We start from the raw sequence: 136,125 nt of genomic DNA on the forward strand, positions 1-136,125 counted from the left end.
GTGAATGTGTGTTTGTTCCCATAGAAAAAGGGAGAGAGATAGAGGACAGCAATCCAGGCAGTGACAACATCATGTAAAAGATCCTCTAGGTCAGCCTGTGGATTGCGACCCCTTTGGTGGTCAAACGACCCTTTCACAGGGGTCGCCTAAGACCATCCTGCATATCAGATATTTACATTACGATTCATAACAGTAGCAACATTACAGTTATGAAGTAGCAACACAAATAATTTTATGGTTGGGTTCACAACATGAGGAACTGTATTTAAAGGGCCAGAAGGTTGAGAACCACTGCTCTAGGTGATTCCAAGGCTAGTTTTACCACACTCCATTTAATTTAAAAAAAAAAAATCTATACTTTTCTGAATAAATAGTGATATTTAATACAACCCCCAGTTGTAAAAAAAAAAAAAAAAAAAAAAAAAGTCCCATAACTGTAACGCTTTTCGGAGAGGTGCAGGCTGTCGATGGGCAATGGACTGAACTAGGAAGAGGAAGGTCAGGAGACCAGAGCAGGAGATCTGTCTTATTGACCCCATTCTCAGATGAGGACACTGAGGCTCGGAGACAGAGCTCACTCAGAAGAATGCGATGGAACTTAACCTGTGCCAATCTGCCCCTCTTGTAGCCTAGAGACACACAATCCTTCCATCACTGCACAAACCCTTGCTGCATCCTTACTTAGCACCAGAAGCGATCCCTCCACACCCAACCCAGAAGGCAGCCTCTGTGAGGGGTGCTATGGAGAGGGAGGCGACAGAGCGAGTGAGCCTAGCCTGGGGGGGATGGGAGAGGGGGGGGATGAGGAGGGGGGAGGGGAGGCCTACAAAGTACCTCGCTGGAACATCCATGGAAGGGGCTAAGTTGAGTGCTGTGTCTAGAACAGAAGGGACAAAGAAAGGCCTTGGGGATGTACCTGGTCATGCTGACTCCCAACCCTTATGTTTTCTTCTTTTCTGACACGTCTTCAGTGGCTGCATCTAGCCATGCTTTATGCAGCCCTGAAAGATGCTCTAGATCCCTTCAGGAGAAGACAGGGAATAGAAAAACAGGAAGAGAGGTTTTTTGTTTGGTTTGGTTTGGTTAAAGCTTTATTGAAATACTAGAGGACCGATGCACAAAATTTGTACAAGAGTAGGTCTTCCTTCCCCCGGCTGCTGGCACCGGCTTCCCTCTGGCACCCGGACCTGGTCTTCCCCCGAAGCCCCAGCTTCCTCCAGAAGGTCGTCTGGAAGGATGTCCAGTCTAATCAGCATATTACACTTTTATTATTATAGATAAGTCACATATAACATTCACCCTTTTAAACTGTATAATCGAGTGGCTTTTAGTATATTCACAGAGTTGTATGATCATCAATACATACTACCTAACTTCAGAACATTTTCTTCATCCCCCAAAGAACTCCCTTATTGTTTCACAGCCACACACACATCCGTACCCCCCTCCCCCAGCCCCTGGCAACCACCAATCTACTTTCTGTCTGTATGGATTTGCTGTTCTGGACCTCTCATACACACGGAGTCATACACACGTGTCCTTTTGTATCTGGCTCCTTTCAGTAGGATAGGTTCAAGGTGCATCTTTGCTGTAGCAGATGTTTCACAACGGACAGGTCGATTGGTGATGGTTAGATTCATTCATTCCATAAATATTCACTGAGTGCCTGGGTGCCAGCCCTGGGGGCTAAGCCAGAGACCCTGTCCTGGAGGGTTTCTACTGGGGGTGGTGGTAGTGGTGGGGGGGGGGCAATAAGCGAATGAAAAAGAACATGATTTAAAGTATTAGACGCTAGAGTGAAGTGTAAAGCTGGAAGTGAAGAGAGAGAGAGGATGTGGCTACGAAGAAGGTCAGGGAAGGCTTCACCCTGGGCAGCGAGCAGGGGACTTTCCAGCGAAGACCGAAGCGAGGTGAGAGCCAAGATGCCCTCGCGGTGCCCCTCCAGCCCTCGGCGCCTGGACACCGTCACTTCCCCCGGGGACCTGGCCCGGCCCGTCCGCGCCGTGTGCCCGCGCCTGGCACAGCGCGTGGCACCTACTAGGCATTTCGCGCGGCGCGACCGTGGCGGACCCGCGCGCACCACCCGCCCGGGCGCAGGCCCCGCCTCGGCGCCGCTGAGCCCACCCCCTCCCGCCGCCGCCATTGGCCGCGCGCGCCTCCGCCCTCGGCCTCGCACTTCCTGGCGGAGCCATGGCTGCGCACCGGGCCGGCCCCGGGGCTGCGGCGCCCGCGCCCCGCCGCCCCGCCCGCCCGGCACCCCCGCCGGGAGCCCCCGCGCCGCGCCCGTAGCGCCTCCGGGCGGCCTCCGCGCCCGCCTCCGGCCCGGACCGCCGCGCGCCGCCGTCGGGGGACGGGGGCCTGCCTGCCTGGGAGGACCCCGGCCCGGCGAGCGCCTCCCCGCCCGGCCCCGCGGCGCCCCTTTGTGCTGGGGCAGGTGTGCGGCGGAGCGGGGAGGGGCGCCGCCCCCGCCGGTGGGACGGGTGCAGTCCGGGCGACCGGCCCGCGGCCCAGGTGAGTGTCCCCGCGTCCCGCCGGGGGCGCCGGTCGGTCCGGGTGGCGTCCCGGCTCCGCCTCCTCTGCCTCCTCCTCCTCCTCCTCTTCCTCCTCCTCCTCCTCCTCCTCCTCCTCCTCCTCCTCCTCCTCCTCCTCCTCCTCCTCCTCCTCCTCCTCCTCCTCCTCCTCCTCCTCCTCCTCCTCCTCCTCCTCGCAACTGGCTCGATCGAGCCTGCCCGGGCGGCCGTGTTGTGCAGGCAGTGCCGCCGGGGGTGCCGGGTCCGAGCGAGCGGCAGCAGCGTCCCCGGAGACCCCGCGGGCGACGGTGACTGCTGGCGGGCAGCCGTGAACATCTCCACGACGCGTGCTTCCCCGCGCGCGGAGGTCGAGCAGGTTCAGGGCGGAAGCCGGGGAAGGAGCTTGCAGAAGAGGCTCCCTGGGGACCCTCCGGTCCGGACGTGGCCCCGGTTCCCGTGTTTACGAAGATCTTTCGTGCATCCTGTCCATGTGGAGGACAGCACGGAGGCAGCAGACACCCAGCACTTGTAGAGAGCGGCCCCACACCTCTTGCCCGGAGACAAAAGGGAACCTACACAAGGGGAAACTCTCTAGAAATCTTGGCCTAGAAAAGAAAGCTTTTCTCACTCTGGCAAACGGAGCCTCGGATCGCCGCCGCCTGGAGCGGTGGCGAGAGGGACCTGCCGCTTTCCGTGGTGTGACCTTGGGTGGCCCCTCCTCCACGGGAGCCTAAGTGTCAGGAGTGACGCTGCCACCTGCCTCAGGTGAAGGAAAAACAAGGAAGTCGGGGTGTGTAGTAGGCACCGCGTGAATGTGCCTTCCTTCCCTTCCCTCCCCGCTCAGAGCCCTCCAGCTGCTGAGGAGCCCTCGGGAAGGGCAGGGTGGGTACAGATGGTCATTGTCCCAAAGTTGCTCATTTGTCAGGGGAAGTCTAGTTGTCCCTTCCTCTCTCCCGGGAGCTGGACAGCGTGGACTGTGCCTGAAGTTCCTCCTCCCTTGGGGACACTGGAGCCCCCTTCGCATGTCCCGGATTATCTTGAAACAGTGCTGACTTCTTGTCATATTGTTTTTTTATTAGCAAAGACTGTTTTGTTCAGTAGGTAACAAATCGACTCTTTTTAACTCAGCAGGAACAAGAATTCCTCCGTAAACCCTCAGTCCCACCCAGTATGTAACTTATACCCCATGTTGCTGGCTCAGCGCCTCCTCTGTTTGCCCCCCACCCCCACCCCCAGTCTCCCAAAGGCTGCTGCCTCTGTGCTGTCCCTGGGTCGCTTGGCATTTCAAAGCTGGAAGAAACCTCAATGTCACCTGGTAAACCGGCCGATTTCATAGACAAGACCCTGAGGTCTAGAGAGGTTAACATGCTCCCTGCTCGCTTATCCTGAATGTTCCAGGCAGGGCCAAGGCCCCAGCAGGTGTCCTGCCTGGGGGCTTTTTTCTTGTCTCTTTTTTAATTGTCATAGCCTGGTGGAATAGCCTAGAGCCGTGGTCGGCAAACTGGGGCTCGTGAGCCACATGCGGCTCTTTGGCCCCTTGAGTGTGGCTCTTCCTAAGCCTTAGGAGTACCCCAATGAAGTTAATAATGTACCTACCTATATAGTTTAAGTTTAAAAAATTTGGCTCTCAAAAGATCAGTGGTTGTACTGTTGATATTTGGCTCTGTTGACTAATGAGTTTGCCGACCACTGGCCTAGGGGTTGAGTTCGTGGAAGGCGCTGTGGGTTGGAATCCCACAGCTTCTTCCTGTGTGACGCTGTCTAGTGACTTCCCCTGCTGCTAACGGGTTTCCTCCTCCACAAACTGAGGATAACAATAGTGCCGGCCTCCTGGGGTTGTTGTGGGGATTAAATCAGGAAAGCACTTGAACTAGTACCTATGTCTAGAACAGTGATGGTGAACCTATGACACGCGTGTCAGAGGTGACACGTGAACTCATTTGTTTGGTTGATTTTTCTTTGTTAACACTTTTCGTACTGCTCAGGAGTTTTCTCATGTTTCTCGCACCATCTGTTAAGGAGTGTTCTCGTTTTTCACGCCCATGGAAAAAGGAGCGAATCTAGATACTTAAGTAAATCTTGTTTGGTCCCTCTTCACAGAGGAAAATGTTTTACACAGTACCATACATTAAAAAAGTACTAGGAACTTTAATTGTTTAATAGTTTAATTGTTTTTGTAAATAAGCATGTTATAATTATTGAAAAACAACACCTAAAGTGCATTATGATGATTTAAATAATGTGCAGTTTGCCCCAAAACGTGCGGTCCCTGGCGTATGTCTTAGAGATTTCTATGCGGTACGCAATGTGTTAAATGGCATTTAAATATATAAAATAAATATCAAAAATGTAAGCCTTTGTTTTACTGTGGTTGCAAATATCAAAAAATTTCTATATGTGACACGGCACCAGAGTTAAGTTAGGGCTTTGCAAAATGCTGACACGCCGAGCGCAAAAGGTTCGCCATCACTAGTCTAGAACATGCTTTGTATATGGCAGTCTTCGCTGCCCCACTCGACTTCGTCATGGCATTTTACAAGTATGACACGCAAAGACTCGGTCGCATTCAGCAGCGCATCACAGTTAAGGGCTCAGGTTTGGTTCCCAGCCATTGAGCAGCTTTGTGGCCTTTAACTCAGAATCCTCATCTGTGAAATGGGATTTGTGACATCAGCCCGGCCAAGTAGTTGTGGGGGTTAAACGAGGCAGCATGTGGAAATAAATCCTGTCGCCTGGTTCCAGGGTCATCGTCTGGGCTCTGAAATGATAACTCTTGTCACTATAACCTTAGTCTAGCCAAAAGGCTTATCTATGTGAGATCAAGCATCATGTAGGAGGTGGTTTCGCTAAAAGACTTGGTGTCTGGATTTTAGATGCCAGAGCAACACTCGTAAATGTGTCCTAACAACCTGACGTTTTTTTCGGCTCACAGCATGAGTTCTCTGCAGCACACTGCTTTCCCTCCCTGTCCTCTGTGTGGCTTGTCACCTCTGTTGTCCTTGCTGTGGTCGAGCAGAGCCTGCAATGAATGAATGACCTGGAGTCATTACTGCTCCTGTGTGCTCAGGAACCCTGTTCTTGTTGTAGGACTGTGACCGCTCTTACGATGGAGGGAAGCCGGCTGACGAAAGTGTCTCGACCCTACAAGATCAGCGAGTCTTCAAAGGTCTGTGCATGGTCGCTCACCACCTGTGCAAACTGCCTAGGAAGTGTGATGTTTTTCTGATGAGCCCATTCTTCATGTAGAGACTGGTTTTCTAGTGGTAGTGGTGTTCATTTCCTTAGAGGTAGCACCGGCCAGAGTGGAAGAATCATAAAATCAGAGAGCTGGGAGGGGAGGGATTCTCACCTCAACCCTGACGTGGGTGGGACAGGATGAAAGCCATTCTTCGCTTGGGGGCTCAGAAACTCCAAGGACAAGCCCATTGAAGAAGCCAGCACCGACTTTGTAGTGGGGGCAGCACATTGCATACCTGGATGTTAAGGGCCCAGGGTCTTCCCCCGACATGACTTTCTGGGACCGTCGGAGTGAGTAAGGGTGGCTCCCCCGGGCTGGGCTACCAACCTGTATCACACTGGGTATATCAAAATCACCCTGGGAGAAGGTGAGGGTGTCTCATTAGAAATGCATGTCTGGCCCCACCTCATACCTGCTCAGTTACACTCTGAGAGCTGGACCTGGGAATCTGTGCCTTCATCAAACTCCTCCAGGGCCTGGGAGCAGCCCTCTCCCCACAGCTGCATAAGTAAGGATTGGGGGGGCCTGGTTTTCAGGACAGTCTTCACTTCCACCTGCCTCTTTATACATGTCAGTACCACCCTCTTTTCTTTAAAGTGGCCCTTTTTTTTGGAGATTAAAGTTTATGGTTACCTTAGATCATTTTCAGTGAAGCCAATATTTTCCCCAAGGGGGGGTGGAATTGGTTTTGGGGTTATGGAAAGACTTTTACTCTTTTTATGATTAAAGCACAGCTGTGCATGTAGTACATGCATGGACAAACAGAACGTGTGTGGTGGTCACAATTCCATGGGGGATATTAGAAAAAAAAACCTTAAAGGAAGATTGAAAAAGAAAGATTGAGAAAGACCACATTAGATAAAGGGAGTTGTGGCGAGACCGTGGATTTGAGGAAAAATGAGAGAAAGAGCTTCTGCAGATGTGCGTAAAAGAAAGCCGGGTTGTAATTTTCAGGGGAGCTCAGTCTCCTGAGAAGCGGTTTCCTATTTCCTTTTGCGTGTCCTGGGAAGGCTTGCCAAGCCTGGCTTCATCTGCTGTGAAAACCCAGGAAGGTCTCCCTGCTGTCTCAAAGGGGCTTTGTTTCCGAGCTTGGCTGCGGAGACGGTGTCACTTTCTAAGTGTGATAGCGCTGGGAATCTTGGTCCCTGAAAGCCAGGCTCTGCGTTGGTTTCTTTCTGAATCAGAAGAGCTTTTAGGAGTAGGGTTCTCTACCTCTTGGTTGATTGCATTTATATTCCTAGCTATAAGCGTACCGTGATTTTCTAGACATTAACACACCCATGTATCCTGTACCCAGATTTTAAAAAAAGAAATTACCAAACCTCTCCAGTCCCTACATTGCCACTGTCCGGACTTACAATCCTGCAGGTTTGCCTGCCCTTGAACTTTATGTAAATGAGCCAGAGGGCAGGTGCTCTTGTTGTGCCTGGCTCCTTGCACTCAGCGTTCTGCATCTGAGGGTCTCGCCCAGCTGGTGTGTAGGGTAGATTGTTCCTTCCCAGCGCAGCGGAGTCTCCTATCAGGCGACCACCGCTGTTCATTTAACTATTCCAGAATGTGTGGGTCCATTTTGATGCTGCATTCTTCTATTATGAAATACCCCATACCTGCTGCGTCTGTCCAGTGTTAGCTCCTGAGTCCCTGCGTTTCTCCACCCACCTTGCCTCGCCTCTGATAAAAGCACTGACATAGAAAACAAAGGCATAACCGGGATTAATACCATCAGAGAATGTTGGAGGCCGGGACTTCGAAAGGATACAGAATGCTGCCAGTCTGTTACTGATGCCCCTTTAAAACCGGGAAATGCTGTTGTCTGCTTTTTGACCGTTCTGTCTGCAGCGACACCAAAATAACCAGGTACAGAATTAAATGCGCCTGCTTAGCATGGAGACCCGGTTTTAGAAGCAGCGCTACCCTTTTCCCTGCCCTGGCTCCCTGCAGCAGATGGGGCCCCGCGCAGCTGTCATCCGGGCTTTCCCCGATATCCGCCCTGGGAGCTGTTTCCCTTTTTACTCAGCAGCGTGGGGTCATGTGCACCCCAATTTAAGTGTGGAGTCCCAGCAGCCTCCTCAGCTTAGAGACGACCAGGGGCCCAGGGTGGGCAGACAGCCCACCTGATGCCCCTCACTTATTTCTCTCTGGAGCCTTTACTACTACAGGGGAGCCTGCTGCTGCGATGCTTTGTAATTTCCTTCCTTCAGTCCACACCTGAGCGGGGTCCCAAGCCAGTGTGTGTTGGAGCCCAGACCATTCCTGTTTAATTAGAAGCCAAAACCAGGCCAGCCTGGCTCTCTCTGCTACTAAGCAGAATACGCGGAGCTATCCACGTATGGGACCCAGGAGAAACCGTCTTGTGATGTGAGAGCAGTGAGCCGGGCTCTCTAAACCTGAATGGGAAGGAAGCTTTAGTCTGGTGTCCTCGTCAGAATGCGAGGCCATTGTCCGTGCCTGTGATGTAGGTGGAGCATCTGATGTTGGAATTAGCCAGGCAAGGCAGACAGGCAGGACCAGGGGAAATAAAGGACCTCAATTACAGAGGTGTTAGAGGCAGTCGGGAGCAGATGGGGTTGATGGGGGGGTGTTGAGAAATGAAAGCCACTGCTGTAGGATACATGTTGACAAGAACCTGTAAGAATTCGGGGACCTGGAAGCCAGCCACACAGCTGCTCACATCTAAGCCCTCAGTCCATCTTCCTTTCCTCAGTTTCCCCTTTTCAGACTTAGTGCCCAGCCAGCCCCTTTCCTCAATTGCCCTCAAACCGACTCACTCCCTAGTTGATGTTTCTGAAGGCCTGCTTTTCCCATATTGAATGTTCTTGTTGTTTTTATGGTGAGGAAATAAGCAGGTGTGCAGTATCCTGAAAGCCCAAAGCATAATTAGTTCTCCAAGGATTTGGAAACTGTTGTGTAGATATGACATATTTTTGTATCCTCGAAAGCACATGGCAGGCATCTAGCACCGAATAAGTGTCTGCCAGTCTGAGTCTATGGGATGGATTCCTATTCATTATTCACGTTAATTGATCTGTTCATTGTAGTGTAGCATGGCGATCACAGGTCTGGGCTCTGGAATCAGACCTACATTCAAATCTCAGCTCTGCCTCAATCACAGTGGGGCTTTGGGCCAGTTTCTTAGTCTCTCTGACCTTAGTTTTTCTCATCTGGAAAATGGGGATTATAATACACGTTCTCTCGGAGGGTTTTTGTGATGCTCGAATGAGAGTGCATGTCAGGTGCACGGCACAGTGCAGGGTACATGTAAGCCCCCAGAAAAAGACAGCGTCTCTGCGTTTCACATACAGTGTATCTCTTTCAACCCATGTTTCTGGAAGGAGGGTCTCCAGAGCACTTAGTCTGCATCACTAGAAACGGGGGTCTCTTTAGCATAACCACACGCCTTTCTAAGACACAGAGAAAGCTGCCTTCCCCGGCACAGCGCCTCAGTGAGGGTCACAGCGCCTCAGTGGGGGTCACAGAGCCTCAGTGGGGGTCACAGAGCCTCAGTGGGGGTTGCTCATCACAGCAGCTTCCCTCGGGCAGGCTTTCTGCCATGACACCCCCGCCCCTCAGCCACCTGAGTGGTGAGTATCCTCGTCCTCACCTGTGAGATGAGGAAATGGAGGCTCAGAGCCTCCTCGTGGCTCAGCCACGATCACATAGCTAGTAAGTGGCAGAGCTGGATGCAAACCTCGATTCCGTCTGGCCTTAGAGGCTGCGTCCGAAGCCACTTCTCTCTCCTGACAGGACAGCATTTTTCAAATCTATGTGCTCCTGACCCACAGGAAGGAAGGGAGGGAAGGAAAAAAGAAACCTTTTAGGAATTTTATTTATAAAGAAGGAAAAGAGAGGTAAGAGGAAGAGAGGAAAGAAGGAAGGAAGATTGATTTTAGGAATTTTTTAAAAATATATTTTCTTGATTTTTTACAGAGAGGGATAGAGAGTTAGAAACATCAATGAGAGAGAAACATCGATCAGCTGCCTCCTGCACATCCCCCACTGGAAATATGCCCGCAACCAAGGTACATGCCCTTGACCGGAATCGAACCTGGGACACTTCAGTCTGCAGGCTGACGCTCTATCCACTGAGCCAAACCAGTCAGGGCAGGAATTTTATTTACAAAGAAAAAGAAGAAGGAAGATATATCTAATACACATAAACCTTGTTTCCTGCAGTGCAATGTATTTTGTTTTCCATTCTCCTTCAGTCCACTGTATTTATTTGTTCATCCTCACCTGAGGATATGTTTTTCCCATTGATCTTTAGAGAGTAGAAGGGAGGGGGGAAAGACAGAGAGAGAGATCGATTGGTTGCCTCCCACACATGCTGACTCGGACTGGGGATGGAGCCTGCAACCCAGGTATATGCCCTTGACCTGAATTGAACCTGTGACCCTTCAGTCTGTGGGTCAGTGCTCTAACCACCAAGAAACCAGCTAGAGCCATTCCCCTGTATTTAACATGCTGGTTGTGTCCCACTAGATTGACTCCTGCAGCAGTGAGGGGGCAGGTTGGCACGCTTCCCCTCTCTGGGCCCGGGTGCGAGCCCCTGACACTGCTCTCCCACAGGTGTACCGCTGGGCTGAGCACTCGACCACAGTGCTACAGCGGCTGAATGAGCAGCGTCTGCGTGGCCTCTTCTGTGACATCGTCCTGGTGGCCGACGAGCAGCGCGTGCCAGCCCACCGCAACCTGCTGGCCGTGTGCAGCGACTACTTCAACTCCATGTTCACCCTGGGCATGCGTGAGGCCTTCCAGAAGGAGGTGGAGCTGATCGGTGCCTCCTACATCGGCCTCAAGGCCGTGGTGGACTTCCTGTACGGCGGGGAGCTGGCCCTGGATGGCGGCAACATCGACTACATCCTGGAGACGGCCCACCTGCTGCAGATCTGGACTGTGGTGGATTTCTGCTGCGAGTACCTGGAGCAGGAGGTGAGCGAGGACAACTACCTGTACCTGCAGGAGCTGGCCTCCATCTACAGCCTCAAGCGGCTGGATGCCTTCATCGACGGCTTCATCCTGAGCCACTTCGGCACACTGTCCTTCACCCCCGACTTCCTGCAGAACATCTCCATGCAGAAGCTCTGCGTGTACCTGAGCAGCAGCGAGGTGCAGCGGGAATGCGAGCACGACCTGCTGCAGGCCGCCCTGCAGTGGCTGACGCAGCAGCCGGAGCGCGAGGCCCACGCCTACCAGGTGCTGGAGCACATCCACTTCCCGCTCATCCCCAAGAGCGACCTGCTGCACCGCGTCAAGCCTGCTGTGTGCTCGCTGCTGCCCAGGGAGGCCAACTGCGAGGGCTTCATCGAGGAGGCCGTGCGCTACCACAACAGCCTGGCGGCCCAGCCGGTCATGCAGACCAAGCGCACGGCTCTCCGCACCAACGAGGAGCGCCTGCTGTTCGTGGGCGGCGAGGTCTCCGAGCGGTGTCTGGAGCTCAGTGATGACACCTGCTACCTGGACGCCAAGAGCGAGCAGTGGGTCAAGGAGACACCCCTGCCAGCCCGACGGAGCCATCACTGTGTTGCTGTGCTGGGGGGGTTCATCTTCATCGCTGGCGGCAGCTTCTCGAGGGACAATGGAGGGGACGCAGCGTCCAATCTTCTTTATAGGTATGACCCCCGCTGTAAACAGTGGATCAAGGTGAGATTAAAGCCAGATTCTTTCTTTACTCTTGAGGACTTTTGATCTCTCTAACCTAACCTTGACTGCTCCTCCCTTCTTTCTGGCCTTGACCCCTTCCTGCTTCTGAAGAAGGTGTGATGATAAAGTGACGAGCCACCTAATTTCCCCCCCTCCCCTGTGCCTGCACCTGGTTGGGGGAGTGAGGGCCGACCTGCAGGATCAGTCTAGAACTTTCTGCACCTAGAAAGGTTCTAGGTCTGTGCTTTTCTAATGTCGTAGCCACCAGCTCTGTGTGGCCGCTGAGCTCTTGAAATGTAGCCAGTGGGACTGAAGGACTGAATTTTGTATTTGATTTCACTTTAATTTACATTTGTGTGTAAATGGCCACACGAGGTTAGTGGCTACCCCATTGGATGTCGCCGGGCTAGAGATCTGACCCATAGTTCAAACATTCTTCCCGTGGCTCAGAGTCTCGGCCACGCTCCTCTTTGGAAAGGTGTGGAGCTGGTCTGAGGAGGCCATGAAGGCTCACATCTCCGGCAGGTATGGTGGCTAATTCTGGGAAGAGCGTGGGTCTTGGCGTCAGACCTGAGTTCACATCCCAATCTGGCTAAGTCGTAGGTGGGAATGTCAGACTGGTCCCTTGCCTTCTCCAAATTTCAGCTCCTTCCTCTGGAAATGGGTGGGAGGAGGGCATCGACCTTCCAGGTTCAGGGCTTGTATGTAGCTCATGTTGATTGGCCGGTGCCTGGCAGAGGTGAAAAAGTGTTCCTTTCCCCCCACAAACACCTCTCTAGACCACACCTATGAAAGTCGGTCTCCTCAGTCTTTATCCTCATACCTCAGTGGCTTTACTTAACGTGGTGTTGTTCTGAGCTCAAAACTCAGAATGGACTCTGCTGATCTTTTGATTTTATTCTCGAAAATCTAAAACCACCCACCAAGGTGTCAGTGCTGACGCTAGAAAGAGGCTCCTGGCTTTGGAGCCCGTCTTCAAAGCTTGGTGGCGGTGGCAGCCTGAACTATGGTCTCCTGCAGGACTGGGTTGCCTTGTGTGTTCTGCTTGGATTATTTAAAAAAAAAAAAAATGTTGGGTCTTTCGCTTTTTAATTTCCTGTTGAGTTCCTCTTTCTGCCTGTTAACACAATGGCAATCAGCATTCATTAAAAAACTATCTGAGGGATTGGCAAGAGGAAAGATGAGTCTTTACTTTAAGAAATCACTAAATCAGCAGTTATGAACTGTGTGTCCTCAGAATTCAAGTACATGAGGCTGGCCATGTGGCCAAACAAGTTTGGGGAGCTGTGTTCTCCAAACCCCTTTTGGGGAGTCGCAGTGTCTCGAGGGTCCTTGGGGACTGAGCAGTCCCTCCTAAAGGCCCCTTCTTTCTTTAAGTTTAAGTCCCCTCCGCCACACTCACTTGGCCTCTGCCTCGCCCTCTGGGCCATGTTCAGTGGAACACCTTTGGGAAGTGATGCTGGATGTTGACGCTGCCCAGGGTTTGGGGAAGGGAAGGAACAGGTGTCCTGCCTCCGCAGGTGGCCTCCATGAACCAGCGCCGGGTGGACTTCTACCTTGCCTCCATCGAAGACATGCTGGTGGCCGTTGGCGGCCGGAATGAGAATGGAGCTCTCTCCTCAGTAGAGACTTACAGTCCCAAGACCGACTCCTGGTCCTACGTGGCCGGCTTGCCGAGGTAACTGGCAGTTTTGTACGAACTCTTCCAATGGGACGACTTTTGGATGACAGTTCAGTTCGCCTCACTTTCTGGATTTTAAGGCTTCGAATTCCAGGGAAAAATCTCCTGGCTTGTAAATAACAGTGGGTAGACCCTGAGAGGCAGAGGGCGTGGTGGTGACGAGTCAGGGCTCCTGTTTAGGCTGACCTCGTACAAGTGTCAGCTCTGCCGTTAGGACAAAGATCCCTCAGTTCCTGAGTCTATTCACTTGCTGAGTTTCAGGGGATCGGTACCCACTATTCCAGACCCATACAGTTTCCCTGCCCTGAGGCCCCTGGTGCTCCACTGCTTCGTCCCTGTGCCCGACCTCCGAACTGCTGGCCACCACTGACACTTCCTGTTTCCCTGGCCTCGACTTTTCAGAACCTTATGGTTGGAGTTGTACTTCACTTCATTCCCCGTTTGTTATATAACTTGCTCAGGTACCTGTGTGTGCCTCAGTAGCATGCTGTTGCTGTTTCCAGCCCTTACGACAGTGGTTTTCAACCTTCTGGCCCTTTAAATAGAGTTCCTCATGTTGTGGCCCAACCACAAAATTATTTTCGTTGCTACTTCATAACTGTAATGTTGCTACTGTTATGAATCGTAACGTAAATATCTGATATGCAGGATGGTCTTAGGCGACCCCTGTGAAAGGGTCGTTCGACCGCCAAAGGGTCGCGACCCACAGGTTGAGAACCGCTGCCTTATGAGAAGGAAAGCAGTCATGATTATGCCCATCTCTCAGGTGGGGAAATGGAGAGGGGGCAGAGCTGGGAATTCTTGCCCAGGCAGTCTGGCTGCACAGCTGTCTGTTTACTTCCTGTGCGGTGACAGCTGCCATCCATAAAGAGTTCTCGGGGTGCCCACTCCCTGCATTAGCCCCTCAAACCCTCACAGGCCCCTCACAAGACGACAGGTTGTCCCCCTTTTGAGAGGAAAGGACTGCAGCCTCTGTTCCTGGAGGCCCCGCCCAGGACAGCACTGAGCTCCCTCTGTCTCTGTCCATCCCTCCACAGGTTCACCTATGGCCACGCGGGCACCATCTACAAAGACTTCGTGTACATCTCGGGGGGCCACGACTACCAGATCGGCCCCTACCGCAAGAACCTGCTGTGCTACGACCACCGGACGGACGTGTGGGAGGAGCGCCGGCCCATGACCACCGCGCGGGGCTGGCACAGCATGTGCAGCCTGGAGGACCGCATCTACTCCATCGGGGGCAGTGACGACAGCGTGGAGTCCATGGAGCGCTTCGACGTGCTGGGCGTGGAGGCCTACAGCCCGCAGTGCAACCAGTGGACCCGCGTGGCCCCGCTGCTGCACGCCAACAGCGAGTCGGGCGTGGCCGTGTGGGAGGGCCGCATTTACATCCTGGGCGGCTACAGCTGGGAGAACACGGCCTTCTCCAAGACGGTCCAGGTGTATGACCACGAGAAGGACAAGTGGAGCAAAGGCACCGACCTGCCCAAGGCCATCGCCGGCGTGTCCGCCTGCGTCTGCGCCCTGAAGCCACGGCTGGAGGACAAGAAGAAGAAGGGCAAGGCCAAGAGGCACCAGGTCCGGGGCCAGTGACCCCACCGTGCCTGCGGGGGCCGGGTCCCCGCCGCCACCTCCCAGCGTGTCCGTAGGCCAGCAACGACTTCCTGGAGCCCTGGAACCATGATGCATCACTTAGCAGCTTTTTTTACTTTTATGATTCTTAGTATTTCTATACTATCACCGTAATCGATTAAATATTCTACGTAACTTTACATAGTATCTTGCTTGAGTAATTAAACCTCGGCCTAGACAGGAAGTATCCCCTTATGTCTGTACAGGGCTTCTCTCCACATTACAAATTTTGGGGGATACTTCAAGCAACCCCCCCCCCTCCCCCCCGAGAGTAGCGAGGGCAGGGGTTACGTAGAAATGTTTGTAGTGAAACTAGAGGCTTCGGTGGAACATTTCAGATCCTCCAGCCCTGAGCCTCCCCAAACCTGGCTGAGCTTTTAAAAAGCTCCCCCCACCCCCCGCCTTGGACTGACTAAATCTAAAGCTACCAGGAGTGGTGAAGGGAGTGGCTGGAAACTATTTAACCAGTTCCTGGAATGACTGAGCATCAGCCACATTAGGGAATCACGGACAGGGTCAAGTGCATTTGTTTTTATAAGTGGGGACACAGGGACCTGGAGAGGGTGAGAGAGTGACCAGGGCTCACCAGGTCCCCTAGGGAAGCCTGGACTTCTCACCGGGGAGGTATCCCCCTGAGGATTTTCTTATCAAGTGACTGTTGTTTCTGAATTCTCAGTTTTCCTGGTTAGTAATCTTCCTGAATTCCAAAAGGGTTTAAGTAGTCAGGGAAGAAGGGAAAACAAGGCCTGAAGCTCTTTATAAATATTATTCTATAATTTGTGCTTTTTTTTTTTTTTTTAACTTTCTCCTTTTCCTGGCACCCAGTGTTTCTGACGTACTGAGCCCCCAAACCTACACTTATTTCTCAGGAAAGAAAAAGGCAGCACCCTAGGATTTAGCATTGTTCTCTGACTCCAGCTCCTAGAAGCATTTCTTGAAAGCTTTTACACGCGTACGCGCACGTTAACCCCCAAGAAGGTTGAGTGTCTCGCCAACTCAGGCGACAGGCCCTGGTCCCAGCCATCGGCTGCTAAGTAGTTTTGTGCTGCTGGGCAAATTCTTTAATAAGTCGTGAGCTATTTCCTCATTCATTAAGCAACAGGGTCAGATGAAGTAACGGCTAGGCTTCTCCCAGCGGTTAAGTTTTCAGTCTGTATAAGCTATTAAAATATTCTGCACCTCCTTTTGAGATATGTGACAACTCTGCACTGATTGCTGCAGTTTCTAGAGCATCAAGAGTATGTGCCCTTTAAGAAGAGCTTGAGACTACTGTCCCAAGACACGATGTAACACAAAGTATGATGGGAGGAAAAGAATGTGACCAGTTTTAATCATGGGCCAAAGGAGGCATTAATGATCTATACCTTGGCAGAGATGAGAAAATTTCAAGATGCGTTGTTAGCATTGACATTAGAAGAAGACTATCAATTAGCTTTATTTTATTTTTGTCTCTTTACTCCCTTTCCTTTCTTTCAAGGTTTTCCATGATTTTTATAGCAGCCAGGAGAGCTGAGAGTGGGCGTTTAAAGCTTCATTACCCAAATCATGGCCCTCTATTGCTAGCTGGGAAAGCAGTCTGCACAGTTAGCCAGTTTCTTATATATGGGAGTCCCTAGAGGCTTACACACTGTGGAGAAGTTCTGCAAGGCATACAAACCAACCAAAAAACCGCACTCTTACTGTGGCTTGACAACCCTTCTGGGTATTAAAGGCTCTGAGAAGTCCTGCATTAACTATTAACCTTCCATCAACCAGCATCTCCAAACTTTGTTGAGCCTGAAACCCTTTTTTGTCTTATACCTAGTCTCAGCCCTCCACGAAACATATTTTGCAGAACTTCTACAAACTTTGGGATAGCTGAGCCCCTCCCTTTTCTAGGAAAGGGTTCATTGCTTGAAGACCCTTTAGGTCACAGTGGTTCTCAACCTTCTGGCCCTTTAAATACAGTTCCTCATGTTGTGACCCAACCATAAAATTATTTTCGTTGCTACTTCGTAACTGTCATGTTGCTACTGTGATGAATCGTCATGTAAATATCTGATATGCAGGATGGTCTTAGGCAACCCCTGTGAAAGGGTCGTGCGACCGCCAAAGGGGTCGCGACCCACAGGTTGAGAACCGCTGATTAGGAGGCACAGAATCTACGGTTTGTTCTCCCTTGCTCAGCCCAAGTAAAGAGGTGGTCAACCAGAACCAAAGGGCAGGAGGGGAAGAGCTCGTAGAAGGACTGTTTGTGCCTTGGGAGACAGATGACTTTGACCTTGGGAGGGGGGAGCCATCAGTTGGTAGCCTGAGCCAGCTGTTTCATTCTTGACCGCCGGGACGTGTCCCAGGATGCAGGCCTCTGGCCTCTGTTCTGACTTGTGCCTTGGTCTGACAATGTCCTGCCCCTAATGTTTTGTGATGTCTCTCCTTCCACTGTGAAGGCACTTTTGTCATCCACACAGCTTAGAAGCTAATATGGAGGTCGAGGGGACATTTCTTTAAAGGCAGACGTGATAAGTAAGTGTCCTCTTGTGAACCAACTTCAAATAATTGGTGGCGGCTCCGCGTACACTAAGAAAGGTTTTCAAGTTCCTTGGGGTCAATGGCGGGGCCAGCATGGTTTTCGCTGTCCATGATTCAAGATGGAAATCCCCGCTGTGCCGTCCAACTAAGAATGGAAGGAAATGGCTCTGACTCCGTTTGGCAGGTGGCCTTTTGAACTGCAAAATCTTGAAGGCCTCGTTTCCAACCAAAGTGAGAAAGACAGGTTCTTGCAGGCTGCCATCTTGAGACGAAAACAGCAACATTTGCCATCATGTCATCAAATTGTCAGTGCTTCGAGCGGAACTGTGGGAGTATCTGGATCGTTTGTTTTGATCCTTCAAAATAAGCATGGTGGGCTTTTATTCAGATTTTGGGTTGGTTTTTTTTCCCCTCTTTTAAAGAACTAGAGTTTTAACTTTATATTAGTTTTAGGTTTTGAGCTTGATCCTCATCCCAGTTGGAACCTTGTTTGCTTAAGATATCAATGGAATCACGGGAGGGGAGAGAAAAGCTGGAGAAACCCTTGTTCCTTCGAGTGGTCTTTCTGCTGTCGAACATACTAGTGTACAGAGACTGTCTCAGCAGTGTGCCTGTATGGATGGCGCCATCAGTATTTTTAACGTTCTGCTACATTAGCTAGACTAACAGGTAGGACTTCCAGATTTTGATCTGAGCAGAAAACCCATGTGTGTATTATATTCTGAATGTTCCTCCCCTTGACCCTGACTGATAGGTGACCTGACCTCATGATGACTTAATATAAACCCCAAAAGCCAACCCTCAGAGGTGTTCAGTTTTGGGTGGAAACCCAAATGCCAGGAGGGGGTGGAGTCCCTCCCCTGAGGTCCAGGGAGGGACTCCCTCTGTGAGTTCAGGTGAGTTTACCTGTGGTTTGAAGTCCATGGCTCCAAGTCTGGGAGTGAGTGGCCTTTTGGTGGTTTGAGCAACGTGGGTTGGGAGAGGAGCGCCCCCCCCCACACACACACACACATACACCCCCTTATCCCCTTAGAGAGTTACCAGCCCTGTCTCTACCCTGGTCCCCCATGGCATGTGGCTTGGCCAGCCCCAGCCCAAGCAGTACCTCACAGGCCTTTAAACTCTTGGAGTTTTTGGCTAGAATCTCAGACCGCTGGTCCCTAACCTGGAGAGGCAGTTCCAGCCATGGCCTGGTCATCCTCGCTGTCTGAAGATTCCGAGTGTCTTCAGAGGGTAGTGGCGGTGTCCTGGCCTCCAGGACAAACTTCTGGAGCCTAGGGCAGCTCCACAGGTACGTGGAGATCCTGCAGAGTGCATCTGCCAAGCCTGGCGGTTTTTAAAGTTTTTTGAAATGTTTTGATACTTTTTGATACCATTTGCTAATAACCGTTTTGTAGGTTGCCTGCCGGGGTTTTCCACCTCACCCCCTGGTCCCCACCCCCTTGAGCTTGCACTAGACAGCAGATGTCCTGTCCTCAGTGCCAGGATAGTGCCCGCCTCATGCGGCTTTGTCTTGGATCTTGCTCTCCTCCGTGGCTGTGGTCTGATACAACTCTTGAATATTGTAAGGTCACACATGGCCAATGAATAGGACCATGACTGTCTTAGGCCCCCAACTGAGCAAGAGGGCACTGTTACCCCCAAGAGGACACCCACTCCCTTAAGACGTCCCGCACTCCTTCAAGCTCCTACCTCAGCAGTGTGCACAGAGTTGAAAAGATACCTGAGGACAGATCCATAGATCACCTTTCTCATACGGGTTATTTCTCAACCCAGGGCATGGCTGGGGTCCTGATCCACACTCATCCACCCATTCTTTTAAAGAAATCTTAGCATGAAATCCACAGAATCTGTAACAGTGAACCGTCTTGCACTTTATAGCATTGGAGGTTGTTCATTTCTTTGTGGGGTATTTTTTTTTTCCTTTTTCTTTTTAACATGGGTAGAATTTGTGGCTTCTGATGATGTTTTGGGGATCTCAAGAAATTGTCTTTTGGTTGCCTTAGTTAAAAGAGTTGAGTGAATGTACAAATTGGGTGGGGGTGGGGAGAGGGCAGCAGGGAACACCCTTTGCAGGTGAGTTCTTTGAGAAAAAGGACTCCACCCTTTCAAAGTTCCTGGAGGCCATCTTTACAGGTTTCCTTGAAATTGAAGGACAAATAAAGTCCCTAGGAATCAATCAAAGTTAATCATTACCGTCAGCCTTCTGTCAAAATGAGTAAGATGTTTGACCATTAAGTAATTCATTGGGTATGTTCTGGCTACTGATGCTGTCAAAATCTGTAATTGTGTGCTTGTTTTTTTAATCTGCTGCTTTTGAATTTGTAATTTTATGACACTCCAGGCTTTTCTGTGTCTTATTTCTGTATAATCCACTTCCCGCACGTTGATTTTTTTCTTTAATTCCATGCAGAGTATTCATTTCCCGAAACACATTAAAATGATTTGCCTGCTAGGGTATGGCTTATTTTATAATTGCATTCATAGTCTTGTGTGGTTACTGTAATGTTCTTTCGTCCTATTTTCTCTGCCCAATTAAAAAAGAACCCCTTGAATGTTGAGGCCAAATATAATTTGGAAATTACCAGACTGCCTTTTAGTGTTGTGGGGTGCTGGGACGTTTTGATTCGGCTTTCATTGTCCTTCTAATGATTATATTTTGCCAGGAATTTCATTCAGATTCTTGATTGCAGCACCAAGTTCTGTGGCCTGAAATGAGACTGTTTGCTTAAATGTGTGTCATTTGGGGTAATTGACTAGAAAAGGAAACTTGAAACCAGAGAAACATAGTTTATGACAAACAATTTATTATCTTTATCAGAAAGATACAATAACGTCTCTATAAGAACAGAGGTCGCCCTAGCCGGTTTGGCTCCATGGATAGAGTGTCGGCCTGCAGACCAAAGGGTCCCGAGTTCAATCCTGGTCAAGGGCAAGTACCTTGGTTGCAGGCTCCTCCCCAGCCTGGGCCCAATCGATGTGTTTCTCTCACACAGACATTTCTCTCGGTCTTGCCCTCTCTAATCCACTGTCTCTAAAAGATAAATGGAAAAATATCCTGGGGTAAGGATTAACAACAACAAATAAATAAATAAATAAATAAATAAATAAATAAATGAGTGTGGGTGTATAGATTTAGATAGACTAGCCTAAAGCCTCTTTCACTATGCTATGCTATCCTGTTTAACTCCTAAATTAAAACCAAACAAAAGAGAACAGAGGTCACCTCCCCCACCCACCACCACCAAGGGCCCAAGATGGTGCCGCTGCCGCGTGGTTTTGCAAGGCCGGCAGACAAGCCCAGTCACGATGGGCCCCTTTAGCAATTCAGCATTGGGAGGACGGTGCGAGCGACCTGCCATGCCCACCACACCTGGAAACTGGATAAGAATTTGCCTCTGAGCCAATGAACTGCCCCAAATGGGACCCTGGCCGTCAGATGCTAAAGTCACTGGGATTCTTTTATTTTAACCTCAGAAGAATCTTAGGTTAGAGACACTTCGAGGGGAAGGAGGAATCCAAGGCTCGGGATGATGGTCTTACCCTGGCTGGATGGCCTTCCCTCCCCGCCGGCCAGTGCTGGAATCGGTCCGGGTTCTCCTGAATGTAGGTCCTTGGACAAGGACTTGAAGGCAGGTGGTTTCTCTGGGAAGGTGGTCCCCAGGAAGCCCAAGGGAGACAAGGAAGAAGGAAAAGCTGATAAGAAGGTGCTTTAGCCCGGCCAGAGTGGCTCACTGGTTGTGTGTAATGTAGACTATGAATCAGGAGGTTGCAGTTTGATTCCCGGCCAGGCCACATGCCTGGGTTGTGGGCTCAATCCCTAGTAGGGGTGTGCAGCCAATCAGTGATTCTCTCTCTTCACTGATGTTTCTCTCTTTCTCCCTCTTCCTTCCTCTCTGAAATCAATAAAAATGTTTTTGGGGGTTTTTTTTTAAAGAAAAGGAAAGAAAAAGAAGGTGTTTTATCTATTGCCAAATAGTAAGTCATTATGGTTCTAAGTAGTGGCTTAAAACCATAATAAGAAATTATTTTTGCAGACACATCTGAGGGTTCACTGGGTCAGCTAAGCAACTCTCACCCGGGTATCATGTCCACTCAGCTGGTGGCTCCTGGAGGCTCGCTGCACGATGGGGCCTGTGCATCCCTTTCTCTCTCCCTCACTCTCTCTCTCCCTTCCCCGCCCCTTGGGTCTCTCTCACATGGTCGCTTTACCCAAACTTCTTGTGCTCCTGCTCTGCTCCCAGAGGGAGGGTCCCCAGTGTGATTAGCAGCAGCTGCCTGGCCTGGGAAGTCACAGGAGTGTCGCTTTGCTGCATTTCGCTCCTTGAGGCCATCATAACAACGGCCCCCCCACATTCAGGATGGGGGACACAGATGGCATCTCTTGCTGGGGGAGTGTGAGCACATGGGAGCAGCAGGTGTGTTCCTGTGTCATCTGCAGAGGAAGGAGAGAGGAAGCATTTACTGGCCTCTGCCCTTGGGCAGGGCTCTCTCAGCATGGATGCCCTCTCCTGCCGGGGAGGGGAGGGGAGAGGTTGAGTGGAAAGGGTAGGAGGAGGGAGACGCTCTTGTCAGGAGGCATCAGGAGGGCTGGGCCTTCACCTGGGCCTGGATGATGCTGGCCAGGGGCAGAGACTTCCCTGGTCAATTCCTCCAGGGAACGCACCACAGCTGCCCCAGTTACAAACTACACCTGGACTGGGTGGGCGGAGAGGACACAGCTGCTCAGCGTCTGAGAGGCCTTGGAGCTGCAGGAAGCACGGTGTGTGAGAGGAGGGTGCTGTCGGGGTCGCCGAGCCTGCCCTGAGCCACCACTGGGGCTGTGGCTGGCATCAGAGGACAGTGGGCCTGTGTCAGACACAAGTCTGCCAGCTCAGACCCCTCTCTGTTGACTACTGGAAATTGACCACCAGTGGAAGTCCCCACGTCCCTCTAGGACGCAAATATATGAGCTGAAGTGTTAACCAGGGGAGTCCTTAACTTTCACTCCGCCATCAGCTGAGATGGCTGTCCCCTAACTCAGAGATGGCAGAGAGGCAGCAGGTACAAGACAGTAAGTCTGCATGAGTCTTGGGTCTGCAGAGAGGACCAAAGCCCATTTGGTCAGAGCCCCTCACGGACAAGGTCTTCACCACACCTCGGCTGAGGCCGGGCCATTGTCTCAAGGACCTGCCCGTATCCTTGAATTAAGACCAGCTCACCTATCACCTTCTCCGTGGAGCTTGCTGGCTTTATATTCAAGAAGGTGACACATTCACTGGGCGTCTGCTCTGTGCCGGGCAGGCGCAGCTGCAGGTGCTGGGGATATGGTGGTGAACACGGCCGCAAGGGGCCTGCCCGAGGCCGACTCCTGGTGGGGAGAACAGAACCACAGGCAGGGCAGGTAGGGACAGGTGATATGAATGGACTACTAAAACTTGTCAAACTGTACACTTTAGGTGAATACATGTTATGTATGGGCATTGTCTCTCAACAAAGCTTTCAATGTTTTTCTGTGAGGGGAGTGTGCAGGGCAGGTGAGAGGGAACAAAGGGCACTGGGCCAGAGAGAAAGTGGTGAGAAATGAGAGCTGGGAACAGCTCAGAGGAGGCCCTCAGCCACTTCTTCAAAGGAACGTGTCCTCTGCCGCTTTCCTGCGTAGAGGGGAGGTGAGGGGGAAGGGTAGAAGGAGGGAGGCACTTTCGTCAGAAGGCCTCCACCTTCATCTGCACTGGATGACGCTGGCCAGGGGCAGAGACTTCCCTGGTTAGTTCCTCCGGGAACGCACAGCTGCCCCAGTTACAAACTACACCTGGACTTGGTGGCTTAAAACAACAATTGAACTAGGTAGGTGGGACCCAGCTAGGAGACCTACTGCTGCAGCCGGAGGCTCTGGGGTACAGCTCCACTCAAATGTCTGCTTTGGGGGAGGGCTGCCTCAGCAGGGACCACTGGACACCTGGCCTTTCCCACATGGCGGTCTCAGGGAGGGCTGAGGAGTTCTCACCTGGCAGCTCAGGGCAACCGAGAGAATGCTCCAGGAGACAAAGTAAAGCTGCCTAAGTCCTTTTTCTAAAAATTAAATAAGGAAAATGTACTCTGTGTGTGTTCAGGAAATCTTAACAAATAGCCAAGTCATTATTCACTGCAAAAATAAAAGCCCAGCAATGGATGAATGGGTGAACAAAATGTGGTCCATCCATACAGTGGAATATTACTCAGCCATAAACAGGAACGAGGCGCTGACACCGGCTACAACATGGATGCGCCTTATGCTAAATCAAAGAAGCCAGACACATAGGACCACATATTGTATGCTTCCATTTATACACAATGGTCAGAATAGGCAAATTTATAGAAACACAAAGTAGATTAGCGGTTGCTTAGGGCCGGGGTAGGGATAGGAAAGGGTGTGGAGCAATATCTAAAGGTATGGGATTTCTCTTTGTGATGATGAAAATGTCCTAAACTTGACTGTGGTTATGGTTGCACATGTCTGTGATTATACAAAAAATCATGGGACTATGAGGTCTGGGAGAGCGAAATGCCCCCTCATAGTCCCGTATTTGCAATAAATGGGACTCTTTAATTCGAAAAAAAAAGAAAAGAAAAAAAAATCATGGAATTGTACACTTTAAATGGGTGAATTGTATGTTATGTGAGTTATATCTCAATAAAACTGTTTAAAAATATTACAGCAATAATTCACCCCATTCTCTGAGTTCTATGTGTTGGTCTCTAAGATAGCCATAGGCCAAGAGCCAGGATCTCCCTACTTGGGTTCTAAAATTGGGGACACCCTAGCCAGTTTGCTTCAGTGGATAGAGCATCGGCCTGCGGACCGAAAGGTCCCGGGTTCGATTCCGGTCAAGAGCATGTACCTCAGTTGCAGGCTCCTCCCTGGCCTGGGCCCTGGTTGGGGCGCATGCAGGAGGCAACCAATCGATGTGTTTCAAATCGATATTTCTCTCTGTCTTTCCCTCTCTCTTCCACTCTCTCTAAAAATCAATAGAAAAATATCCTCAGGTGAGGATTAAAAAACAACAACAACAACAACAAAAAACCCCGACATTAAAATTGGGGACAAAAGGGTGAGAAAAAAGGCAGCATTCGTTTTGGGCCTACTGTGGGAGCAATTCTGTGTGTGCAGACCTCAGGGAGTCCTCCAGGGGCGCTCTAGAGCAGTGGTCCTCAGAAGGTGGGTCCAGAACTGGCCACTTAAGCATCACAGGGAACTTGGTAGACATGCAGTTTCACAGGCCCCATCCCAGATCTGCTGAATCATCCCCCAGCAATGTGTGTTTTCACAAGCCCCCCTGGGGAGTCTCAGGCATGCTCCATGGAGAACCACTGCTCACTAGGGGGTTCTGTCTCCCTCCTCCATCCACGGGCGTTTCTGGGCTAGGAGTCTCTGCCAAACTGCTAACAGCTGTGCCGGGTTTGCACTGGCCAAAACCTGAACCACAGGCTTCTCTCCGGCAAAGCACAACCCAGTCCAGGGGGAGCTGAAGCTTCCAGCCTGAAAAGGCTAGAGAAGGTCTTGGAGCAAATCTCTGCAGGGGCCACACACCTGCTGCTTCCCAGAGGGAAGTGTGTTTGTGGACTTCCTGTTGACAGGGCAGGAAGCCCTGATGCGTGACCCAGCCCTCTGAACGGTCTCCAGCGTCCGCTGGCGTGGCAACCTCACGCTCTGCTCAATGCAATCATTGCACCAGGCAAGCCACAGTGTGACTCATCCTCCCTGGAAGTCACGGCCCCACCCTTCAGTCCTCTGAAGGTGCTAAAAATATGTCATTCCCACACGCAGTTCCGAACTCCTAAGTGCACCGAAGCTGTGGGCCATTTTGGTTCCGGAATGAGAGGAAGAGACCTGGATTCCAGTCCAATGTTTATAACTAATAGTCTCGACCAAGGCCTCACTCGGGGTCTCTCCTGTTTTCAGAATGGGGACCAGATCACATTTCTGTGATGTGGAAAGAGCTTGGGCTGTGGGTCAGGAACTTGGATTTTAGCCTTGCTTCTGCTGCATGCTACCTGGGCAAGGCACCTCACACCTTAAATCTGTTTCTTCAGCTGTGGAATGAGATGGTTAGAGATGATTGGTGTCCCTCAGAGTGTGACCTGCACAACCTGTGTCGCCTAAGCAGCTACCTAAAGGAGTTCTGGTCAGGAAAGGTTTGGGGGACTCTAGAGGCGATGTCCTCCTCCCTGGAGGTTTACATGAGGGTACACATTTGTATATTACAACCTCTCAAAGTGCCATCAGAGATGCCTGTCTAACTTTGGTTAAGTTTATATTTCCCAAGCTTTTTTGCCCCTGGCCCCTCTCCTTTTCCCTCTATTAATAACTACAGAGACTGTATGAGACACAATACCATTTGGGAAATGGGAAGCTAGAAGATTTTATGTCCCATCAACTCTGACAGCTAAAGATTCAGAGATTGTCCCATAGCTCACAAGGAAAGATGCCATGATGATATCAAAGAAGAGGGTCAGTTGACTTTTTAGGATATATTCCCGATGGGGGACTGTGGCTTGATGTGGTTACTGTGTTTTAAGGCCTGATTTTCAAATTTGCAAATCAAGAGTCTTAATTTGATTAATGTATCTGTGATGGTTAATTTCATGTGCCACAGTGTCCAGACATTCGGTCAAACATTACTCTGGGTGTTTCTTTTTTTAAAAAATATATTTTTTTTTATTGATTTCAGAGAGGAAGGGAGAGGGAGAAAGAGAGAGAAACATCAATGATGAGAGAGAATCATTGATCAGCTGCCTCCTGCACTTCCCACACTGGGGATCAAGCCCACAACCTGGGCATGTGCCCTGACAGGGAATTGAACCAGGACCTCCTGGTTTCTAGGTCGACGCTCAGCCACTGAGCCATGCCAGCCAGGATACCCGGGGTGTTTCTATGAAAGTGTTTTTTGGATGAGATGAACATTTAAATGGGTGGCTTTTGAGTAAAGCAGATTGCCCTCTAACATGTGTGTGGGCCTCATCCAAACCAGTGAAAGCCTTAACAGAACAAATACTAAACTCCCCTGAGTAAGAGGAAAGTTACCAACAAATGGCCTTCAGATTTGAACCACATCAGCTCTTCCTGGGGTCTCCAGCCTGCTGACCCACCCTGCAAATTTTGGGCTTGCCAGCCTTTATGATAACATAAGCCGATTCCTTAAAATCTCTCTCTCTCTCTCTCTTACACACACACACACACACACACACACACACACACACACACACCCTATTGGTTCTGTTTCTGTAGAGAACCCTAATAGGGCATCCAAAAAAAAAACAGACTCAAAGACTCTGCACATGAGCCAGACTTTGAAAGACAGCATTCAGGGGAACTCCTCCCAAGAGGCAGACTTTGGCTGATGCAGCTGGTCATCCACTTTATGGAGAAAGAAAAGTAGGCTGAGATAAGAGCGTGTATAGATTCATGGGCAGTGGCAACTGGCTTGACTGGTTGGTCAGAGACTTGGAAGAAAAAGGCGGCTGGGGACAAACAGGACTGGAGAGGAGGCATGTGGGTAGGTGTACACAAGTGGGCACAGAGTGTGTAGATCTTTGTACCACATGTAATATTCTCTAAAGGGCACCCACAATGCAAGAGGCATTGAGCAACTGAGTGAGCAGGATGACGTTGCCAGTAGATGCCAGCCAGGCGTCCTTGGCCACCGCAGTGCTGGCACATGGGCACGTGAACAGAGTAGTCATGGCAGCAGGGGCAGAGGCTGCGCATGGGCTCCGCTCGCCAAGGCTCATCTAGCTGCTGTCACTGCCAGGGACATGGGCCAATGTTGAGTTCCAAATATGGCCCATTCACCAAGGAGACCCACCTACCACTTGGTGGCCAGTTGGTTTCCTTCTACCCCTTCTACCCTGGAAGGCTCAGCAATTCCTCTTGGCTGGAATTGACAGTGTTCCAGGTAGAAGTCTGCCCTCTTCCTCCACAGGGTCCGACTATATATTCACCACATTGGTCTGCTCTCGGATTGGCACTTACACTGTCGGCTCCCCTGGGTCTCCGGCTTGAGGGTGGCAGATAGTGGGACTTCTCAGCCTCCATAATCACATGAGCCAGTTTCCTATAATAAATCATTGTATATTTATATCTATTGATATCCTATTGGTTCTGTTTATCTGGAGAACCCTGACTAATACAATGTGATAACTTGAAATGTAGAGAAGACCTTAGGCATGAAGATGTTCATTAATATTCTTAAGAACGAACATTCTCATTTCATTAGCAGTAACTAAGTGCCAGGCACTGTCTTGCGTGTTTAATATGCATCATTAAACTAAATTCTCACCATTATGTTAAAAAATATATATAGCCCAGCCAGTGTGGCTCAATGGTTGAGCATCAGCCTATGAACCAGAAGGTTATGGTTCAATTCCTGGTCAGGGCACATGCCCAGATTACGGGCTCGATCTCTAGTGTGGGGTGTGCAGGAGGCAGCGATCAATGATTATCTCATCATTGATGTTTCTGGCTCTATCCTTCTCCCTTCCTCTCTGAAATCATTATATATATATATATATATATATATATATATATATATATATATAATCTCACCTTGGAGATTATACACCAAAAAGCCAGCGGTGTTTGTGTTTGTCGTTGAAGAGAAATGAGTTTTTTCTTCTTTGCTTTACCATATTGAGCTTGTATCGCCTTTATGATTGGAAAGAATTAAAACAAACTGGATTTTTAAAAGTAAGATGGATCCTCAGTCTCCTGCCTCTGGCCCTTCATCCAATTTTTTTGAGATGTACTATTACAATAGTTAGTACATTTGATATCGATATTTCTAAATAGCATAGAGCAGTGGCTCTCAACCTTCCTAATGCTGCGACCCTTTAATACAGTTCCTCATATATCCACTGACGCCCTATCCAGATGTACAATAGTTAGTACTATTGGGGGTAGCCCAAGACTGGTGGTGGGTGCCCCTCTCCCTCTCTTGAAAGACTACTATCCTCAGAATCTTCCATCGAAGTTAAATCCAAAATTATTGTATAACTAATATATCAATCGTGCTAACAGCAGCAACATCATCTTATATGCAAATCACTTTAATTGCAGAGCACACACAGCATAGTAATTACCTATCAAATGGCAATTACACTTTTATTATTTTTTAAACTTCCATTAAAAGAAAGCATCTTAAATTGGAAAGAAGTAATCCATGTCACAGGCCAGTTAGTCAGATGCTGTTTGTCTCTTTGGAGGTCCCAGAATGATCGTCATCACATTCACTCCTTATGAAACACTTACCATGTACCAGGCGTCGTGCAACGTGCTTTGCATTTGATGTCTCAATCTGTATACCTCGCTGCCGTGCCGGAGGTTTGACTTGTTATCACAAGATTACAAATGAAGAAACAGACTGAGAAAAATTAAATCACTTGCTGAGCGGGCAAAGCCGGGATTCAAGCTTAGGAGCGCTGAACTCTGGAGCCGGGAGATCTGGGTCACCATACTGCACTGCTGGTGGAGTATGGTGGACCTCTGCTGTGATGTTCTCAGGTGTGTTGGTGGAAATGAAGAGAAAGACGAGACATAAACTCTGTGCCTCCAGACAAGCACTGCCATTCTTTTAACTTGTGTTTCTGTCCTCACATTGAGAGCAGCCAGGGAGGTTGTGGGTGTAGTTAGATGCCTCCTCCTGGACTGCCCCATCTACCCAGTCCAACAAATCAGAAGTATGGCATTAGGTTAGCATTGCCTCTCTCTCACCTCTCACATGGGTTCCTTCATTTCTTTCCCGTTAACTAGCTCCTCTGCAGCAGCCTATGCAGGATGGCGTCATTGGGAAGTCTATGAATTTTCTTTAGTTTCAGGCATGGCCATATCCGGGAGCCCGAAAATTGTCTCCAGCTTGGGATTCAGTTACACTGTAACTGTAACTGGTTCTCAACCTTCCTAATGCCGCGACCCTTTAATACAGTTCCTCATGTTGTGGTGACCCCCAATTTCATTGTTACAAACTGAACATAATTAAAGCATAGTGATTAATCACAAAAACAATATGTAATTATATATGTGTTTTCCGATGGTCTTAGGCGACCCCTGTGAAAGGGTCGCGACCCACAGGTTTGAGAGCCTCTGAGTTACAGGTTCTTAACTTGTGACGTCCTCCTGTCTCTTTGTGCTCCTCAGCCTCACCGCCTTCCCACCTCACCTCCACTGGTTTCCATGCCAATGCCTGTTATTGGGGACACCAAATGGCCTTCGATGTCACCTCAGACGATTACAGCATTGTCTTCAAGTCTGCCCAACAGTCATCTGACTCTCAAAGGCACTGGGAGCCCCTGAGGGGATGTTAGGAGGAAACTGAGGCTTCCAGCGCTGGACTTAACCCAGGTTCACCTGTTGCTGAGTCATGGGTTATTTTTTTTCTTCAAAAATCTCTTTATTGCCGAAACCGGTTTAGATCAGTGGATAGAGCATCGGCCTGCGGACCGAAAGGTCCCGGGTTCGATTCCGGTCAAGGGCATGTACCTGGGTTGCGGGCACATCCCCAGTGGGAGATGTGCAGGAGGCAGCTGATCGATGTTTCTCTCTCATCGATGTTTCTAACTATCTATCTCTCTCCCTTCCTCTCTGTAAAAAATCAATAAAATATATTTTAAAAAAAATCTCTTGATTTTTGTTATGTTAATGTAAAAACATTCAAACCTGTAAAGAATTTTTGTGAGTTTATTTGAGCCAAACTGTCAGCAATTGCCAGGAAGCAGTATCTCAACAGATTGGGATAATGCTCCGGAGAATGGCAGTTTTTCATCTATTTTTATACATTGCAATCAAAGAGGGGACGTAGGTGGGTTACATGAAATCCACTGGTGATAGATTAGAGAGGCAGGAGAAAGCAAAGCTGGGGGGGGGGGGATGGGGCGGGGCAGGGACCTCTGGGATTGGATAAAAAGTAAAATGATAGACACGCACTTAGGTGGGTGCAGGATAGTTAACAGTCAACAATTAACATAATAACAATAACAATTGTTGTAATGTACCCCGTGGATCACAGAAGGACGCCTCAAGAAGTCGAATTAAGGAGTCATATTTATTGCAAATCTGGGACTATGAGGCGGTATCTTGCTCTCCCAAATCACATAGTGATAAGATGGCCGAAACACCAGACTTATATAGGCAAAAATCACAAAGGTATTGATTATATCCCAGGGTTTGGAATGAGGACCCTGGTTTGCACGAAGCAGTTACAGAATTGAGATTGAGCCGATTAGTTATCTATAAAGATTAATTATAGTTTTGGGTCTTTGGACCACTGAGTTGACAGAAACACATTATCTAGAGCCCTCGGGTCTTGGGACCACTGAGTTGACAGGGAAACATTATCTGGAACCCTCAGGTCTTGGAATAATTGTGTTGTCCTGGTTCCCAGGTACAGAGGATTTGCTTTCTAAAACCAGTAAGATCACAATCAATGGGATAGTCACGTTACAATCAATAAGGCATTCAATCGAATGGGATGATTTATACAATTCAGAAAATCAAAGTAACTTTTCTATTGTTAAACAAAGCAAATAAGTACAGAAGCCAAACAGCAGGGTTAAAGTTAAACTACAGTTTCTACCTGAGATGATTGCTACCATACTTCACAATGAAGGAATTTGTGGTGTCTGTCCTGGTGCCCAGGTACATTAGGTTATGTCCCAAGGGGTCTGGAAAAAGAGAAGTTACAAGTTACCCAGACATTTCAAGGGTATGCTGTCACAGATGCAAAAAGACAGGTAGGCTCAGTTAAGGTAAAGGTTGACCTTGTCAGGGAAGATACTGGCCTAGGAGGTGACCACCCACCATAATTGCTTTTAGTTAAGTTTAATTTCAGACCATCCTTTGTGGTGACTTTAGGTCTCTGAGTTTGGGAGACTGTCATGCAGGCCTCCCTGACCTTGTCAGGTCAGCATGTGGCCCCTTTCATCCACAGTTATAATAATCAATCTTGCCTTTCGAGGAGCAAGATACTTGTTTTTGTAGGCTAGATGTGATTGAAAGAATGCTTCCCTTCCCTCCCTCCTCCCCGCAGCTGTCTGTGTGGCAGAAAAGAAAAACCTACATTAAGTGAAAATCAATGAAAAATAAGAATTTCTTGGATGAATGGGAAAGAGAAGGGTCTGGAGGGGTGACTAGATCAAGAAAAATGAAAGGGCATTAAGTAGCGATGTCGCCACTTTAACTCATTAATAATGTGAATCCATTGTGGTTAATGGATCATTTTACGTGGTTTAAATTGCTGTCACATTCATCATCCCAGTTGGTCTCTTTATTTCCCCTATGAGGCGGGCAGGACGCATTGGATTCTCCTAACTATATAGGAACCGAGTGACAGAAAATCAGTGAATCTTCCAAGGTCTTAGACTGACACGGAGGCAGAATTAAGAATGTAATTAAGACCCCTGGTACTTCTCAAACTGCCAGTTATGGAAACAGTTCCGGGAATGTAAAGCACAGTATGGGGAATACAGTCAATTATCCTATATCATAAAGAAGTAATATGAAAATTAACTCTCATACCCTCACAAGATGGCTGCCTACAACCAGGCCAGCAGGGGTGGGGGGGTGGGGGGGGTTAGTGGGGGATGACCAAACGACTGAACAAGCAGGCTATGTGGGGTGACCAGGCCGGTGGCGGGGGGGGGGGTGGGGGGTGGGGAGCCGTGAGAGGTGACCATGCCGGCAGAGGAGGGCAGTTGGGGGTGACCAGGCCTGCAGGGGAGGGCAGTTGGGGGCGACCAGGCCAGTGGGGGCCAGTTAGGGGTGACCAGGATGGCAGAGGGGGGCAGTTGGGGGCGACCAGGCTAGCAGGGAGTGCAGTAACAGGCAACCAGGCCGGTGTGGGGGGGGGGGCAGTTGGGGGCAACCTGGCCGGCAGAGGGGGCAATAAGGGGTGACCAGGCTGGCAGGGGGGGGGGCAGTTACGAGTGACTAGGCCAGCAGGGAAGGGGCAGTTGAGGGTGACCTAGACAGCAGCGGGGGGCAGTTAGGGGTGACCAGGCAGGCAGGCAGGTGAGCAATTAGGAGCCAGCAGTCCAGGATTGTGAGGGGGATGTCTGACTGTCAGTTTAGGCCCAATCCTGGGGATCAGGCCTAAATCGGCAGTCAGACATCCCCTGTGGTGTCCCGGATTGGGGGTGCAGGCTGGGCTGAGGGGACCATCCCCGTGGACGAATTTTGTGCACCAGGCCTCTAGTATTGTAATAATTGTGCATGGTGTCAGATGGGCACTAGACTTATGAGGGTGATTACTTCATGATGTATATAAATGTCTAATCACTATGTTGTACACCTGAAACTAATATATTATTGAATGCCAACTGTAATTTAAAAATGAATATCTAAAAATGTTTTTTAAAAGACCGATGGTACTTCTTACACTTTCTTTACTCCCTTTCTTTAGCAATTTTTCCCCTGGCCAAGGTCCTGTTAACGTAAAAAACATTCAAACCTGTAAAGAATTTTTGTGAGTTTATTTGAGCCAAATTGTCGACAATTGCCAGGAAGCAATATCTCAATGGATTGGAATAGTGCTCCAGAGAATGGCAGTTTCTCATCTATTTTATACATTGCCATCAAAGAGGGGGCATAGGAGGGTTACGTGAAATCCACTGGTGATAGATTAGAGAGGCGGGAGAAGGCAAAACCCGGAAACCTCTGGGATTGGATAAGAAATAAAATGATGGACACATATTTAGGTGGGTGCAGGAACAATTAACATGATAACACTGAAGGAATTTGTGGTATCTGTCCAGACTCCCAGGCACATTGCCCCAAGGGATCTGGAAAAGGGGAAGTTACAAGTTACTGAGACGTTTCAAGGATATGTTATCATAGATGCAAAAAAGACAGATAGGCTCAGTTAAAGGTTGACCTTATCAGTGAAGATACCAGCCTAGGAGGTGACTACCCACCATAACTGCTTTTAGTTAAAGTTTAATTTCAGACCATCCTTTGTGGTGACTTTAGGTCTCTGAGTTTGCAAGACTGCCATGCAGGCCTCCCCTGACCTAGTCAGGTCAGCATGGGCCCCTTCTGTCCACAGTCCTTTTAGATGTGGTGTCTGCAAGCTGGTATGCTGTCTGGGAACAGTGCTAGACCTGGGGAAGGACAGAGACAAGGAAATAGTGCAATGTATAGGAGAGGTACTGCATTATACAGATACTTGCCTTAAGAAGAGACTTCGACTATTGAGTTCTGTCACCAAAAATTTAAAAAAAAAAAAAAAAAAGCAAGAAATTAAAGAAGAAATAAAAGGGTGAGCAATCCCACTGCACAAGCCATTCAGCGAGAGGCTGGATCTCAGTGAGCGCGAGGTGAGAGGCAGCAATCTGCCTCCCCTCCTCCCTCTGCTCCCTTCCCTCCCAGGGGCGGATGGTTGGGCTGAGTTTGAAGTTGATGTTCATCAATGAACAGATTTCAAATAGCAAGCCCTGCAGAGCAAGCCATAATTAGCGGCTCAAGTGGACAACCTGAGATTTGATTTGGCTCTGGATGAGAAGCCCTCGGTGTTGTTTTTATTATGTGACACAGAGACAGAGCCACACAGGGAAGAAGTCCACGTGACAGTAGAGGCAGAGATGAGAGTGATGAAGTTGCAGCGGAGAAACGCCATAGATTGCCAGTGACACCAGAAGCTGGAGAGAGGCATGGGATGGATTCTCCCTCAGAGCTTCCAGAAGGGCCGGCACCTTGATTTCAGACCTTTGGCCTCGAGAACTGTGAGACAGTTAATGTCTATTGTCTTAAGCCCCCAGTTTGTGGTCATTTGTTCATTTTAAATCACATAGAACAGAGGTTCTCAACCTGTGGGTCGCGACCCCTTTGGCGGTCGAACGACCCTTTCACAGGGGTCGCCTAAGACCATCGGAAAACACATATATAATTACATATTGTTTTTGTGATTAATCACTATGCTTTAATTATGTTCACTTTGTAACAATGAAATTGGGGGTCACCACAACATGAGGAACTGTATTAAAGGGTCACAGCATTAGGAAGGTTGAGAACCACTGCTCTATGCTATCAGAGTTCCAGAAAAGAATTTTCCAGGTAGGATCGGCCTAATTGAAATATCCTGTCCCCTTGGGGCCAGGAATTAACGCCTGCTTATCAGATCATGTGCCCATTGATTCAGATGGTGAAATATGGATCCCTTCTGACAAAGACATACTCATCAAGACTTAGCTCAAATGTTACCTCTTTGGGGAAACCTACACCCTCCCTGGGATATAATAAATACTCTCTTACCATTTGTTGAAAATGGTAATAAAACTCTGTTATCATTTCGCAGGCACAATATTCCATGTGCTAGCCTCATAACTTCATTTCCTCCTGGCAACATGCTTACAAAGTAGGTGGTATTAACCCCTGTATTAATTTCCTATGGCTGCTGTAACAACAAGCACAAATTTCCTGGCTAAAACCAAAGCAAATTATTTACTTTACAGATTTGTAGGCTCCAAGATCGATTATATTCCTTCGGGAAGCTCTAGGAGAAAATCTGTTTCATTGCCTTTTCTAGCTTCTGGAGGCTGCCTGCATTCCTTGGCTCATGCCCCTCCGGAGGGGCATCTTCAAAGCCAGCAGCAGAGCATTTTCATCTTTCTCTCTCTCTTCGACACCTACCCCCCTCTCTCCATCTCCTACCTCTCCCTCTCTTCCTCCCACTCCATCTTTCCTTTTTCCTCTCTCTCCCTTCTGCTTCTGCTGTCACAAGTCATTTCTCTCCTTGTATGGAAATTATGTGTTAATATCTCTGTGAGTGAGTTAAAAGTTTGAACTGTGTCTTATTTATTGTAATTTTTATTTTTTGTTCAAGTACTATTTTGACAAAAATCAGATACAAACTATCGTAAGTCACTGGTTTTCAGATCTCTTCCAGTGTTTATCCATTTACAAACATAATGTTTCTGGGGTTGTAACCACAACATGGATACAATATTATATTCCATCTCCCCAGCTTTTTGTTATAAAAATTTCAAACATACAGCAAAGTTGATAGTACCACTTAGATTCAACAATTGTTAACATTTTGCATTATTTGCTTTCTTTCTATGTATATTTGTGTTTACATGATTTTGTTGTTGTTGAGCCATTAAAAATAATAACTCATAGGTACTATGACATTCACCCTTAAATTCTTCAGATGCATAGCCTAACAATGAGAATATTCTCTTACATGAACACAATATACTTATTACACTATGAAAATTACCAATAATTCACTAAAATTATCTATATCCAAGCCATATTCAAATTTCTACAATTGTCAAAAAAGTATTTACTAGCTAAAAAAAAACACACAAAAACATTCAAGATTCACACACTGCATTTGATTTTTAAAAAAATTAATTTTAGAGAAAAACATCGATTTGTTGTTCCACTCATTTATGCATTCATTGTCTGATTCATGTATGTGCCCTGATGGGGGATCAAACTCACAACGTTGGCTTATCAGACAATGCTCTAACCAATTGAGCTACGCAGCCAGGGCTCACACATCATTTTATTTGATTATGTTTTTTCTGCTCTTTATGTCAGAACAGTCTCTCTCCTGACATATTTTTCATGGCATCCCATTTTTTAAAAAGACCGGGCTACATGCCTTATGGAATGCAGGACTCGATCTGTTGATCTCGCAGCACTGGGTCTGGCAGTAGTAGACTCTAACGCTCACGGCGGGCTGGCTCTTTTAGCCAGTGTACGCACACTCATCTAATTTGATCCTCGCAGAAACCTTATGATATTTTATTAGTCTCATTCATAGAGGAGGAAACCAAAGGCTTAGGAAAGAGAAGTGGCTTGCCTGACCTCGCTCGGCTAGAAAAGGGGCCAAAGCAGATGGTAAACTGCGTAGTCCGAAAGGGGGCTCACCGTTGCTTGAACCAATGACCCCAAAGCTGGGCTGCCTGGACACACATACAGCGGTATGTGTGCAAGGGGTAGCACCGAGGGTGCTTCCTCTTTGCCAGGCCTCAAGGGCGTTTGCTTGTTTGCTTTTCAGTATCCTCCAATTGTCAAGCAAAAGGCATGGCAGAGTAGACTGTCAGGATCTGTGGAATGAATGAAAAGTGAGTAAGTGAATGAATGGACGGAAACGTGATCTCCATACACCAGAGGACTCCTCTGGGTCTTCAGCGCTCACTCCGGGGACCCTGGCCCAGGGAGGCTCTGGGGCTGGGGCTGCGGCTCCGGGCACCGGACATCCCGAGTCCCGCCCATCAATCACCTCGACAGCCTCCCAGCAGGTGAGAAGCCGGGACCACCCTGGTGCTTTGGTGTTTTTACTCCCTCGCCTGCGATTTCCCCCTTCGGCCCTGCACCGGGGCTCCGGTGGCTCCCGTTCAGCTCCAGGAAGAGCCGCATCCGCCCCACAGGCGCGGGCTCAGAGTCCACCCCGGGCCAGCTCCCGCCGCGCACGCCCACCTGTCCGCCGCGCAGGCGCAGCACACGCCCGGCGCGCCCGGACTCCCCGCGCCCCGCGGTGCGCGGCCAGTGCGCAGGCGCGGCGGCCGATGCGAGTGCCTATGTGCGGGCGAGAAGATGGCGGCGGCGGGGGAAGCAGCGTGAGGAGTCGGGCGAGCGACAAGGCTCATTGAAACGGGCCGCCATGGCCCTCCGCAGCCCACAGGTAGCTGCCGGCCCGCGCCCTCGGCTGGAAGGGGCCCCGAGACGCGGCGGACGGGCGGCGGGGCGGGCGGCGGGCGAGCGCCCGCACCCTGGCCCGGAGCGAGGCGTGTGGGAGTGGGGGAGGGCGCCGGGACACGCTGCCTGGGACTAGGCCCCGAGCCTCCCGCAGTCATCGTGCCTCGGCCGCCCGCTGCCGCGGTCCGCCCCGCGCCCGAGCCCGCCGTCCCCCGCCCGTAGGAAGCCGCGGGAAGGGGGCGCACGGGCCCGCTGGAAGAGGGCGTGGGGGGAGGGCGCGAAGGGGTTAAACCTCCCTGGCTGGACCGCGCCAACTGTGGAAATGGGGCCCTTGTCACCCGGAGAGGCAGCCTGGGGCTTCGGCAGGCCCATCGCGGGGCAGAGCTCCCAGCACTCCCGTAGCCTTTCTTCCCTGAGCAGATTTGGGGGTGTCCTGTTTCTCCCCGTCTCCAGTGGTTGCTTTCTCGGCTCGATTGACCCCACGGGGGGCTTGGCTTGCTGGGTTACTCGTTTGTAGACTCAAGTCATGAAAGGAACATCCTTAGGTTACTGTTGCAAAGAAAACTGAAAATAAGTCGCCAGGGCTGTACTTTTACTCGCGAGTGACATCTTTTGCACGAATCCATGTCAGCCTGCCTGACAGTGTGCACCCTGTCACAACAGTATCTAAAGTTAGGGCATGTTTATAATAACCCCATAGAGGAAAGAAACTAAATGCACCTTTCGATTTTAGGGAGATGTATGTATGTGTCGAGTTGAGTTGGAGTCACACTCCTCCCCTCCCCCATGACAGCTACTCTGTATAAAAAATCGACATGTTATTATTTGTCAGGTTTGCTGTAGACTGCTGATTTGTTAACATCGAATTCCTAGAAGTCATTGCACTTTTATGCCGCCTCAATGTGCTTGTGTATTAAATATGGGGGAATGAAACAAAGTAGCTATTCGGTACACTGGTGGCGGGTAAATCCTAACCCTTTTAAAGTATTGGTTTTTGTTGCCTTTTTGGAAATGAAGTCGATCTTAATAACTGTTGCAATTAATGCGTGTTGTGGAACTTAAAACGTGAAAACCTTTTAAAAAAATAAATATACAGCCCTAACCGGTTTGGCTCAATAGAGAGCGTCGGCCTGTGGACCGAAGGGTCCCAGGTTCGATTCCGGTCAAGGGCATGTCCCCAGCAGGGGGTTTGCAGGAGGCAGCTGATCGATGTTTCTCTCTCATCAATGTTTCTAATTCTCTATCCCTCTCCCTTCCTCTCTTGTAAAAAATTAGTAAAATATATTTAAAAAAATAAAAATTAAATCTACAGAGAGTTGCAATTTCGTTAGATTTTTGGTATGTACTGTAGTTAGTTTGCACTAGAAGTTTCTCCTTTAAACTTTTTGTTCACGTGTACATCTACTCTTTAGTATTTAGTATCGTACTTTGTACAAAAAAGGGACTTAGTAGTTGGACAATTTTTACAAATGTGTAATTAAAAGATTTTAAGATATTTGGTATTTGCTTTTTTCTCAACTTAAAATATGCATGTAAATAGCTTATTATAGTAAGTATGGACAGGTTCAAGGGTTATTTTTTTTTTTTTAAATAGGCCGCTTCAGCAGCAGTGGAATCTTTTTTTTTTTTTTTTTTTTAATATATTTTATTGATGTTTTACAGAGAGGAAGGGAGAGGGATAGACAGTTAGAAACATCGATGAGAGAGAAACATCGATCAGCTGCCTCCTGCACACCTCCTACTGGGGATGTGCCTGCAACCAAGGTACATGCCCTCGACCGGAATCGAACCTGGGACCTTTCAGTCCGCAGGCCAACGTTCTATCCACGGAGCCAAACTGGTTAGGGCAGGTTCAAGGGTTATTGTGAACTGATGTGTAATAGAACATTCATGGTGTCGGCTGGTGTGGCTCAGTTGGTTGGATGTCGTTGAGTACCCAAAAGTTGCCGTGTTTTGATTCCTGGTCAGGGCGATTGATGTTTCTCTGTCATCTATGTTACTATCTCTCCCTCTCCCTTTCTGTCTCTGAAATCAATGAAACAAAACAAAGCTATATTTTAAAAGAAAGAATATTTATAGTGATTTTGAAATGAAAAAAGCATGTTCAGGCACAATTCACTTCCATTATTATAGGCACTAATCACAATGCAAAATTGATTGAAATGTTAATTAGCAGTGATAATATGTGAACCTAATTGTAATTTTGTTTTCATTCATTGTTCTAGTACTGTATGTTTTATACAACAATATGGCCTATATACATCTTCATAAAATTGGAGTGGCAAAAGTTAGCTGAATATAAATACTAGCAGCACTTTGGGGTTATTCTTTTAAAGTACGTATGGTTTAAATGATATTAAGTTCTAGCATAGAGAGTTTAGTAAAGGAAATAGTAGGATTTCTCTCTTTTAAAGTACAGTAATGAAAACAAGTAATGAAGTTATAGGTGATGAGATTTAATTATTGGATCCTGCTTGAGTCAGGTTGAGCATTTTAATAAATTTTACTCAGTTACCTGCTGTCCTAAAGGTCCTTCAGCCTTAAAGGCCATTCATTCATTAATTCAACAAACATTGATTGAACACTTACCCTGAGCTAAGCACTATGATATGCATATTGCTTGTTTACTATTGGGAATAACAACCACAAATTAACAGTAAGGGTGCTGTTTATTTTATCTTTTTTTTTTATATATTTTATTGATTTTTTACAGAGAGGAAGGGAGAGAGATAGAGAGTTAGAAACATCGATGAGAGAGAAACATCGATCAGCTGCCTCCTGCACATCTCCTACTGGGGATGTGCCCGCAACCCAGGTACATGCCCTTGACCGGAATCGAACCTGGGACCTTTCAGTCTGCAGGCCGACGCTCTATCCACTGAGCCAAACCGGTTTCGGCTATTTTATCTTTAAAAAAATATTTTTATTGATTTCAGAGAGCGAAGGAGTGGGAGAGAGATAGAAACATCAATGGTCTGAAAGAATCATTGATTGGCTGCCTCCTGCATGCCCCACCACTGGGGATGGAGCCCAGAACCCTGGCATGTGCCCTGACTGGGAATTGAACCTCCTGGTTCATAGGTCGATGCTCAACCATTGAGCCACACCGGCAGGGAGTAAGAGTCCTGTTTTAAAATTGGATTAAGGTTGGAGTTTTAAAACTTTATATATATTTTGTTTTATTTTCATTCTGTTGATCGAATTCTGTTTCCTGAGTTGACATGAAACATTGCAAAACTTGGAAACATTTCTGATCCCAGTAGCTTTCAATATATATATATATATATATATATATATATATATATATATATATTTAGCTTTCAATATTTTAACAAATACAAGTGATGAACTTTGACAATTGAAATATAAGTACTTCTCTAATTTATGAATATTTTTTGTCGAGAGGGAGCTGATTAAATTATTCGGGATAATTAATTTGAACAGATTAGTTTTGCCTTAAACCAGAACAAATTTTTGTGATCATTGAAGTCATTTATAATGACATCCCCACAATAATGCTTCCTATACTCTATTAGATATCATGCAGCTACTGCTGTCCTGGTCATCTGCAGCAGGCTCACCTCAGTCTTTTCATTGCCTTGAAATAGTGGGGCCCCCACATTTTACACTATGGAATATTTTGGACCCAATTTTACAGCATATTGCAGAGTGTTACTACAGGGTGTCCCCCCCAAAATGTATACACTTTGAATGATTATAAAGTCAGTGCTTATTAACATATAGTTCATTTTCAAAATTTAAAAGAATCTATAGATGTAAGTGTGTGTACATTTTTTGGGGACACCCTATATATTGATGAATATCTTTATATCTGACAACTGTATTAATAATTCTCAAAATACGTTTTTATTGGAGTCTTACATAGGACCAACTAAAGTATATAAAATTATTTATATACAGGATACTTGGAGATACCTTTTTTCCTTTGCATACTGACAGCAAAATATTGAAACATATCCTAAGACTAGTGATGCTGTTTAAAGTTGGTGAGTTGATGGTTGTTGCCTCAGTGGTTTCCACAGAACAGCGGTGCAGATGAATGGCTTCCAGGGCCTCGCCCTCATGCTCTGGAGCCCATATTGTTGGGACCAGAGTGTACTGAAATTATAGTGAACAATAAGTGGATCTGCCTCGTTCTGAACAACTCTTAGAGCAAAAGTTAGGATATACATTCCAGAGCGTTTTTTTTAAAATGTGGAACTGGCATGATTTAGTAGTGTTCATATAGGAAAACGTAAAGGAGAAAATGATTACAAAGCTTAATGGGTATTTACTGCCAAGCCCAGTGACACATTTACTTGGTGCTTTCTTTGCTCAGAAGAGAGTATTCAGGTACTTGAGAAAAGTTGTATCTCTCTACTTGAAGTAGTTACATCAAGGTTATTTTTGTTTGTTTTAGCGTTTTTGCAGATTTCAGACATGTAAGTACTTGCTAATGGATCTGGTTTTTCAAGTGGCACATTAAAGGTGGTTGCTGAGGACATGTCTTACTTTCTAATATGCCAAGTATGAAAAAATAGGAAGAGTTTGCTTTTGAATTGGTAATTAGACTATTATATTTCTATTAACTGCCACACATACAAAAATCACTGTGGCACCAAACAGATAAATCTGTTTGCTATGGAATTTACTGGCCTTAGGCCATTGGATTACTGTCATTTGTCACTTTAGTGCTACTTCAGCAGTGTAGATGTTCCTTTTCAAAGACTTACATGTGCTTGGACTGCAATTTTCCTGTTTATTGAACTGCTCTCCCCAAAAGTCTTTCTATGACCATTTCTGTCCATTGGCTGGATTAAGAATTTCTGTAGGTATACGTACTAGTAATAAAGGTAGCCCAAGGGGTATGTTCATAGTATTTGTTTCAAGACTCAAACATTGTAGAATCTATCATAAATCTAGATGTGGAGTCTCAGAATGTAGACTTTTCACGAGCTGGCTACTACTTTCTATTTGAAGGCTCCACGGCCATACCCCATTTTCAGCAGAAGACCTGAGAAACCAGAAGCTGTCAGCCAGTTAACTCCATTCTGCCCTCTGTCTTGAAGCATGCCGTGCTGTGGTTGTCCTCTCCTGTGAATAGGGTAGGTGAGGTATTGAGGTGGAAGTGTGGTTTGGGACTGAGAGAGAGGGGCAGTGCGGGGAATTAAAGCATGTATAGTGTTAGCCCAGTGCCTGCCACCAAGTGTCTGCACTCTCATGATGACTAGTCTGATTTTCAGGCCCATCCCATTTTGTCTCTGCAGCTTTATTGGTTACCATTCTTTAGATCAATTCTCAATTTATTTTTCTGCTATCAGCTTGAGGGCCACTTCCTAAGTCTGCACTCTCTTACTCAAGTATTAGAAATGTGTTAGAAATGAAAGTGCATCCTAATGGACAGGCTGCAGTCCCCACTATTCTGCCTTCTTGATATTACATTTAGTTCCCGCCTTCCCCCCATATTTGATGGTGGTGGATTTTTGTTTCCCCTTTAGTCTTTATGAAGAAACTAGAGGCCCAGTTCACAAATTTGTGCATGGGTGGGGTCTGGCAGCCCCAGCCCCACCCCTGATTGATGTGGGAGGAGATTGGGGGCAGAGCTGGCTGGGAGGAAGGGCCCATCAGGGGCGGGGACAGCGGGGGGGTGGGGGGGCGCCGGCCCCAACCCCCAAAAAACACAAATTAAGACTACACCTGTTGCCTGGCCAGAGTGGCTTAGTTGTTGTTCTGTGCACCAAAAGGTTTCTGGTTCAATTGCTGGCAGGGCACATTCCTGGGTTGCAGGTTCAATCCCTAGTTGGGGCACTTCCGGAAAGTAACCAGTCAGTGTCACTCTCTCATATCGATGTTTCTCTCTGTCTCTCTCTCTAAACCAGCGGTCACCAACCGGTAGTCTGTGAGGTCCGATAGGTTGGTGACCGCTGGTTTAAGGAAACCTTTGGAGCAGTGGTCGACAACCGGTGGTCCGCGGACAGTGGTCCGCGAGGCCTGGAAGGTTGGCGACTGCTGCTCTAAACATATCCTCGGGTAAGGATGAAAAATAATGAAAATAAAGTATGTCTTAAAACAAAAAAAAGACTGCCTTTGTTGTTGTGGATGGGAGTCCCATGAGTATTATAGCCCCCAAACGCCCACCTGAGCTATATAGTCCTTAGCTGAGATCCACTGATTGCACTGCAAGTGGTGGGGATGGCTCTTTGGACCATCTTCTCAACTTTAGTCTTCTCACTGTTGACAAAAATAGAAGTTTACCATTGTGAATATGTGTCAAAAATGTTCATTTTTGTGTTTAATATGTTGAGTAAAGCTGCATATCAGTATAAATTACATTTTGTAAGCCATGGACCTTGTGAACTAGAACTGCCCAAGAACATTTAATAGATGGTTCTGCATTGAAAATTTTGATTTGCCTTTGGTCTAACAAGGTGTTACAATCTGCATTCATTTTTTTCACGTAAACATGATAGTGTCATAGTGTTCTCTGTGCAGTGTATTTTTATTTTTAATATATTCATTTAAATTTAGTCAGGACCAATTAACTTGTGAATTTATTTGGTGTTTTGATAACTGTCAGGAGGATTACTAGTGGGTTTTTTTGCGTGTGTGTTTTTTATTGTAGACAGTTTATAACATTAGAGGAGGCAGCAATGACTCTCTTTTTAAAAAATAAAATGTATTTTTATTGATTTCAGAGAGGAAGGGAGAGGGAGAGAGAGAGAAACATCAGTGATGAAAGAGAATCATCGATTGGCTGTCTCCTGCACACCCGACACTGGGGATTGAGCCCACAACCCGGGCATGTGCCCTTGACTGGAATCGAACCCAGGACCCTTCAGTCCGCAGCCTGACATTCTATCCACTGAGCCAAACCGGCTAGGGTGCAGTGCCTCTCTTGAGAGACTTTCATCTTAACTCATTAAAATGTATACTCCCTATTCTTTCTGAAAATACCAAATTATTTTAATTTTATTGATTTCAGAGAGGAAGGGAAAGGGATAAAGATAGAAACATCATTATTGAGAGAATCATTGATTGGTTGCCTCCTGCATGCCTTGCTACTGGGGATCAAGCCTACAACTCAAGTATGTGCCCTGACTGGGAATCCAACTGTGACCCCCTGGTTCATAGGTCGATGCTCAACCACTGAGCCATGCTGGCTGGACTGCTCTTGGTTCTTATAGAACTCTTGGCTTTTCCATGCAACAACTACACAGTGTGAGTTAAGTGCCAGGAGCATAAACTTTATTTTTCATCTGTGACTAGAGTTCTGTTTAGTGAGAAAGGTAAGAGAAAAAAAAAATCTTATGCTCTTCAGTTTTGGCTGGAAGCTTAGCTGAATATAACTTGAACTTGACACAGTGATGCTATAGCAGTATTCTAGCAATGACTAGACTTGGACACAGAGTTACCAGGGCTGAGTTTGGAAACAGTTTACCTCACATCCCAAGGTACATGTTGAACAAACACGTTTTTTAAAAAAATATTTTTATTGATTTAGAGAGGAAGGGAGAGGGAGAGATAGAAACATCAATGATGAGAGAGAATAATTGCTTGGCTGCCTCCTGCAAGTCCCACACTGGGGATCGAGCCCGAAACCCAGGCATGTGCCCTGACTGGGAATTGAACCGTGACCTCCTGGTTCATAGGTCGATGCTCAACCACTGAGTCACATCAGCGGGCCAAATGAGTTTTTTGTGTGTTTTTTTAAGGTGGACAGAAAGTTAAAGTACCTTTTGTTTCATTGCCGTTGATTTCTTATTGGGTGATAGATTTGAGTTAGCTCTTTTAATTAGTTCATCACTTCTCTCTGAAAAAGGAAAGTAATTCCATATATGTGGCTTTGAGGGCCCTTTGGACTTTGATTCTGTAGGTGCTTCATCTTTTCTCCTATGGTCAGTTGGCCATTCGAGGAGGCCTGCAGCCTGCTGGGCCTGTATTGGGCTCTGTGTTCAGGGTGGTGAAAAGAAGACATGGCCCTGCTTGGTGAAGGTAGCACCGGACAGATGGTCGTCTAACTAGAGCTTTGGCCAGTGCCCTTAAGTAGGAGTTCAGGGGCCCTGAGGGTGATCTGATGGGCTCAGGAAGGTTTTCTTGAATATGTGTGTTCTGGTTCTCCAGTGCCTTCACTGCCTAGCATAGCATCTTGCCTTAATTGTGTGTCAAATGGATAAGTTAATTGACAGAGGGACCAGTTGAAGGAAATAAAGAGCACAGCTGGTTGTCATTCAGTATGTTCAGGGCTGCATGTGGGTTTGTTTTGTTGTTTATGGTTCTGGCAATGAAGAACAGGACCACAGCATACAGATCCATGATTAAGAAGAGGTGGGCTGCTATTAAATTATTTTAGATTGATGATAATTTCTGCAATAATAATGGGTGACCTCTAGCTTTCTTTAAGGTTTTTTATGGCTCTCTGTGTCTCTGTTATGTAGTTTCTTCGGTCCAGGTGCCTGACCTGTATATCAGATATTTCTCTCTGTTTTGTTTCATTATTTGGGTTGTTTTTTTTAAAAAAATGTAGTTCTGAGATCATAGGACAGTTATTGATGCGAATAAGATGTTTTCACCATATTTTTCCCATGCCCAGTTGGTAGGCCATGGCAGTGATCCTTCGTTGACATGGCAAGAGCAGATGCCCTTATCCCCTAAATTTGAGAGCCAAGGCAAGGAGATGTTAGCCTTCAGGTAGCGAGCCCGTGTGTCAGTGATGAGCTTGGAAAGAGAACTTTTCAGTTGGTTTGCCTGTTATTTTTTATATTTGCCACCTTTATCACTGTAGATATCCCAGCCAATGTCATCATTAATCTACTAGGTTTTTAAAATATTTTCTTTCATTTGTTTAATTTTTTTTTTCAGTTACAATTTACATTCAGTATTATTTTGTATTAGTTTCAGGTGTATGGATTCATTTTTTAGTTGTTTCTAATTGTGAGTTGATTCTTAAAGCTAATTAAAGCACAATAGTAAACTGAAGGATAAATATCTTTAATTCATTAATTATTTTGGAGGCACAGCTGGAGTTATATTTTGCTAAGTAATATAGAAGAATAATTTGTATTAATTTAAAACACTACTTCCTGCCCTGGCCAGTGTGGTTCAGTTGGTTGGGCATTGTCCCATGCACCGAAAGGTCGTTGGTTTGATTCTAGGTCAGCATATGCCCAGAGTTGGGGCTTGATCCCAGGTAGGGGGAGTGCAGGAGGCAGCCAATCAATGATTTGCTCTCACATATATGTTTCTCTTCCCTTCCTCTCTAAAAATCAGTAAAAATATCTTTGAAATACTGCTTCCTCAGTGTGACATGGCAAATTCTTAGCTATCAGCACCCGTTGTGCATTCTTTATTTTAAGCAGATAGTAATTTTGCATTTTTTACTGCTTCTAAGTAACTGGTTTTCATTAACCAAAGCAACTCATTAAGGGGAACATTCTGTATTTCCTCAAGATTGGAAGGAGAAGGGTATATGTACCAACTACCATAAATACTTCTTGTTAGGCAGTTCTAGATTTTTTCCAAGGTATTTGAAGAGACCATTGGCAAGGACCAACAAATCAGAAGAAAATCATTTATGTAGGAGCTCTGATTTAGTGATGCACCTTCGTTCCTAGCAGGTGGCTTTAGTAGCCAAGCTTTTGTTGGCTTGGTTCCAGTATATTTCATTAAGTGAGAAATCTTGTAAAACAGATGCATTTACAAGTTTTTGCCCATGTAGCACTCTGTTTAATGAAACACTAGAGTTTTGATTCAGTGTTGTTGGCAGTAGTTGTCCATGTGTGCAGTGTGGGGTTTGAGTAGGTGGTCAGGGGGTTCAGGCAATTATCAAGGCTGAGCCAGGTGCCAACGATCTGAGGTGATAATTGAGTGATGATGGCATAGAGGCTTAAAGGCAGGCACCCTTACAGTGATAGCATGGAGCAAAATACAAATACTCACAAGAGTTTAGGTCAGTGGTTCTCAACCTTGGCTGCACATTAGAATCACCTGGGAATCTTTTTAAAATCCTGATTTCTGGGCCTCATCCTCCAGAAATTGTTTCTTTGTTATGGGGTGGGGCCACAACATTAGTAACAAAGAAACAGAATTTCTGGAGGATGAGGCCCAGAAGTCAGGATTTTAAAAAGATTCCCAGGTGATTCTAATGTGCAGCCAAGGTTGAGAACCACTGGTTTTGGTGCTGTTTGTTGTGTGGACAAGGAATATGAAATCTTAAAAAACAAAAACAAACCCAAATCAGATCATAGGACAGTTATTAGATGTTTACAAATATAGAGTACTTAAGAATTCGATTTATGTAAATGAAAGATTAATTCTGAGGTGGTTGTTTTTCAAGAGCTGTTTTATAATACAGCTTTATCCTCAATCGTAGATGTGCATCAGTTAATTTGTGCATGAAAAAAAACTCAACCTTATTGTGTTATACTTTAACAATAAATGTACCCATTATAAGTTTGCAGTTGACCTTTTAAGACATATTTTTATTGATTTCTGAGAGGAAGTAAGAGGGAGAGATAGATACATCAATGATGAGAATCATTGATCGGCTGCCTCCTGCAGTGGGGATCAGGCCCACAACCCAACATGTGCCCTTGACTGGAATTGAACTTTGGGACCCTTCATTCTACAGGCGACGCTCTATCTACTGAGCCAAGCCAGCTAGGGCTAAAGTTTTCTTTAAAGCTTAATCAGCCCTAACCGGTTTGGCTCAGTGGATAGAGCGTCGGCCTGTGGACTGAAGGGTCCCAGGTTCTATTCTGGTCAAGGGCATGTACCTTGGCTGCGGGCACATCCCCAGTAGGAGGTGTGCAGGAGGCAGCTGATCGATGTTGCTAACTCTCTATCCCTCTCCCTTCTCTGTAAAAAAATCAATAAAATATATTTAAAGCTTAATCAACTTTCTTGATGATGTTTAATTTAAAAATTAGATATTATATCTTAATTATATTTAAAGATTATATTTAAAAATGAAAATTGTGCTCCTGGCTGGAACATCTCTAGTGATGGTTAAAAGCAATAAAAACCAGTCAGAGCAGTCAAGTTAAAATTTTGTCAGCCCACTTATGTCTGGGTGTTTAAACTACCATTGTGAATATGCAGAGGTTATCATTCCTTATCCCTAGAACTTCATTTGTTGTGTTTTTTTCTCTTTTTCCTGAATTCATTTGTTCAACAAAGTATTTTAAGCACCTACTACTATATGCCAAGTACTGTATTAACTGTTCAGGATACAAAGATGAATTTAACTTGGTTCCTGTTTTGAAGGCATAATAGTATATGTGCAGTGAATTTCACCCATTACAAGTATATTGTTTGATGAGTTTTAACAAATGTATATATTTGTGTAATTACCTCCACTATTGTGTAATTAACTCCACAGTTAAGACAACCATTTCTACCATTTCCATCACTCCCAAAAGCTCCCCGAAGTTTCCCCTATGCTCCCTTGCAATCTCTTCTCATTCATCCCTGGCCCCAGCGAAGATAGAACTATGGTTGATCCTTGAACAACTCAGGAGTAGAGGCGTTGACTCCCATAGTCAAAATTTTGCATATAATTTTTGACTCCCCAAAACCCTACCAGACCGTTGTCTCTCACCATCAGTCAACCAACCCTTGGCATCCGAGGACTTCCAACCACGGATCAAAAACAGTACAAGTATTTATTTTAAAAAAAATTCATGTTAGTAGACCTGTGCAGCTCAAACCTGTGTTGTTCAAGGGTCAACTGTACTGTTTCAGTTTTCTTTTGTATTGACAGTCTTTTTTCTTTTTGCCCCTCCCCTCCTTACCCCTCCCCTCCCCTCCTTTCTCCTCCCTCTGTCCCTCCCCTGTCCCTCCCCTCCCTTCCCTCTGCCCTCTTCTCCCCCTTCCCTCCCATCCCCTTTCCCTCCCCTCCCCTCCCACTGTCCCTCCTCTTCCCCCTTACTCTGATTAGCACTCAGGTGTTTGTAATGGTTGTGAAAATAGGTGGAATCTTCCCTAATTTATTAGCTGTGTTCCATGTGATAAAAATTCTATATAGCAAGTTATTGAATAATGAGGGTTGTTTCTATTATCTTGCTGTTTAGTACTAGTTTAGCAAAAGTTAAAATTTAACTGTCATTGTGTAATATAACTAATTCAGACATGGGACTGGAAAGTTTGTAAGTTGGCTTTTTGTTAAATGAATCAGGTTCTCCAATTTGGAGATGCAGTCTAAAAACAAGTTTTAGCCCAGAATCTCCATGAAAGCACTTAGAGCAGCGGTTCTCAACCTGTGGGTTGCGACCCCTTTGACGGTCGAACAACCCTTTCACAGGGGTCGCCTAAGACCATCCTGCATATCAGATATTTACATTACGACTCATAACAGTAGCAACATTACAGTTATGAAGTAGCAACGAAAATAATTTTATGGTTGGGTCACAACATGAGGAACTGTATTTAAAGGGCCAGAAGGTTGAGAACCACTGACTTAGAGTATATTAAAGCCAACCTATTAAAAAGCCTACTTTGGAAGGTGAGAGGATATCTTCTGATAGGACTTTAATAGTCAGAATAGCCCTAACTGGTTTGGCTCAGTGGATAGAGTGTCGGCCTGCGGATTGAAAGGTCCCAGGTTCGATTCCGGCCAAGGGCATGTACCTTGGTTGTGGACACATCCCCAGTAGGGAGTGTGCAGGAGGCAGCTGATTGATGTTTCTCTCTCATCGATGTTTCTAACTCTCTATCCCTCTCCCTTCCTCTCTGTAAAAAATAAAAAAAATATGTTTTTTAAAAAATAGTCAGAATAAAATACACAAACCATGTAAAACTAGACACTAAATTTTAGTACTTTGACATTTGAATCCTAAGGAGGGTTGCTGTCTGTGGGTGTGACTTTATTACAAAATTTATCCATTTTGGGACTCCTCTGCCCCAAGAAAGTAAAGCAGAATTCTGCTACAACCCAGTTGGTTGAGGAATAAGCCTTTCTCTGCCTCCCTCTTTTTTCTTCTCTCTCTCTCTCTCTCTCTCTCTCTCTCTCTCTGCCATTTGTAACACTCATTGCAACTTGCAATATACTTGCACAGTTACAAAACTAAATGTCAGTGTGTCCTGAACCCTGTGTTTGTCTAATTCAAAGTTTATTCTCATAATCTAGCACAGTTCACTGTGGATAGTTGGTGCTCAATACACATTGTTAAATCAACAAAATTCCTGCTGTGCTTTGACTGTTTAAACAATGTCATCCCCAGATGCCCTCAGCCCCTGGCAACCACAATCTACTTTCTGTATCTAGGGATTTGCCTTTTCTGGACATTTTATATGAATGGAATCATACAACATGTGATTCTTTGAGTCTGGCTTCTTTCACTCAGCATCATGTTTTCAGGGTCCGTCCTAGGGGGTAGCCTGTATTAGTCTGAGAATATTCCCAAACGAGTGTTTCTCTTAGTCTTTGTTAGATCCAGGAGATCCTCTGGAACTGGGAAGGGCTTTGGAGGTTGTCTAGACCAGCATCCCCTCATTTTAGAGATGAAATTAAGGCATTTACTGTTCTCAAAACTGCCTGGTACTGGCACAAGAATAGGCATATAGATCAATGGAATAGAATAGAGAGCCCAGAAATCGGCCCGAACCAATATGCTCAATTAATATTTGACAAAGGAGGCAAGAACATACAATGGAGCCAAGATAGTCTCTTCAATAAATGGTGTTGGGAAAATTGGACAGACATATGCAAGAAAATGAAACTAGACCACCAACTTACACCATACACAAAAATAAACTCAAAATGGATAAAGGACTTAAATGTACGACAGGAAACCATAAAAATTCTAGAAGAATCCAAAGGCAACAAAATCTCAGACATATGCCGAAGCAATTTCTTCACTGACACAGCTCCTAGGGCACTTGAAACTAAAGAGAAAATAAACAAATGGGACTTCATCAAAATAAAAAGCTTCTGCACAGCAAAAGAAACCATCAACAAAACAACAAGAAAACCCACTGTGTGGGAAAACATATTTGCCAATGTCATATCTGATAAGGGCCTAATCTCCAAAATTTATAGGGAACTCATACAACTCAACAAAAGGAAGATAAACAATCCAATCAAAAAGTGGGCAAAGGACCTAAATAGACACCTTTCAAAAGAGGACATTCAGAAAGCCAAGAGACATATGAAAACATGCTCAAAGTCACTAATCATCCGAGAGATGCAAATCAAAACAACAATGAGGTATCATCTCACACCTGTCAGACTGGCTATCATCAACAAATCAACAAACGACAAGTGCTGGAGAGGATGTGGAGAAAAAGGATCACTTGTGCACTGCTGGTGGGAATGCAGACTGGTGCAGCCACTATGGAAGACAGTATGGAGTTTCCTTAAAAAACTGAAAATGGAACTCCCATTTGACCCTGTGATCCCACTTCTAGGAATATATCCCAAGAAACCAGAAACACCAATCAGAAAGGATATATGCACCCCTATGTTCATAGCAGCACAATTCACCATAGCTAAGATCTGGAAACAGCCTAAGTGCCCATCAGTAGATGAATGGATTAGAAAACTGTGGTACATCTACACGATGGAATACTATGCTGCTGTAAAAAGGAAGGAACTCTTACCATTTGCAACGTCATGGATGGAACTGGAGAGCATTATGCTAAGTGAAATAAGCCAGTCAATGAAGGAAAAATACCACATGATCTCACTCATTCATGGATAATAGAGACCATTATAAACTTTTGAACAATAATAGATACAGAGGCAGAGCAGCCTCAAACAGATTGTCAAACTGCAGCAGGAAGGCCGGGGAGGGTTGGGGGGCAGGAGGTAGGGGGGTAAGAGATCAACTAAAGGACTTGTATGCATGCATATAAGCATAACCAATGGACATGAGACACTGGGGGATAGGGGAGGCTAGGGGACTGTCTAGGGCGGGGGGATAAAATGGACACATATGTAATACCCGTTGTAATACTTTAAGCAATAAAAAAAAAAAAAAAAAAAAAAGAAATTAAGGCATTTATTACTCAAAACAGTTTATTAGTTCTTAATATTTCTCATATCCCAAATTCAGTTTCCTTGGGTCGGGAAACCAGGGAGAAGACTGTATTTCTCCTAGGCTTCCTTTTATCTGTGACTTGGTTCTGTCCTTTCACCCTGTGAGGCTTGACTTTGGATCTGTACATGGGAGTTGTTCCTGAATAGTTGCCTGACTGCCTTGGAACCTGTGAAGTACGATGCACATGCAGCAAAGTGTGTATTGATCACTGCCTTTGTATCTTAATGTTTACCTCAGAGGCTGATCTCCTATTTCCGTGAGTTTTGGAGAGCAAAGAACATTGGTTGGGTAGCACCCTGCACATGCATTCACACTTCTGGAGGTGAAATTTTGGAAGCTTGATTGAAGACTCAATAGGCTGTACTGCAGTGCCTCCTGGTGCCATGACGTAGTGGTAGTCCTCCAGTTCTGCTTTGCAGAAAGTGCTGTTTGTGGACCTTAGATCTGTGGAGAAATGCAGGGAAACAGCAAACATCTCTCTTCCTCCATCTTCCTTGGGCGGAAAATCTTCGCTTTTCCTTTAGCACAAACACTGGTATTTTCAGCTTTGCCCAGCCCTTTCCCCAGGGTTTATAGACCAGGCCCTCTGACAGGTTGGCTTGTCCGGCGCAGCTACCCCCAGGGGCTGTGCATCAGGGAGGTGTCTTGTTTCCATCCTAACTGTGTTGTGGACATGCCCCCTTTTTCTTCAAGAATTTCTTATATATGTATTTTTCATGTCCTCCTAGAAAGGTTGAGAAAATAATAAGACATGAGAACAGTGGAAGTTCTGTAAGCCTGAGCTGGGGTCAGTTGGACATGAGGGAAAAGGGAGCTTTCTTCCTTGGGGGTCGGAGTTGGGGGTGGGGAGAGCCACTCTGCCTCCCAGGCTCGCTTTCTTAAGGAGCATGGAAAGGTTGGATGGCCTGGTGATGTGTTCTCCTTTCCTGTGAGTGTCATGGCAGCTGGGAAAGGAACACTTGATGTAGCTTTCATGACTCCATTATTCACCTACCTCTGGTGGGAATTGCTTAAAACCTAGAGCAATTTCTAGTTTTGACTTGCTTTATTTGATACAGCTATTAGAAGAGTAGAGTTCTTAATGACATTTCTGTAATGTGGTGTGACCACCAGAGGAACTTCAGGCATTTTCTTTTGTTTCATCCTCATAGCACCCATTTATTGAGCATCTGTATGTGCTAAGCCCTGCACCAAGCTTTGGAAATGTACTTCTTTGTTCCTACTGTTTAGTTTCCCGTGCAAACTTAATTGTCCTATGTTTTAACTCTGTCTTACAGGACAAATTAATTCATGTGGTCAGTGGCATTTTCTTCCCCACTGATTATAAATCCTGTAAAATCAGACACAGAATTATATTCATCTTTTTTTTTTTTTTCCGAATTAAAGAGTCACATTTATTGCAAATGGGACTATAAGGGGGCATTTTGCTCTCCCAAATCTCATAGTGATAAGATGGCCACAACACCAGATTTATATAGGCACAAACCACAAAGGTATTGATTACATCCCAGTGTTTGGAATGAGGAACCTGGTTCGCAAAAAAGCAGTTTACAGAAGCAGAAGCAGCATGTTATCTAAATTGTAGTTTTGGGTCTCCGGATCACTGAGTTGACAGAAACACATTATCTAGAGCCTCGGGTCTGGAATGAGGAACCTGGTCAGACTGAAGCATGTGATCTCAATTACAGTTTTTGGGTCTCCGGAACACTGAGTCAACAGGGACACGTTAACGGGAGCCTCTGACCTTGGGATAACTGTGCTGTCCTTCCCAGGTAAAGGAAAATGTGCTTTCTAAGACCAGTATGACCACTACCCATGGGATATTCACATTACAATCAATAGGGTATTTAATCGAATGGGGTGATTTATATAATTCAGAAAATTAAAACAACTGCCATTATTTTAGCAAGCAAATAAGTACAGAAACCAAACAGCAGGGTTAAAGTTAAACTATAGTTTCTACCTGAGACGATTGCTACCATACTTCATTCCCCACTGGTTTTATGTATATGAGTCGAATCATGGACTCATCTTCGTTAGTTAGGGGATTGTACTGCCCCCTAACTACAAGTAGTTTGACCGAATTAATTTTTCTAAACTGCCTGCTTGGCACATTTAGTTTTCTAATTACTAACTCCACTTCCTTTAAGGGCATTCTCTATTCTGTTCTTGCTCTCCTGTCTCCTAGCACATCTAGTCCCACTTGGCCCTGGACTTTCTCACCGGCTAGTTAAAATGTTCTTACAGTTACCAGGGCCCCTAATGCCACGGTTCCCATCAGTACTGTCCTCACTGAAGCCCAGTTCCCCTCCTGCGGGCGTCGAGCCTCCTCCTGGCCTGCATGGAGCCCAGGCTAGGGATCTCAAGCGTGAGGCCGCTGGCTGCCGGGATCAAGGCTGTTTCCTGGTGCAGGAGCTGGGAGTGGTGTAGCCAGGTCTGGATGCTGTCAACCTTAACAGCCATAGGGCGACAGTGTATAGTCCCTTCCAAGTTGGGGTGAGTCCTTGGGTCATGAACTTCTTTACCCACACCGAGTCCCCAGGCTGGAAAGGGATGTACAGGGTCCGAGGTGGGCACTGGCAGGGCGTCTCGAACAAGCTTATGGCTGGCTCTCTGGGTATACTGCAGAGCCTGTAAGGACTTGAGCAAGGAATGGTTATGACTTTTAGCTTTTAATTCCTCCCCTAACTTTGGGTGGGATAGGGGTAGGTCTACCAAACATGATTTCTAAAGGAGAGAACCCCTCCCAGTTGGGGGTACAGCTGGCCTGTAAGTAGGCAAAGGGCAGGAGGTTGGTCCAGTTTTCACCAGTTTCTGGGGTAAATTTAATTAAAGTTCTTTTAGAGTCCTGTTCATACCTGCCCTGAATTTGTGGCCGGTATGCACAATGGAGTTTCCAATTTATGCCTAAGACTTGAGCTGTACGTTGAGATACCTTGGGTTCTATGACTGCTGGTAGCCCAAATCTAGGTATAATCTCCTGGAGTAATTTCTTGACCATTATAGAGGCAGTTTCTGTCCTGGTGGGATAGGCTTCAACCCATCCCAAGAAGAGTCTATACTTATACCTCCCAATGCTCTCCTGGGGAGTTTCCATGGGCCTGAATTCCCAGGGGGACCCGCTACCTTGCATTTACCTGTGACCTGCCTCACAAAAGTTCAGAAGTCTTGGTGACGCCTATGTGGGTAGCCTGGTGTAACTGGGCAACTAACATCCGACCTAGAGCCTCTGGGACCAACAGTCTGCCATCTGGTAGAGTCCACCAACCATTTGGTCCTCTGGTAGCTTGCTTCTGTTCTGCCAATTCCTCCTCTTGTAAAGACCCCACTGGTTTTTGGGCGGCTTCCTTGGCAGCTTGGTCTGCAACTTGGTTTCCTTGGGCGGTGTAGGGTGACTACCACCGCCCACTGTATACCAGATTTCATCCTGAACATAACTGCTTCCATCTTGTATGTAACAGTACCTTATCTGGTGATAATAGCGGGACATCTGTCAAGTCTGGGCGAGCCATTTGTACTGCGTCTGTTACCTCTATGCAGTCATGTATGGGCTCCTCCGAATCATCATCTGGGAGCAGGATAGCAGGGTTGATGGCCAGTGTCTTATGGAATCGGATGCGGGGCTGGTCCAGGAGAAGAGCTTGGTACTGGGTGACCCTGGCGTTTGACATCCATCGCTCCGGAGCACCTCGAAGGAGCGCTTCCACAGCATGGGGTGTTGTCAGGGCTAGTTCCTGGCCCAAAGTCAGCTTATCTGCCTCCTTTACCAGCAATGCTGTGGCGACCACTGCCCGGAGGCACGCTGGCCACCCTGCAGCCACGGGGTCTAGTCTCTTAGACAGATAGGCCACAGGTCTCTTCCAGGGACCTAGAGTCTGGGTGAGAACCCCTTTGGCAATGCCCCTTACCTCACTCACGTAGAGGTGCAAGGGCTTCGTGACATCTGGCATAAATCCTGTAAAATCAGACACAGAATCATTTTCATCTTTTTTTTCCCCCCAAACAATATTTCCCCCTAAAAATCAACTTTAAAAAATTCTCTAAAGGAAGGAGAATGTTTCACGCTTACATAAATAAAGAGATAAAGGTTTCCCTTGACAGTTTTCATGGCAAATTTCTGGATCTTTTGAGTGACCAAAGGTCATGCTTCTTGCCCCACTACCTGGATGTGCTTGTGAATGTTGGTGGTGTATTCTCTGGTCACTACCTCATTGATGGCAGAATGGCCCTTCTTCTCACCACCCTTTGTGGGAGCTATCCTGCTGGGTCCAGGTTAGAAAGGAAGAGCATCACTTTCAATGCATAGTTTCTTTCTGGACTTTTGTATGTATATGTAAATTATTATGTCAAGATGTTTTTGTTTTTTAAATATATGTTTACAGTTTTGGTAGCTACTGCAAGAGAGCCAACCAGAAATGTTTCCCCCCAGAATATCAATGCATTCTTATCAACAGGCTGTGAGAGTTATTTATTCACATTTACAACAATAATGGGTAATATCCATTTATATAATACTTGGTTACTGGTTATTTTTGAATCACATGCTTGTAAATTTCCCTGCAAGTTACTAGACTGTCAGCTTTATTATAGCAGAGGAACCACAACTCTTTTATCATTTTTATTCCTAGTACTGATCATGGTGCATAGCACTTAGTAGGTGTTAGTTTCCAATTAAATGAATGAGTAATCAGTGAGTGATTATCTTTTGTAGAAATCTAGTCACATTTATTCTTGTCAGTAACTTATTTCTTAGAGCTCCAGGGAGAATATGAATTGCCACACACTTGTTAAACTTGCTTCCATGCAGTTTAACCATTTTTTTTCTTTGTGTGTGTGTGTGTCTGTGTGTGTGTGTGTGTTCCTTTTTTCTTCTTTTTAAACCATTTTTTTCACCCCCAGAAAGTCATGTTTAGAATGCTATGCAGTGAGGGTACACAGCTAGGTTTGTGTCTGTCAAGTAATATGTTTATCTGTGCATCAGCTGTCAGTGGATTTTTAAAGATAAAAATTGCATACATATTTTTAAAAATCATTAAGATCATTAGTATTTTCCTTTTTTTGGATTTTCCTATCTTCCCATTTGAACCATATTTTTTGCTTTTCTTTAGTCTGTATGGCAGAAAACACTGAAATGGAAGTAGTAACATGAGTCAGCAGAAAGGTAAATGGAACAACTGGAAATGTTTGTGAATCAAAAAATTGTCCTGCAAACAGGATTCTGCTTATGAGTTTGGTGTACAAAACTGACCTGTTTCAAAATAAGCTTTAACAATTTCAGAGTTTTCTTTGACAGTTTTGTAGAAAAGGCTAAGTAGTATTTTCTTGTTTGTAATTGGAAAATAGGACACCTAGAAATCTTACTTTATAGACCTTTGATTTAATGAAGGAAGGATCTTGGGCATTCTAGCCTGAATACATCATAGAATTGTTTTAATATATGGTGGTTTTTTCTGAAAGTATATAATTTGTATAGTTTATGTGATCAATGACTCTCTCTTTTTCTCTTTTCCTTCAGTATATTTTTGGAGATTTTAGCCCTGATGAATTCAATCAGTTCTTTGTGACTCCTCGCTCTTCAGTTGAGGTAAGACAAAACTTTGTTTTATTGAGTATATGTGTAGATGTAGTTAATGGTTATGTTTTAGTTTTGCTTTTTTAATTTACGCTTTTTGATAAGGAATTCCAGGGTACAGAAAAGTGCAGAAACTAATATGAGAAATGCCTGAACCCACCAACCAGAAAAATGGATACACACTTTGAATAATTATAAAGGCAGTGTTTATTAAAATAAATTTCATTTTAAAAATGTAATAGAATCAGGTATTAAAGTGTGTATCCATTTTTTTTGGGACACCCTGCATTAACATTTAACTATATTTATAAATAGCAAAACATTACAGATACGGTTGAAACTTCCATTATACCCCTCTTTCATCTCATTCCCCCATTCCCAGAAATAACAACTCTGCTGAAATTGGTAAGTATTGTTTTCTGATGGTTTTTATCATTTACTACATGCGTATTATCAAAAGATAGTGCATTGTATTGTTTTATATGAAATGTCACATAAATGTCTCATGCTATATTCATCATTTTATAGTTTATTTTTAAGCCAATGTTCTTTAGATTTATCTATGCCGATGCATTTTGTTTTTGTTCTTTGATTTTAATTGCTAAATACCATTAATTGAACACATCACAGTTCTTGTTGAGGACTATTTAGGTCTTTAGCTCTTCCCACTATTACAAAAATGTTGCAATAAGCATATTTGAAATGTCTTCTCATGCTCCTCTGGGTTACTTCAGGATATATTCTAGGAATGACACTGCTGGGTTGTGCAAGTGATAAACATCTTTAGTTTTACTAGGGACTGCTTATCTGCTAAGTGGGTTTTAGGGTGTTTTTTTTTTAATCCTCACTTGAGGATCTTTTTTTCCCCATTGATTTTCAGAGAGTGGAAGGCAGCAGGGTAGGGTAGAGAGAGAGAGAAACATCAATGTGAGAGAGATACATCGATTGGTTGCTTGTCACATGGGCTCCGACCGAGGCTGGGGATGAACCTGAAACCCAGGTATGTGGCCTTGAGCAGGAATTGAACCTGTGACTCTTGGGTGCAACGGCTGACACTAACCACTGAGCATGCTGGCCAGGGCTCTAAGTGGTTTTAACATCAGCAGTGCATGAGATGTTTCTCTATCTCATTTAAAAGCAAAAAAATCTTGCCTAATTCTCAGTATAGGCATACTTAAGATTTGTTAATATATTTTAATTTGATGAATTATAAATAGATTGTCATTGTTTTAATTTACATTTCCCAGATTACAAATAGTTGAGCACTATTTTATTATTTTCATGTCTGTGGTGATACATTTCCACTTCTGTGAATTACACGATCTCTATCTCGTCTGTATTTTTTATCAAGTGTTTTTCTTTTTCTTATTGACTTACAGGGTTAATAATCTTGGTTCTGCATGTTACAGGTATCTCTCTTAGCTTGAGGACTTTTAATTATTTTTATTTTTTTAAAAATATATTTTATTGATTTTTTTACATAGAGGAAGGGAGAGGGATAGAGAGTTAGAAACATCGATGAGAGAGAAACATCGATCAGCTGCCTCCTGCACACCCCCTACTGGGGATGTGCCCGCAACCAAGGTACATGCCCTTGACCGGAATTGAACCTAGAACCCTTCAGTCCGCAGGCCGACGCTCTATCCACTGAGCCAAACCAGTTAGGGCAGCATGAGGTTAAACTTCATATATGATTCACTTTTTTTTTCAGGGTAAAGAGAGTACACTTTTCACTTTAATGTCTAATATATTGACTTTTTCCTCATGGTTTGTAGATTTTAGGTTTTCAAATAAATACCTTTAAAGAAATTTTTTCCTTAAGTTAATAAAGACATTTGTTTTCTTCTAAAAGTCTTATGGTTTTTGTTTTTACTTTAGCATGCAATACAACTTAAATTGAGGCATTGATTTTTGTATGTGTGTGAGGTGGGGAATCTAATAACCCCTCCTCCATGGCAATAGAAGTGGTCTCAGCACCATTACCTAGAACTCAGCCCTTAGGTGTAGTACCACTCTCTCAAGTCACATCTCCATATATGCTAGGTTGATTCTGGGTCTCCTGTTCTGTTGGCCTTTTGCTCTGTCTCAATACCATGTTTTAATTGCTGAACCTTGTCAATCTTCCAGCAGGGTACACACCTTCTTCTTACACTTACAAGTTATTTTGGCTTTCCTTCATTCTTAACTCTTCCTTAGGAATTTATGTTCAGCACCTCCAGTTCCATGAAAAATCCTATTGAAATTTCAATTGGAATTGCATTAAAATTGTGGATGAATTTGTAGGAGAATTAACATCTTTATGATAATTTTCCTAAGCATGATAGTGGTATATTTCTCCACTTATTCAGGACTCCTTTTATGTGATTAATGGTTTCTGTTTTAGTTTAATAAAAATTTACCAGGAACATTTTTCCAGATTATTTTTTAAATATAAAAACTATTGAGCCCTAGCCAGTTTGGCTTAGTGGACAGAGCATTGGTCTGCAGACTGAAGGGTCCTAGGTTCAACTCTGGTCAGGGCGCATGTACCTTGGTTGCAGGCTCCTCCCTGGCCCAGGCCCTGGTCGGGGCTCATGCAGGAGGCAACCAATCGATGTGTTTCTCTCACATCGATGTTTCTCTGTCTTTCCCTCTCTCTTCCAGTCTTTTTAAAAATCAGTGGAAAAATATCCTCGGGTAAGGATTGACACACACACACACACACACACACACACACACACACAACCTATTGAAATTGCATTGAAAAGGAACACTGAGGGAGAAGTAAGTATACAGTGTATCAAGTAAAATCTTGGTTAACTTTTAATGAAACCTAACTAGCCTTTTAGATGCCTTAATTTTAGGTCATTAAGTAAATATACACAGTTGTACATTTGGACGCATATTAAATATTTATGTATGGTGTTGCTTTATTTGGTAAAATGGGGCAGGAGAAGCTAGTTCCTTAGAAAATGAGTCAAAAGGCCAGGGTTGGGGTCTGGCTGGACCCCTTACACATGACCTTGTAAGTTCTTTACTCTTCACCTTGGCTTCTTGGATTCTAAAAAATTTTAGAGTTATGGCGGTGGGATTAAATGAGAACTCATTGAAAGTATTATTTTAAGCTTAGCGATGTAAGAAAGATCTGTTACTTGTTTTCTCTTTCATTTTAGAAAAAAGGAAGAAAATAAAACGTCAGGTTTCATTTTAGAAATGCATATAGTTCACTGCCATCTCTATTTCTTGTATTCATTAATGGTAACAGTTGTGGTTTTAAGGAACATAAAGATGCGATATAATGAAAGCTAAATTATATATTTTATTTCCTAAAACTATACAATGTATCTCTGCATTTTAGAATTCTGTAGAATTTAAGGGTTGAAGTTTAGTATTTTCTGATAAGAAAATAGTTAACTAGGATAAACATAATCAGACCCTATATTCCCTAAGCATTACTGTTAATTGAGGTTTTCACCTGCCTCATCTCATATACTCTACCAGTGATTCAAGTTTTAAATAATTTCTGTCTTGAATCACAGTAAAATATGCTGGTGCTTGCCAGAGTCTAACAGTGCTCTTTGCAATTAAAGTTTTAAAAAACAATAAAGCCCAACTTCTGTACTTTATGAAAGCTTTTCTCAGGTTTGTGCATATGTGTTAGGTTTGTGAATGTCTGTTTGCAAGTAAGTGTTGGATTAAAAACTTGGGTTTTCCTGGTAATATGAACGTGGAAAATGTACCATATTTCAAGTCTGAAGAGCTGGATTCCTTTCTCACTCCGCTACTTAAACAGACTCATTGGCCTTGGGCAATTTCCTCCATCTCATTCTTCCCCTTTTTTTTTTTTAAAAAAAATTAAAACTGGAGAATGCTTATTTACTTCAGAGAAATGTTGGAAAATCATTAATGTATGACGTGATACCTAGTATATAATAAATGTTAGTGGATATAAGGATGCTGGTGGTAAAGTTATGTCAGACTTTTTTTTTTTTAAAGAATAGTTTATTGATTTTTAGAGAGAGGAAGGGATGGGGGGAGGAGGAGGAAGAAGAGGAGAGATGGGGGGGAGGCAGGGGAGAACATCAATGTGAGAGCGCAATGTGGACCAGCTGCTTCCTGCAAGCCCCCTACTGGGAATCGAGCCCTCAGCCCAGGCATGTGCCCTTGAGTGGGAATCGAACCCGGCAACCTCCTGGTGCACAGGATGATGCCCAACCAACTGGCCAGGCTGTCAGACTTTTTATTTGCAAAAGTAATGGCTGTGTCTCATTAAAATGAATTACAGTAAAAAATCATAGTGTGACTGGGCGTATGTGGGGCGTCTTTGTTTTTTTGTTTGTTTGTTTCTTTTCAGCATGCATTGTGTATGGGGGTAGGGTATAACAAGTGCTGTCTGTCAAAATCAAATGTCCAATAACCTGTAAAAGGGAAATATAGGCTAATTAACATGATTGGGCTGAGTTATTATCCTCAATATATAAATATTAATATTTGGGGGCTTGTATGATAGTAATATAGGACATGGACTGTTTAATGTGGGGATGCATGGTTGGGTCAGTGGGTGTGTGAGTAATGTTATCTCACTTCTGCATAATCCTTTGGCCTTTTACTTTGTAGGTAAAATTGCGTCTCTCATCTGTACTGTTCCTACCAGGTGGCATAAATTAGAATCCAGCCCTGTTCCTCATATTTTTTTGGCTATTAGGAACTTTTTTTTTTCCCTTGGGCCAAGAACTCAACAACCAAAATTTGACTATATATATAAAAGGCTAATATGCTAAGTGTCCCTCCGACCGTCCGACCAGTTGCTATGACACTCACTGACCACCAGGGGACAGATGCTCAATGCAGGAGCTGCCATGATGTGCACTGGCCATTTACAAAGAAACGGCACTGCGAACCTGGTGCCCACAAAGCAACACTTGGCTTCCCCCAAGTGGGACACAGGCCCCACCACCACCCTGGAGTGACACCCAACCAAATTGCAGCCTACACTGCCAAGACCCCATGGCACAAAATGCGGCCCACAGCACAGCCTGGAAACAGTTGCTGTGGGTGCCAGGTAATGACGTCACATAGCAACGTCCGGCTTCCTCTCCCTAGTGACTAGCCTCCTTGCAGTTTCTCCAGCCCAGGAACACAGCTTGCTTTATAGCTAGGTGCAAACATTTTACCCTTTAACCCAGCGGTTCTCAACCTGTGGGTCGCGACCCCTTTGGGGGTTGAACGACCCTTTCACAGGGGTTGCCTAAGACCATCCTGCATATCAGATATTTACATTATGATTCATAACAGTAGCAAAATTACAGTTATGAAGTCGAAACGAAAATAATTTTATGGTTGGGGGTCAGAACATGAGGAACTATATTTAAAGGGCCAGAAGGTTGAGAACCACTGCTTTAACCAAAAGTCATTTCATTTGCTACTCACAGAAAGTCCTGGAGTATGTAGATAGGAGACTCGGTAGAATCCTATTTTCTTATCATCAGCTGGAAAATGGAGATTTAGAAAGTTTAGAAACTTGACCCGACTGAAAAGAAGTAAGAAATGGTGGAACTTGAAAAATGACTTCAGGTTTTCTCACTGCACAGAATACAGTCAAACACTGCTGCAGTTAAATATTTCACCCTTTATTCTCTCTGTGTGATCTACAATAACGATGTGCTTTGTGTTGATATTTACTGCTGTGTTGCTGACAATTACCTGAAAGAGAAGTTGGGGTGCTTCACTGGTCTGGAGAAAGTTTAGCTAAATCAGAAAGCAGGTCTAATTAAGCAAGTTTATCTATCTATAAAGCTCTTGCTGGCGCCAATCGTAAGCATATGTTTCCATCTGTCATTGTCGATCATGAATTTGGTTGACACTTCTATTTTAGAGAAAGGGTGAATAGCAATATTAAAATATTTCTTCTAATTAATTTCCTTTCAGTGTGCATGAATTCGTGCACCAGGCCTCTAATGTGAAATATAAAAACAATTTTATAAAAAATAAAATAAATAAAAATAAAATTTTAATTTAATTCAGTTTTAACAATTTATTAAATTAAATAAATTATTAAGTAAAATAAATAAAAATATAAATGTTAAAATATACAAACATTCTTTCTACAAAAGCATCATTCCTCTCAGCTGAGAGTTTTTGTCTCTCTCTCAGTTTGCTTTTTGAAATCTTGCCACTGACAAGATAGGGTGGTCAGTACTGCTGTTTAAAAGAATCAGAAGAAACAGATTCAGCTGAGTGATCTTAAAGCCATACCTTGGAGATATTGCAGGTTCCCTTTCAGTTCACTGCAACAAAGTGAATATTGTAGTAAAAAAGCAGTCACACGAATTTTGGGTTTCCCAGTGCATATAAAAGCTTACAGTAGTATGTTAAATGTGCAGTAGTATTGTCTAAAAAAAACAAAGTATATACCTTAATTAGAAATACTTTATTGTTAAAAAACACTTACCATTACCTGAGACTTCAGTGGGTAATAATCATTTTGTTGGTGGAGGGTCTTGCCTCAATGTTGATATGCTTTCTTCACAATATCTGCGAAGAGCATTTGTAAAATGAAGTGCAATAAAATGAGGCATGCCTATATAAAATTTTTAAAGGTAATTTTAAAAATACCTTTTCTAAAGCTGTGTTCTAGTTTAGAAGCCAGGGTTATTTAAAAATAAAAGTACAGTCAGTTTATGAATGACTCTATTATAAACCCCAGTCATAATCATGTTATTGGTGTTCAAAATAGGGAGAGAATGCTAATTCTTCTTGAAACTTACCAGACTCTCATCATTAGAGACAACACATAGACCTCAACCAGCTACTGATAACAAGCCCGTGATAGCATTAGGTAGGCTATAGGTCAGCGATGGCGAACCTTTTGAGCTCGGCGTGTCAGCACTTTGAAAAACCCTAACTTAACTCTGGTGCCGTGTCACATATAGGAATTTTTTGATCTTTGCAACCATAGTAAAACAAAGACTTATATTTTTGATATTTATTTTATATATTTAAATGCCATTTAACAAAGAAAAATCAACCAAAAAAATGAGTGTCATAGGCTCGCCATCACTGCTGTAGGTGCACAGCACGTGCATGTGTGTGGGAGCGGGGTGTTAGAATCAGGACCGTTATTTTCAGTGGTTTGGTGTCTTAATATTTCAGAGGAGAGAGTTAGGGTTTGTGAGGGTCTTTTAGACAGCAGAACAAATGGTGACAGAACCAAAAAGATTTTAAAACATTACCTTATCAAAGGTCCCAAGTCCTGTCTTCACAAGACTGTTAGCACTTTTACAGACTAAGGTGATTTGACTGTATCTAATATAACTAGATTTGGTTTTTTACATTGCTCAGTGTACTTTTGTGTGTGAGATTTTATGTTTTTGCTTTGGTTTTTATATTTTGTTTCTTATAAATAGCTGTATAAAGTGGGAACTTTAAGCAAACAATTATTACAGTTTATTCTGCTGTGTATTTTTTAAAAATATATTTTTATTTCAGAGAGGAAAGGAGAGGGAGAGAGAGATAGAAACATCAATGATGAGAAAGAATCATTTATTGGTTGCCTCCTGCACGCCCCCCACTGGAGATTGAGCCCAGAACCTGGGCATGTGCCCTTGACCGGAACTGAACTCGGGACCCTTCAGTCCACAGGCCAATGCTCTATCCACTGAGCCAAACTGGCCAGGACTATTCTGCTGTATATTTATTATATCCAAGGGACTTCTTATGAGTGGAGGAGGTTTTGTTGAAATTAAAGGTCCATGTGCCTCTAGAGCAGCGATTCTCAACCTGTGGGTCGAGACCCCAAAGGGGGGGTCGAACAACCCTTTCACAGGGGTCGCCTAAGACCATCGGAAAACACATATATAATTATATATTGTTATTGTGATTAATTACTATGCTTTAATTATGTTCAATTTGTAACAATGAAAATACATCTTGCATATCAGATATTTACATGATGATTCATAACAGTAACAAAATTACAGTTATGAAGTAGCAACGAAAATAATTTTATGGTTGGGGGTCACCACAACATGAGGAACTGTATTAAAGGGTGGTGGCATTAGGAAGGTTGAGAACCACTGCTCTAGAGTAAAAAAAGAAACACACATACTTCTTCTGGGCCGGAACTCATTCCAGCATTCAGTAATTCCCATAATTACACTCTTAACCAGATTAGTATATCAAAGTAAGTGTTTTAAACACACTAACAGAAAATGGCAGTATTGCCCTGGAGTCTGCTGGGTGATAACTTTTCAAATTCTGCTTCTACCACTTAACTAGATTTTGAAATACAGGGACATTAAAAAACACACACACAACTTCTAGTGACTTAAAATTGTATCGATTTCTATCACCAGGGGGCACCCCAGTGTTGTTGATAGAAAAAGGGAAGGCATTCTGTGTCTGGGATTCTGCTAAACTTCTGTGGCTGCAGAGGAACATGACTCCAATTGGTGGCTTCTTCAAATGCACCTTTCTGCTCCTTATGTTCGCGCCAGCGGTAAATGCTAGAGCACTTGGTGCGAGTGTTTGAATGGTGTGTGGAATGAATGGTCTTTGCACTTCAGGTGCAAAGCCGGTGTAGCACATCTCTGGGTACAGAATGCTTTCTCCTTTTGTGTCAGTGTGAAGATTACTGGGGTGCCCCCGCATGGTGGAAATATGTGCAGCTCCTAAATCCTGAAAGCCGTCATTTGCTTTTGAATAACTCCACATTTTCTCAGCTTCTTATTTGTCATTAATTCTCTGGGGAGAGAACTTACTCTTGGAGCGATAAGCTTTTATCTCTGATTATTGACTTGACTTCCTAAGAGTTAGTTGGAGAAATCGGTTGAGGAAGCCACTTAAGCAGTAGTTCTCAGCAGTAGTGGGCAGGGGGATCACCTGAGCGCCTCTGAGTGTTTGCAGGTTCTGGGACCCCACGCAGGCGGGGCCCATTGTATGGCCAGTGCTGCAGCAAGCAGAGCTTGAGAAGCATTGTGTTATTTGTTATTTTGTTCTGCCTTCAGGTAATAATTATTTTTCTACTTCCCTTCCCATCTAACTTTCTTATCTCAAACATACGCATTTGAAACATTTTCAGCTCTTAGATATTATGGAATAGCTGGGAAGAAGAACAATTTGATGTATTTATAATACCTTTCTGTAGACACTTGCCATTTTGCTTGATCTTTTCCAAACAAGGAATGTGATTTCTAGCTATTAATTTGGTCATTTAAATTAAAAAGGTCATTGTATTAAAAAGGAAGCCACAGTTCCCAGGCTGTTCTTTCCCAGGGGCCTTTCTCTATCCCCTACCCACAGGCCTGGCTGTGCTGACATGTGATAGTGAACAGAGTGCTGACGGTCACTAAGTCATCTTTACCAGTGGACACAGATAGGTGGCTGTGGTGCTTACAGGCAGTCATCAGCATCCTGTGAAACAAAGGATATCGCATAAGCATTTTATTGAAACTGATTTACTTGTCAGTTGTAGTTTTTTGTTTTTTTTTGGCCTCATTTTTGGATCTATTTAATAACATATTTTAAAGTATTCCTATGATATTTTTTTCTTAAGTGAAGATGATTTACTTTTACTGTCTTTCCATGTGTATTTGGTAAAAATGTCATGAAAAGTTACAGGGATAAAGAGTTTTAATGAAGTGCTTTAATGAAGTAGCATGTGTTGGGTTTTAACATTTTGTTGAATTAAAATTTTTCTGATTCCCCATGCAGCTTCCTCCATACAATGGATCAGTTCTGTGTGGCACACAGGCTGCAGATGAACTACCCGATGGTAAGCTTGTTCTTTATTTCCCTGATGTGGATTCTGGCCATACGTGCTGGGCGGGCAGGTCACCTGGAAACAGTGTTTTCCTCTTCATGCTTTTTTAAAAAATATATTTTTATTGATTTCAGAGAGGAAAGGAGAGGGAGAGAGAGATAGAAACATCAATGATGAGAGAGAATCATTGGTTGCCTCCTGCATGCTCCCGACTGAGGATCGAGCCCACAACCCAGGCATGTGCCCTTGACCGGAATGGAACCCGGGACCTTTCAGTCCCCAGGCCGACACTCTATGTATGCACTGAGCCAAACCAGCCAGAGCTGTTCATGCTTTTTGAATAAACATTCCCTTATAGCTTGATGTTTTGGCTGTAAACTGTAGTAGATTTAATCACTGAACCACTTTGACTAGTGTATTTAAGTTTATTCTGTGCTTCATAGTGTCAGACATTCAAGGTTTAGTTAAGGAAGTAGTAGTTCAGTTCTTTTTTTTCCATTAGCAATTCATCATAGCCAATGCTTTTTGTCAGAGTTCTTTCAGTCTGTGTGCAGAGGCTGCTGGGCCCTGAGCTGGCAAATCTCTGAGCATTTGCTCTTGGCATGGCTCAGTGGCAGTTTGAATCTGTTCCTGCAGTTTTACATTTATGACCCTGTTTGTCCCGAATGTTCTTGGGAATTCAGGTAACCCCTTTACCTTCTGACTTGTTGCTTGTTTTTGATGTCTGTCATAGACAATGAGCTTCTTTCTGAAGATGGTGTTTGCTGAGATGCAGCGATTTTGTATTAAGTGCCTGGTGTTCAAATAACAGCAGGGCCCGTATTGCAGGCTACCACCGCACAGTTCAAATTTGTCTAGACCATTTTTTAGTTTGGTTCACGTCAAAGGCCCTGGCTGGCTTTGGAGAAGCTGAATGCTAGACCCTTTCTTTGGTTCCCTGTTTTGTTAACATGATCAGACCTGTGAAAGGGGTTTTAATTATAATTTAGGTTTAAATGTAAACATTGAAAAGCCTACCTAAACTCTTTATAGTAAAACCAGAAAGTGGTTATATCTAAAATCAGCAATTTTATAAGAAACAATGAGCCGAAACCGGTTTGGCTCAGTGGATGGAGCGTCAGCCTGCGGACTGAAAGGTCCCAGGTTCGATTCCGGTCAAGGGCATGTACTTGGGTTGTGGGCATATCCCCAGTAGGAGATGTGCAGGAGGCAGCTGATCGATGTTTCTCTCTCATCGATGTTTCTAACTATCTCTCTCCCTTCCTCTCTGTAAAAAATCAATAAAATATATTAAAAAAAAAAAGAAACAATGATACAGGAAACCTTAAGGGAAAGAGCAGTTCTAATGATGGCTTAGGTTGAGAATAAAATAAATGAAGCTAGAGGGACCCAAAGGCCCTTGCCCTGCTGCCCAGCCTCTGCAGCAGTGTTTTTATCTGAGTCAGTTGGATTTCTCTGTGTCTATGTACTTTGCACATAGTGAGCATGCTGCCGATGTTTACTCAATGCTTTAAATTGTTTCATTCTTTTCTTTTTTTTAATATATATATATTGATTTTTTTACAGAGAGGAACGGAGAGGGATAGAGAGTTAGAAACATCGATGAGAGAGAAACATTGACCAGCTGCCTCCTACACACTCCCCACTGGGATATGCCTGCAACCAAGGTACATGCCCTTGACCGGAACCGAACCTGGGACCCTTGAGTCCGCAGGCCAACGCTCTATCCGCTGAGCCAAACCGGTTAGGGCTGTTTGATTATTTTCCTTTCGTATTAAACCTTTCTCTCTAGTTCAGTTAGTGCCCCCACCATCTTCGCAGTGGCATAGGCTAGAGATCGGAGGCTTCACGGCGAGTGCTGCAGTGAGCAGACTTGGAGAAACGCCATGTGAGGATTAATTGTTTTCTTTGAGCTGGGTTTCCTTCTCCCAGCAAACCCACAGCGTGTCTGACCTGAGCATCGAGTTCCCATGTGCCCATTATATTGACAGGGATGTTCAAAGAATGAGTTTGCAGGACTTCTACCAGTCTTTCAGTTTGACAGGGCTTTGTGCTAACCTCTGCCTGGCGGTGCGGTGTACATGTGTGTCCATGCCGAGAATTCCTGGGTAAGAAACGGAACTGTTGCTCTGGTCAGGGGGCTCGTTTGGAGCATCGTCCTGTATACCCAAAGGTTGTGGCTGTGGGCTTGGTTCCCAGTCAGGGCACATACCTAGGTTGTGGGTTCCAGCCCCAGCCAGAGCATGTACAGTGGGCAACTGATCAATGTTTCTCTCTCTCTCATTGGTGGCTTTATATGTAAACTTACTGTTAGTGTAATTATTGTCAGTAGTCATTTTTCAGGAACTTTTTGTTGTTGTGCAGTCCCCCCATCCCCCCCCCCCCCCAGTCCCCCAGTCCCCCATCCAACCCCAAGGAAGGGGTGTTTTGTTAAAACAAATGAAGAATTAGCAGACTAGGCCCTGCCCCACACTTACTTGCACACAACTGGCTTCTCTCTGGGACTGTTTTTAAGCCTTCTATAAAAAGACTTCCAATATATTTAGTACTCTGTAATGGAACATAATTCTTTTGGTATATATTATATTTTTTTTTCCTTGAAATACATGCCTTGAAAAAAGTTGGCCTCTTATGCTAGACTTGGAGAAATCTTCAGTTACACACTAAAAATGAATTATAAGGCATGTGCTCTTTTCTTAACTGCAAAATTTATTTACAACTTTCTTTTATCAGTTATAAGCTTACATTGATGCTTGGTGTCTGTTAAAAGACACAATTGATTCTAAACCTAATTTCAGAGATAAGAACTATGAAAAAAAACGCACATCTTAGAATGGATGGAATATCTAGGATGTCAGCTGGGAAGAAGTATTGAAAGGCTCCAAAGAGATTTTTAAAAGTTCATGGCCTGATTTTTATCTTTTGGTAATTTTGGAGATACCTTCACCTCTCATGGACTTAATCCAATGTGAATTTATTTAGTGGACAATTAATGTGCATTCATGCAAGGCTATTTTCGACTTCAATTAAGATTATCAGTGGGGGAGATCAGGAGATGGATAATTTTAAAAAGTGCTTTGGAAATATACCTTTATGTAGAGGATGAATTCTTGGTATAGTTTATGCTTTTTGAATTATTAACTTACACTAACTAGAGAAGCCATATATATAGCAATGATTTTAAATCTCTAAGTTTGTCGTTGTGATTTCCTTTTATTTACTTATTTTTTAAAATTCTCACCTGAGGACATGCCCGGGGAGGGGAGGGGAGGGGGAAGGGTATTGATGTAAAATAGAAACATTGATCAGTTGCCTTCCGTGGGGATTGAACCTGCAACTCAGGTCTGTTCCCTGAACAGGAATCGAGCTGACGACCTTTTGGTGCACAGGATGATGCTGAACCAACTGAGCAACTCTGGCTGGGCGTGATTTTCTTTTAATTGTCTAAAAAGCTTATACCTTACTCTTGGCATAATGAAAGCTAGTCTAGTCAGATTTCATTGAGGGGTGTTTTTAGACAGCTAGAATCTTATTTGCTTTATATTATAATTTTAATTTCTACCTTTTGGAAGTCTCCATTAGCTACCCTGAGAGTAGAAGGTAAATTCAAGATAATTTAGGAAGATTTTCATATCCCTAAATTAAATATAATCTTATAGTTATTACTTTAGCAAATTATTTATTCAGCAGAGAAATAAAATGTCAACTTTGTTCATTAGAAGAAGACTTTAGTGTTTCAGTTTTTAAAGAGAAAATAATTATTGATATTTTTATAGTTTGTATAGCTGTATTCTTAACTAATGGGATGTTTACTGACTGTTTTCTTTCTAAATAGGACAAGAATATCAGAGAATTGAGTTTGGTGTTAATGAAGTAATTGAATCCAATGACACTTTGCAGAGAACTCCCAACTACAGTATTTCAAGCACATTGAACCCTCAGGCCCCTGAATTTATTCTTAGTTGCACAACTTCCAAAAAGACCCCTGATGACATAGCTAAAGAAGTCAACTACAGCTCCATTGACTGCCAGTACCCAGGCTCTGCCCTTGATCTGGATGGCAGTTCCAACGCAGAAGCGGAAGTTTTGGAAAACGATGGCACCTCGGGTGGTCTTGGACAAAGGGAGCGTAAAAAGAAGAAAAAACGTCCACCTGGATATTATAGTTACTTGAAAGATGGCAGCGAGGGTAATATTTCCCCCATGGTCAATGGCCATGCCAGTCTAACAATCCTGAACCACATATGCACAGAGGATGTAGAGTTGATGGGCGATATGCCCTTGCTGGGAACACCCAGGACTTGTAGCAGCCCTCAGGACTCCACAGACTTCGTCAGTGGCGCTGTGCCTGGAGGTTCTTTCCCTAGAGCCTTGGACAGCAATGCTAGGACTGCAGAGCCACCTGAGGGCTGCCAGGGGCCTAACTTTGAACAGTCCTGCCTTCCTGCAGAGGCTGACAGGGACAGCCTGTTGAGGACAGCTGTGGCTCACCCTTATGTTGGGACTGATACTACTGAAAACCTTGGCGTTACTAACGGACAAATACTTGAATCCTTGGGTGAGGGCTCAGCTGCCAATGGGATGGAGTTGCACACTGTCGAAAGCACGGACTCGGACCCAGCTAAGGCCGAGAGCGCTTCCCCTCCCGCCGAGGCCCTGGCCTCTGTGGTGGGCACCACTCCTGTCAGTCAGCCTAAGTCATGGGCCAGTCTTTTCCATGATTCTAAGTCCTCTTCCTCCTCGCCTGTGGCTTCTGTGGAAACTAAGTATTCCCTTCCTGCCACATCTCCCCTGGTCTCTGAAAAGCAGGCTGAAATCAAGGAAGGGCTTGTTCCAGTTTCAGAGGATCCTGTAGCCATAAAGATTGCAGGTATCGTTCAAAAGATACAGGTCGAAAGTGAAGAGGGGAGCAGATCTTATCGCCTGTTGAGGGAGAAGTTTGAGACAGTGCGGGCTTATAAACTGTGGTGATAGATTGTTACACAGAGCAATAGTAGATTACCTGTTTGTTAATAGGAGTTTTTGAAGAATGCCTGTGCCTTACATGTTATCTAAAAGCAAAATAATATATAAACAAAACGAGAGGGGGTTGTCATAGCTTTGTTATTTGAAAAAATCTCTGTTACCAGTCCTTTTCTATTGATAAATGACATTTCCATTTCTTGCCCTTTGATCAAGTACTTCTGCTCCATTGTGACTTGTCCTATCTGTTACACCTATTGTACACCTTTGGTATAATTCCTGATTTGGACTCACTTTGCATTGTTTCTATATTTCTTAAGATATAAGAAAGCATTTGGGGTTTTTCTTTTTAATGTCTGTTTTGGCTTGAGTAAATGGATTTTACTTAGTTTTAACACATCGAAGTTAGCTCTTGACACACAAAAAAAACCTAACAGTTTGACTCAAAGTTAAGGTTTTATTTTGAAGTGCTAAGGCTCAAAAGTAGAACCAATTCACAATAAAAATGTAAAGCAGCGTAATTTGAAACTTTTTGAGTTAAAGTAGGAAGTCGTAAATACAGAGGAGCATGTATGTTTATATGTATCTAGGAAGCCAGAGCTATTTCATCAGGTTTCATCAGACCATGTTTAGAAGCCTATGCTAATGAGTTCTTACCCTATTAGCCCAGTTAAAATAAGCTGTCTTATTGAGGCTTCCTGTGATATCTTCTGATTTAACATTTTGGAGCACCTGACAGCATTACCAGGAATGAGGAGGAATGCAATAGCAAGCTCTAAAATGTATACCCTTTTATGAAAGGTCACAATTCCATCAAATATAAAACATCCTTTTTTTTTTTAATATATTTTATTGATTTTTTTACAGAGAGGAAGGGAGAGGAATAGAGAGTTAGAAACATCGATGAGAGAGAAACATCGATCAGCTGCCTCCTGCACACTTCCTACTGGGGATGTGCCCGCAACCAAGGTACATGCCCTTGACCGGAATCGAACCTGGGACCCTTGAATCCACAGGCCAACGTTCTATCCACTGAGCCAAACTGGCCAGGACCTAAAACATCCTTTTGATGGCAGTAAGATGACAGCAAGCAATTCTTTTTTTTTTAAGTTAGCATTTTATTCCTTATACAAAATACATTATTTTGAATACTCTTGGTGTCTGCAGTTCTCTTAAAAAGAGGAGATAATTGATAGGCCAGTCATCATTTTGGACTTTATACCTATTTTTAAAAGCCAGGTGATTTCTCTTTTTATTATAACTTTTAGAATGTATTCCTTGCAAGGAAATGCTGTTAACATGATAAGGCAGTATAAATTTGTATAGATTAAGTTAAAAGCTTATTTTAACCTATAATGATAAATGCATGGTGGGATGCTTTTAAAAATGTACATTCTAAGTTGAAAGTCTTGAAGTCATTGTAGTTATACTTTTGTTCCTAAAAATTACTTCACAAAGGAAAACCTCTCATTCCTGGGGAATTTTCTCAATCTTTAGTTACAATAAGAAAGAAAAGCTTCCTTTCAAATGTTTTAAAACATTATAGTCATATAACTTTAAATGTGGATTGATACATAGTTTGCTTTGTTCTATGTGTGTTAAAGTCTACTTAACCTGCTAAATCTAATGTTAACCTACTTTGTAAAATACTATGAATGTAGGAGCTCTTAGTTACTTGTATTAGGGGAGAGCATTGCTACAATCGAAATAATTATTTTTGAATTAATGTGGTGTGTCTCCCCCCTCATTTATTTTTTTAATCCTATTTTGATTAGGCCAGTTACAAAGATGAGTTAATTATCTGAGCAAAAGTTTAGTTCCTTTTAAAAAATGCTTTGTTCTTTTGAGCCTGTTTATTGAGCCTTAGAAATACAGAACGTGGTCTGCTGACAGTTCTCAGTATTACTCTCTGTAAGATAATGCAGCGGTAGTAGTCACATTAAATAACACTGGAATAATATAGAGCTTAGGTGAAATGGTATTGTTTGGAATATTTTTCCCTTTGTCATAGTCTCCTACTTACAGATTTACTTTATAAAAGTGATAAAAAATGCATCCAATTTGCTATGTTAGATTCCCTATCACAAATTGTCCTTAAATGGGCACTTAAGTGAAGGCCCACTTATTTTAAGCAGCATTTGACTGAAGTTCTAGCTCCATTAAAATATCTGTTGATGTTGGTTATCATAGCATTTGCTCTACATTAGCATCTAGCTGGTTCTAATGAGAGTAATTTTTATGTTTATCATTATACTTACTAGCTTTTGGGAAAGAGGGAGAAGAGAACAGTTCAGACATTGTCAACTGTTTTTTGAATTCTTAGGATAGTATCAATATCCACAGCCAATTTTTTTTAATCTCAGGTTCATTTATTTTGGATGTTCACATTTCTGGATCATCAGCCCTGTCATTAAGTCTCTGTTCAACTAACTTTTGTATAATCACAAGTGAGATGACAAATGAACTGTAAAGAATACAGATCATATATAAGGACTTTTGAAGTGGAATACAACCAGCTCTTGATTATTCGTAAACTGTTTAACCATTACATTAATGGGATCTGCTTCAACTTCTTGGTGGCAGGGCCATCTTCACAGTGTAGATTATTTGTGAACATTTTGTTCCATTGGCTGTTTTTTAAACATAAACTCTATTTAACTCTATTAAACATAAACTCTGAAGGGAAGAACACTTCAACTGAAACACCAGTAATGGAGAGAGCAAGAAAATTATCACAGGTTGAATCTGTTCAGGAAAATGAATTTGTGTCCATATTTAATTGAAATGTAAACAAAAATTTAGCCTTTTATTGATCTTTGTTTTGGTGGTTTGTAAATCATATTTATATTCACCCCCTCCCCCTTGGGAAATGATTTCTCAAATAGTTTGCATTTTCTCTTTAAATTCTCCAAAGTAGCGATAATGTAGCATGCCCTAATCCAGTGGTCGGCAAACTCATTAGTCAACAGAGCCAAATATCAACAGTACAATGATTGAAATTTCTTTTGAGAGCCAAATTTTTTAAACTTAAACTATATAGGTAGGTACATTGTTATTAACTTAATTAGGGTACTCCTAAGGCTTAGGAAGAGCCACACTCAAGGGGCCAAAGAGCCGCATGTGGCTCGCGAGCCACGGTTTGCTGACCACTGCCCTAAGCTAAAAAGAGGTACAGCACCTGTTGGCAGGAATCCACCCTTGTGAGTTGAGAGTTCAATCCATATCTGATTCGATATGTATATGTCCTCACTGATGTTTATGCTGTGTCTTTGTTTTATAGAACTAAACTGAGAGCCCCTCCACTAAATAAAAACATAAGCTAATCTGTAATCAGTGGTACATTTGGGTTGCATTGCTGTCCTCCACATGATGAGATAACCAAGATAGCACATGTTCTTCCATAGTGATGTAATGAGGAAAAGAGGAACTCTTGGATAATGTTCTGGACGATTAGGAAGATGACAGAAAAATAAGTCAGCATATCAGAATGTCAGTTATGGGACCAGTTATTGAGTGAAAGACTCAATGAAAGTTCTGCACTTTGCGTTTTCATGGGTTATAAATGGTAGTGTGACTTCTAAATCCTGATTTTAGGAAAACAAAATTTGATGTGTAAAATGTGTAGAGGAATAATCATAGCTTATATTGACTTAAAATTTTACAGTGCTAGAATTGCCACTGAGTTTATAAATGATTTCATTTAAATGGTATGTTGCAACATGCAAGCTCCTATATGTCTTGTAAAATACAAGAAACGGTATTCATCACTCATTTTTTCTGTATGCCAGATTTCACCAAGTTGAACTTTCATCCAGCCATTTAGTGTTTGAGCTATTACAAAAGTGAAGACATCAGTTTCAATTTCTCATCTCTGTGATACGGAGTCCTTCTGGCATTTGTTCCATTCCAGTATCATTGTTTTGGGGAGGCCCACTCACTGCTGGGGGAAAGGTGGGCTGGAGAAGCCATTTAGGAAAGGTACTCTCTGAATCAGTCTGAGTAGTAAATTATACCAACAGTGATGATTGAAAAGAAGGGAAAAGTTTGGCATTACAATAAACTTGTGATTATTTGCCCTAAAAAGAAGGGAAAATAGCTTACTAAGAGTGCTGACTTGGGACCACATGTCAGATTTAAAGTTTTAGTTTCAGGAAATAACTTTGCCTTCTCTCCTTTATGACTGTCCTTTCTGGATTTGATTTTTTAAAAATATATTTTATTGATTTTTTACAGAGAAAGAGAGAGGGATAGAGAGTTAGAAACATTGATGAGAGAGAAACATCGATCAGCTGCCTCCTGCACACCCCCTACTAGGGATGTGCCCGCAACCAAGGTACATGCCCTTGACTGGAACCGAACCTGGGACCCTTCAGTCCGCAGGCTGACGCTCTATCCACTGAGCCAAACCAGTCAGGGCATGGATTTGATTCTTTTTTTTATTTTTTTTTTAAATATATTTTATTGATTTTTTTACAGAGAGGGAGAGAGAGAGTTAGAAACATCAATGAGAGAGAAACATCGATCAGCTGCCTCCTGCACATTTCCTACTGGGGTTATGCCCACAACCCAGGTACATGCCCTGACCCGAATCGAACCTGGGACCTTTCAGTCCGCAGGCCGACGCTCTATCCACTGAGCCAAACCGGTTTCGGCGAATTTGATTCTTTTTACTTTTATAATTATAGTGCTTATTGGACTTTAGGCTAGGAATGAAGTAGTGAAGGAAATGGTGATATTGTTAGAAAAGGAACTTAAATAGAGCTATGAGTTATGAAAAAATTAAAAGCAGCATTTATACTGGCTTGTCTGCAAGTCACGAATAATTGACTTTTGAATTATAGAAATAGGATTCATTCATTTTAACAGATTCAATAATAGTGACGGGTGATGACAGGAATTAGAATGGTCTTGCATCTGTGCTATTTTACTAGGAGGGAGAAGAGGAGAAGTGCACCGACAAACTTCATCAGAAGTTAGTCTGTCTCAGTTTGGGGTTATTGAAATTATTTGGGCAAATTGTGATAGAATGTACAATATGTTACAAAAATGAACCTTTAAATTATTTGGATATTTGGTCTTAAAAGAAAATCCTAGTCAGTAAGAAAATTGTAATTTTTACAATATTGCAATCTTTTTGAAATGGAACTTTATTAATATATGTTGGCAGAACTTAATTTTAAGGAACTTAAGCTAACATTTCTTCTTGGAGTACTGACAATTGTACTCTAAAACTTTTCCATAAATTAATATTAGTGCAGCGGTTCTCAACCTGTGGGTCACGACCATCGGAAAACACATATAGCATATCAGATATTTACATTACGATTCATAACAGTAGCAAAATTACAGTTATGAAGTAGCAATGAAAATAATTTTATGGTTGGGGGTCACCATAACATGAGGAACTGTATTCAAGGGTCGCAGCATTAGGAAGGTTGAGAACCTATTAGTGCTTTATCCTATATAATAAAACCCTAATATGCAAATCAACTGAACAGCAAAATGACCAGTCACTATGACGTGCACTAGCTCAATGCAGGAGCTGCCCCCTGGTGGTCAGTGCACTCCCCCGGGCGTGGGGGTGCTGGGGGCTCAGCTAGAAGCCAGGCTCACGGCTGGTGTGGTGGTGGGAGCCTCTCCCGCCTCTGAGGCAGTGCTAAGGAGCAGCGAGCCCAGCTTCTGGCTGGCTAGCACAGCAGTGGTGGCAGGAGCCTCTCCTGCCTCTGCAGCAACGCTAAGGACCCCTCAGGGATGTCTGCCTGCTGACTTAGGCCTGCTCCCCGCAAAGGTCCTGGACTGCAAGAGGGTGCAGGCCAGGCTGAGGGAGCCCCCCCTTTCCGCCCCACCCCCACCCCCACCCCCCAGTACGCGGATGTCATGCACTGGGCCTCTAGTTTTCTAATAAGGATTATGTAGTGTCTGTAATGAGCTGACAACCCTGCTAGGAGTTTTCTGTACTTGTGTTACATTATCACACAGTAGCTTCCCCCATGTCTGATCATGGTAGAGTCTGTTACAGGTGAGGAAGGAGTGAAGTCATCTGCTCCAGAGTGTAAAATGAATGAAGTGGCAGAGCCAGGGTGTGAACCCCAGTGTCTGGTTTATCTTCCTGGACCCTTGCCCTTGCCTTTGCCTGCTTTTCCCCAGGGGTCCTCCTGGGGGCTTTCTGAACTGTGTGATAGAATGACCTTTAAAGTGTACTGGATCATTTCTGTCCAGTTGGAATGCAGCCATTTACCATAACCAATAACTTCAGTCTCCAGATGGTTAATTCATCCCATGCTACTGTCTAATACAGGGGTGGAGAACGTCCAAATCGTGGGTCATATAAGGCCCGTGAAATCTGGCTTGGCCCTGCCAAGGCATTAGGGGTGAGTTAATTAAAAGTTTGACCAAATATAGCAGGCTAATTTTTAAATTTGGTATGGCCCATGAATGATGTGATAAGTATCCAAGTGACCCTTGGCAGGAAAAAGTTTCCCCATTCCTGGTCTAATATGTACTTACAGTATGCCATTCACTATCTAGGTCAGTGAGTAACAATTGGCCTTGCCTTGAGAGTTGTCTACGGAATAAGATAGGAAAGGAACAGATGTCAGCTCTTATTAGCAGAAAGAGAAGGAATCATTTGCAAAAGATGAGGAGGAGACTTGATGTAGCCAATAGGGATGACACTATCAGGTTAGTGACAGGCCATGAAGTCCTGTTACCCAGGACGGGGAAGACTCAGCTGAGTACTTAGCAGTGTGAAGTGTTGTCTATAATGAGCTGTCTATTTAGGGATGGAGCTACACCCCCCACCCCCCTACAAGGTAGCCACTGATAGTGTCTGTTGCTAGGGAGATACAGTGTGTAACTTAGATGCCTTCAAGGAAGACTGTTTCCATTTGTTAGCCAATCTTACTTTGAGAGTGGTGTTTAGGATCTCTGGAAGATAGTACTAACAGAATGGTTATGTATTTTAGCTTATGGAAGACTTGCCACAGTAGAGAAAATTTTTCTAGAATAACAGCTTAATCATTAAGGAAACTCTAGATTGTTCAGTGTTTCTATTTCCTAAATCTGTAAAGACTTGTTAATCTACATTAATGAATATTGTACCAGAAGGCTTAAAGAATGCTAAAGACTTAAGAATAAACTAGTTTTGTACATTTACTAATGAATCCTGTGGTTCTACATTGTTTCAGAGTTTTGCCTTTTTAATTTTATAGATATATAATAGAGGCCCCGTGCACAGATTCGTGCACCGTTGGGGTCCCTTGGCCTGGGATGAGCCCTCTCGCAATCAGGGACCCCTTGGGGGATGTCGGAGATCCGGTTTCGGTCCGATCCCCACAGGCCAAGCTGAGTGATCCCACCGGTGCACGAATCTGTGCACCGGGCCTCTAGTATGCATATAAGATTTTTGGTTAATCTCTTTCCGCCCTCCCCCCTGCCTCCCTTTCCTCTGAGATTCATCAGTCTGTTTCATGTTTCCATGCCTGTGCGTTGAGCTTCTGCCCCCTCGTGGTCAGTGTGCATCATAACGAACAGTAGAACTGTTGCTTAGGCATATATATATACATATTTTTTTAAATATATTTTATTGATTTTTTACAGAGAGGAAGGGAGAGAGATCGAGAGTTAGAAACATCGATGAGAGAGAAACATCGATCAGCTGCCTGCTGCACACTCCCTACTGGGGATGTGCCTGCAACCAAGGTACATACCCTTGACTAGAACCTGGGACCTTTGAGTCCACAGGCTAACGCTCTATCCACTGAGCCAAACCGGTTAGGGCTATATATATTTATATAGACTAGAGGCCCGTGCACTGGTGGGGTCCCTTGGCCTGGCCTGCGTGGATTGGGCCGAAACCTGCTCTCCGACATCCCCCAAGAGGCCCTGGGTTGTGAGAGGGTGCAGACAGGCCAGGCCGGGCCAAAGGACCCAACTGGTGCACAATTAGGGCTGGGGAGGGACGGCGGGAGGGTTCCAGGGAGTGCCCGGCCCATCTTGCCCAGTCCCATTCGGCCGGACCCCAGCAGCAAGCTAACCTACTGGTCGGAGCATCTGTCCCCTGGTGGTCAGTGTGCGTCATAGCGAGATTGGTCAAATGGTCGCTTAGGCTTTTATATATATAGAGGTCTACTTGGAATGTTCTGTCACTTGCAGTTATTGAAGAAACCACTAGGTGATGCTAAGAGACTTGAATTTCATATTGTGGAAGATCTACAGTGAAATGGCTTTTTTACCTGCTTGCTCCTTAAAATACACAAACCCAAAGTAATGGGCAGAAGTTGGCATCAGTTAAGGGGAGGGTTGATTAGAAACTAAAGATTTCTATCCAACCAATACATGCTGTTTCCCAGCTGAACGTTGGAAAGAAGTCAGCTAGTAGTCAATTTTAAGTTGGATCTGTTCTCTTAATTCCATAGGGTTTGAATGTCTCATTCTCCAGGGGTGCAGATTATACTGGGTGTGTGGCTTAGTTAAGAACATAAGAGGAGATGGCTTTTCAGTGGAGCTGAGAGCAGTTCTTAATGTTTTTGTACCTGCTTCCTTTTTCAGAGTGGAGTTAGCCTTGTCATAAATGATTTTTTTGTTTAACAAGATGTGAATTTAGAGTACTTTTGATTATCTATAAATATATTGGTTATTTTGTGTTTTGAGTCTATTATAACAGTTGACATGGAAGGGAAGTTTTAGATCTTTCATACCTGTCCCTGGCCATTTTTTTTCCATTTTCCCCCAGTGTGTCTGTATTGAATAGGAATTAATGTCATCAAGCCCCTTCTCCACCTCCCTCTTGGACCTTCACCCCAAACCCTCACCCTAGAAGACTTCGCTTCCTATGCCCTTGAGACCCTGAAACCTGCTTCTGCCCCGTCTACTAGTTCAAATTCCCTGTCCTTCTGGATCACTGTTAAGGGTTCTCCTGGCCTGTCGCGTAGACTTGGTGCTGCTTCTCTTGCTGCATGTGTTGTCAGAGTGCACACTTCCAGCCCAAGCTGCAGGGGCCTGTGTGTGTGTTAAGTATAGAGATGTACTTGCTGGTCTGTGATTGTAAGTGTACTATTTACTGGTGTCATCTGAATACCTCTTCTCAGCACCTCTAAAAAGTAAACTCATTATCTCATCACAGCACAGAACAAAAAGTCATCCACTCATCCTGTTGTATTTCTTCTGTGGGTAGAAGGCTCTATTATCCCAGCTGGGGACGTGCTTCTGGTATCAGCTGCCATTTGTTGTCCTTAGCCCTGGCTGCCTCAGGGTTTATCCAGTCCTTGGGTTGGGCTGAGCATCTCCTCCACTGACCCTTTTCAGCTTCGCCTGCCCTGTGATGTCCCTCCCTCCCTGGCTGCGAGCTCTCCTGCAGCAGGGCCGCGCTCAGCCATTTCCACCTCTCCATCTCCGTGCCTCCAGCAGTTGGTGCCCAGACAGGGCTCTGCCAAGGGCAGCATGGCGTTTAACAGAGGTCCCGGGTTAGGCAGTTGATTTTGAGTCTTACAGTTCTGTAAAAACTTAATTGGTTCTAGATATAAAAATACCATGACAAAGATTTATAGGTGTCATGCTGGATGTTCATTTGGGATTGATGCTTATTTGAAAATGCAGGGGTTTTTGTAGTGTTTATATTAAGTAATTTCCATTCTGGGCACACATTGGAAATTATGACTGCTGTGATAATATGGCTCTAAGACAAGATGTAAAAATCTGTTGTAAGTAGATCTTAACCTGTGGAGAAAAGTTAGTATCTGAAACCTTAGAGCAGGGGTCCTCAAACTTTTTAAACAGGGGGCCAGTTCACTGTCCCTCAGACCGTTGGAGGGCCGGACTATAGTTTAAAAAAAAAAACTATGAACAAATTCCTATGCACACTGCACATATCTAATTTTGAAGTAAAAAACCAAAACGGGAACAAATACAATATTTGTATTTGCATGTGGCCTGCGGGCCGTAGTTTGAGGACCCCCGCCTTAGAGTCAAAAGATTTTAAAGTGGAACCCGTTGTCTCCTGAGAAGAAAGAGCCCAGCCTCTGGAGTCAGGTAGACCCAGGTCCACGTGTCAGTTCAGTTATGTGACCTACACCAGTTACCTGACCCCTCAGCCTCAGTTTTCTCATCTGTAAAATGGGAGTGATGCTGCTGTCTGCTTGATAGGGCTAAGATGCTTATGAATAATACAGATAAAACAGCACAGTGTCTGCCGCATAACGGCTGCTGTCTGTGCTGGGTGTTACCACATGGAGGCCCCTGGTTCAATTCTGTAAATGATCCATTACTCGTAGAAGGCACAGTACTGTTCCCTGTAGTAAGAGAGGTGAGAAGCGTTTTGCAAGCTTAGTCTAATTGAACAGATTCCATTGGGTTCTCTTGAGCCTGTAATGGTTTCCTTTTTATAAAAGGGAAAATTATTCCCTGTGCTTCCTCAATTAGAGGAAAGAGGGCATTTACTCTCACAGGAGGGATGGAGGGAGTGTGTTGACGTTAGAATTTTGCAAATTCGTTCCTTCATTTAATGCTTAAGTCTGGACCAGCCAGTCCAACTGTGTTTTAGAAAAAGCTTCTTTTGTTTGAGCAGTGCCTTGGAGGGATGCTGCCATAAATGTATGGCCACCTGTGCTTTCTTTCCGGGTGCACAACGTAAAAGTGAAGGGAGGCTGTGTGGTCTGGCCATACCCAGACTATGCATTTCAGGTGCTGGATGTGTTACCTTGCTCCTGTGTGATCACAGGCAACCACTTAACCTTTCAGGGCCTCAATTTCCTTATTGGTGAAAGGGGATAGTGATGGTACTCCTGGATTAATAAGGATTAAGTACAGCCAGTTAACATGTAAATTGTAAAGCACTTGCTAAGTGTAGACAGTGTCCATAAATTGTAGCTGTCACTGTTACAAGTTTCATAAGACATTTCTGAAAAAAATAATATTTAAAGCATTTAATTTTAAAAATCATTACAGCATTGTAGAAGGATGGCATTTACAGCCATCTATGAAGCAGAGTGATGTCCATGGGTGAAATCCGAGGATAAGAAGCTTATTTTCTAAATGGAATAAGGGAATTCCCGTGTACAAAACAGTCCCTAAATTCGACTTCTAATGAAAAATACAATTCAGTTAGTAGAAGATGGTAGTCCCCAAAAAAACAGTAATTGAGCACCCACTGTGATGTGTTGTGTGCTGGAGTAGTTGCTGGTGATTCATTCAGACATGAAGGAGACTCAGGCTCTGCATGGAAACCCCTTTATAGCCAGGGTCTCCAAGACCACGCTGTTACCAAGGCAGGCCTAACTCAGTCTTTAAGAGAAAAGCCTGTCTTTTTAAAATCCTCTAATACTGACATTTGTTTCTTATTAAAATAGTTCTCATGCTTCCTAGTTATATTCCCACAAGAAGACAAATGTTGGTGTTTGGGAGAAATCTTTTTAAAAATTTTAATCATTAAGTAATGTACATGATGTTGAATGGAGTGAAACTTTAATCCTGTATGCCTTTTCTTTGGATATGTGTGGTATTGGAGGGGTTTTGGACACTCTCCCAGATAGAGCATAAGAATTTACTTCAATGTTACTCACTAGATGTCATTAACTTCTTAAATATGCTTCTTTACTCTTTCAGAGTTATTGGAGAATGTAACCCTAATACATAAACCAGTTTCATTGCAACCCCGTGGACTGATCAACAAAGGAAACTGGTGCTACATTAATGCTGTATCCTTCTTAGATGCTGTCCCAAGGCCGACTTACTACAGTTTTCTCATCCTCAGCCTCCATGGGGCATCTACCCTAAATTTTGAATCCAGAAACGTGGTTCCTTAGTTTGCCTACCTTGCTTCAAAACAGTGTTATTCCTCATGCTCCAGAAAGATTTGTTGATCTGGTAATGACAGAATCAGGCAAGTTTTATTCTTAGTAGAGTGGTCCCAAATACTAGGGAAGAGTGACCATTTACAAATGGAAATTTTGTTTTCATTGATTTATCTTGGTTGAGCCAAGTGCTGATCGCAGAGTAAACCCTTAAGTGGGTATCAAAGGCCATTACCCCCGTGATGATTTGGTTTATTCTCTTTTGTGTTTACATATCTAAGTTGTTTAGTGTCCTTGGCTTATTTAGTTTTATGTGCTCTTGTGCTTGATGTGCCTTTTGGAAATTTAGTGTCTGTTTCATTTCCTTTACACTTCCTTACTGCCAATATTTAGACACTGCAGGCACTGGTTGCTTGCCCTCCGATGTATCACCTGATGAAGTTCATTCCTCTGTATTCAAAAGTGCAAAGACCTTGTACTTCAACACCCATGATAGACAGCTTGTAAGTAAGGTGCTTAAAAATCTATTGAAGGGGAGTGAGTTTTTCCCTCTCTGATTATTAGAATTCAAATAGTTTAGCAAAGTTTTTGATTTCCTGCAAATGAGCCCTATGCTATTTAAAAAAAATTTAGTATTCATGATATTGTATGGAAGTTAACCAGAAATGGAATTGAAGCATTGTTTATCTGTTTTCTTTAGAGTCTGTGAAATAAATTTTAGTGTTTACTAGCTTATCACTTAAAATATACCAAAAGCTTATATAGAAAAGATTTAAGAACTGTCTAGCTGTTATAGCATTGGTTGCCTAAAATTTGCTATCTTCATACTAATTAATATTCTACTTAGCCATCAAGGCTTTTTAATAAGAGCATTTCTTATAAAATAATGTACTTCTAACATTTTCCCCCCTCGTGTTTAGTGTTCGGCTAATGAATGAGTTTACTAATATGCCAGTACCTCCAAAACCCAGACAAGGTGAGTAAAATGAGCTCTTCTGATGTATTACATATTGGGAGCTTGAAGTCAGATGACTGAATTTGATAAATTCAGTCTTATTGGGAAGAAAATTTTTTTAAAAATAGATGTTACTATACCTACGCTATTTTCAGCATTGGGTGGGTGTGGGAGGGAGTTTTGATGATTTTGCTTTTTGTCATTTTTAGGCTTCCTTTTTGTTATGAAAATCTATGTTCTGTTTCCATTGCAGCTCTTGGGGATAAAATCGTGAGGGATATCCGCCCTGGAGCTGCCTTTGAACCCACATATATTTATAGACTCCTGACAGTCATCAAGTCGAGCCTGTCTGAAAAGGTTTGGGACTCCTCTAACGTAGCCACTGGAGTGTTGCCTTTTACTCCATTTTGTGCCTTAACTGTTGCTTATTCAGGGCTTGCCCTCTGTGTAAGTGCTGTGATTGGTGGGTATGTTCAGTAGATTTAGGCTTGTTATGGAGTCAGCTGCTTGGATTAATTTAAAGAGGTTGGTGATAATCACAATCAGAACCAACTCACGTATCATTTACTGTGCACCAAGTACTGTTGTAAGTTCTTCCGTATATTAACTTACTTAACCCTGTGAGGAAAGTATGATTATTCTCTCCTTGTTACGCTTGAGAAGAGTGAAGTCATTGCTTAAGGTCACACAACTTATACATGGCAGAGCACGGCTTTAGCTTCAGCTCCTTAATCCCTGTCCTGCACTGCCACTCAGGTCCAAAGGAGGCATTTGGGGCTGCTGATTTCATGATTCCCAGTGTAAATGAGAGTCCTAGGCTTGTGTAGGGAGGTGGCCCTGGACAACTAGTTCTTGTTCTTCTATTTCATTTAACAAAACACCAACTTTTAAATAACTTTTCTTATAAAAGCGATTGCATATTTATTGTAGAAAATTTCATAAATACAGAAAAGCATAATAAAAAAAACCCCATTAGTTCCATCACTTAAGGATAATTGTTTAATCTGTCTCTCCTTTCCTCCGTCTTCCCCTCCCCCATCTCAGCTGTCCAAAGAAAAACTCACATGTTTCAGGGGGAAATACTTTACATGAGAATGTGTTGAAAATTTAAGAGGAAGCATAGTTTGAATATGCAGGTAATTACATTCCCTGCAGGTCTTAGATAGTGATCATAGTAATCGGTTGGAATTAATGTGGTTACATTTGCCCTTTTCAGGGTCGACAAGAAGATGCCGAGGAATACTTGGGCTTCATTCTAAATGGACTTCATGAGGAAATGTTGAACCTAAAGAAACTTCTCTCACCAAATAATGATAGTAGGTTATGATATATTTGCTACAAAAATGTGTGAGAACAGTTTCTTAAGAATTATTTATTTTATTTTATTTTTAATTCTCACCCAAGGATAGTTTTTTCCGTTGATTTTTAGAGAGAGAGTGGGAGGAAGGAGTCGGGGGAGAGACAGAAAGATACATGGATTAGTTGCTTCCTGTATGCACTCCAACCGGGGCTAGGGATTGAACCTGCATCCCAGGTATATGCCCATAATTGGGAATCGAACTGTGACTACCTGGTGCATAGGTCCAACCTCAATCACTCAGCACACTGCCTGGGCTGTTGTGTTTGTTCTTGGTGTAGAGAAGCGGTTCTCAGCCTGTGGGTCATGAACAATGAAAATACATCCTGCATATCAGATATTTACATTACGATTCACAACAGTAGCAAAATTACAGTTATGAAGTAGCAACGAAAATAATTTTATGGTTGGGGGTCATCACAACATGAACTGTATTAAAGGGTCGCGGCATTAGGAAGGTTGAGAACCACTGGGTAGAGTCTTGATGTAGAACACAACCTGATTTTGTTCTTTTTTTTTTTTTTTTTAAATATATTTTATTGATTTTTTACAGACAGGAAGGGAGAGGGATAGAGAGTTAGAAACATCGATGAGAGAGAAACATCGATCAGCTGCCTCCTGCACACCCCCTACTGGGGATGTGCCTGCAACCAAGGTACATGTCCTTGACCGGAATCGAACCTGGGACCCTTGAGTCCACAGGCTGACGCTCTATCCACTGAGCCAACCCGGTTAGGGCCTGATTTTGTTCTTAAGACTACAAATGACAAATCTGTGTAGGTGATGTCTGTAGAACTTTTTTTATTTTAATGTTTTTGCTGTTCTTGTGAAGAGTATCCTAAGCAGACTGTCTGTTTTCCAGAACTTCCTATTTCCAATGGACCCAAAAGCTACTCAGTTAATGAGGAAGAGCAGGAAGAACCAGGTGAAGGAAGTGAGGACGAATGGGAGCAAGTGGGCCCCAGAAATAAGACTTCAGTCACTCGCCAGGCGGACTTCGTTCAGACCCCAATCACTGGCATTTTTGGGGGACACATCAGGTTCATGTTTTTCTGGAATATTTTAGTATTTGCCTTTTTCATGGTTCGGAGATTTTGCTAAAGTGGGGAGGTGTAAGACTTGTCCTAAGACATTTTGACTTGCTGGTTTCCCTCTACACTTCTGTGTACTCTCCTCTTGGACTTCTAACACTTCTCTTGCCAGGCACCACTGCTTTCATCCTACCCATTGTGGCCTTTCGGCAGAGGGTGTTATACCCCATGGACCTGTCTGCCCCCCCCCCCCCCCCCCCCCCCCCCCGCTCCTGACTCCCCTCCATCAACATTTACATTCCCTCAGCCCAGCTGTTCACAGCTAGGTTGGAAGGGAAGAGAAGAAATTATGTATCTGATTGGAGGAATTGTAGGCACTGGACCAAGTGAGTTAAAAGTTAAGGGAATGTAGGAGAGCTACTTCTACATAAAGGAGGGCATGTGACCTCGCCTGGAATACCTGGCACCTCCTGTGCCCCAGTTCCCTAAACCAGCTGCTTTACATGCATTCACCAAATCTCCCTAAAAGGCTTTTATTTACATACGTCAGCCAGTCAGTACTGATGTGATGTTGAATTCAATACGACTCGGATGTACAGGGAGATTTACTCATCCGGTCTAAAAGGACCTCATTATAGCACATTTCCTCCCTGAAGGCCTCATAGCAGAGCCTACCAGGGTGGTGTTTTAGTGAGACTCTTAGCCTTTCGTTGTCCCAAATGCTGTGTATCCACAAGAAATAACACCCTTTCCAGGCATCAAGGGTTAGTTCAATCTCTCCCTGCTCTGGAACAACTTAGATTGAATACCTTTCAACAGGCTAATGAAAACCTCAGAAAAGACGCACTGACTCCTCACAAGCTAGTCAGTGATGCTGGAGGACTGGATTTAGTAGCCAGTCGTGCCATGTGACCTTGAACAAGTCACTGCTGTGCCCTTTGCCGCGAATTACTTCCAGGGCCCCTTTCTGTTCTGGAGTCTCTCCCGTGTCAGCCTGTGGCCAGGTGCGCTCTGGGGAATGCCCAACCTCTGATCGCTGCTGCTGTAACTTGTTTTTGCCAGATACGGCTCCTTGGGTTGGGCCTTGTTGGGAGAAGAGAGCAGGGGTCCAGGTCTGTGAACAGCCGTGAGAAGAGGCCGAGTGTGACCTGAGCTCTCCATTAGACCAGCAGCCTGATGTTAGCATTCTTAGGACACTCACTTAGGGATGGGAGAGAGGGTGATGTGTGGACAGAGCATCATGTTTTTGCCCAGGTGTAGTATCAGAATTACAGTGCCACCGATGGCCAACATACCCAGGTTCCCAAATTTGTCGGAGAATGAATCATGGGAAAAGCCAGAATCCACTTTGCGGCATGTCTGGCTTAGCCTGAATGGCTCTGCCGTGGTCACTCGCCTCAGCCTCTGGGTTCTTTGTGTTGAAATTGGTTATTGATACGTCTTTTTGAAAAATGGCAAAGGAAAGAAGAGGAATTGCTTCTTATAATTTAGGAACTTTTTTTTAGGATGCATAGCAGCCATCGTTAAGTATGATTCTCTATTCAAACAAGTTGAAAGGTTTTCTTCTAAAATTCACCCTGTTCTGGTGGCTTTTCAGTTTCCACAGAAAGAATCTTTTTTTGTTTGTTTGTTTTTTAAATCTTTACTGTTGAAAGTTTTCCATATATTCCCTCAGAAAGAATCTTTCTCCACCCTTTTCCCCCCGGATGCTTTTGATAAACTCTAGGCCCTTTGAACCAAGAGACCACTTCTTGATTTCTTCCCTAACTTTAATTAGTGGTTTTCCCACTACTCCTCTTCGGAACCAAGGGAGGGGAGGAGTGTGGACATGCTTCCTCAGACTGTGTTGGGAAAGCAGTGTATGAAAATCGAACCCTAAGCAGAAAAGCTTTCAGCTCACTCTTCATGCATCTGCTCTAAGAAGTCTGAATATCTAGCCACACCCATTTTATTCTCTCTATAAACTAGGTCACTCAGGCTGCAGAAATAGAATCCCTTGTTGAACTCTTGGAATGTTTCCTTGCTGAGGCTAAATGACAGATGGGCCCAACACACCATTTTTACTCAGAAAAACTTAGAAAAAGAAAAATGAAATGAAAAACCAGCTAAGAAAACAAGGTTGAATTGGCAGCCTTCTTCTTGAGGGAGGTAGCCCTGTTTCCTGGAATGTTAACTTGTTTTTTATTATATGCACCCTGCTCCTCTTCTTTGTAAGTCATTTTTATAGGGGAAAATGCCATTAAAAATATTCTGTTTACCTTGAGGTTTCCTCTCTTTTATTAGAGCAGGCTGTGATACTTTGAGAAAATAAAATGTGTCAGCATTTTGAGGCCATGCTAGATAGTCACATTTATTAACTGGTGTATTATATAAAATGTGGAGAGGAGGTGAAGGAGTTTGAAGGTGAAATATGTTTTCTTCAGAGCCCTTGAATAGGAAATTGTCAACTGCTGGATTTAGTTGCTAGAAATAGTTAGGAGGTGGCAGTCAGCAGAATTATTATTTTTTTGTTGTTAATCCTCACCCGAGGATATTTTTTCATTGATTTTAAGAGAGAGTGGAATGGAGGGGGAGAGAAACATCGACGTGAGAGTGACACATTGATTGGTTGCCTCCCGCATACACCCGACCAGGGCTGGGGATCAAGCGGCACCTAGGAGGTGCCCTTGACCAGAATCGAACCAGGCACCTTTTAGTCCATGGGCTGACGCTCTATTCTCTTAGCCAAACTGACTAGGGCCAGAATTATTTTTAAATTCAGTATATTTTTGGCTTTTCTGTTCTCTCTGGTCTTCTGAAGGTGATATTGAATAATCTCATTTTCAGTGTTTATTCCTCTCTCCTGTTGGATAATTTTAAGAGAAAGTGGGAAGGAGTGGTCTCTTAAGTTTTTTGTTTTTGTTTTCAATTCTTAGGTCTGTGGTTTACCAGCAGAGTTCAAAAGAATCTGCCACCTTGCAGCCATTTTTCACGCTGCAGTTGGATATCCAGTCTGACAAGATCCGTACCGTCCAGGATGCATTGGAAAGCTTGGTGGCAAGAGAATCTGTCCAAGGTTATACCACAAAAACCAAACAAGAGGTATATTCACAGTTGATCCTGAACCTGTCTACCAAGGCACTCGGGTATGGTGGAAAGAACACAGAATTAGGAATGAGGACAGGTGGATTTGAGTTCAGCCTCTTAAATCAGTTGCTTAACTTTTTTGGACTGAGATTTTTCACATTTTTAGATGAAATGGTTGAAACAGATGATCCTAACAATCTCCTTTAGCTCTGAGTCATGTAGCACAAGGTAACGGTCTTGCAGATTATTTATCCCGAGTTGTGTTTAATTTTCTGGCTATCTAATCATGGTACCACAAAGTCATTGCTACCCCTATCAGAGGCTGATGGCTTGTTTACATTCCTGATATCTTAGAGCACAGTTTCATGAGATTAGTCAGGACATAAAAGAGATTCATAGCACATCTGTTTTGAATTTGATTGTAGATCTTCCAGGACATTGAAGTAGAGGAAGTCATTGTTCTAGTGGCGGAGACACAGATTGTGGCTCAGTGTGGTGCACCTGTCAGCTCGATCTGGAGAGATGGGTAGATTCTGCTCTTTGAGGGCTTCCTAGTTCCTGGCTGTCCAGATGTGCCAGTTTATGCCTGTTTCCAGCTCTTCAGTTGAGAATGTCTTCTCCATTATTGTCTTAAATTGTGGCAGTGAATTCATACACATTTGTTGGGAAATGACTGCAGGCTAGTGGGGGGCAGTGCTTTTTTGAACAGTTTGTAGAATTCCTGTGAAGCTTGATTGAAATAATAGTGTGTAGTGACTGCAAGGTGAAGAATGACGTCCCACTGTAGAAAACGTGTCAGATCCTTGCATAGCCAAGGTGAGCATACCCTTGCCTTGCGACTTGTGACCTGAGTGAAGAACAGAAGTAGGATGTGTTTTTCTGGGGACTTCAGTGCCTCTGGGGTCTCCTGCATTGATTGGTGAAGCCAGCTCTTGGGGGATTTGCAGAAACTATGCCTAATCCTTTACCATATTTTCTGATTCCTTCTCCTGGGCAGTTTTGTTTAAAATTAAAAGTGGTGGAAGCCAGTGTCAAAATCTTGGCAGTTGGCTTTGTGAATAAGCTAAGCAGATTCTAGTGGTGGGACTTAATAGAAGAGAAAGCTAGGGGGTACTTGTTTCAGGGAGGTTGCTTTGTGTGGCAGGAATGTGAACTTGGTTGTGGGGACTGTCCACAGCTTGTTCTCTGGCAGCTGTGACTCCAGAGTTGGATGCACTGTCCTGGCCACTGGGCTACTCTTCCTGTGCTCTTCTTTGAGCCAGCTGTGCAGGTCTGCCTACTCGTCCTGCTGCGGGGGCTGTCCCTGGGCTGTCGGGAAAGCCCTTTGTGATGTATCTATTGTTCCCTCTGTTACTTCTGCTGCAATTAAACTTGGAGTTTGGGGAGGAGGTGGAATGGGAGGTATGAATTGAGATAGAGGTGGTTATTGGCCTATTGTCAGAGAGTGTTAAGGAACGATGATTTGTTCTGGGTAGCAGGCTGAGAGGAAGGATTCAAGAAAGAAGTGATGTTTTGGCAGAGCCTTGAAGGTTAAAAAGAACACTTCTAGCTGTTCTAGCTCCATGGTCATGATGGTGTGTGGTTATCAGATAAGAGAACACTCAGAAAAGCAGATATTTGAGGAAGGAACATTTTGGACAACTTGTGATATCTGTAAAGAGCAAATAACACAATTTCTGGAATGTGGTTTTTTAAACTTTTTAAAATATCAAGTTGGTGTTTAAAAAAATAAAGTTTTTATTGATGAGAGAGAAAGAGAGAGAGAGAGAGAGAGAGAGAGAGAGAGAGAGAGAGAGAGGGAGAGAAGAAAGGGAGAGGGAGAGGAAGAGAAACATCGATGACATCAGTCAGCTGCCTCCTGTATGCTGCCGCTGGGGATTGAACCCGCAACCTGGGCATGTGCCCTGACCATGAATTGAACTGGTGACTTTTTGGTCCTTGGGATGACACTCAACCAACTGAGCCACTCTGGCGAAGCCCAAGTTTAATTTTATTATACTTTTAGATCAAATGTCTGTGGGTGGGGGGGAAGGGGGGACGGAGACGCAGGATGATGGTCCATGGGAAAATGTGATTAGGGTCTGCTTTTGTTGAGTGACAAGAAAGTATGCCTTCATTTGTCTGGAAACCCAAAAAACACATTTAAGAATTTCAGATTAACCATCCAGTGAACTGCTTGAGGCTTAACCAGTTAACTGCCATGTGTCCAAAATGGAAACCATCCCCACACGCCACAATTTAAAAATATTTTTTTTAAAAAATATATTTTTATTGATTTCAGAGAGGAAGGGAGAGGAAGATAGAAACATCAGTGATGAGAGAGAATCATCGATTGGCTGCCTCCTCCACGCCCCCTACTGGGGATCGAGCCCCACAACTTGGGCATGTGCCCTTGGTTGGAATCGAACCTGGGACCCTTCAGTCCATAGGCCAATGCTCTACCCACTGAGCAAAACCAGCTAGGGCATGCCACGATATTTTGAATTTAATTGCATCTATAGATGCTTATGGTGCACAAAAGGTTAAGGTAAAAATGACAGGTCACCACACTGAGAAGCATCCCAGAGATACTTCAATCCAGCTCTCCCAGTTCTCAGGTGAGGAATCCAGAGCCATCATTCCTAGTTTCAACTGTTGAGCTGTGGTCACGCTTTTCATTCAGTCACAGATTTTCATTCAATCACAGATTCTGTTAGATACAGAAACACTAGAATACAAAGACACACGGTGGGCATGTTATCTGTTCTTAAAGAGTTTATAAGTATAGAGAACAATAAAGGAGTGAAGTATTATTTGTGAAGTTGCATTTTAATAAGCATTCATTAGACCTGTGAAAGTATATATTAAGTTGCATTTAATGAAAAGCATTTATTAGAAGCTATGAAAGGGTTAGAATAAGTAGTTTTAGGGTTAAAGCATCTGATTCAAGAAACATATCAGCCTCAGTTTTATCAACACTATGAGAGTTATTAAAAAACAAGCTAATCCTATCTAATAAAAGAGAGACATGGTAATTAGCGTACGTCCGCTACCCTTCCCATTGGCTAATCAGCACAATATGCAAATTAACTGCCAGCCAAGATGGCAGCCAGGCAGCTTGAAGCTAACATGAGGCTTGCTTGCTTCAGTGACGGAGGAAACTAACGTTCCCCGCCTGCCTTGCCGCCCTCTGAGCTTGCAGTTTGAAACATTGTTACAAATATAGAAGCTAAACAAAACCCCAGAAACCTGCTTTCAGCCTGCTGGGATCTCAGAGCTGGAGTTGATACAGTGTTTCGATTATAGAACCCAAACAAACCAGTTACCTGCTTTCAGCAGCAGAGGCCTCAGAGCTGGAGCCAGAGCTAAAGCTGGCCCAGAATAAAAAAAGAAAAAGAAAAAAAGGAGCAGTTGGGAGCTTCAGTCACCCGCCAGCCTGAAAACAGCCCTCAGCCCCTCACCCAGACTGGCCAGGCACCCCAGTGGGGACTCCCACACTGATCCAGGACACCCTTCAGGGCAAACCAGCCGGCCCCCACCCGTGCACCAGGCCTCTATCCTATATAGTAAAAGGGTAAAAGGGTAATATGCCTCCCAGCACTGGGATCAGCGGAGCCGTGAGGCCTCCCAGCACCGGGATCAGCGGAACTGAGAGGCCTCCTGGCACCGGGATCAGTGTGACAGGGGCAGCGCCCAAACCCCCTGATCGCCCTGAGGCTCTGTGTGTGACAGGGGGCGGGGCCACAACCTACCTATTCGCCCTGCTCTGTTCGTGACAGGGGAAGGCGCCCCAACCCCCAGATCAGCCCTGCTCTGTGCCTGATAGGGGGGGAGCTCCCCAACACCCTGATTGCCCTGCAGCTGTGTGTGTGACAGGGTGCGGTGCCCCAACCCCCTGATCGGCCCTGTTCTGTGTGTGACAGGGGGCAGTGCCCCAACCCCCCGATTGGCCCTGCTCTTTGCGTGACGGGAGGTGGCGCCGCAACCTCCCCATCGACCCTGACTTGAGTGTGACAGGGGGCGGTGCCCCAACCCCCTAATCGGCCCTACCCTGAGCATGACTGAGGGTGGCATGGCAACCTCCCGATCCGCCCTGCTCTGTGCATGACAGGGGGCGGCGCCCCAACTCCCCAATTGGCCCTGCTCTGAGCCCGACCAGGGGCTGCACCTAGGGATTGGGCCTGCCCTCTGCCACCGGGAGCAGGCCTAAGCCAGCAGGTCGTTATCTCCCGAGGGGTCCCAGACTGCGAGAGGGCACAGGCCGGGCTGAGGGACCCCCCCTCCCCCCAGAGTGCACAAATTTTTTTGCACCGGGCCTCTAGTAAATATATAATTCAAGGTACCACTAAGTTAGCTTTTTTATGGTTATGCCAATTTGTCATTAGTGCCACAGAGCAAAGATTGTTAACATGAGTTCACAGATGGGCTCAGGTACCCAAGGGATCCTCTGCAGTGGTATTTACAAAGATATATGCATTTTTCTAAGAAGGACACCAGTAGATTTCTAAGGTGTTGAAAATATCTCACAACCCCAGAAATGTCCAGAAGCTTTGCCATGTACTGTAAGGAGTCGGCCCTCGGAGGTCTTTGAGTGGAAGGGGCGTGGCCTCTGCTGCCTGGAGTCAGGTGGCCGCTGGACCTGTGTGCTTTGTGTCCCAGGTGGAGATTAGCCGGAGGGTGACCCTGGAAAAGCTTCCTCCTGTCCTCGTGCTGCACCTGAAACGATTTGTTTACGAGAAGACTGGCGGATGTCAGAAGCTCATAAAAAATATTGAATATCCTGTGGACTTGGAAATTAGTAAAGGTGAGAAATATGTAAGGCAACAGTGTTTATGGTGACAGTACTCCTGGAAACCAGTGGGCATTTGACACATGAGCATTTCTGAAGAAGGTCAAGATGAAGGAATTTCTTGACTTTTAATAGACCTTTTTTCAAATTCTCATTAAAATGGCTTTTTAAAAATAAAGGCAAAAATAAAATATCTTACTAGATTAGAAAAAATAGGTTTTATCCATCAAAATGAGTATCAATTTATAGTTTAATGGTACAAAACAATTTTTCTTATACTATGTATTAACTGTGTGCATCAGCCTGGCTAAATGGGCTTTTTTTAGTGAATTGGGAATGTTCCCTATTCTGGGGGTTTCTCTGACCCGGTTGCGGTAACATACCTTTTAGGTTTGTGTGTTGCCACTAGTCTCCATCAGGTAACCTGGGCTTAGCAGCAGCGGCACATTCTTGGCAAAAGCACCAGGCTCAGGTTGTCTTGCTACAAGTACAGCTTGAAGCAGCTTTCCTTGAAAGCTTTAGAATTGCTGAAAAATGTTTTCTGATAATAAAGCTTGATCAGGAGCAACACAAGTTAGAGGTGATTCTCAAAATAATCGGAGTGGCTGAAAAACAGGAAAGAGGACGGGATGGCATCTCTGGGTCGGGAAGAGCCCCGGGTCCCTGTCACCTTTCTTCCCTCCCCTCCCTCCCCACAGCACGGCACCCACTTGCCCTGTATTTTGGGCCAGATGACTCAGGAACTGGTGGGTGGCAGCCTTATGCTTATGATCGGCTTCTACTACCCCAGGGATGTTCCATTTCTTCCTGTGGCTGAAAATTTCGACTCCTGTGCCAGTTTATGGTCCTCCCCTCCTCTCATAGTGAGCTGCTTCATTCCTAGGCAGCATGTTTTTCTGATCCCATCTGAGGACCAGAACAGGGAAGAAACTCCAGCGGAGAATCACATACTGGGTCATCGTCCCAGTCTGCATGGCTTTCAGGAAACAGCCAACAGTCCAACAGGCGTCCTCTGACCCACTCTTGCACCTTCCCTCACCCCCAAATTAACCACCTAGATGGACTGACTTGTGTGGTTTCCTACAGATTTTATTTGCATGGCGTTTCTTGTTACATGTATTTTTATATCAGCTGCCACCTCAGATGCTTTCTAGAAAGAGAAATGATAGAGTTGAGAAATAGAGAAGGAGCCAGTAATCTCCAGGTGAACTCTTCCCAGCATCTGAGTGGCACTTCTATAAAGGGGAACTGGGTGCTTTAAGGCAAGAGACCTGGCCTGCACCAGCTGGTAGTTGGAACCTCTGTGGAGAAGCCATGTACTGTTGTGTAATTGAAGTTTTGTGGCCTGACTCCCATGTGAAATATTTTGCTGCCTGGGTTTTCCAGGACTGTTATGGTTTTGTTTTGTTTTTGCTTATAAGTGGGCAACCCACCCCCCCTCACTTTTTAGAACATCTGCTTTTAAGGGGTTCCTAGCATGAGCTTAATAGTTTCAGCATATTGCTCATATTTCTTTGATGGGTTGGTTGCTGATTATGTCTTTTACTACACTGCACAGCTAATTTCGTGGGCCACTTTTTATGCAAATAAAGGATAGAGTTTTGTTTCCCTGGTCTACCAGTTAGTTCTGTGAGTGGAGACTTGTTAGTCTTTGCTTCTGTTACTCTGAGACTCTGTGTAAGTGCTTTTATAGATTGGAGCTGTTGATATTTTGTTTTTCAGAGCTGCTTTCTCCAGGAGTTAAAAATAAGAATTTTAAATGCCACAGAACCTATAGACTATTTGCAGGTAAGTAAATTTGTACACTAATTCCCTATTAAAGCAATGATAAAAGGGTTTCTACTCAGGCACAATTTTGCCATAATGCCATTTAACATAAAGAATAGATTTCACTATTGGTATTGCTATGGAACTTTTAAGTCAAGAAATCATTTGAAAATGTGTATTTTACCTGAAATTTGGTGCTTGGAATTTGACAAAATACCCTCTTGGCTCTAAACTGAGCCCAACATAAGACCTTGTTTGACATGATCGTTTCTGTCTCTGAGACGGAGGAGTAGGTTTAGGCCGCCAGCCTGGCACTTTGAGAATGTGACCTTTTCCTGCTGCCGTGTGGTACCTGTGGTACATGGTGCTTGGAGTGGCTGTGACACGGAGTCACCCAGCTGGGTTAGGAGTCCCAAACTCTTCATATGGCACTGTCAGGTGTGCATGAGAAGGTGGCCTGAGCTCACATGCTTCTCAGTCAGGCACAGGAATCCCCCTCTAGGGTGGGTAAGGGGGGTGCTGGACAGCCCTGTCCCAGAACCGGGAGCCTAGAGCTCCCTGTGGTTCCAGCTTGTCTTCTAGGCTTTTTACCCATTCTTTCTCTTCTATAGCCTGAGTCTCTTGTGCCTTGGAAGCTTTGTATCTCTTTTGATAGTTATTTGCAACAGTTGTGTTTGCTTTTCTGGCTGTCTTTATTAGTGTTTTCTAGCTTCTTTGTCATCCTTCCTTTTGTATTGCCTTCGGTGAGGTGGGTGCTGTGAGTCATCATGGAAGATATTTCATAGAAAACTTAGGATTCTCATTTTTTCATGTAATATAGCATATTCCTATATCAAAATCAGTTCCATGAAAATTCTCATCCTATATAATAAAAGGCTAATATGCAAATTGACCGAACAGCAGAACAACTGGTCACTATGATGTGCACTGACCACCAGGGGGCAGATGCTCAACGCAGGAGCTGCCCCTTGGTAAGTGTGCTCCCATAGGAGGAGCACTGCTCAGCCAGAAGCTGGGCTCACGGCTGCAGGTGGTGTCAGGAGCCTCTGCCACCTCCACAGTAGTCAGACATCCCCTGAGGGCTCCCAGACTGCGAGAGGGCGCAGGTCAGGCTGAGGACTCTCCCCTCCCCCAGTTCATGAATTTCCTGCACCGGGCCTCTAGTAATATAATTCACTAATTCCTTCTAGTGGGTATTTAGGTTTTTCCATTTTTTCATTGTTATAGAATCTGTGTCTTTTAGAACAGTCTCAAAGTGGTCTTGGCTAGATCAAGGGCATGAACTTTTTGTAGGTCTCTGGGTGTGTTTTCAGATGTTGATTACTTTATACTGTGGCTCTGTGGGGGTGTCTTTCATGTTCTAATTTCCAGCGTTCTCTCTAAAGTATTAAATATTCAGCTGGCCGATGCCCTAACCGGTTTGGCTCAGTGGATAGAGCGTAGGCCTGCAGACTCAAGGGTCCCAGGTTCGTTTCCGGTCAAGGGCATGTACCTTGGTTGCGGGCACATCCCCAGTGGGGAGTGTGCAAGAGGCAGCTGATTATTGTTTCTCTCTCATTGATGTTTCTAACTCTTTATCCCTCTCCCTTCCTCTCTGTAAAAAATCAATAAAATATATTATAAACAAACAAACAAACAAACAAACAAATATTCAGCTGGCCGATAACCTTTGCCTAAAGGGCTGACAAATGGAACAACCCTATTTTATCAGGATTTGTTTTATTGTTTGTGATGTATTGAATATTTAAAAGATGTTAAGATGTACGTGTATATCTTTTTATTGTAAATTGTTTTAAGGTCTTTGTGTTTGAATAAACTGCCTTGTGTCATTAAGTTCTCTCTCTCCCACCTATTTTGGTAAGTGTCTCACAAGACAGAGTTTTGGAGGTAGTCTGATTTTTGGTGGGTGTGTTTATGCTGTTGGTGTGCAGTGCTTGTCTCACTGGGTCCCCCACCGGGCCCTCTCTTCCAGTGGTCTACCATCACGGCAGCAGTGCGACGGGTGGTCACTACACGACGGACGTCTTCCAGATTGGTCTGAATGGCTGGCTGCGCATCGATGACCAGATGGTCAAGGTGATTAACCAATACCAGGTGGTGAAGCCCGCTGCAGACCGCACAGCCTACCTCCTCTATTACCGCCGAGTGGACCTGCTGTAGCCGCCTGTGCACTGTGTGTGCCGACACCTGCTTGTAGAACCAACTCTCACTGACTTCTTTCCTCTCTTTAGTGGCTCTTTAGAGAGAAACTCTTCCTCCCTTTTGCAAAAATGGGCTAGAATGAAAAGGAGATGCCTTGGGTTTGTGCACAACATAGTTTATGGTGTCTTCTAACTTCCAAATCAAATCACTTGGCTGAAACAGACTGTCGCTTGATTTAAGAAAATACACAAAAATCCATAATTTTGAAATAATGCTGATTGCTGAGTTGGAGGGGAACTTGCCTTTGATTTCCAGTCTGATTGCTTAGTAGGATGAATTCTGCACCAGCAACGACACTTGTAAATTTGTGAAAATGAATTTTATCTTTCCTTAAAAAATGAATTTTTTAATCCATCACACTTTCTTCCCCCACCCTTTAATTTTTGATAAATGATAAAAATGAGCCGGTTATTGGAGAAGAAATAGTTCTTCAAAAAAAATAAACACAAAGAATGAGTTGCTGGTTTCTAATAGGAAAAAACAACACATTTTAATAATTGTGTGACGAGAAACTGCTTACTTACACATTACAGATCAAATATTTGGAGTTAAGGTGTTAGTCACATAGATGGGTGATTGTAACTTTATTGCCATGAAAAGATTTCAAATTGCATTCATGCTTCTGTGTACACATAATGAAATAATGGGCAAAATAATGAAGATTGATCTCAAGTCCATTCTGTTTACTTTTGCTGCCTGCTCTTCTCTAATGCCGCGTCTCCAGTTGTACACAGTTTAGTGATGCCTAGGATATCAAGTTGTCGCCCATCAATAAAAATCACTAAGTTGGTCTGACACTGTGCTTGGTGTTTCTTTGACTGAGTGCCTTTTCCAGTGATGGGGATGCAGGCTCTTGGATCAGCTGACGTGTGTGAGAGAGACGCGCCAAGACAGTCTGTGCTTGGTTAATGTTTCCCAAGTGAGAACTGGATGGGTAAATGGGATTGGATCTTCGGATAGCAGAAAAGGGGAGGTGAAGTCTCCCTCAGTTGTTTCTGTGCTGTGTCTAACCCCCCCCAGTCTGTCCCTCCACCACCACCCCCCCCCACCCCCCGTCTACTGCATTATCAGCGTCACCAAAGTGGTGGGTTTTGATGGGCCTAGCATCTTTTGTATGCCACTGGGGCATCTTAACACCGGATGCCACCCTTGCATCGTGGAAAGGAAGCCTTCCTAGACCGAAGAGGTGGAGAGGAGGGATGGCCACACTCGGGCCACCCCCGCGGCTCTTGTGCCACTAGTGCCACGCTTTCGCCATGCAAACAAGTCATAGAAATGTCCTTGGATCTCCAGACAAGCAGTTGTACATGGTCTGAGCCTGCTTCCCAAGCTCTTCCTCCTGCCACCTGGTGTTCCCAGTCGTAGCCTGTGCACCTCCCACGTTCAGAGCTTGCAGTCCTATCACTGGCCACGCGGCCTACTCACCCTGTTGTGACCCTACTCCGATTCACTCGGCCAACTTACAAGTCCTGTAACAATTAGCCTCTCAATGAAATAACGTGCAAGTGTTTGGAAGCCCAGTTAACTTTGGGGGAAGCAACCCACACCAGCAATAACTCAGCTGAAGATGAAATGAAACCCATTTCTGAAGCTCTTCATTGAGTTCAGGGTTGTCAAGCTGTGAGCCAGGATGTCATGCTGTCATCCTGTCTCTCCTGTTGGGATCGCTGATCTGTCCTGAGCAGGCACTCAGCCTCCACCGATGGTGCTGGCCATCCTCTCCCAGCAGGATAACGTGGCTCCGCAGATGTAAAGTTATGAGACTGACGCCCTCTCAAGAACAGGGCCCTCTGGCCCCAATGCCTGTCACAGGAATCGAACAAGAGGCCACAAAAGGCTGTTATTGCTACACAACCTGCTTCCAAGTCTCAAAACACATCCTGTGTGTTTAGATGAGAAGTTTCTCCTCAAATAGGGCTTTCTACATAATTTTTAAATTGCTAAGGTGTATATTTGTCAAGCCCAAAATATGTTGGAAATGACTGAGGTATTGAGAAACTTACTTTGAAAGGTCTCAGGTCTCTCAAAAGTGGTCGAGATGAACTAAGTCCAGTGGGACATTCGGTGTCGGTTAACATGTGCTGTGCAGTGACACTGATCCACTTTTTTTTTTTTAAACTCCAATTTTATTTTGGACATTTTTATCCGCTTTTGGAATTCTAACTGAATCCACAAACTCCTTTCGTTATTTTTTAGTATATTTTTATTGATTTCAGAGAGGAAGGTAGAGGGAGAGAGAGAGAAACATCAATGATAAGAGAATCATTGATCAGCTGCCTCCTGCATGTCCCCCATGGTGGAATTGAGCCCACAACCTGGGCATTTGCCTTTGACTGGAATCGATCCTGGGACTTTCCAGTCCGCAGGCCGACGTTCTATCCACTGAGCCAAACCAGCTAAGGCTGATCCACTCTTGAGGTGCTGTCCCCACTGGTATGCCCGGGCTTTTAAATTGAGCCGCGTGGTAGCCTGCAAAGGGCTCCACTGTTACCTGCAGGTGAGGATGCTGGGTTTGAGAGGTGAAAGCTAGCTTTGTTTGAAAGAGAGCCTGCATACCACCTAACAACTCCCATGTATTTAGACAGATGTAGCCTCCCAGTTTTGCTTAAGCTGGATCAGCACACCCAGCTGCAGACAGAAGCACGTAACTCAGGAAGGGACAAAATACATAGCAAGGAGATGCTGGCCTGGGATTAAGAATTATCTGCATCTGGTCCCTGGAGTGAATGATTGGCTCGCGGATAGAGAATCAGATCATGCTAGTAAATCCAGCACTTCCCTGGGGTCCCGAGAGAACGGTGGGCTTATCCATGTTACTGGTTCTTAGGACTTTGAACTCAATGTTTAGTATTTTGTGCTGCAATGTGTAGGGTTTTTGCAAGTCTCATAGAGTTTCTCTAACTTTAGGTCATTTACATGTAGAACTTTGCCCATTAACCTTGGTGTGTGGGTATAAATTGAGTTACTTTCCTTCATTAGCATTTGATACGTCCTTATAGACAGTCCTTAAACTAATGTGAATGCTGAGTTATCGTCAGAAGTATATTATAGAGAGATTTTTCTTTAATATGTCATTTACTACAAGACTTGGAAGTTCTCTTACAGGGAAGAATATAATGAGGTTTAACTGGTTGGTGTATTGTTTGCCCAACAACCAGGAAAGTGCGTGAGCTACTCTGGGCTCCACTCGGAATTAAAAACGGCAGTCATGCCCTGGCCCGCGCGGCTCGTCGGTGGTTAGTGTCAGCCCTCGAACCAGAGGGTCACAGGTTTGATTCCTGGTCAAGGGTATGTACCTGGGATGCAGGCTCGATCCCTGGCACTGGTCAAGGCACATGCAGAGACAACCCATCGATGTCTCTCACATCAATGTTTCTCTCTCCCTCTCCCCCTCCTTCGGTCCCTTCACTCTGTCTAAAAACCAAAGGGGGAAAATGGCAGTCATTTCACTGTCCTATTTGAATAACCGTAGTTCAGCGGCCCGAGGGCCTCAGAGCAGCGTTGTGCTTTTGTTTTCAGTGTCGTCACCTCATCATGATCTAATGTGTGGGCGACATGAGCAGGAACTTTGTAATCAGCAGTTGCACCATTTATGTCTTTTACTTAGTGGAAATTTCCTAGGCTCTCACTGGCTGCTTGTACTTGACCAGGCCAACTGGTTAGAAAACAGATTGCCATGTAAGTCAGTTGCTTTGAATTGACCGATTAAACCAGTGCGTTTGATCTTGTACAGCTCCCCGCTAACTTGCAGGAATCAGTCATCATTGGTTGTGTGGTCTGGCCACTTCCCTCAGGGGAGACGGAGACCCAAGGCTTTTCTAACACTTCTCCAGCTCAACAAAGAAAACGACCTAGTGAGGGCAAGTGTGTCCATTACACCAATTTCCTGCGGGGCAGTGGACATAGAAAACATTAGACAAAATCTGAATGGTTTAAAAATAGTTCCTGCCTGGCAAGGCCACACGTTAACAGCCAGCTCCACATGCAACGTTGTGTTTTTCCTTTAAGTTCAATCACCGCAGGTGGTCAAGGGGCATGCTTGTTCCTCAGCAAACGCTTCCTCTTGCTTCCTAGGATTATTTTTTAAGTGTTGTTACTCATCTTCTGGTCTGACCATCCCCATCTTATTTCTATCTTTTGGAGGAAAATTTATTTGCTTGAAAATGAAATTCACTTCCTAGCCCTTGTGATAATGTTTGTTCTTTTCAGGAATGAACACATGAACCAGTGAACAAATGCTTGGTCCCCTTTTCCGGTCTTTCTCTTTCCTTCCCTCCCCACCCCCTTTACATGAAGGGGTGTATTGTTTTAGTTAGCAAGTGTGTGTTCCCTTCATGGGATTTAATTGTGAGTTTACTTCTCACTAGTACTTGCATTTCGCTTCACACATTTGGTCATGTCTCCCGCTGTACCCTCACTGACGGTAATTAGGTATAATTGACTAAGTACAGATTTGCTCAGCCTTTGGTCAAGTGGTCTGTCCTCTGAGACACGGGAAGTAAGCTTTTAAGTCACCATATTTGATTAAAGGAAACAGCGCAATCCTGGCTGCTGTGGTTCGAGGGAATTATTTTGGTTTTGACTCGGATTTCACACTGATGTCTAAAATATTTTCATTTTCTTGTAAGCTCCATTTTATAATAGACTCCCACTGAAGTCTTACTTCTCATTCATTGGGAAAGTATCGTTCGTTTTCTAACAAGTGAAATGTTGAGGCAGCGTCACGTGTTCTACCAGAGGAACCGACGGAAGGCATGTCTGCATCGGGAGAGTCCCTGGGCAGGCTTTGCGCATTTGGGAGCCGGAGAAGCCTCACCCCTAAGTTTCTGATTTGTGTGTTTTTTAATAGAAGTTTTTTGTTGTAGTTTTGTGTGTGTGTGTGTGTGTGATTTTTTTTTTTTACATCTAAACCCATCCGGAGTGTGTTTTCTGTGTTCTGTTGTGGGCCATCTGGTTTTCAAAGTGTTGGTGGTCCTGAGATTACTGGTTTCGGTCTGGTGATCCTGACCTTGGGTTTCCCATCTGTCCTTCAAAGAAAGCAAATCTCTTCACATGTTTTTTGAGTATTTTGGGATTCTCTATGTCAGTGGTTCTCACCCTTCTGGCCCTTTAAATACAGTTCCTCATGTTGTGACCCAACCATAAAATTATTTTCGTTGCTACTTCATAACTGTAATGTTGCTACTGTTATGAATCGTAATGTAAATATCTGATATGCAGGATGGTCTTAGGCGACCCCTGTGAAAGGGTTGTTCGACTGCCAAAGGGGTCTCGACCTACAGGTTGAGAACTGCTGCTCTATGTGATTTAAAATGAACATTTTTTTAATCCTCACCTGAGGATATTTTCCATTGATTTTTATTTATTTATTTATTTATTTTAGAGAGAGTGGAAGAGAACAGTAAAGACAGAGAGAAACACATTCATTGATTGGTTGCCTCCTGCACGACGAGCCCCGACCAGGGCCCAGGCCAGGGAGGAGCCTGCAACTGAGGTACTTGCCCCTGACCGGAATCGAACCCGGACCCTTTGGTCCACAGGCTGATGCTCTATCCACTGAGCCAAACTGGCTAGGGCTCTATGTGACTTAAGAAAAAAGCATTGCTCCGCTTTGAAAAAATGATTGGAAGTCTCTTGTAAGATGTGGACTTACTTCCCGATGTGTGGATTGGTTCTTCATCCTCGTTCCTTTTCCATCCTGTCAGCAGGGCCGGCTCTGGACTCTTGGTGCTGTTGATAAGTCTGTCTCCTTTGCTCAGGCAACCACTTACTTATTGCTGCTCAGGCAGCTTCTGTGACCTTAGGGCTGGGTTTGCGTCCTGCCCTTTTTTATCGCAGGCAGCCTGAAGTGGTGCTCCTGTGCCTCCCCCATTCCAGCAAATACCCTTGCTTGGGTCCTCCTGGGGGTGATGCAGTGACATGAACCTTATTCTGTTTTTGGAAAGGTGTTCATTAACTTTGCCATGAGTAGCACTGACTTTCTAGGAAGACATCCCCTGTGTCCTGTGGTTTCAAGTGCTCCTTGCACTGCGGGGCCCTCCCTCCCAGCGAGAGAAGCTCAGGCTCCAATGGAGTCCTCTACCCCGGGCTCGCGACCTGGAGCATGTCCATGGGTGTTGGCACCAGCGACTCACAGCAGTCAGTCCTCTGTGGCCACCCTTGGGGTGCGCCCGCTTGCCGCTGCCCTCAGCTTCTCTGGCTTCCCCACCTCCTGTCCCCTCTCCGGGATGTAGTTTCTGCTTTGCCGTAGGGCTCGGTCTGTATTCTTTTTAAGATGTTCACAGTGGCTAAGACCTAGGGCAGTGATGGCGAACCTTTTGAGCGCGGCGTGTCAGCATTTTGAAAAACCATAACTTAATTCTGGTGCCGTGTCACATATAGAAATTTTTTGATATTTGCAACCGTAGTAGAACAAAGACATATTTTTGATATTTATTTTATATATTTAAATGCCATTTAACAAAGAAAAATCAACCAAAAAAATAAGTTCGCGTGTCATAGGTTCGCCATCACTGACCTAGGGCTTCCGACAGCCCTGGCTGGTGTGGCTCAGTTGGTTGGGTGTCATCTCGTGCACCAAAAGGCTGTAGGTTCGATTCCCGGTCAGAGCACATACCCAGGTTGCAGGTTTGAGTCCCAGTTGTGGTGTGTGTAGGAAGCAACCGATGTTTCTATCCCATTGATGTTTTTCTCTCTCTCCCTCTCTCTAAAAAACCAATTAAAAATGTTTAAAATGAATAAACAGGGCTTCCTACAGACCAGGCCCACTTCTGAGCTCCTTACAGGCACTCGGCCCTCGCAGCGCCATGGATACTTTGTTCTGTGTGCAGCTGGGAATGGTGCCGGCTTCAGTCTGCTCTGAGCCCTGACCCTGCTGTGCGAGGTGCTCAGCCTGCATCCCTGTGGTGCCTGCCTGCTTGCCCCTTTCAGCTCCTGGTACTTGGGAGGAAACCGGAATGGCAGACGGGCTGGTGGCTATTGCAGAGAAACCGAAGGGGGAAATCTGGGTGAACTCCCAATGCTTGTAGCACTGAACAAAAACAACAATGTAATGAAATGATTAAGAACTGGGTGCAGAAGCCACACAGCCTGTGTTCCAAACTCCTCTGCAGTGATCAGCCATGTGACCTTGGGGAGGTGGCCCAGAATCCATAAAAGGGTGGAGGTGGCACTGCCCCACCAGATCGAACAGGATTAGGCTGGAGGATGGGTGTGATCTGTCAGCAGCACAGTGCTAGGGCCCCGTGAGCCCTGGAAACCGATGGATCCTTTGGTGTCATCCCCAGGCCTGGGGCTGGGGCCTTGTTTCTGGCAACTCACCTTTTGAATTTTTTTCGTGCCTTGACCTTTGACCTTGCCTGCCCGTCCCCTCATTTGACTTCCTGTTATCTTGGTAGTCCTGGATGTGTCTGTTCCATTCAGACAGCTGGGCTTTGTCTCTTGCCTGGCCAGGGCCACCAGAGCAGAGAGATGCTTGCTACTGGCTGAAGTTCCACTAAAAAAACAGGTGTGTCTGGGTGGTGGGTGACCCGGCAGGACTGCCACAGGGAGCGGTCCTGCCTGCCCAGAGGAAAGTCCACTCCTCCCACTGTCTTCCTTTGATTCAGCTGCACAACCCGGGGCGGCTGCACCACACGCCTGTGTTTTCCTGTGACGGCTCTTCACAGCTATAATGGGGCTTCTATTAAAAACTAAAAGCCACCCGGGCGCAGGACAAACAAACCCGTCCAAGACAGGCCCAGCCCGAGGTTGCATCCAACCCAAGATCTGGAGCAGCCTAAGATTTGTTTTCAAAGAAACAGAAAGATAAAACTTTAACTCACTCGCAATACAACTGAGAAGAAAGCTCGCACTTAATTTAATAAATACAGCAAACGACACGATGCTTCAGTTCTGTAACATAGCCAGTTAAGAGCACGGGAGGGGTGAGGCTGTGGGAAGTAAAGCAGATGGAGGAGGAAGGGCAGGACGTGCCTAGGGGAGCGCTGTGGTCTAGCCTGGCCCTCCCAGGGACATAGCACAAACCGTGACGGGGCCTCGGAGCCCCAGGCTGGCCTTGGTCACCACCAGCCACTGAACAACATTGCTAACACTAACTAACCCCTAATCCAGAAGGTTCTCTTCTGGCCCTTTAAACACAGTTCCTCATGTTGTGACCCAACCATAAAATTATTTTCGTTGCTACTTCATAACTGTAATGTTGCTACAGTTATGAATCGTAATGTAAATATCTGATATGCAGGATGGTCTTAGGTGACCCCTGTGAAAGGGTCGTTCGACCGCCAAAGGGGTCGTGACCCACAGGTTGAGAACCGCTGCCCTAATCTCTCCGGGAGTTCTCTCTCCTGAAACAGTGTTGACCCTGCAGTTCTGAAGGTCTGTTACTTCTGTATGGTTTGCGTTTTAGAAATTCGTTTTGGGAATTTGGAGTTGTCCGTCTGCTCGGCCCGCGTGACGCTCACAGGCCTTACTTCTCGGGTAAGTCCCCAGTGCTTGACGCTTGCACTGTGAACCCACATGCACACTGAACTTGTGAGCCTTGTTCTTCTAAAACCAAATCTATTTCAGTGTTTCGGTCCTGCTAGCCCTAATGGTGACAGTATATAATTCGACTCAAAGGGAAAATAAGATTCACTGTAAAAAACAGAATAAATAGGCGGGCAGTTCTTCATGGCTTGGCTCAGAGCCTCAGAGCTCACCCTTCCTGGAGCCAGAGCCACAATAAGGTATCGTGGCAGGGTCTGGCCAGAGCGTCACTTCGACGCAGTCCTGGATGGAATTAAGCTGTGGCTCAGAACTTGAGCACAAGCCAGCTGACCTCCTGGCCCACTGAGCAGGTGACCCACTGGTCTTTGAACACCCAGCAATGCTGGCACCCCCTCCCCCCCAACAAGTTTGCGGTTGATTGAGCAAGAAGGAGGGGGCCAGGTCCTGCCCCCTTTCCGTGGAAATGTTGAGTTCTCGGAGTTGAGGTGCCAGAGCAATAAAACCTGGGGTGGGCGGGGCTGTGATCTCCAGATGCTGTGTGCTCTCGCTTTCGCTGCGAAGGCCGTGGTTTGGAAAATACTGTGAAAAAAACGAAGTGGCTACCATGAGTCTGCACGTTCATATGGTTCATATTTGACTTGGAATACCCGAAAACCAAACCCTTTAATTTCCCTTGAGTAAAAGTGATACATTGACTAAAATGTCTCGTCCTACTTACGTGGGAGCCGCGGCGAGGACGATGATGTAAAACACCCAGGAGGCGTGACTGCTGGAGCGCCGGGCTGGGTTTGGGCCCCGGGGTGTAGGTATGACTTACATCTGGGGAAGTGCACACATCGTACATATTAGCTCCACGGGTTTTGCATATCTGTCCATGGAGATGTATAAAGCATTCCCAGCACCCCGGGCTCCCGAGCTCCCTCCCTGTCACTACCCCCATCCCTAAGGGTGACCAGTACTTGGCATCTATTATACGTCAGTTTCTCACCCTCCGCACTGTAGACATCTGGGGCCAATAATTCCATGTGTGGGCGCTGTTCCCTGAATTGTAGGATGTTAGCAGTATCCCTGACCTCGACCCACTGGATGCTGGTATCATTCCCTGCCCAGGCGTGACAACCAAAAATGACTCCATGCATTGCCTGATGTCTCCTGGGAGGCAAAATCACGGCTGGTTGAGAACCACTGCCATAGATCGTTGTGACTATTTGGAACTTCGTGTCCATGGCACCATCCAGTATGCACTCTTCATATCTTACATGCGGAATTATTTCTCTGAAGCCCACCCACGCGGCGATTTGTCCCAGTAGTTTGGTCTTTTTCAGTGCCGAGCAGCACTCCATTATATTCATAGACTGCAGTGTATGAATGCATCCTATTGTTGACGGACCCTGTTGTTTCCAATTGGGGCTGCGATGAGTAAAGCTATGAAGGTTCTCCTGCTTGTCTTTGGTGCACGTGTGCCCTTGTGTCTCTTGGGCGCACATCAGTAGACTCTGTCAGTTTTCCAAAGTAGCTGTACCAGTTTCCACTCGCACCAGCCAGGGAGGGGATGCCAGCCACGGGGCCTGGTCAGGATGAATGCAGTCCTTTTGATGTCCTCCAAGTCACTTGGTATTGAAATTCACAAAAAGGGGATTCAAGTTCACAGAGATATAGCCAGAGTTTGCCAGTGTTAATAGCAGTGTATCCACTAATAAATTATTTTCAAAATGATAACTCTCAACAGCTGATTAATCTCACAGCTCCACCTTTCATAGTTTGGAACGATGATTACCATTTACTAACTGCCAGGCAGGTAACATTGAGTCTTTGCACAACAATATCTTCCTAATCCTCGCCAGAATCTTAGGAGTGGGGCGGGGTTGGTCCCATTTATAGATCAGGAAACGGAAGCTTAGCTAGTAGTTTTGCAGTCAGCACATTTTGTCCAACACCCTCTCTCCCCTAATTTGCCCCCATTTTTACAACCTCTGTGAGATGTGCAGAAATTGGCACCCATATTTTCTGGAGGAAGTATGTGTGAGTGACAGGTACATCTGGCAGGAATCCTGATCCTGGTCTCCAAGTCCCGCCCTCTGGCTTGCTACTCCTCACCTGCTGCCCAACAGGAGGGCTACCCAGGGCCTGAAGCTTTACCTGAGGGGCCAACTGCCGATTCATTTTGCAGCTCCCCCTTTCATGTCAGTCACACATTTGCCACCCTGAAGCCAATTCCCAAAGCCCAGGACAGAAGAACCTGAGAGCAGATACCCTCAGCCGAAGCATCACCAGGGGTTGTCTCTGTAGCTTGTTTTTTCTCTTTCTTTTCAATTTTCCCATTTGTATATTCCAATTTTTCTACAATGGGCATTTTTTAAATCTTCTACATTTAGAAATATTTTCTCCCTTTAGTCTCCCCTGCTTGGTATTGCCAGCCCAGGGAGCTGCTGGAGCCCCTCCCACCCCCACCAAGGGTCCTGGGGTCTCCAGGGCCCGCAGTTTGGTCCTGTTGCAAGTCAAGGAAGGGCTTATCTTGATTCCAATAACTGAGGGACTCGTCTGCCAGGTCTGTTCCCTCTTGGAATTCAAGTACTGGTTTGAGAATGTGAGATTCAGTTGCATGCACCCGAAATGCAAGTATCTAATTCCACTTTTAAAATACAGAGAGCGCAGGCCGCCGTGGCATCGTGCGCCATTCCATCTCAATGAGTTCATCACTCAGATCCTAAACCTAAGGATTAAATTCTCTTTTAAATATGTACGGTTTCCAACTTCTGGGAAAGTATGCCTGGGAAAAATGTCTTTGGGGTTTCATCAAACACTTGGAAAATAATCTGAAAACATTTTTCCAAACCCTGAGTGGTTCCAGCCTGAATCCTAATTGATACTTAATAAGCATGTCTATAGGACCTTCTCAGCCTGCTCTTACTGCTGTAAATAGCGAAGGAGACCTCTGTGTGCTGAGGATTTATCACCAGTTACGCTGCTCTGGCCAGTCTGTCTCCACCATCACAAAACAGCCTGTCTCCCTCTCCCCGCCTCGCAGAAGTACTTGCCCCAAGTCTGCTATTAATCTTTTCCAGAATCAGATCTTGGGTCCATTTCAAGTGCATTTATTCATTTGTTAGACCGTTCTTGAGCATTGACTCGGGGTCAGGTTTTTCTTGTAGTTGCAGGGAGATAAAAAACGAGAGGAGGTGAGAATTTTGACAAGTCCAGTGGAGCTCACGGTCAGCAGGAGAGAGGTACAGCGATACAGCAATACTGTGGCGAGTGCTTAGTTACCGAACATGCAGAATAAAGCGCACAGGTCATGCGCACGTTCTGTTAGATTTATTCCTGTAGTATTTCATTTCGGGGGAGCTATTGTAACCAGTATTATTTTTAAATTTTCAATTATCAGTTGTTTATTGCCCGTATAAAGACATATGATTGATTTTTGCATGCTGACCTTGCATCCCGAGACCTTGCTAAATTCATTATTTCTATAAGCTTCTTTTATAGGCTCCTTAAGCTTTTCTACATAGACAATGATGTATGCAAAGAAGGATAGTACTGTTTCTTCCTTTTCAGTCCTAAGGCCTTTAAATTCCTTTTCTTGTAACGTTTCACTGGCTTTCAATAAAGTGTGCTATTGGAATGGTAAGAATGTATATACTTGCCTTATGTCTGATCCTAAGGGGAGACATTTGGTCTTACACCATTGAGTAGAATGCTAGCTGTGGAATTTTTATAGATATCCTTCAGCAGATTAAGGAAGTTCCCTTCTACTCTTTTTTTTTTCCTCTCACTGTTTTTTATCCTCACTGTTTTTATTGATTTGAGAGAGAGAAACATCGATGTGAGAGGGAAGCATGGATCAGTTGCCTCCTGCACACACCCCAATCAGGGATCAAACCCACAACCTTTTGGTGCATGGCAGATGCTCCAACCAACTGATCCACCTGGCTGGGGCGCTTCTACTCTCAGTTTTTTTTTTTGTTTTTTTTTGTTATCATGAATGGATGTTGACTTTTGTCAAATGTTTTTCTGTACCAATTAATATGATCATGTGTTTGTTTTTTTCTTCAGTCTGTTAATATGGTGGGTGGCGTTGATTGATTTCTTTACTACTCCAGCAACCTTGCATTCCTGGGATAAACTCCATTTAGGCCTGGTGTAATATATTTTTTATATAGAGCTGGATTCAATTTGCTAGCACTTGTTGAAGATTTTTGGGTCTAGGTTTATGCTGTGCTCTGGTCCGTACACATTTCTCGTACTATCTTCACATTGCTTAGGTCTCAGAATAATACTGGCCTCAGAAAATGAATTGGTGAGTATTCCCTCCTCTTATTTTCTGAGAGACACTGTATGGGATTGGTGTTATTTCTTCTTTATATGTTTGGTAGAATTCACCAGCAAAGTCACCTGGGCCTGAGGATTTCTTGTGGGGAGTGGTGATTTTAACTATGTGTTTAATTTCCTTCGTAGATAAAGGGCTGTCGGATAATCTCTTTCATCTTGGAAGCGTTTTGGTCATCTGGCTTTTCAGGAATAGTTCTAATTCATCTATGTTGTTGAGTTTATGTTCATGGAGATGCTCAACGTGTCCGCTCATTCTCCTTTTAATGTCTGTATGGGCTTCTCTGGGGGTAGCACCTTTTTATTCCGGATATTGGTCGTTTGTGTCCTCTCTCTGTCAGTCTTCTCTAGAGGTTTGTCAAATTGGATTGCTCTTTTCAAAGTGTCAGATTCTGATTTCATTGATTTTTCTCTTTTTTTCTGTTTTCAATGTCATTGAATTTTGCCTTCATCTTTATTATTTCCTTCTGTTTGCTTTGGATTTATCTTACTCTTATTTTTCTGGGTTCTCAGTCTGGGATTGTGGGTTAAGATTTAATTGGGGAATACCTAGTTTTTCTTTATTTTTTTCAAGTGCTATAAATTTCCCTATAAGCATGGCTTTAGCTGCATCTCACCAATTTTGATACTTGGTATTCTCATGTTCAGTTCAAAACCATTTTCTAATATCGCTTGAGACTTTCATGCATGTGCAGCTCAGGGGTGAACCTGGAGTCCCTGTACCACTTCCTTGGGGTCGCTTTCTTGAGTGCCTCCCCCTCTCCATCTCCCCTAACAGATGTCCTCCTTCCCCCTTCGGTGGGCCCTGGTGCCCTGCCCTGCCATGTTCTTCCTGCCACTGTCTGCCTCCAGGGCCAAGTGGTAGAGCACAGAGCGTGGGAAAAGCTAGGGACCGCATGATCTTGGGACCACAGACTTGTGATTAGAAAGAGCCTTCCACTCTTTGAAGTTTCAGGTGCCTGCCTAAGGCCAAGTTCACTATCTCCCTCCTGCATTCCGCCTACGGCCAGCCCTGAGCAAGTGGGAAAAACAGCAGGAAGGAAAAATAACGGAGGGCATCCCCTCTCTGACTCATCAGAATCTCCCTTTGGTGTTGCTTGGCCCAGAGACAGAGGGTTCTGTTGGAGCTCGCTTGGCCTCACTTGGTGCGTGGTTCACGAGGAGGTCTTGGTGGGCTCAGCACCACTGCCCCGGGGGCGGGCGCTTTGAGTCTGGTTCCTTCCTGTCTGCCTGCCTCCCTGTACTTCTCAGAGTTCCCGAGAGTGCGCCCTGCATGCCTCAGGGGTCGCAGCTGCTTCCTTGGAAGAGCCAGGAAGGACCCTGCTCATCTGTCGGGAGGACCCACCCCTGCGCAGGCTCATTTTGAACAAGGCAGCCTGTGGGAGCCCGCAGGGCAGCTGCGGGTGTGTGGACCCCAGCGCAGCCTGCTCGCAGGGACCCAGGGAGTCAGTCACATTTAAACTGCGAAAGCCGTTTTCCTCCACAAAGTGCCCGTTCCCACCCAGACTTCAGCTTCTCTGGGCACGTGTGTTCCTCAGCCTGACTCCACGTTTCGCACGTTGAGCTGAAGGTTCTGCTCTTCACTGGGAAAGTGGAGACAGGGTGGAGAAGTTCTGAGGGAGCTTGTCAAGTCCTGTCCTGTCACAAATGGAGAAACCAAGGTGCAGGGAGGGAAGGCGGCAGAGCTGGGAGTCCCCTGCCTCCTAGGCCCTGCTGTGATGTCACTGGGCAGGGGTGTGCACAAACCCCGCTGACCTGAGGGGCGCTGTGTGCGGAGCTCGGGGTCTTGGCTCCCGGCCATGACTGTGATTCATCTAGGGAGCGAATGTGCTTGGGTCAAGTACACACAGCCGAGAATCTATATTTGAACATGAAAAAGAAGAGCTGCCGTTCCTTAAATACTGACCGTTAAACACCAGTTACTAAGCACTTCATAATCCCCCCCTTTATCTCTGCTCGGCCCTAAGAGGTAGACCATGCTGACCGTCTCATTTATAGATGAGAGGAGGGAGGACCAGAGAAGGGAGGCGACTTTCCCAAGGCCACACAGCACGGAAATACTATGACAAGGATTCGAACCCAGGCCCATTTCATGGTGTGTTTTAGCCAGGACACGCCTTCCAGGTATGCACAGGGGGCTGGCTTGTCTTTCCACGATGTGCTGTCAGGATCTCAGTCTTCTGCCGATCACAGCTTCCTAAGGGAGAACCAGCCCGTCAGCCACGGCGTCAGCCAGCGATCCTCACAGAGACCTCATCAAGTGGCCAAGGAGCCAGCGCTCGCTCAGATGACTTTAATTTATTGATGGGAAATGTTAGCAAAGAGCAGTTACCCTCGAAAGGTTTGTGCGTTTATGGTGTTCTGTTTTGATTAAGAATTCTGGGAAGCCGGAGACGGCTTTCTGTGAAGAGAGCTGCCATTTCCCTGCCAACATTGGCTCCTTCTACAGACGGAGCAAGAACACGTCACTTGTGGGGACTTTGTGACCTTCTCTTCCGCTGACCTGTTCCAGCCTCGGTCAGCAAAGCTGACTCAGAGGTCCGAATTCCTGCCCCTTCCGTAGCGCTTGTGAGGAGGTGGAATCTCCCCAGTTCCCCATCATTTTGATTAATCTCAGAAACAGGCCACAAGGGGGCTGCCCCTGGGACCCCATTCAGGCCGTGGGTGTACACCCAAAACACGTCATCCCGTCGTTGCTGGCAGCTCGCATGGCTGCAAGAGGTAGGTTTGGTGGCGGTTTGCAGTGAATAAGCAGGTAGCAATAGCTCGTCTACCCTCCGTTCATAATGAGGCAGACCATTCGGCCACAGGTGTGCCCTGCTTCACAGGTACGCCCCTTCTCCAAGTTCACAGGATGCCCTGTTCTTTCACGTCATCTGGCAGCCACTGTGCTACCTTTGACAGAGCCGAGAGGCTGGGGAAGCTGGGGGCTTACAGACGCCCGGCACTCCCTCCTCTCTCTGCTCTACAGATTCTCCGTCAGATGGTTTCCTTCCTCCCTTTTCCCCTTCCTCTTCCCTCTCATATTTCTTCCATGTTCTTGTTGTGCACCTTTCCCCCTAAAGTAACGCATGGTCATTCTAAACAGTTTTGTTGGGCAGAGAACAGTGGGGGGATGGGGGGGGGACCACAACCCATCAGCTCATCATTCACATTTGTGCATATTTATTTTTTGTCCTTCTTATATCCCTTTCTTTCTTCCTTCCTACCTTCCTTCCTTCCTTCCTTCCTTCCTTCCTTCCTTCCTTCCTTCCTTCCTTTTCTTTCTTTTTTTTTTTTTAAAAAACACACATTTTAATTGAATTTTAAAAGGAAAGGAAGGAAGAGGGAGAGAGAAAGAGAAACATGGATGTGAGAGGAACACACTGAGCACACTGGCCAGGGCTCCTTCTTTATAGATTCAGGACTGGACCCTGATGCGATGCTGTTTTCTTCAGTGTTTGCTCAGCGTATTTCCCCGGGCCGTGCAAACACCATCACTTTCAGTGGTGGTTCTAGGGATTGCAATGTGCGCCTTTAACTGATCACAACCTACTGAGAGTTAATATTAAATTACTTTAGGAAAATAAAGGACTCCTGCAACAATATATTTCCATTTACTCCTCCCCCACACTAAATGTTGTTGTAGTCACATATGTCATTTCTAGACACATTGTAAACCCAGTAACTCAGGGTTATAATATTTGCTTTAAACAATCCAGTTTATCATTTTGTTCTTTTATGGGTTGTGCTTTTGACATTGTATCTAAGAAATCCTTGCCTAACCCGAGGTCACAAAGAGTTTCCCATATGCTTTCTTATAGAAGTTTTATAGTTTTCAGTTTTACATTTAGGTCTATGATGTGATTGAGTTAATTTTTGTACATGGTGCAAGGTATAGAACAAAGGTAATTTTTTGCATAAGAATATACAATTTTCTACCACCTTTTGTTAAAGATACTGTCTTTTCCCATCGAATTTGCCTTTGCACCTTTGCAGAAACAATTGGTCATATATGTGTGGGTTTATTTCTAGACTCTCTATTCTGTTTTATTGACATTTTGTCTCTCTTGATACCAGTAACACATGATTTTGCTTTGTTTTCTAATAAAAATCTTGAACAGGAATGTAAATCTAACTTCGTTCTTTTTCAAGTTGTTTTGTCTGTTTTATATTCTTTGTATTTTCATATGTATTTTAGGACCTGCTTGTTAATTTCTAACAAACAAAGATTGCTGGGATTTTGATTGAGACTGCACTTAATTTGAAGAAATACTCAAATTATGGTTCATGAATACAATGTATTTCTCCATTTATTTAGGTCTGTAATTTCTTTCAGCAACATTTGTAGTTTTTAATGTATAGCTTTTGCTCATCTTCTGTCAGATTAAAGCCTATGTATTTCATATTTTGTATACTATTGTAAATGGTATTTAAAATTTTTATTTTTTAATATGTAGAAGCACAATTGATTTTTGTATTTGATCTTGTATCTTGCAATCTTGCTACACTTACTTATTAGTTCTATGGCCTTTTTGTAGCTTCCATAGAATTTTTTACATGGCAATCAGGTTGTCTGCAAATAGAGTCCTATTTTTCCTTTTCCAATTTGGATGGCTTTTACTTGTTTTTCTTGCCTTATTACACTAGCTAGCATCTCCATTACAATGTTGCATAGTAGTGGCGAAGGGGACATCCTAATCTGTTTCCAGATGTTAGGTGGAAACATTGAGACTTTTACTGTTAATTGTGATGTTAAATGTAGACTTTTGTAAGTCTGCCCTTTATTATGTTGAGGCAGTTTCCTTCTATTTCTGGTTTACTGAGAGTTTTTAAATCATGCTTGAATGTTGAATTTTGTCAAATGCTCAATCTATTGAAGTGATTATCTGGCCTTTCTTCTTTAGTCAGTGGTTATGAATTATATTGATTGATTTTAATAAGTCTTTAACTTGGAATGATTTTAGATTTTATAGAAAAATTCAAAGATAGTGCAGAGAGTTCCACTATACTTTTTGGATTATAATCTAATGCTACATAATTTTGTTTTCATATCATTACAGCTTTGGCCATAAGTCTTTGAAATTGTTACTGTGTCCATTGTGGATATGCCCCATCCTTTTTCCTCCCCCAACACAGCAATATGTTTTAAGTTTAGTCTTTTTATCATTAGGATAAGTTCCTCTTTATCCCTGGAAATGTTTCTTGTTCTGAAGTCTACTTTGTCTGGTACTAATATCACCACTACAGCTTTCTTTTGATTAATAAGTGTTGAATGATATACATTTTTTCATCCTTTTACTTTTAACTTCTTTATATCTTTACATCTAAGATAGTTGAGCCTTGCTTTTTTATACTATCTGACAATCTCTGCATTTGAATAGGCATGTTTAGGCCACTTATGTTTAATATCAATATCAATATAGCTGGGTTAAAACCTATAATTTTTGCTATTTGTTTTTAATTTTTCTTATCTCTTCTTTGTTGTCCCCTCCCCATTTTTCTTGCCTTCTTTTAGGTTAACTGAACAGCTTGTATTGTCAGTAGGGAGGGACTGGGATTGAGACAGGTCTGCCCTGGTATGGTCTGGAATGTGTGTGTTCTTGACTTTGTGCAGGAAAGATTTCATGATAAAAGTCCAGGTGATTTTGAGAGTATGTTTATTAAAGCTGGGGCAGTGAAACCAAGGGATGGATTAAGATCGAAGAGGCAAGATCGTAGCAACAGGAGTGAGCCTCTTTGAGGCTGCCTTGGCCCTTTAAGAAGGAAAGTCACAAAGGCAGAAGTGAGCCAGCTGGGCTGTGTGGACTCAGGAAACAAGTTACAGCGGCAAAAGGAGGGCCTTGGAGACAGGTTCAGGGGGTAAACTTGGGACAAGCTGCTGCTGCCTGCTGCTCCCCTGATTGCAAGTCTCCTGGGAACCTTTAGAATTTAGGAGAAAGAAAGCAAAGATACATGCCTGAGGAAAGAAGAGTGTGTGTGTGTGTGGGGGGGGGGGTGGGGGGGGGAAGGGGGAGGTGCTGTGCCTTGGTCTCTAGGGTTTTTATCTGTTTCTAAAGGCAGGAATTCTAGAGGAGATCTCAGGGGAGGATCTCTAGAATATTCATCAGCTTTTCAGATGTGTCCTTTCCAGATGATGTGCTGATTCATCAAAATGAGCATATAGGGTCAGGGCCATCCTCTGGTCAGTTTAGACTATAATCCAGTGCTACATAATATATGTATTTGTAGTAAGGAACGTTTTAGAGCATGAAATATGCAGCTCTAGGGAGACTCCAGAGAGTGTCACCAAAGAGGGACCGGAACTGAGGCGGGTCTGCCCCAGCATGGTCTGGAATGTGAAAACTATTCTCCCGAAGTGTCCTTGGTTACTGAGGGAAGATAAGACCTGGCGATTTCTCTGGCTGTAAATTGCTCAGCTGTTTAACTATCTGTCTCAGTTTTCCTCATTCCACTTGTCAAGGAATTTTCCCAGCTTCTTATTCTGATTCCTGCCTTATTCTGATTCCAATTTATCTTTTTTATTTGCTTGCAGGTATTTAAAAAGTGAAAATTTCCTTGGGGGTGTATAGAAAGTAGAGGTTTTTTCCTAAAGTAATGAGAGCAATCACAAGATGACTGGCTAAGGAAACAGTCGAGGATAATAATGCATATGAATCTGCCCCTGTTTACCAGTAGGCAACCGAGGAAACCTACAGCAGAAGCCGAGTGCATTTAATCCCCTGAGTTCACAGTTGCGTTGCCCATGACTCGAATCATCACAGGAGTGAAGTGGAGAGTTCTAGAAATGTGGGAGAAGTGAGGTAATGGCTGAAAGCCCAGCCATCTGGAATGACAGGGTCACCTCGACTCCCCTTTCCTATGGCTCTCCTTCCCTCCCTCATGCTAAGCCTTTCTCTCTGGAGCTGCATATTTCATGCTCTAAAACTTCCCGAGCCAAAGGACACCTCCCTTTAACTAGTATTTTCAGTTCTTATCTGTGTTAAGTACAGTTCTTGGGTTAGCTTGCATCTCTCCAATGGATCAATTTTAGGTAGTATTTTTTTTTGGGGGGGGGGGTGTGGGGTGGAGAAGGCTAGCAATGTGCAAGGCACTATACTCAGAGCTTCACCTCCATTAGTTCATTCACTCCTCCCAACAACACTGTGAGGTTCACATTATTATTAGCCCCACGTTATAGTTGATGAAACTGAGGCTCAGGCCTTCAAGGAAGCTGCTGGAATTCAAGCGGGCCTGTCCAGCGGTCAGAACCCATGCCCTGAACCCCTAAGCTGTCCCAAAGAAGCCCATCGTGCTTGGACTCCTATTTCTCTCTCCTCTTCCCCATGGCTGGAGTGAACAGTACGTTATTGCACAAGATGTTCTGAAACATCTTTCCCTTCAGCTATCAGCCCTGGGGAGACAGAGGAAGTGAGACATGGTTCCTGCTTATAGATGCTTGTCATAAAATGAGGTGATAAAGCCATTGTAACAGTTAGCTATTGCCACAGTGATGCTGAGTAACAAACCACAGATAACTGGCTCCTGTGTCTGCAAATCAGCTGGAGGTGAGAGGAGTGGTGTTATCTGATCTATGCCAGGTTCAGCTGGGCTGGCCTCCAAGCTACAGGTTGGATTCAATTCTTCTTTCCACATCTTCATTCTGTGCCCAGTCCTCTAAGGGTCAGCTGGCCATGGCAGAGGCCCATTGGTCAAAGCCAGTCACATGGCCAAAGTCAAGCGGTAGGAAGTACTCTCTTGAGGCCATGGGAAGCCACGTAGAACATTCTTCTAGCACATTGAAGAATTATGGACCAATAATTCAATTTACCTCTTCCATTTGGACAAGTGAATAAAGTAATTTGCATGATACACTTGATCTTGGCCAAAAGGCCTGGAGAAACTATGTGTAATTTGCATGATAAATGCAAAAAAGCAAAATATGCTGTTAAGGAAGACAGAGATAAAAGCAATTGTGACCTGTCAGCCACACCTTCTTGGAGGAGGCAGCATTTGTGCTGGGTCTTGAAAGGAGGGGTGGAGTTTTCCAGATAGAGGTGGGTGGAGCATATGCAAAGGCCCAGGGGCACAAAAGGCCCTGTGAGCGCAGTGAGGCTGACACATAAGGTGGGTGGGGGCAGGGAGTTGGGGACAGTAGAGGGCGCTGATCCCAGGAAGCAGTCAGTAATGAAGCTGATGAGGTGTCTTGGTCAGGCTTGCATTTTTAGGTGAGCATCTGGCTGCAAAGTGGAGAACAGAAAGTAGGCACAATAGTAACTATCATTTATAGGTTTTAAAGTAAGTACGCACTTAAGACATCTAATTACATTTGAATCTCACAACAACCTATTGAAAAAGTATTATTTTAACATACAAATCAAAGCATTTTTATTTCTTTTGAAGTATTTCCTCATTGGTGAAGCTTGATGAGTTGGAGGCTTGAATGTGCTCTCCTGTGGGGGAAGGGATGGGTCAAGAGCAACTCTTAGCATACCGTACGATTCCATTAAGGGGACATTCTAGAACTGGCAAGGCAAAGCAGGGGGCGTGGTGTATGGGAAAGGAGAGAGGAGTGGGGTAGACCCAGGAGTGGTACGAGGTGGTGGAAACATTCTATAAAGTGATTGTGGTTGAGTTGGTGTAGATGTTTGTCCCAGCTCATGAGGCTGGTGTACTTTATCGTAGCTTGCCTGGCCGGTGTTGCTCAGTGGTTAAGCATCAACCCGTGAACCAAGACGTCACCAGTTTGATTCTCTGTCAGGGCACATGCCTGGGTTGTGAGCTTGATCCCTACTGGGGGACATGCAGGAGACAACCAGTCGCTGGTGTTTCTCTCTCATTGATGTTTCTACTCTCCATCTCCCTTCCTCTCTCTCTAAAAATCAATAAAAACATTAAAAAATAATAAATTAAATAAATAAAGTCCACCAAGTGATTTAAAGGTTGACTTAAAAATGTCTCAAGCCCTGATTGGTTTGGCTCGGTAGTTGGAGCATTATTCTGTGCACCAAAGGATTGTGGGTTCAATTCCCAGTCAAGGGCTTGTACCTCAGTTGCAGGTTCCCCAGCACGTGCAGGAGGCAACCAATCAATGTGTCTCTCTAATGTAGATGTTTTTCTCTCTCTTCCCCTCTTCTCCCTTCAACTCTCTCTAGAGGTTGGTGGCAAAAATATCCTCGGGTGAGAATTAAAAATAAATAAATAAATAAATAAATAAATAAATAAGAGCTGCTCTGAAGCCTCCTGCGGGCGAGGCTGGGTCAGTGTGGGCAGTTAGTCAGTGGAAAAGGACTGAGGTTTTACAACACATGTATGTGCTTTCCTCTTGCATTTCGGGGTACGTGACCTTTTCCTTTATCTGTCTTGGGGGACTAGGGATGCTTGGCAAAAGCTAAGCAAAAAAGGAGTTGGAGTTTAGCTTTCAGAGTTCTTATTGAGGTGACAGTCCAGACTCAAAAGGGCTCTCTAGACTCCTTTAGCTCTTACTTACACATCAAAAGTCAGGCCTGTGGTACTTGACCTTCAGGCTGATTATCAGCCAGAGGGGACATAAAAGTCCGTGCTTCATGAACCGGGCACCCTCGCAGCACAAGAAGGCGGGAAATCCTTCCACCCAGCTCCAGACAGGTGAGGCGGGAGATGGAGATTAAAGAGGTGTGTGTGTGTGTGTGTGTGGGCTGGGGTGGGGGTCGGTGTCGGGGGGAGGGCGGGGGGGGGGGGAGAGCGAAGGGTGCAACACGTCCTGAGCTGCCCCCTGCATCTGAATCCTGGAGTTGAGGGAGGGAGCAGAAGGCTGAAGGCAGAAGGGCTGAGAGCCACCCCCAGTGTGATGTGGAGGGGACCCCCATGCATGCTGGCCCAGCTCCAACGTGGATGGCACGGAAGCCCAGGCGCTGGTGTGGCCTGGATCGGAGAGAGTGACCGGAGTGAGCCCGAGATCGATAGAGGGGTGGATGGGGGCCACTACAATGATCTTTCCAAGTCCTGACCCCAGAACCTGTGACTGTGACATTCGGCACATGTGACTCAGTAGCAGATCTCAGGACGAATGCTCTTGGTTTCCCTGGGTGAGTTCTAAGTGCAACGAAAAGTGTCCTTGTAGGAAGAGGAGAAGGCCATTGAGGACGGAGGCCACCAGGACCTAGAAGGGGCAGGAGGATCCCCCCGAGACCCTTGGGAGGGAGTGTGGCCCTGCTGACACCTTGACTTTGGACTTCATGTCTCTACAACTGGGAGAAGATCAATTCCTGTTGTCCTAAGACCCCTTTTGCGGCCATTTGTTACGGCAGCCCCAGGAAACCAAGTTAGGCTCCTGTGTCTTGTAAAGGGATCTGGGGGGTGGGGTGCGCTCCCCGCTCCCAGCAAAACCACAGAGACCCTACACTTTCCTTCCCACCATGTAGCATCTGAGGAGGGGGAGAGTGGAGGGGACACAGCTGTGAGAGGCTCCAGATGGCACATCCGTGGACTAGTGACCTGAAGCTTTTCAAATGAACAGAGATGATGTCAAGTGAGAAACTGAGACACTGCTTCTTGTCAAGTTTAGATGACGTACCGCTCCCCACACACCTCCCAACCGCCCTGTTACAGAAAACAGATACACATCCCTGAGTAGCTGTGGGTGTAAAGGTAACTGCTGTCCAGGGAAATGAGAAACGCCCGCAGGAGGACAGCTTGGGGAGACAGGATGCGTGGGCCTCGGCCACTTTCAAGTGCAGCCTGTCAGAGCTCCTGCAGCGTCCCTGGGCTGCCCGGTGGCGGCAGGACAGCGCTGCCCACCAGGACACGGCGGCTCTGTGAGCATTGGCGACGCCGTGCGGCCGCTCGGGCTGAAGTACCCACCGAGGGCCACGTGGGGACCCCCAGACCACGCAGAGTCTGAGACTGGCTACTGTCCAGTTTGTGCATCTGGAACGTGTTGCTTGATTGCTCGAAAATTAATCAGGATGAACTAGGGCTTCTGGTAAAAAGGCTGTAAGGAGCGCCTCTCGGAGCCAGATGAGTCAGGGCCCTGCCGATGCTGTGTGGTCTGCGAGCAGCGCTGCCTGGAAGCGTCCGTGCGCTCTGGCTGATTCACAGCGGTTTCCCCTTGGAGGGCAGCTCTGCAGCCCCCCAGCCCCACGCCCTTCTGCAGAGACAACTGATCATGCAACCGTGTTCGTGTCCTGTGGCTGCTGTAAGAAGTGACCACACCTTATAGGCTCCCGGAGAGAATATATTCTTGGCTTTTGTCAGCTTCTGGAGGCCGCCTCCATTGGTTGGCGCATCGCCCTTCCTGCACCTTCAACGTGCATCACTCCAGCCTCCGCTCTGTCATCACTGCTCCCTGGCTCGGCCTCCCTGCCTCCCTCTTATAAGAACCCCTGTGATCACATGGACCCACGGGATAGTTCAGGGTAATCTCATTTCAGGATCCGTACCCCAATCACACTAGCAAAGTCCCTTTTACAGTGTATAGGGGGCAGAGTAGTGCCCCTCCCACCCCCAAATCCATGTCCGCCTGGACCCTCGGGATGTGACCTTATTTGGAAATAGGGTCTTGGTAGATGTAATCCAGTTGATGTCATACTGGACTGGGGTGGGTCCTAATCTAGCCACCGGTATCTCTGTAAGAAGAGGGAAATTTGCTCACACACACACAGGAAGCTAGTCAAGTAAAGATAGGCAGAGATTCAAGTGACATGACCCAATGCCATCGATGCCGCAACCACCGGAAACTGAGAAACCAGCACGGGGCCAGTTCTTTTCTAGGGCCTTGGGGGGAGGGGGGGCGGAGCAAGGCCCTGTTGACCCCTGATCTTGGACTTCTGGCCTCCAGGCTGTGAGAGCACACCTTTCTGCTGTGCGAAGCCTCCCCGTTTGTGTTCCTTTCTTACCGCAGCCCTAGGAAACTCATGTCCACGCCAAGTTCCAGGGACTAGTCAGCTGCGGGGACCTGAGCTGTGGGAGGCTGCAGTGTGGGAGGGGGGCCTAGCTGTGTGCCCATGGGGAGGTTGGGCAGCCTCTCTGGGCCTCAGTTTCCCCATCAGAGAGAGGGGGACAATAATAACACATACCCCTGCAGAAAGCGTGAGGATTGGCTGGAAGACTCCATGGGCTCGGCATATTGTAAGTCTTTAAAGATGCTGAGTGAGCGCCAGGAGCTCAGGTGGGCTCGGGGCTGGAGGCCCACCTTGGCCCTTGGGGGAAGGAAACGGTTCCTCCTGAGGTGACAGAGCAGGGCTTGAGCTGAGGTCAGTGCAGAGCTCCACTCACAGGTGTGAGAAGGTAGAGGCAGCCTCGGGCAGAGCCGCTAGGAAGCTGCCATAAAGTTCACAGGCTGCCGGGCTCAATCAGGAGGTTTTTCTTACTGTTCTACAGATTACAAGTCCAAGATCAAATGTCCGCAGGGCTGGGCCTCTGGGGCCTCTCCCCTCGGCCTGTGGGCATCCGTCTTGTCCCTCTGTTCTCACAGGGTCTCCCCTCCGTGCATGTCTGTGTCCTAATCTGTAAGTCTATGGCAGTGATGGCGAACCTATGACACACGTGTCAGAGGTGACACGCGAACTCATTTTTTTGGTTGATTTTTCTTTGTTAAATGGCATTTAAATATATAAAATAAATATCAAAAATATAAATCTTTGTTTTACTGTGGTTGCAAATATCAAAAAATTTCTATATGTGACACGGCACCAGAGTTAAGTTAGGGTTTTTCAAAATGCTGGCACGCCGAGCTCAAAAGGTTCGCCATCACTGGACTGGATTAGAATGCAACCTCATGACCCGATGGGCCTTAATCACCTTTTTAAAGACCTATCCCCAGACATGGTCATATTCTGAGGTGCTGGGGTTAGAACTTCAACACAGGAATTTAGGGGACACCATTCAGTCCATGACAGGAGTACAGCGTGTTCTCAGGATTTTTTACTGGACAGTTAGCTGTTTGAGGGAAATGTATGGCTTTCTCTCCCTGACAAGGTCACATGACAACATCTGTTCATTAGCCTTTGCTGTGCAACAAACATCCCAAATTGTAGGGGCTTCAAACAGTGACAGTCTTATTCTCATGGTCTCTGGGGCGGCAGTCTGGCTGGCCCTCCGTGGTCTCGCCAGGGCTCACCCATGAGCTGCATGCGGGTGGCTGACAGCTTCACTGGGGCCGAGGGTCCCGGGCTGCCCGCTCATGCCGGCCGTTGGTGTGGCTGTCCGCTCAGACGCCATGGTTTGCCTCCATGGGTCCTCTCCTCCTCCACTGGGCTAGACTCAGCTTCTCTATGGCATCTCCTCTCGGGGTCTGAGAGGGAGAGCAGAAACTGCAGACCTCTTAAGTCCCAAGCTTGGAACAGATACCCCATCACTTCCGCCACAATCTATTGGCCGAAGCAACTCACATGCCAACCCAGGCACCAGGGGGCAGAGGAATAGTCTCTACCTCTTGACAAGACGAGGGCAAAGTCACTTGCAAAAGGGCCGGGACACGGAGGCAGGAGTCGCAGGGAGCCATCAGCGTCATGATCTATCACGTTGTCAGTTCTCCTTTGAAGAGACATGTTCGGCTTTGGCTCGAGTTGAAAGCAGGACCCAGTGAGCAACAGACCGCAGTCATGCAACGAAGACAACGGTCAGGAGGATGTGCACACCAGATGAGATCATTCTCGCAGTTGTCCCCAGGTCAAAGCACCCACGAGGACTTGCACATGGACAGGTCTCACGAATTCACGTACTCACCCAGCCAGAGCCTGCCGATGACTCTGAAAGGTCTGTCTTCCCTCAGGCACCAATATTGCCTATTTCGCAGGAATGCGGAGGCCACCCTATTGTTTGAAAACAAACATCTCAGTTTATCTTGGTTACTCAACAGGGAAGGCAGAGTCCTGGCATGTTCTGTTTAACAGATCTTCGGGTATTCAGGACTTTTGTTGTTGCCATTGTTGAGCTGTTTCTTGGGAGTCAGAAGTGATTCTGTGGCAGTCAGCAAACACTTGGCGAGCGCCTGCTGTGTGCCCAGCACTGACGTAAAAACAAGGAACCGATAGATGGTTCCTATTCCTGTTACCTGTTGCTACACAAGAACACCTCCCCCCCCACCCCCCCACCCCCAAATTTAGTGGCTTAGCAAAACAGCAATGATTTCTTCCGCTGACGTAGCAGGGGGTCTGGAGGACCCATTCCGGGTGGCGCACGCTCATCACTGCAAGTTAGTGCTGGCTGCTGGCTCTCTCCACATGGCAGCTTGCGCTTCCTCACAGCATGGTGGTGGGCTTCCAAGAGCAAGTGTCCCAAGAGGAGGAAGTGGAAGCTGCCAGTTTCTTAGGGACTAGCCCAGAGTCACTTCCACCATCTTCTTGGCCATGCAGTTCAAAGCCAAGAGAATAGTATCTTCCCCAAATTCATGTCCACCTGGAACCTCTGAGTGTGTCCTTACTTGGAAATAGGGACTGTGGGAGTAGTAAGTTGAGGTCATACTAATCCAATATGACTGTGTCCCTGTCATTAGAGGATACAGTTATGTAAGTTATGCCACGTAACGTAACGGAGCGTAGCGTAATGTAACCTAACATAATGTAACTTACAGGACAGATCAGAAGCTGGAAGAGGCAGCGAGGATCCTCTCCTACAGGCTCCAGAGGGTCCTGGCGAGAACACATTTCTGTTGTGTTCGGCCCCCAGTTTGTGGTCATTGGATCTGGCAGCCCCAGGACACTAATGCTCGCATTTACCCTGCTTTTCAAACTGTGAGCACAAGCTGTACCTGTTGGATTGCTTTCTGGGGTGGGGGTGACTAGGGAGAGTGTTCCTGGGTGTAATGCTTGTCAGGGACAGTATTGATAGAAACAGGAGGGGTGAGAAGTTGGAGAACAAAGATGGTAGGGATGATACTAAGAATTCTCAACAGTGAACTCGTCTACTACAATAGCACGAAAAGTGTGCCTGTTATTATTCCCATTTTACAGAGGAAGAGACCGAGGGGCAGAGAGTCAAGGCACTTGTCCAAGGCCTCAGGCCAAGTAGTGATGGGGCTTGGATTCAAGGCCCAACAGGGGATCTGGGAGCTCAGGGCCATGAGGAGCTGTGTGAGGGCCCCTCTCCAGCAGGAGGGGTGGGGTGCTGTGACACCCTCGCTGGGAAGACCAGTTTCCATTCTGCCAGTCCTCTCCTCCCCCAGGCTGACAGAGAGGTTTAGAATCTCCTGGAAACACCACACCCTGGGCGTGAAACCCAGGGCCCGGCCTCTCTGGAAAAGGCCGATTGTCACCCAGGGAGAAAGCAATCACCGTGGCAGCATTTGCCAAAAGAGCTGAATTTTCTGAGGAATCCCCAGTGTGAGCAAGGAGTTTCTTGTGAAATTTAAATGGAATCTCCCCATTTTTTAAAATTGATTTTTTCAGAGAGAGAGAAAGGGAGAGGGAGAGAGAAACATCTATCAGCTGCCTCTTGCACACCCTCTACTGGGATCAAGCCTGCAACCCAGGCATGTGCCCTGACCAGAAATCGAATTGGTGAGCTTTTGGTGCATGAGATGATGCTCAACCAACTGAGCCACACTGGCCAGGGCGGAGTCTCCCAATTTTTTAAAGATATAATCACCCTTTCATTTTATCACTTTCTCCCAAAAGGAAGAGGTGCCAGATGGATGATTCAAAGGAGAAAAAAAAAAACTAAGAAACAATAACAAAACATTTTATTATTTATTTATTTTAATTAAAACTTTTTTATTTTTAAATATTTTTATGGATTTCAGAGAGGAATGAAGAGAGAGAGAGAAATATCAGTGATGAGAGAGAGTCATTGATTGGCTGCCTCCCGCATGCCCCACACTGGGGATGGAGCCCGCAACCCGGGCATGTGCTATGACTAGCAATTGAACTGTGACCTCCTGGTTCATAGGTCAACACTCAACCATTGAGCCACGCTGGCTGGGCCATAACAAAGCATTTAAAGTCTAACATCAGATCTCTTTTCACCTTTAAACTGAAGATGTTGTCAGGATTAGCTACTGTGAAGAACAAAGACCCTCCTCCTCCTTCCCGCCTAAACAGGAATAGAACTTCATTTCTCTTTTATGCGTTAGAAGTCTGATCTAGGTAGTGAGACTGATGTGGAGACCTACACTGTCATGGACTGAGGGGTCCACATTTATGGTTTCTGCTCCCAAGGTACCTCATGGTCAAGATGGCTGCTGCTCTCCAGCCATCAGACCCATATTCCAGGTCAGAAGGAAGAAGGAGAACAATGAAAGGTGAACGTCTCCCATCCTATAGGGAGGCTTCCTTGAAGCCAGACACAACTCTTAAGCTGAAATGTACCTCAATGGACAGGAGAAGCTACAAGGCAGGCTGCGAAGTATAGTCTTGTAGCCGAGTGACAACTATTAGAATGTAAGAATCTTTCTGTTTTAAGAAAGGAGATCATTGAGCAATCGGTGCCACTGCTGGGGAATTTCGTGGCCAAAGGGACCCAGCACTGAGATGGAGACTTGGGAAGTGGGCATTATTGCCCCAGGGCGGGCACAACTGTGTCCCAGGTGTTGATGATTGGCATCGCTTTTTGTAAACTTCCTTGGCTGAGGAGGAAGGATTTGCCAGCGTTCCAGGATAATTGTTTATACTTCAAAGCCATAAAAGCATTTCCATCCTAAGTCCTGTAACAACAGGCTCCCTGAATGTTCAGGTACTTGCTAACCGAAGAATTCAACAGGATGCCCTCCTGGCCACCCCTTCGCCTCGGCAGGTATTCCTCACGAGAGGAAAGCTCACAGTTGGAATTCAGGACTCGGATAGGTTCAGAGAGAGAGAGAGAGGGACAGACCTGCATCGGACCTATTAACATTTAATAAACAAATCACAGTATTGTTCCAATCGCAGGGTTTGGAGCCCCCGGGACTCACACGGAGCGATCCTGGGTAACGTGTGTGAGCCTGACTTCCTGGTGTGATGGGGATGCAGTAGGTCCCACCTCTCAGCATTGGCATGAAGCTGTAATGCAGTGTTCCTGTTGCTCAATAGATGGTGAACTTGGGGTTCCTATTCCCGCCTGTGTGCTCAGGGCTCACCAGTGCTGAGAGGAAGGGAGCTATTCTGAGGGCTGTGGCTGACCGTCCTCTTTGGTGCCAGGAGCTCTCCCCGAAACATTCCAGCTACCCACTCAGGCTGCACCCCCCATGGATGCCCACAATTCGGGAGGCTTGCCTTTTGGGGGCTCCCAACTCTCTCTCTCCAGGTTGAAGTCTGCATTGCTTAAGGCTCTCACCTCCCCATGACGGTCCCTGCCTGCACACGCCGAGGTCCCGGCTTCCGGTCTTTGCATTCGCTGCCCTCCGCCGAGAGAGCCCCAACATGTCTCCTGATCGCCCATCTAGACCCATCTGTCTTGGCTGTCTCTCTGCCTGGCCCCCTTTCCACCCACTCCTGTTACAGACTCTTGGTGCCCTGGCTGGTGGGTGCGACAGGTTAGCCCACGCTGAGGTCCCTTCCCTGCCACAGGCAGCTGGCATGGCTGGGGATCTTGCTTTGGGTCCCCCCCAAACAGACTCTGAGACAGGATGTGAGTGCAAGTAGTTTCTTGGAGGAGATGACCCCAGAAATACCAGGAGGAGGGTAAGTGAGACTGGGTCAGGAAGGACTTAATAATGTATGGCTGTTGACCAGCTACCACTGTGGTCCCTGCAGCGTAATCCCCTGGGGCTCTGGGAGCCAGTGTTGTCTCGCCTGAGAGGTGAGGAGGTTGGGGTATCTGTACTGCAGTTCTTGTTAAATTATCTGTGAGTGCTGCTCTGCGGGGTGTAATTCCATGTTGCTTTTGGCCTGCCCCAAGTCCTGTGCTCAGAATAAGCTCTGAGGCCAAGGAACACATATGCTGGCAGCTGGGAGTCAGGCTGCCATGTCCCCAGCCATCATGGTTAGAGGACCAGGACGGGCATGAAGGCATCTGCCAGAGTGGGCATGTGGCCTGGGCCAGGCCAATCCGGTCTTTCTCTGGGGTTTTATTTCTCAACTAGAGGCTCAGTGCATGAAATTCATGCATGGGTAGGGTCCCTAGGTCTGGCTGGAGATCAGGGCCAATCTATGGGGCGACCAGCAGGGCAATCAGGGGGCCCCTGCTGGCACCCCCCTTAGCCAGCTTGGTGCCACCCACTCGCTGGCCCTGCCCCCTACCGCCGCTGCCAGTTGCCTCCCTCTGTGGGGTGACCAGTGGGGCGATCGGGGGGGGGGGGGGGGCTCGCACCTGTCTTGGCTGGCATGGGGCCTGCGGACTGGGGGCAGCTCCGGCATTGAGCGTCTGCCCCCTGGTGGTCAGTGTGCATCATAGCAACCAGTCGTTCCGCCAGTCGCTCCACCGTTTGGTTGATTTGCATGTTAGGCTTTTATTATATAGGATATGTAGCCAGGTGGGAGGTGCCGGCCTGCTGAGTCACAGAGCTGGGCAGGGTTGAATTGTGGCTATCAGTGGCAACCTCCTCTGGTGGAGGAGTAACAGGAGGGAGCCAGGCAGAACCCAGAGAGGAGCCAGGAAGTCAGGGGAGGGGCCAGAAGAAGGTGTGGCCATCTCTTTGAGGTCGTGGACCCAGGTGTGCCGAAGTTCCTCTCCTGACTTCCCACTTATAGAAGCTGACTCATTGCCTCTTTCTTCTGTAGTCTGTCCTAGTTAAGTTTCTGTAACAAGCAACAAAGGAGTCCCGGTTAATGCACTGGCCCTGCTCACATCTGTGACGCCACAGTGCACCCCTCGGTGCTGACACCGCCCCTCTCCTGGGCTCCTTGGAACCATCTGATGCCTCTGTTATTGCACTCAGCACAGAGGGCTGCATTGATCGTTCGCGCAGGGCCCCGCCATTAAAAGGCTTGTCTCATGTCTGCCTTCTTCATCTCTTTTTTTTTCCAGAAAGCCTGGTCCAAAGAACGGCCTCAGTAAATGTCATCAAGTAGAATCAAAAGTGAACTCCAGCATTCATTTATTTTTAAAAACCTATTGACATTTTCTGCTTGTATTATTTCTTGTGGGATAACTCGAGTTGGGCACATTTGCTATTCACTGTTGGATGAAGAGTTTCTTTAACTTGTCCCAAACCACCTCTCTCAAACTTTAAGAGGGTGCCCATCATATTCTGGGATTTGGTGTCCACTTTTCCTACATGAGTCATATTTTTTTATATAGTTAAATAATTCCACAGCTAAGCCTGAGCTTACCAAACTCTTCTTGTAAAAAGCCTTCCTCTCTTTATATGGCTGTTTAGACCTTGTCAGTTCTTTACTATTTTTCTCCTATATTGTCCACATGTGCCATGGCATGAAGTATATGCTCAATACATCTTCAATGGGGAGATGAATGAATGAATGCACAGGTATCCCGGGAGGATAGAGTGATGCCTGGGACCCGATCCCCGAACTTCAGGGTCCTTGTCTCAGCTTTGGTTTCCAGAAGCAGACGCTGTCCTGAGGTTTTGAGGGCACGCGGTGTATCTGAGAGGTGCAAGGAATAGAGGAAAGAGGTGGGTTAGTGAGACAGGGAGAGAAGGAAGCTGATAAACTGAGCATCATTAAGGCAGCTACCACGTGGCAGACTGGAGAATTTTTCTGAAGCTTCTCAGCTGAGAGATGGGACCTGGGGTATTTAGATCCTCAGCCCAGTTAGCGATTGTTAGCTGATGCCCTAGGCACTTTGGGGACGCCAACCTTGTGGGCTAGGTAGGTTCTGACAGCTCAGGGGCAGCCTCCACAGATGTAGGTGTGGAAGTCAGGTTTGTGCATGGAAATGGGTGGGTCTCCTAGGGACATGCATGGGACACGATGAAGCCTGCTTCAGCTTTACCTTGAGCTACTGTCCCCCTGACTCTTTTGCCAGCTGTTCCTACAGATTCTTTGCGGTGGATCATCCCCATCCATCTGGCCTTTGGGTGTGTCTGCAATGTGCAGCGCTTTGCCATCACGTTCATGTCGCCTGGCTGTGTCCCCTTGGTCTCATTTGACTGACCAGGGGTAGACAACTCTCCTCACGGGGCCAATTAGCATCACCTGTTGGGAAGTTAGAACCGGGATATGGCTGGGCGCAGCCTGTGCTGGTCCCCGTGAGCCCCCATGCTGGTGGGAGGGTCATGTCCACAGGGAATAGGTGAGGCCTGGCTGCAGAGGGAGAAGGAAGGGACCCCTATACTGAGGGGGAAATACATGGTCCTGCCAGGATGCCCGGCTCCCTTCCAGGACTAACGCGAGTTCTTTTTTGTTTTGTTTTATTTTATTCTTGTAATTTTAGTTCTTTGAGGGTCTTGATTACCCTTGGATTCCACAATAACCCAGCATCCTACCCAGAAGCTCCCTCCTCTGCTTGCACTAACCCGAGCGTGTTTTTGTTACTCACAACTTTAGCCCATCAGTACCTTCCAACAAGTCAGGCAAACCCTTCCCCTTGAGACCCCGAGGACCACACGATGGGCGTCGATCCGTGCAGAGGTGCCACCATCTTTCTTTTCCTTGTGGTTCCTCTCTCTAAGCCATGCTCATCACAGAACGATGCCCCATGTCTCCTTGGCTCGGCGTCTTCACGGTCTTTGAAGCCGAATCGAGGCTGCAGCTGCTGAATGGGCGGGCCAGGAACAAACAAGAAGCTGGCTTCCCGGCCATGGCTCTCGATGTCCAGCTCAAGAGACTCCAGGGAAAACAAGTGGCGAGGAAGACGTTGGTGCCATCTTCCCCGCTGCCCCCAGGCAGACTCTGTGATCTGATCAAGGGTATGAAAGTGACACCAGCCCCGTGACACCCACAGTGACATAGGAAAGAAAGACCTTGATCTTTGCTTCAAATGATTAAACCTTCAGAGCACCTGTGCAGTCCCTCCCCCCCCACCCCCCCCACCGCCCCATTCTGCACTCGCGACGTGTGTGGTCCTGCCGTCAGCCCACCTTGGTTTCGAGAGAGCCGTTGGCAGAGGGGTGGAACCTCTCTAGGAGGTCATGACCAGGCCCACATGTTCCTTTATTCAGGTTGGGCTTCGTTACGGTTTTCAGAAGGACCTTTTCCTTCGTCTCAAACTCTCCATGACTTCATTCCTGCCTGGGAAGCAAACAGGGAGATCCCTTTGCTGGGATTTCCAAGGATGTCAGTGGCCAGTCCCTTCCCATGAAGATCCTTGGGTGCATCTTGGTCCCTTCCCATCCAGGACCTCCCAGGAGCCAATGTTGCCCATGACACACCATCTTTTTCCAAGTCAACTGTGAATTTTTGGAAATCTAAGATTACACAGTGATGGAAAAGTTGATTAAAATTAAACTTTTCTGTCTCTTTATTCTGCTGGCTCTATTAACAATGATATTAACTAATACTTGCTATGTGCAGGTATTATTCTAATTTTCCTAATTATTTTCTGTATATAAACCATTTAATATTTTAATAACTGCCCTAGGGGAGAAAGAGACCATTGCCATTTTACAGATGGGGAGCCGAGCACAAGGCCAACAGCTTGGAAGTGGAGAAGCCAGGATCGGAACCCTGCCGGACTGATTCCAGACAATGGCACCAACCAGCAAGCTACGGACTCAGTCTGCCCCAAGGGTGATCCCGCCTGGGAGGCAATTGTCACTCAGAGGTCGGGTCACTTGAACAGCTGGTGGCTGGTGGAGTTAGGATTCAAACTCATCTGTCTAGACGCAAACACAGTGCTCCCTCCGCTGGCCTAACTTGGCCCCCTACGAAGGTTGAATTGTCCTTTATTGAGTGCTCCGTGCCAGGCGCTGAGCTGTGTGTTGTTATGTATCTTGTCTACAAATTCTTTGATCTCTGCCTGCTGAGAGGTGTGCTTTATGTCCTCTCTTCTTTGACCCGAGGCAGACTCTGTGCTTTGACCAAGGGTATGGCAGAGTGACACTCTATGATTTCCAATGACAGGTCATAAAAGGCCACGCACCCCACCACATGGGTGAACCAGCTCGGATGCCCAGCTCAGCCAGCCTTCGGATGTCTGCAGCCTCAGCCAACATCTGACTCCAACCTCGTGAGAGACCCCCAAGGAAGACCCATCCAACTGGGCCTGTCCCAAATTCCTGACAAAATTCTCAGCAAAGTAGAGTGGCTGTTTGAAGCCACTATGTTTAGCAATAATTTGTTACACGGCAGTAATAGCCATAACATCCCATTTGAGGAATGCTAGCCCAACTGGGCTATTAAAGAGAGATACGAAATATCTCAGAAATGCCCAATGGGTTCACACTACAGCAAACCCAAACTCCCTAATCCCTTCAGGCCAGCTGGTCTAGAGGTCAAGGTCATGGGCACTGGGCTTGGACTGCCTGTGTTGGAATCCCAGCCCCATCTCTCAGTAGCCAAGTGGCCCTGGGCAAGTATCTGCCTGAGCCTCAGTTTCCCCATGTATAAAACAAGGCCAACAGTAGCCACTTCCCTCACTGGGTGGTGAGAGGTTCACAGGCTGCTGCCGGTGAAGCCCCCAGGACAGCGCCTGGCACATGTATGTGCTTGCTGAAGTCAGCAGGCAGGGGTGGGCATAGCCAGATGCCAGCCAGGGAGGCTCAGTGGGGTAGACAGAAGCAGTGAGGCAGTGGAGGAGAAGACCACAGAGGGAGAGGCAAGAAGAAACTGAGGGAGAGAAGAGGGTGGGGGTCTGGAAGGTTCTGTTGTGTGCAGGGTGCTGGAGCAGTGGCTGCCAGGCCAGAGGGGCGTTGGGAGCCTGGCTGGGGAACGACATTGTTTAGTGCCCTCAGGTGGCAGCTCTGCCAGTGGGAAGAGTGTCTGCAGAGCTATCCTGGGCCAGCAAGGAGCCTGCAGATTTGCCATAAAAAGCATCATTAAGGAGGTGGAGGTCCGAGTTAGAGTGTGAATATTTCAGTATTAACACCACCTTCTCCCCTACCCCCACCCCGCCAATGGTGTGCCCATGAGAAATTAGATCCTGTGAAGCTTTCCTTCCCCTCTGCTGGGCCGGAGACCCAGTTTATTGCATTCCCCTGTACCCAAGACATGTGTTTGCTTGTTTTATAAAGAATTTCTTTAATTTTTTAAAAATAGATTTTTGTTAATTTCAGAGAGGAAAGGAGAGGGAGAGATAGAAATATCAATGATGAGAGAGAATCATTGATCAGCTGCCTCCTGCATGCCTCCTACTGGGGATTGAGCCCGAATCCCAGGCATATGCCCCAACTGGGAATCTAACAATGACCTCCTGATTGATGCTCAACCACTGAGCCACATGGGCCAGGCTGTACCAGAAGCTTAATGGTACACAAGGTGGTGGCAGTTCAGCGGGTAAGAGTGTGAGTTCAAATCCCGGTTCCTCCACTTGGGAGCTGTGTGGCCTGGGGAAAGTTACTTACACCCTCTGTGCCCAGTTTCCTGATGATTACAGCCTCAGAGGATTGTTGTGGGGGCACAGGATGCTGCATATGGGGCTGGGTACCTGAGAGGCATCTGTTAATAGTCCAAGGTTTGCCCTTTGTCAAAGCGAGGACTGTGGTTCTCGAACAAGTTGGTTCACCCCTGAATACATCGATGCTTGGAACAGAGCCCAGTACATAGGTGCTTAATAAGTGTTGAATGATTCAGTGTCAAGCTGAGAATGGTGTTTCAAAAACGGAGAGAAGAAAAGTAAAAGAAATGAAAAAAGGCAACAGAGGATGTCTACATTGTTCTTTATCTGCATTTGAGCTGCACCAAAATCTTAGGCAAGAGTTTCCAGCTTTCTGAATCCATGTCACACATGCCGCACCAGTCACCAAGGCATCTCCGTCCCTCATCCCTGCCCCAGGCGTTCTCCGTCTGTATTCCCCTGTAAGCTCTGCCCCATCTGGGCGCCCCAGGCCCTGAGATCCCAGAGGGGTCTTATCTGAGCCTGCTCACCACTGCATAGCACAGGGGCTGGTGCGAGTGATTCAATGGGAGTGGCAAAGATATGAGTGATGAATGAGCTGATTCCGATGTCTTCATGCAGCAGGGGGACAGGCTCCTCCTGTGTGCTGGCACACAGTAGGGCCACACTATGTGACTGAGTGGGGAGCACAGAGAGGGAGCCCTTCAGCTTCCCCAGCCTTGTTTATTCTCCTTGGGCTTACATGCTTCAAAGGCTATTCCTTCTTGGCTCCAAATCGTTTTGTTACAGTAGTAAGAGCAGAGTTTGAACCTGTGCTGCTGCCCCCTAGCTATGGGACTCTCTTCTCCAGGCCTCAGTTGCTAAATCTGTGAAATGGGACAATCTCCATCTCACGGGATTCCTGTGAACATGTATTTGGATAATGAAGGTAAAGGCGCTCAGCCTACATGGGTGAGGGG

The 136,125-nt window shown here is 45.5% G+C and overlaps 2 protein-coding genes across 4 annotated transcripts; both read left to right on the plus strand.

Annotated features, from left to right (window-relative positions):
* The first annotated feature begins 2,419 nt into the window (after positions 1–2,419).
* Positions 2,420–14,841, plus strand: KLHL36 (kelch like family member 36). 3 transcript variants are annotated; one of them, XM_081108652.1, is made up of 5 exons: positions 2,420–2,511; positions 5,598–5,676; positions 10,315–11,388; positions 12,909–13,066; positions 14,107–14,841. In XM_081108652.1, the coding sequence occupies exons 2-5, from the start codon at positions 5,617–5,619 to the stop codon at positions 14,660–14,662; spliced, it is 1,848 nt and encodes a 615-aa protein (XP_080964778.1). In that variant the 5' UTR covers positions 2,420–2,511; positions 5,598–5,616; the 3' UTR covers positions 14,663–14,841. The 3 variants fall into 3 exon arrangements, with proteins under 3 accessions (XP_080964778.1, XP_080964777.1, XP_080964776.1); XM_081108651.1 differs by lacking the exon at positions 2,420–2,511 and adding an exon at positions 2,744–3,869; XM_081108650.1 differs by lacking the exon at positions 2,420–2,511 and having other exon boundaries at positions 5,418–5,676.
* A 21,892-nt stretch (positions 14,842–36,733) lies between these two features.
* USP10 (ubiquitin specific peptidase 10) lies at positions 36,734–99,903 on the plus strand (the record flags this gene model as incomplete). The annotated part of the gene is given in 15 exon segments (XM_081107968.1): positions 36,734–36,791; positions 36,794–36,849; positions 57,414–57,482; positions 67,161–67,221; positions 71,045–72,079; positions 83,773–83,864; positions 84,354–84,463; positions 84,881–84,936; positions 85,169–85,272; positions 86,132–86,231; positions 87,135–87,312; positions 90,219–90,384; positions 95,008–95,152; positions 96,860–96,925; positions 98,877–99,903. Coding segments are annotated over 15 exon segments (2,484 nt in total). The 3' UTR covers positions 99,065–99,903.
* Between the last annotated feature and the right edge of the window lie 36,222 nt (positions 99,904–136,125).

The sequence above is a fragment of the Myotis nattereri genome (genome assembly GCF_964212035.1).
Source record: "Myotis nattereri genome assembly, chromosome: 15".
Lineage (NCBI taxonomy): Eukaryota > Metazoa > Chordata > Mammalia > Chiroptera > Vespertilionidae > Myotis > Myotis nattereri.

Coding starts and splice junctions, on each gene's coding strand:
- KLHL36 (XM_081108650.1), top strand. CDS start 5,539: ATGAATGACCTGGAGTCATTACTGCTCCTGTGTGCTCAGGAACCCTGT. Junction 5,677..10,314: donor AGATCAGCGAGTCTTCAAAG/GTCTGTGCATGG, acceptor GCTCTCCCACAG/GTGTACCGCTGGGCTGAGCA. Junction 13,067..14,106: donor TACGTGGCCGGCTTGCCGAG/GTAACTGGCAGT, acceptor ATCCCTCCACAG/GTTCACCTATGGCCACGCGG.